This window comes from Carcharhinus amblyrhynchos, chromosome 31, assembly GCF_965287045.1.
Source record: "Carcharhinus amblyrhynchos chromosome 31, sCarAmb.v2.hapA, whole genome shotgun sequence".
Classification (NCBI taxonomy): domain Eukaryota; kingdom Metazoa; phylum Chordata; class Chondrichthyes; order Carcharhiniformes; family Carcharhinidae; genus Carcharhinus; species Carcharhinus amblyrhynchos.
Genome location: NC_137354.1, coordinates 25324732 through 25468910, shown reverse-complemented (window position 1 = coordinate 25468910; position 144179 = coordinate 25324732). Strand labels below are relative to the sequence as shown.

Below are 144179 nucleotides of genomic sequence, written 5' to 3'. Positions count from 1 at the left end.
ACCCCTCCACTACTCCTCTCTGACTCCTCTTTGCAAGCCAGTTCTCTACCCATCTAGATACCTGACCACATAACCCATGAGCTTTAATCTTCTGTACCAACCTACCATGAGGGATTTTGTCAAACGCCTTACTGAAATCCATATAGACGACATCAGCGGCTTGACCTTCATCGACTGTTTTTGTCACCTCCTCAAAGAATTCTAGCAGATTCGTAAGGCAAAACTTCCCCTTTACAAAGCCATGCTGCGTATCCTTAATCAGATCGCAATGCTCTAAGTGCGCATACATCCTATCCCTAAGAATCCTCTCCATCAACTTGCCTACCACTGACGTTAAACTCACCGGCCTGTAGTTACCTGGGCAGGGACATTAACAACATTTAGAAGGCATTTGGACAGATACATGAATAGGAAAGGTTTAGAGGGATATGGGCCAAATTCAGGGAAATGGGGTTAGCTTAGATGGGCATTTTGGTTGGCGTGAAGCAGTTTGGGCCGAAGGGCCTGTCTTCCAGCCGTAGATTTTGTGATTCTATGATAAATTTCCTGCTGTTACTTCGTTAATAATGGATTTCAGCATTTTAGCAATGGCAGATGTAAGGCCTATAGTTTCCTGCTTTCTGCTCCGTCCTTTCTTGGACAGAGGTGTTACATTTGCAGTTTTCCAGAATCAAAGAAATGCGCTCACTATTTCTGAAGCCACTTTTTATAAGGCCCAGGATACAGGTCATCAGGTCCAGAGGACTTGTCAGTCTTCTGGTACAAAATACAAATATAAAAAGGTAAAAAATACCTTAAAAATCTGCCATTTCCTTGCTTCCCATTATTAATTCCCCATTTTCACTCTTTAAGGGACCAATGATTACTTTAGCTACTCTCCTTTTTATATACAATATTTGTAGAAGCTCTTGCAGTTTCAATATTTATTCCATATTCTAATTTATTATTATTTTTTGGCTGTCCTTTGCTGGTTTGTAAAATATTCCCAGTCTTCTGTCTTACGAATAATCTTCAGTGATAGTGACCACAACATGGTACAATTTAAACTTGTTATGGACAAAGAAATACTTATGTTGCAAAATAATGTTTTGGCTTGAGGGAGAATGGATTTCAGTAAAATAAGGCAGGCTCTGGCCAAGGTAAACTGGGAACAGATACTAGTGAGGAAATCTACAGAAGAGCAGTGCTTAGGGGGAGGGGGAAGGAGTGTTGGAGGAGGTTTGGGGGGGTGATAGGGGTGTTCAAAAAGGAAATGGCCCAATATATTCCCGCTAGGGTGATAGGAAGGAGTAACAAGCCCAGAGAACCATGGATGACCAGAAATATTCAGGATATGTTGAGAAGGAAAAGAGAGAATTTTAGCAGGCATGGTAGCACAGTGGTTAGCACTGCTGCCTCACAGAGCCAGGGACCTAGGTTCAATTCCTAGCTTGGGTCACTGTCTGTGTGGAGTTTGCATGTTCTCCCATGTCTGCATGGCTTTCCTCCAGGTGCTCAGGTTTCCTCCCACTCTCCAAAGACATGCGGGTAGGTGGATTGGCCATGTTAAATTGGCCCTTAGTCTGGGAGAGTACCATGATGAATATATGGAGTTTTGGGGGTAGGGCCTGGGTGGGATTGTTGCCGGTGCAGGCTTGATGGGCCGAATGGCCTCCTTCTGCACTGTAGGAATTCTAAGATACTGAATTAAGGGGAGCAAATTATAGACGCATTAGAAAGTGCAAGGTGGAGGTTCATCTGAGGCTTCTGGACTGAGGGTGCTGATCTCTTACTCAAAATGAGCACAAGATTCATTGAGCTCATCAGGGAGAGCTGCACTGTGCCGGCAATTCTACTCGTCTCTATCTTGCAGCCTGTTATGTTTTGCAGACCTGCCCATAGTCTGCAGGAGTCTGTGTGGCTAGCCTGAGACTCTAACTTTGTTGGGTATTGTCTTTTGGCAGCTTTGATGGATGATATCTGGCTTTCTTGTATGGGTCAGGGTCGCCTGACGTGAACACCTCAGATCTGGACTTCAGCAAGCAATGGATATCCCTGTTCATCCATGATTTCCAGTTGGGAGACACGCGGATTTACTTCTTTGGCACACGGTCTTCTACCCACTTACTAACTTACTTACACAGAGGGTGGTGAATGCCTGGAATGCACTCCCTGGGGAGGTGGTGGGAGTGGGTACGATTGCACCATTTAAGGGGCAACTAGACAAATATATGAATAGGATGAGAATGGAAAGATATGGACTCCGTAAGTGCACACGAACATAGAACACTACAGCACAAACAGGCCCTTCGGCCCACAAGTTGCGCCGATCATATCCATACCTACCAGGCCTATCTATAACCCTCAATCCCATTAAACCCCATGTACTCATCCAGAAGTCTTTTAAAAGACCCCAGCGAGTTCGCCTCCACCACCTCCGACGGCAGCCGATTCCACTCACTCACCACCCTCTGATTGAAAAACTTACCCCTAACATCTCCTCTGTACTCGCTCCCCAGCACCTTAAACCTGTGTCCTCTCGTAGCGACCATTTCAGCCCTGGGAAATAGCCTCTGAGAATCCACCCTATCTATTCCTCTCAACATTTTATAAACCTCTATCAGGTCACCTCTCAACCTTCGTCTCTCCAGGGAGAAGAGTCCCAGCTCCCTCAACCTATCCTCATAAGGCATGCCTCCCAATCCAGGCAACATCCTTGTAAATCTCCTCTGCACCCTCTCAATAGCTTCCACATCCTTCCTGTAGTGAGGTGACCAGAACTGCGCACAGTACTCCAAGTGGGGTCTGACAAGGGTCTTATAAAGTTGCAGCATTACCTCCCGACTCCTAAACTCAATCCCTCGATTAATGAAGGCCAGTACACCATACGCCTTCTTGACTACATCCTCCACCTGCAAGGCCGATTTAAGAGTCCTATGGACCCGGACCCCAAGGTCCTTCTGATCCTCAACACTGCTAAGTTTTAGTTTAGGCAGATATCATGATCAGCACAGGCTTGGAGGGCCGAAGGGCCTGTACTGTTCTTTGTTCTTTGTGGTGGCGTGCTTATTCAGATTGTCTACCTTAATGAAATTTAGGATACTCAACATTTCATCGTTCCATTATATTGACATTCCCTAAAGTGTTCACACACCTATCCCTGACCTCAACATCTGTCATTCCTTCTCCTTGGTGAATACCGATATAAAATATTCAGCAAGGATCTCACCCACTTCCTGTGGCTCCACTCATAACTTCCCTCCATTGACCCTGACTGGGCTACTCTTTATCTTGCTACCCTCTTGATCCTAATAAATGCAGAAGAAACCTTGGGATCCTCCTTAGAACATAGAACATTACAGCGCAGAACAGGCCCTTCGGCCCACGATGTTGCGCCGACCAGTTAAAAAACAATGACCCTCTAACCTAAACCAAACCCTTTCCATCCATAAACCTATCCACGGATCTCTTAAACACCCCCAAACTAGGCGCATTTACAACTGCAGCAGGCAGGGCATTCCAATCCCTCACCACCCTCTGGGTAAAGAACCTACCCCTGACATCCGTCCTATATCTACCACCCCTTAATTTAAAGCTATGCCCCCTCGTGCTAGCTTTCTCCATCCGAGGAAAAAGGCTATCACTGTCCACCCTATCTAAACCTCTAATCATCTTATATGTTTCAATAAGGTCCCCTCGCAGCCGCCTTCTTTCTAATGAAAACAACCCCAAATCCCTCAGTCTCTCCTCATAGGACCTCCCCTCCATACCAGGCAACATCCTGGTAAACCTCCTCTGCACCCTCTCCAAAGCCTCCACATCCTTCCTATAATGTGGGGACCAGAACTGCACACAGTACTCCAAGTGTGGCCGCACCAGAGTTTTGTACAGTTGCAACGTGACGCTGCGGCTCTTAAATTCAATCCCCCTACCAATAAACGCCAAGACACCGTATGCCTTCCTAACAACCCTATCTACTTGATTCCCAACTTTCAGGGAACGTCTGAAATGTGGAGTTTTTTCAAGGAGCAGCTACTGCGAGTCCTTGATAGGTATGTCCCTGTCAGGCATGGTGGATTTGGTAGATCTAGGGAACCGTGGTGCACTAAAAGAGTTGAGTCGATGGTTAAAAAGAAAAAGGAGGCTTATGTTCGGATGAGATTGGAGGGCTCAGATAGTGCACTAGAAAGCTTTAGATTGGCTAGGAGGGAGTTGAAGAGTGAGTTGAGAAGGGCTAAAAGAGGACATGAGAAGACTTTGGCTGATAGGATTAAGGAGAATCCTAAGGCGTTCTATAGGTATGTCAAGAACAGAAGGTTGGTCAGGGCAAGATTAGGGCCAGTTACAGACAGCAGGGGGAAGTTGTGTGTGGAACCGGAGGAGATTGGAGAAGTATTGAACCAATATTTCTCTTCGGTGTTCACGCAGGGGGACATGAATATAGCTGAGGAGGACATTGGGTTGCAGGGGTGTAAAATAGACAGTATTACGGTTGATAAAGAGGATGTGCTGGAAATTCTTGAGGGGCTGAAAATAGATAAGTCCCCTGGTCCGGATGGGATCTACCCTAGGATTCTCTGGGAGGCTAGAGAGGTGATTGCAGAGCCTCTGGCTCAGATCTTCAGGTCGTCATTGGTCTCTGGTGTAGTCCCGGAGGATTGGAGGATAGCGAATGTTGTCCCATTGTTTAAGAAGGGGAACAGAGACTTTGCTGGGAATTATAGACCGGTGAGTCTTACTTCTGTTGTGGGCAAGGTTTTAGAAAAAATTATTAGGGATAGGATTTATAGTTATTTGGAGTGTAATGAATTGATTAGAAATAGTCAGCATGGTTTTGTAGCGGGTAGGTCGTGCCTTACTAACCTTATTGAGTTTTTTGAGAAGGTGACCAAAGAGGTGGATGGGGGTAAGGCAGTTGACGTGGTATACATGGATTTTAGTAAGGCGTTCGATAAGGTTCACCATGGTAGGCTTCTGCAGAAAATGCAGATGTATGGGATTGTGGGTAATCTAGGAAGTTGGATCAGGAATTGGCTATCAGATAGGAGACAGAGGGTGGTGGTGGATGGTAAATATTCATCATGGAGTGCAGTTACGAGTGGTGTGCCTCAGGGATCTGTTTTGGGGCCACTGTTGTTTGTAATTTTTATTAATGATCTGGATGAGGGTATAGTTGGGTGGATTAGTAAATTTGCTGATGACACCAAAGTTGGAGGTGTGGTAGATTGTGAGGAAGGGTGTCATAGTCTGCAGGGAGACTTAGATAGGTTGCAGAGCTGGGCCGAGAGGTGGCGGATGGAATTTAATGCGGAGAAGTGTGAGGTAATTCACTTTGGTAGGAGCAACAGATGTGTCGAGTATAGGGCTAACGGGAGGACTTTGAATAGTGTGGATGAACAGAGGGATCTAGGTGTGTGTGTACATAGATCCCTGAAAGTTGGGAATCAAGTAGATAAGGTTGTCAAGAAGGCGTACGGTGTCTTGGCGTTTATTGGTAGGGGGATTGAATTTAGGAGTCGCAGTGTAATGTTGCAACTGTACACTACTCTGGTGCGGCCGCACTTGGAGTACTGTGTGCAGTTCTGGTCCCCGCATTACAAGAAGGATGTGGAGGCGTTGGAGAGGGTGCAGAGGAGGTTTACTAGGATGTTGCCTGGTATGGTGGGGAGGTCCTATGAGGAGAGACTGAGGGATCTAGGGTTGTTTTCGTTGGAAAGAAGGCGGCTAAGAGGGGATCTTATTGAAACATATAAGATGATTAGAGGTTTAGAGAGGGTGGATAGTGATAGCCTTTTTCCTCGGATGGAGAAAGCTAGCACGAGGGGGCATGGCTTTAAATTAAGGGGGGGTAGCTACAGGACGGATTGCAGGGGTAGGTTCTTTACCCAGCGGGTGGTGAGGGATTGGAATGCCCTGCCTGCTGCAGTTGTAAATGCGTCTAGTTTGGGGGCGTTTAAGAGATCTCTGGATAGGTTTATGGACGAAAAGGGATTGGTATAGGCTAGTGGGTCATTGTTTTTGTAACTGGTCGGCGCAACATCGTGGGCCGAAGGGCCTGTTCTGCGCTGTAATGTTCTATGTTCTATGTTCTATGTTCTATGTACACATACACCTAGACCCTCTGTTCATCCACACTATTCAGAGTCCTACTGTTAGCCCTATACTCTACACATCCGTTATTCCTACCAAAGTGAATTATCTCACACTTTTCCACATTAAACTCCATCCTCCACCTCTCGGCCCAGCTCTGCAACTTGACCAAGTCTCCCTGTAGACTAAGACACCCTTCCTCACTATCTACCACACCTCCGACTTTGGTGTCATCAGCAAATTTACTAATCCACCCAGCTATACCCTCATCCAGATCATTTATAAAAATTACAAACAGCAGTGGCCCCAAAACAGATCCCTGAGGCACACCACTCGTAACTGAACTCCATGACGAATATTTACCATCAACCACCACCCTCTGCCTCCTATCCGCCAGCCAATTCCTGATCCAATTTCCTAAATCACCCTCAATCCCATACATCTGCAATTTCTGCAGAAGGCTTCCATGGTGAACCTTATCAAACGCCTTACTAAAGTCCAAATACACCACGTCAACTGCCTTACCCCCATCCACCTCTTTGGTCACTTTCTCAAAAAAAAACCTCTTTGGTCACTTTCTCCTTGGCTCTGTTTGCTGGAGCAGACAAGTGAAGGAGCAGAGAGACAGCTAAGATTTTACCTGTTAAAAACTAGTTTAAAATAAGTTTAAAGTACTTTGTTCTTTGTAGAACTGTTTAAAGCATTTATTTATTGTATTTACTGCTTCAAGAATTCTGAGGGAGTGGTTAGCAGGCAGTTGTGGTTCATCAGATTTAAATATCAACTGACCACAAGGTGAAGCCTTCCATTGTTTGCTGGAGCAGACAAGTGAAGGAGCAGAGAGACAGCTAAGATTTTACCTGTTAAAAACTAGTTTAAAATAAGTTTAAAGTACTTTGTTCTTTGTAGAACTGTTTAAAGCATTTATTTATTGTATTTACTGCTTTAAGAATTCTGAGGGAGTGGTTAGCAGGCAGTTGTGATTCATCAGATTTAAATCAGCGCCAGGTTTAAAAGGAGGCCTGGTGTAGACAGCGGGCAGCGTCTGAGCGGGCGGCAGAGTGAGAGGGAAGCAGAGTGAGCTACTAGGGCTTAATATCAAAAAGGGCTGGAAGGAAAAAGGCCAGGTGAGTTCGTTTGAAAAACAAAAAAAAACAAACAAAAAACAAAAAAAATTTTTTCAAAACTACTACAGTAAATAATGGAGGGGCATGTGATATGTGGTTTCTGTATGATGTGGGAAGTGGTGGACCCTAGGGTTCATCCCAGTGACCATGTCTGCAGTAAGTGCAGGTTGCTGGAGGAGCTCCAGCTCAGGGTAAATGAGCTGGCCTCTGAGCTACAGACACTGAGGCTCATCAGGGGGAGAGAGGGTGTCATTGTCAATGGGGTGCAAGTGACATCCACCCCCCCTAGACTGGCTAACTCTAAGGGTCAGGGACAAGAGGGGGCTACTGGGAAGAGGAAGGGGGGTGAGGAGCGGAGGCCTCAGCCTCTTAATCTGCATAACAGGTTTGAGGTTCTTACTTCCAAGTTGGACGAGAACGAGGCAGGTGAGGTTGGTGAGCAAGCTGCACACGGTACAGTGCTGCAGCAGGACATAGGCAAAGAGAAAAGGAAAAGGAACGTAGTAGTTATTGGGGATAGTGGGGTGAAGAGTATTGACACTGTCCTTTGTCACAATGACAAAGTGCACAGAAGGGTGTGTTGTCTGCCTGGTGCTCGGGTACGGGATGTCGCAGCTGGGCTGCAGAGGAACCTGGAGTGGGAGGGTGAGAATCCGGTCGTTGTGGTACATGTGGGTGCCGGCGACGTAAGCAAAATGCAGACTGAGGATCTGGGGAGGGAGTATGAAAAGCTGGGAATGGAATTAAAAAGTAGAACCGACAAGGTGGTTATCTCTGGGCTACTGCCTGAACCGTGTGCAGATGGGCGTAGGGTTGACAGGATTAAGGAAGTGAATGGGTGGCTCAGGGATTGGTGTGGGAGGAATGGGTTTGAATTTATGGGGCATTGGCACCAGTATTGGGGTAAGTGGGACCTGTTCGGGAGGGATGGGGTTGGTCTGAACCGTGCTGGGACCAGAGTGCTGGCGAATCGAGTAAAGAGGACTGTAGACAGGACTTTAAACTAATTATGGGGGGGGAGGGTGTGAGGGTAGGTGACCTTACGAGGTCTAAAGTTAAGGAGAGTGTACATGTAAGGGAAGAGGCCGAGGATGTCCCAATAATAGAGGGAGTAGGGGGCGTGAGTATAGTTGGTGGCGTTGCAGCAAATAGGGTCCAGGTGAAGGCTGGGATGAAAACACTTTATCTGAATGCACGAAGCATTCGGAATAAAGTGGATGAGCTGGTGGCGCAGATCGACACAAATGGATACGATCTGGTGGCCATTACAGAGACGTGGCTGCAGGGTGACAGGGACTGGGAGCTGAATGTACAGGGCTATCAAGTGTTTAGGAAGGATAGACAGGAGGGAAAAGGGGGGGGCGTAGCTCTGCTGATTAAGGATAGCATCACGGTGGTAGCAAGGGATGATATTGGAGCCAAGGAACAGAGGGTGGAATCGTTGTGGGTGGAGATTAGGAACAGCAAAGGGAGGAAGACGCTGGTGGGTGTCGTCTATAGGCCCCCGAATAATGATCTGGAGATGGGGCGGGCTGTTAACGCGCAAATAAGTGCGGCGTGCAGGAATGGGACGGCCGTAGTTATAGGGGATTTCAATCTGCATATTGATTGGTCGACCCATGTTGGACGTGGGGGGCTCGAGGAAGAGTTCTTGGAATGCTGCCGGGATAGTTTCCTTGAACAGTGTGTGTTGGAGCCAACGAGGGAGCGAGCTATCTTGGATCTGGTGCTATGTAATGAAGCGGGTAGAATTAGGGACCTTGTGGTGAAGGATCCTCTTGGGGAGAGTGATCATTGTATGGTGGAGTTTCTGGTGCAGATGGAGGAGGAGAAAGTGGGTTCCCGGACACGCGTCCTTTGTTTGAATAGAGGGAAATACGGTAGGATGAGAGAAGAATTGGCGAATGTGGACTGGGAGAGCGCGTTGGAGGGAGGGTCTGTTAAGGAGCAGTGGAGGATCTTTAAGGAGATCTTTCTTGGTGCTCAACGGAAATTTATTCCGATGGTCAAAAAGGATAGTAGGAGGAGAGGTAATAAGCCGTGGATAACAAAGGAGGTGAAGGAAAGTGTTAAACTAAAAGCGGAGGAATTTAGAGTAGCTAAGAGTAGTGGGCGAGAAGAGGATTGGGAGAGGTTTAAATGTCAACAAAGATTGACAAAGAAGTTGATAAGGAAGGGTAGGAGAAACTATGAAGCTGGGCTAGCGCTTAATATAAAAAAGGATAGCAAGAGTTTTTATAAATACATAAAAAGGAAGAGGCTGGCTAGGGTGAATGTTGGTCCTTTAGAGGATGAGAAAGGGGACCTAGTGGTAGGGGATGGGGATATGGCTAAGGTATTGAATAACTTTTTTGTTTCTGTCTTCACGGAGGAGGACGTGAATAATTTGCCGGGTGTTAGCGATAGAAAGGTGGTAGGACTGGAGGGTCTTAATGACATTACTGTTACTAGAAAGGCGGTGCTCGACAGACTGGAGGGGCTGATTGTGGACAAGTCCCCAGGACCGGATGGAATGCATCCGAGGGTTCTGAAAGAAATGGCGGAGGTGATAGTGGATGCCTTGGTGGTTATTTTCCAAACATCGCTGGATTCCGGGGAAGTGCCGGATGATTGGAAAATGGCTAATGTTACGCCGTTGTTTAAGAAGGGTGCCAGGCAAAAGGCGGGGAATTATAGGCCGGTTAGTTTAACGTCTGTTGTAGGTAAAATGTTAGAATCTGTCATTAAGGAGGAAATTGCGAGGCATCTTGAAGGGAATTGCTTGTTAGAGCAGACGCAGCACGGTTTCATTAAAGGGAAGTCGTGTCTGACAAATTTACTGGAGTTCTATGAGGATGTGTCTAGGGCGGTGGATAGAGGAGAGCCGGTGGATGTGGTCTTTCTAGATTTTCAGAAAGCGTTTGACAAAGTGCCTCACAAGAGGTTATTGCAGAAGGTCGAGAGACATGGAGTTGGGGGTAGGGTGTTAGCGTGGATAGAGGATTGGTTGTCAAATAGGAGACAGAGAGTGGGGGTCAACGGGTGCTATTCGGATTGGCGGACGGTGACTAGTGGAGTGCCCCAGGGGTCGGTGCTGGGGCCTCAGCTTTTTACCATTTATATAGATGATCTGGAGGAGGGAACCGAGTGTAGAGTGTTGAAATTTGCTGATGACACCAAGATTGGGGGAACGGCAAATTGTGCGGAGGGTGTGGAGAGTCTGCAGAAGGATCTAGATAGGCTGGGCGAATGGGCCAGGAAATGGCAAATGGAATTTAATGTTGGCAAGTGTGAGGTGGTCCACTTTGGTAGGAAGAATGGTAGGAAGGACTATTACTTACGAGGCGAAAAACTGCAGGAGGTGACGGTGCAGAGGGACCTCGGGGTCCTTGTGCATGAGTCGCAAAAACCCAGCTTGCAGGTGCAGCAGGTGGTCAGGAAGGCGAATGGGATGCTGGCCTTCATAGCGAAGGGGATTGAATATAAAAGTAGGGAGGTCTTGCTGCAGCTGTATAGGGCATTGGTGAGGCCGCAGCTGGAGTACTGTGTGCAGTTTTGGGCGCCGCACCTGCGCAAAGATATTTTGGCCTTGGAGGGAGTGCAGAGGAGGTTTACTAGGCTGATACCGGAGTTGAGGGGGTTGAGCTATGAGGAGAGGCTGAATAAACTGGGCTTGTACTCGTTAGAGTTTAGAAGAATGAGAGGAGATCTCATTGAGACGTATAAGATGATGAATGGGATGGATAGGATAGAGGTGGAAAGACTCTTCCCGCTCAAAAAAGACAATAGGACTAGGGGGCACAGCCTCAAGATAAAAGGGGGGCGGTTTAGAACGGAGTTGAGGAGGAACTTCTTCACTCAAAGGGTAGTGAATCTCTGGAATTCTCTGCCCGTTGAAGTGGTGGAGGCTGCCTCGCTAAATATTTTTAAGACGCGGGTTGATGGGTATTTGATAGGAGAGGGGATTAAGGGTTATGGGGAGAGGGCGGGAAAGTGGAACTGAGCAGCGACAGATCAGCCATGATCTTATTGAATGGCGGGGCAGGCTCGAAGGGCTGGATGGCCTACTCCTGCTCCTATGTTCTTATGTTCTTATGTTCTTATGTTCTGTTTGCTAAAGACATTTCATGGTCCTCCTAATTCCATGTTTAAATTCCTTTCTACATTCACCATATTCCTCAAGGGTTTTAGAGAGGCAAGAGGAAGGTATTTTTAGTTTTACACAGTAACTTATCGGGTGGGATTTTATAACCTTGTTTGTCCCAAAACCATAAAATCCCCCCCAGGGTCAATGGACCTTCACTCCTTGATTGCTCCGATTCCTGTGGCACCAGTAAAGTTACAGCCATCATGTCTGGGAGCTGATTAAATAATAACTTTCAAAAAGCTATTTAGAGTGTAAAAACTAGCAGAGCTATGTGGAAGGGGCGGGGGAGCATAGCTAACAGGATAACTCTTTCAAAAGGATGGGCTAATTAGTCTGCCTCTGTGCTGTGTGTGGGACAGCACAGTGATATAAGAACAAAGAACAACACAGCACAGGAAACAGGCCCTTCGGCCCAACGAGCCTGCGCCGCCATTTTAACATTGTGAGTGCCCTCTTCTACCTATGACCTTTGTCTACGCCTATCGGACTCCACAATAAAGGAACCATAACCAATTAGAGGGACGACTAATTTAGGGACAATTTGTTAACACCAATCAGCCTAAGAGCTCGTTTTTGGGGTGTGGTTTGAGAACATAGTGGTTAGCACTGCTGCCTCACAGCACTAGGGCCCAGGGTTCAATTCTCAGCTTGGGTCACTGTCTGTTTGGAGTCTGTACGTTCCCCCCATATCTGCGTGGGCTTCATTTAGGTGCTCCAGTTTCCTCCCACAGTCCAAAGATGTGCTAGTTAAGTGCATTGGTCATGCAAAATTCTCCCTCAGTGTACCCGAACAGGTGCTGCAGTGTGGTGACTAGAGGATTTTCACAGTAACTTCATTGCAGTGTTAATGTAAGCCTACTTCTGACACTAATAGATAAACTTTTTTTTCCATCATTCTATGATGGTGTGAAGGCATTTTGTCTCTCCCGCTTTTGTTGATGTTGCAATGAGAAGATGCAACTGTTGCTCTTCACCACCAGGTGGTGCTCTGGGCTGGATTTTGACAAGATCATTGGCTCACTTACATTGGGATCTTTACAAGCTCCTGACCATTGGGTGGTCCCCTTTAGGATCTTGTGGGATATCCATCCAATTAGAGATTATGGGCATGATCCAGAGTTTGGGTGTTAGTCATTGGGGGGGGGTCCCTTTAAAGGGCACCCACCAGGCACCAATGTGGCTGCAGTCAGACAGCCTCATCGCTGAGGGAATCAGAATTCTACACCTACACGGCTACATTGCAGCATGTGGAGGCTGACTGTCGCTCGAGAGCTCAACGGCCACAGTGTGGGTCAGTAGGATGTGTAATCACTGCCAAAACGCTTTCAGGGACCTCCTGAAGTCGAGGCAGCCAATGACAAAGCTGCCAGACTTTTCCAGGGAAGGAGACGTCTGATCAGTCACTCCCAAAGCAGACATGGAGTTACCAACCCTCCAGGATTGGCCTGGGGTCACCAGGAATCAAAGACCAGTCTGCCTGGACACAGCTGTGTGTGTGACCCTGGAGAAAAGTCACTGAAACATTAAACAAAATGTTTCTTATATCCTTTTCTTAGAACATTTCACTTTGTCAGATAGGAAAATAATGAAAATGAGGAAATAAGGTTGTTTGGCTGACGGTGAAGACTCATCCAACTAGATCATGGCGGGATATTCCAGCTGCGCTCGCCCCCAAACCGGAAAATCCCACCCAAGGTTGATGAACCTTTGTATGGTGGTGGGAAGGGAGAACTCCCCACAGTGAGTCTGTGTTTTCACCATGGGATCAGACTTCCTATCCATTCTTTACCATTGATCTTGGCATCATTTGGAATTCATGCAGTTGGATCTCAGGTGTACAAAGATGGGTAATCTGTCCAGTTGGAGAATGAGAGGATGTGTTGCATGTTTTACACAGATGCATTGTTGGTGCAGTGTGATTGCAGGCATTGGTGAGCACCAGTCAGTATGATGGACTATAACACAAACTGATAAATATACAGAGTACTTTCACCATGTTAGCGCTTCCAGCCCCAGCATCTATTCAGGCTGCTAAAGCCTGCCCTTGCATCAAGGTATGAACTGCATAGTAGCACAGTGTTTAAACACAGAGTAACACTGCTACCTCACAGCGCCAGGGAAATGGGTTTGATTCCCGGTTTGGGTTGCTGTCTGTGTGGAGTTTGCACGTTCTCCTCGTGGGTTTCCTCCAGGTGCTCTGGTTTGCTCCCACATTCTGAAAGATATGCTGGTCAGATGCATTGACTCGAACAGATGTCGGACTGTGGTGACTAGGGGAATTTCACAGTAACTTCATTCAAGTGTTAATATAGGCCTTACCTGTGACTAATAAATAAACTTCAGTCACATGGCAGCCAGTTAGCCATGCTAGGACGAGCCAATGAGGAGAGATTGAGTCAGTTCAGATTGTATTCGCTGGAGTTCAGAAGAACAAGGGGGAATTTTGTAGAAACCTAGAAAATTCTAACAGGACTAGACAGGATAGAAGCAAGAAAGAAGTTTCTGATGTTGGGGCTGTCCAGAACTAGAGGTCAGATTCTGAGGATACAGGGTAGACTGTTTAGGATAGAGATGAAGAGAACTTTCTTCACCCAGAGAGTGGTGAGCCTGTGGAATTCACTACCACAGGAAGTAGCTGAGGCCAAACCATTGAACATTTTCAGAGGCAGCTGGACGTAGCACTTGGGGGTTAATGGGAAGGAATATGGGTGGAAGTTGGGATTAGGTTGATTGTGTTGGATGATTAGCCATGATCAAAATGAATAGCAGAGTAGCCTCGAAGGGCTGAGTGGCCTCCTCTCATTCCCACTGGCTATGAGCAGTGCTGTGAATCACAAAACTGGGACAGGAAGTTAATGCCTCCACTGTCCCCACTGTTACCTCATCGAGTTAGAGGTCCAGACATCATATTTTAAGGACACCCAACTGCACATTCGTTCCCTGCCGGACGGGAGTATCAATCTGACTCTCTGAGTTTGACCTCGAGATTGAGGCAAAACAGTCGGACCCCCCACCGCCTCTCCACCCCCCCGCAACCCCCATCAACCCTCATCAACCGCCACATAACTGCAATTGCTCCTATCACTTGTCTCAGAACAGGCGATGAGTGCCCCGCTGTCCAGCGATGCCTCACTATAGCTCCCTACCCAGGCTAAGGCTGCCTGCCACAGGAATAGCAGGAGCAGCTTGTGACCGTGGCAGTCTGGACGCAGGTTGCAGACTGGGTGGGTCCCACTCCAGAGACTGGGTCCAATGTGAATCTGATGTGCATCAGGCAGTGTGAGAGTGTGAGTGACCAGGGACCTCACACAGCGATCTGGGTTCATGGCCTCAGTCGCTGCAATTTGTGGCTCGAATGTGTGTGAACCACAAAAGCTCCACCAGTTACAGGAGAGGGTGGGTGTGAGCACTTACCAGGGAGAGCTATCGTTGGCAGAGAATAGAATTCTGACAGTGCAGAAGGAGGCCATTTGGCCCATTGCATCTTCACCCACTCGCCGAAAGAGTATTCGGTGGTTAGCACTGCTGCCTCACAGCGCCAAGGATGCTGGTTCGATTCACGGCTTGGGTCACTGCCTGTGTGGAGTCTGCATGTTCCCCCCATGTCTGTGTGGGTTTCCTCCGGGTGCTCCGGTTTCCTCCCATAGTCCAAAAGACACGATGGTTAGGTGCACTGGCCATGCTAAATTCTCTCTCAGTGTACTTGAACAGGCACTGGAGTGTGGTCACTAGGGGATTTTCGCAGTAACTTCAATGCAGTGTTAATGTAAGCCTACTTGTGACACTAATAAATAAACTTTAAGCTTTATCTTACCCAGTCCTACCACCTTGCCCTATCCCCGTAACCCTGCAGTTTAACCTACACATCTTTGGACATTAAGGGGCAATTTAGCATGGTCAATCCATCTTTGGATTGTGTGAGAAAACTGGAGCACCCTGAGGAAACTTACACCAACATGGGACTCCACACAAGCAGACACCCAAGGCCAGAATTGAACCTGGATCCCTGGTACTGTGAGGCAGCAGAGCTAACCACTGTGTCCTCATCCCATCATGTACGCTCATCGAGTTGTTGTGCATTCATTGCAATGACACTGAATCATTCTGATTCTCTACAGGAGAAAAGTAATGGGAGTGCAGTAAATCAGGAGGAGGGATCTCTGATGTTTAAATCCTGAGCCGTGTTAAGGAGACGGCCACAGAGTGTGCTGGGGAGGACCTGGGACTGAGTTTGCACAGCTGGAGAGTCTGGAGTCTCACGGCTCACCAATGTGGATGTCTCCTGTCTGGTGTTGAATAGATCAGGAGTAACTGTGGAATCAGAGAAGCGACTGTGAACTACCACCATCTGTATCTTTCAGACATCCAGAGCATTGTACCTGTAACCAAGAGAACAAAATAACCATAGCCATTCTTTCCCAGGTGAGTATCTTGACCAATCAGAGTCAACCTGCTTGACTTGCTGGTTAGGAGTTAAACAAAGCTTAGCCAATAGCTGTCAGCCATCAGCTAGCTGGTGTATTCTCCATGGCAACACTGCTTCCAATCAGAATCAGCTTGCCAATAAAGCAGCACTCTCTTTTCATGAAGTGTAAATTGTTGTTGTCTTTACATTTGGCATTCTTGTGACTGTCCTGATGAGTGAAAGACAAAAACTTTGACATGCCTCTTTTTTCAACAACATTCATGTTTTCTAATACCAAATGGTTTTTGATATGTTTTTTCTCCACCACAGGTTCCAACCACAAGAGGAAGAGACATCTGACCTCCACCTCGAAATTCACCTCAAGCACTGTCTCTGAGGATGATGATTCTCAATCCTCAGAGGACAGACTCTCACCTTCTTGTTCTGCCCCTTCCACCAGCAGAGATGTTCACCTTAGTGAGTGCAGCTTCTGGATGAGGCTGGATGATAAGAACACATCACAGGCAGGTGCCTGAGGCTGCTGGAGGCTGTCACAGCCAAGGTCTCTGACCCTGGCAGGGCAGATGGAGGCGAGAGTCCCTGCCGAGTGCCCTGAAGGAGGTACAGAGAAAGGCAGGGGAACATCAGGGGACGTGAGTGAGATGTGGATGAGTCGGTCCAGCTTCTGTCTGCCATCATGGCTCCCATGTGCAGGTGATTGGCTGTCTCTATGGAAGGGTGGTGGTGGCGTTGGAGAGCCAGGTCTAGCCGGACACATGCCTGCTGGATATAAGCTGGAACTTACGCTCCATCATTTTAACCATGGGTGCAGGGCAGCCATAACTAACTGAGAAGTGGATGAGGCACCTCACCTTGCCCCAGCTTCCTCTCCTCCTCAGGGAGTCAGGGAGTTGCCATGGTGCGATGGTGGGGAGGAGGGGTGTCAGTCCTACACACTCGGGGCTTTATCCCCGGATACTCTAAGAATGCCCTGCCTCTCCACCTCCCCCTATGTCAGTGACCTTATTGTCTCCAGCAAGTCAGACCAAGGAGGACAGACCTCTGCACGGGACCCAGAGCCATCTAGGCTCCAGGCCACGAGAGGAAGCCCCTCCAGCTCACCTCAGTGCAGAGGTCAGCAGGCTGTCTCGCTGCCTCAAACAACCTCCCTCTGTCCCATCTCTCCCTCGGATAGCCTCCCTCCATTTCCTCTGTCTCTCGGAAAGCTCTGTACCGTTCTGTCTGCTGCGTTATGGCTTGTTGTGAAACAATGTTTCTGAGAGAGGAGGAACTTCCAACTGCAGCAAATATTCCGTCTCTCCCGCCGCACACCACTTCTCAGCTGTTGTGAATCTGAAGACACTTATTTCTCACTCTCAGACAACTTAAATTGAAAGAATCATTTAATTCCAGTGAGATTGCCCTTAGTGAGAATCACGTGACATGTGTAAACATGCAAAAACCCTCCCTGATATTGATGGCAGGAAGCCCAACCTTCCTTCAAAGTGCTTAGAATTTAATCCCTCAGGGGAGATGGTGTATTATCGCTAGACTGTTAACCTAGAAACTCAGCTAATGTCCTGGGACCCGAGTTTGAATATCTGGAATTAAGAATTTACTGATGACCATGAAACCATCATCGATTGTCATAAAAACCCATCAGGTTCACTAATGTCCTTTAGGAAAGGAAATCTGCTGTTCTTGCCCGGTCTGGCCCACATGTGACTCCAGAGACACAGAAACTGCCCTCCCAGGGGCAGCACAAGATCCCACCCTCAGTAACAAGAACCTTGTATAGAATGGACTCTGCAAGCAGGATGTGGTGTGGTTTGTTTGAGTGCCAGAATGAATTGTCCATCCCTCACAAGTCGACAAGCATCACTTTTATTGAGAGATGAATTCCTCTTCGCTCCCTAGCTTTGCCTGAGGCAGAGGCCTCAGTTACTCAGTTACTGTCAATGTGAGCTGCTCTGCTGAGGTCGGGACATTTATCGACTGCTTCAAGTCCGTGACCACTGACTCAGCCTCACTAGCTGCTCTTGTGAGGCAAGTTTGTATGTATTGATGCTAATGGTGAGTGAGACTGATGTTATCACAGGCAGAGGAGGAGCAGCCGATGAAACAAGGTTCTGAGCAGGACTCGATTATCAGTGTTTTTAAAATATTCACAATCCACGGTTTTGTGCAGATTGATTTCAGCTCCATAACTCTCCTCAAATCGAAGATTCCTGCGTAATACTGAATGTTAGGTGGCAACACTGGCATTTACCCAGCAATGTGGAAACTTGCCCAGGTATGTCCTGTACACAAAAAGCAACTCAGCCAATTACTGCCCCATCAGTCTATCAGATCATCAGTAAAGTGATGAAAGGGTTATCGACAGCGCTATCAACCAGCACCTGCTCTGGGGTGCACTGTGTCGGCAGTTCTATATGCCTCTATCTTGTAACCTGTTATGTCTTGCAGGTCTTGCCATAGTACCCTACACACTTACCCTGTTAATCCCACACAATTTGGGACAGTAAGGGGCAATTTAGCGTGGCCAATCCACCAAGCCTACACAGCCTTGGAGTGTGGGAGTAAACCGGAGAACCCAGAGCAAACCCACATAGGCACAGGAAGGATGTGCAAACTCCATTCACACACAGTCACCCAAGGCCAGAATTGAACCCGGGTCTAATGCACCGGCCACATATCTCCCATGCATTTAGAGATAGCTGCTTAGCACGTCTAAAGGGGCACCTCGGGGCAAGTTCAGTGCTCAGTGCGAAGCAAAACTGAACAAGGGACAGTGGACATGTGGAGGAAGGGTGGGGTTGTGTTAAGACAAGTCAAGGCAACCGAGAAACAGGAAACAAAAAGTAAGGAGTGAAAGGGAAAGTTCACAATCTAAAGTCATTGAACTCAATGTTGAGTCGAAATGGCTGTAATGTGCCGGAAGATGCTGATATTCCAGTTTGCATTGGGCTTCAGTCGAGCGTAGCAGCAGGCTAAGGATGAACATGTGGGTATGAGAGCAAGATGCTGAGTTAAAATGGCAGTGACAGGAATGTTGGGGTCATACTTGCAGATGAAGATATTCCGCAAAGTGGTCACCCAGTCAGTGTTCAGTGTAGAGGAGACCACATTGGGAGCAGTAAATACAATAGACAAAACTGAAGGAGGTGTGCGTGAAACACTGCTTCATCTGAAAGGAAGTTTGAAGCTTTGAATTTAGAACATTGTGTTCAGTTCTGGTCGCCTCACTGTAGGGGGGGATGTGGAAGCATTGGAGAGAGTACAGAGGAGATTTACCAGGATGCTGCCTGGTTTGGAGGGTAGGTCTTATGAGGAAAGGTTGAGGGAGCTGGGGCTTTTCTCTTTAGAGCGGAGGAGGATGAGAGGTGACTGAATAGAGGTTTATAAGATAATGAGGGGGATTGATAGAGCAGACGTTCAGAGACTATTTCCTCAGGTGGATGTAACTGTTACTAGGGTACATAACTATAAAGTTCATGGTAGGAGATATAGGAGGGATGTCCGAGGTAGATTCTTCACTCAGAGAGTGGTTGGGATGTGGAATGCACTGCCTGCTGTGGTAGTGGAGTCGGACACTTTAGGAACTTTCAAGCGGTTATTGGATAGGCACATGGAGCACACCAGAATGATAGGGAGTGGGATAGACTGATCTTGGGTTTGGACATAGCTCGGCACAACATCGAGGGCCGAAGGGTCTGTACTCTGCTGTACTGTTCTATGTTTTATGTTCTATGTTTAATGAATGGTGCGGAGGTAAAGGGGCAGGTGTTGCACCTTTTGTGATTGCAGGAGAAGATGCCATGGGAAAGGGATGAAGGGTTTGAGGTGATGGAGAAGCGGACCAGGGTGTCATGGAGGGAGTGATCCCTGCGGAATGCTGGCAGAGTGGGTGAGGAGAAGACGTGTTTGGAGGTGGCATCATGCTGGAGTTGGCGGAAATGGTAGAAGATGATCCTTTAAATGCGGAAGTTGGTGGAGTGAAAAATGAGGACTCGGAGGACCCTGTCATACTTCTGGGAGAGAGGGGAGGGGTGGGGATGGTGGCGAGGACAGAGGTATGGGAGATGTGTTGGACATGGCTGAGTGTCCTGCCACCCAGTGTGAAGTGGGAAATCTTGGTTAAGGAAAAAGGCAGACATTTCCCAAGGTGCCATCTTCAGAACAGAAGGGAGCGTGGGATGGAGACCTCCGCTCCCAGTGGCCTATCACAGAATTGAGCAACTTGATGTCAGTGCCTGAGTAATACCAGGTACACAGGCTGTATGTTCCAGTGACTGACTTATCAAATCAATCAGCATGTCCCTCTGGCTGCTTGTAACAAGCAGAGTACAAACTGTACTCAATCTGACTGAGATTGTACAGCCTGAATATAATTTACTGTTAGATATGATTCTAGAATTGGGCAGCACCTACTGAATAACCCCAACTGTGCTAATAGCTACACTAACAACCAAGTTAAGGTAATCAGCTGAGGACAATGGATCTTTGCATGGTCCGTGTCCTACCCACCACGATTTCCATGGCTCATTCATGGCTAGAAGTGCCACACGTTCACACATGGGGAGGTGATGGCCTAGTGGTATTATCGCAAGGCTATTAATCCAGAAAGTCAGCAAATATTCTGGGGACCCGGGTTCGAATCCCACCTTGGCAGATAGCGGAATTTGAATTCAATAAAAAAAAATGGAATTAAGAGTCTACTCATAACCATGAAACAATTGTCAGAAAAACCCATTTAGGTCATTATTATCATTAGGGAAGGAAATCTGCCATCCTTATCCGGCCTGGCCTACATGTGACTCCAGAGCCTTAGTAATGTGGTTGACTTTCAACTGCCCTCCAAGGGCAGCTAGGGATGGGCAATAAATGCTGGCCAGCCAGTGGATGCCCATGTACCATGAATGAATTTAAGAGATGGGGACCTGTTTTCTGCAAGCAGAGGGAGCATATTCAGATTTGCGGCTTTTTTTCAATAGGCCAGAATCCTGGGGAGCCAATAGCCCCCCTTCCTATTGCTTTCACCATGGCGACAGCTCAGCCAATCGGCATCAAACTTGTAAAATGTCAGCACCCTTTTCTCATGTTGTTGGAACAGTTCTGATTGTTTGAAATTAGGATTTGGGAATTTGCCCTGATGAATGTAGGTTGGTGAGTTTCAGCAACATGTCTCTCTTTTCATCAATATTCAAACTCTACACAACCAGCCAATGGGTATCACAGCCCCTCCTCCATGAGCATCAACCCCTCCCCAATGAGTATCAACCCCTCCCCCAGTGAGTATCACAGCCCCTCCCCCAGTGAGTATCACAGCCCCCCCGTATCACAGCCCCTCCCCCCCGTATCACAGCCCTCCCCCCTGTACCACAGCCCCTCCCCCAGTGAGTATCACAGCCCCTACCCCCGTATCACAGCCCTCCCCCCCGTATCACAGCCCCTCCCCCAGTGAGTATCACAGCCCCTCCCCCAGTGAGTATCACAGCCCTCCCCCCTGTATCACAGCCCTCCCCCCCAGTGAGTATCACAGCCCTCCCCCCCCGTATCACAGCCCCTCCCCCAGTGAGTATCACAGCCCCTCCCCCCCGTACCGCAGCCCTCCCCCCTAGTGAGTATCACAGCCCCTCCCCCAGTGAGTATCACAGCCCTCCCCCCCCCCCCGTATCACAGCCCCGCCCCCAGTGAGTATCAGCCCCTCCCCCAGGGGCTGCCACTATGATCACATGAGTATGGATCAGATTTGATTAGGTTTGCAATTGCAGGAATTGGGAATTCAATGGCAGGCCCAGGGTGGTCTGTGGGTTGAGGGGGTTGGGGGGGGGGGGTCATTATGAGTGGCTGAAGCAGGAGGGTGGCAGGGACAAGATCTGAGGCAGCAGAAAATCATCAGGGCAAGAGTGCTGAGAGAGTCTGTAGGAACCATGGTGACTGGAAGGGGGTTAGGAAAGTGAGTGGGGCAGGGGGTGATGGTGGGTGTAAATGAGTCTGGGGGCAAGGGGGGAGATCTGCTCCAATGGGAAGGCAGTCTGAGCTCTCTCTATGGAAACCAATGGCTGGGGATTGATGTTTTTGTGACAGTCACAGATTACAGTCTCGAATCCAGTTATTTCATGCACTATTACATTTTAACTGAAATGTTACTAAAAATAGACGTTCAATGGGCTGTGTGGACACAGGCCACATGATTTTGAAATGTAAATATAATACTTTCAGTGTGGATTTAACATATGTTTACACGCATGTATCTGGTTCTAATGTGTGTGTGAGCATAGCTCAAACATACTTGTACCTAAATATGTCTCTTGTATGTCTATTGCTGGCACTAAAATATGTCTACATGTAACATGCATGTACTTGGTTCTAACTTAAGATATTTATATGTTTACTTATGTTGTTGGCTGTAATGTGTAACTGTAGCTGGCATACGTGGGTTTGTCTTGAATATTTGGAATATGTAAATATCTGTTTCTAATATTTATATGAATGTTTGTGACATGTATGTGCCCAGTTCTACATGCCAGGATACCAGAGCAGAAACCCCAAGGTATGTTATGAACCCTCACTAGACCCCAACATTTTTTTTCTATTTTGGCATTACTGTGAGAATAAAGTGTTTCACTCCAAGTGTGATTCTATTGACACACTAGGAAACTTTTTATCAAAACAAACTTTATTTAACAATACGGTTTAACTATAACAAATAAATTAGCTTAACCTTCACCAATTGAAATACTTAAACATGACAAGATCCAATTCTTAACTGCTAATCTATTAGTTTCAATTCAAGCAATTTTCTTCTTATAGAATCATAGAAACACTACAGTGCAGAAAGAGTCTGCACTGACCCACAATCCCACCCAGGTCCTACCCCCATATCCCTACACATTCACCACTAATCCATCTAACCTACGCATCTCAGGACAGTAAGGGCCAATCAACCTAACCCACACATCTTTGGATTGTGGGAGGAATCTGGAGTACCCAGAGGAAACCCACACTGACACGAGGAGAATGTGCATCTTCCATACAGACAGTGACCCGAGCCAGGAATTGAACCCAGGACCCTGGAGCTGTGAAGCTGCAGTGCTAACCCACTGTGCTACCGTTCTGCCCAAGTGAAGTTTATAGCCTTAAACTTCATTTCAAAATTAATTAGCAAACAACACAGGCTTACGTGCTTGTACTTGGCTGCCAGTCCCTTAGCTCCCAAAACACCTCTGGAGAGAAAGACGGAGAGAGATATTTCTTGCAGTAACTGCTGGCTTTTCCCTGTAAGCTTAGCACCTCCCCTTAAGATCGTGACTCTGTCCGTTAACCTCATCAAAACCGCACCCTGAAACCCCAGGAGAAAAACCAAATAAAGAAAAACATTAACTCAGATTAAAACAAACACATCCCTAGCTAAAATCAATCATTAGCCTGTATCAGGCGGCACGGTAGCACAGTGGTTAGCGCTGCTGCTTCACAGCTCCAGGGTCCTGGGTTTGATTCCCGGCTCAGGTCACTGTCTGTGTGGAGTTTGCACGTTCTCCTTGTGTCTGCGTGGGTTTCATCTGGGTGCTCTGGTTTCCTCCCACAGTCCAAAGATGTGTGGGTTAGGTTGATTGGCTATGCTAAGAAATTGCCCCTTAGTGTCTAGGAATGTGTAGGTTAGAGGGATTAGTGGGTATAATATGTAGGGATATGGGGGTAGGGCCTGGGTGGGATTGTATTTGGTGCAGACTTGAAGGGCCTCTTTCTGCACAGTAGGGTTCTATGATTCTATTCTCAGCATGTGAACTGCCTAGTGCAGACAAATTGGCACAGTGTGGAACAGAACTGAATTTTAAACATACCCCTTACAAGACACATGATATGAATACATTACTGAAAGGCACAGCATCATCGCATATATGTATATTTTGGGCTCTGACACAGATGTGTTTGCCTCTAACATATATCTCTCTGGCTCCAACATGCATGACCTGCCTCTGACGTGTGTGCGTCTAGGTGTGAGATCCCTCCAGACAATTTTTAGTCATGATGTGGGTATGCCAGCGTTGGACTGGCGTAAACACAGTAAAAAGTCTGACAACACCAGGTTTTAGTCCAACCGATTTATTTGATAATAGACTCACAAGCTTTCGAGGTTTCCCTCTTCGTCAGGTGAATGGAGAGTTCTGGCCTCAGACAGAGCATATAAAGCACAGACAGTTTAGCGATTACTGATTAGAATGTGAATCCTTACACCTAACCTGCTGTTCAAGACCTGAAGTGGCTGACAATGTGAGTGGAAGGAGCACTGATCACAGGTTACAGAGATGTGTATTGTCTCCAGACAGTACAGTAAGTGAGGTTTTGCAAACCCAGGCAAGTCATGGGGGTTACAGATAGTACAATTTTTAGTGCCAGAGATATACATGATACAGACAGGCATATGTGCTGCATTCACACACACACCTATTAAACTACCTGATGTAGTTGATAAATTTAACTCTGACATATATATGTATAGTGCTCCCCACTCACCTGATGAAGGAGCAGTGCTCTGAAAGCTAGTGGCTTTTGCTACCAAATAAACCTGTTGGACTTTAACCTGGTGTTGTGAGACTTCTTACTGTGTCAAGAGTGGCCAGCTCTGACATATCTGTCTGTGTCATGTATGTGAGGTTTGGATCAGTGATTACTAGCCAGTGAAATGAGCTTTGGGGTTGAGATGAGGAAGTGAGGGCTCAGAGCAGAGAAGCAGGAAATTCGGAGCGGCACCGAGAGCAGAGGCTGCCTGAGGGGACTCCGGGAGTACAGGCTGTCTGAGAGCGGACTCTGAGAGTACAGACTGTCTGAGAGCGGACTCCGGGAGTACAGGCTGTTTGAGAGCGGACTCTGAGAGTACAGACTGTCTGAGAGCGGATTTCGGGAGTACAGACTGTCTGAGAGTGGATTCCGGGAGTACAGACTGTCTGAGAGTGGACTCCGGGAGTACAGGCTGTCTATCAGGGACTCTGGGAGTATAGACTGTCTATCAGGGACTCCGGGAGCTGCGATCCGCCTGAAGGAGGAGGGGATGCTCCAGAAAGTGGGGGCTCAGATCCCGGAAGAATGTCAGCAGCAGGTAACAAAACTCCCTTCATCTCCCAACTTTCCTCAGCTTCATCAAACAGCCGGGAATGGAATTCAAATATCACCCCCCCACCCCCACATCACCTCCCCCCCCCCCCAATCCTCCCCCCCGTCCCCCCCCCCAGAGAGAGTGTAACCCCAGAATGACCATCAGAACCTGGTTCTATCCTTCAGCTCCTCACGGATGTTGGAGAAAGTTTGGAATTATAATTGTTTATAATTTAAAAGTTGATCATTTAAAAGATGTTAATTTAGAAGGTGATAATTTATAAGTTTCCAGTTGAAGGGTTTGTCGGTGAATTGGTGTAAATGCAATGAGAGGATGAGCGTTTCCCGGAAAGTTTCACTCACTGAGTGTCTCTGAGAGACAGAGAGAGAGGGACGGGGGGTGGGCACTGTGTCCAGTGGGCGGGGGGGGGGGGTGTGGGCATTGTGTCCAGTGTGGGGGGGGTGTGGGCATTGTGTCCAGTGTGGGGGGTGTGTGGGCATTGTGTCCAGTGTGGGGGGGGTGTGTGGGCATTGTGTCCAGTGTGGGGGGGGTGTGTGGGCATTGTGTCCAGTGTGGGGGGGTGTGGGCATTGTGTCCAGTGTGGGGGGGGGGGTGTGGGCATTGTGTCCAGTGTGGGGGGGGTGTGGGCATTGTGTCCAGTGTGGGGGGGGTGTGGGCATTGTGTCCAGTGTGGGGGGGGTGTGTGGGCATTGTGTCCAGTGTGGGGGGGGAGGTGGGTGGGCATTGTGTCCAGTGTGGGGGGGGTGTGGGCATTGTGTCCAGTGTGGGGGGGGGGGTGTGGGCATTGTGTCCAGTGTGGGGGGGGGTGTGGGCATTGTGTCCAGTGTGGGGGGGTGTGGGCATTGTGTCCAGTGTGGGGGGTGGGCATTGTGTCCAGTGTGGGGGGGGAGGTGGGTGGGCATTGTGTCCAGTGTGGGGGGGAGGTGGGTGGGCATTGTGTCCAGTGTGAGGGGGGTGGGCATTGTGCCCACTGTGGGGGGAGGGGGTGGGGGGCATTGTGTCCAGTGTGTGACGGGTGTGGGAGGGGTCATTGTGTCCAGAGTGTGGTGGGCGTTGGGGGATCATTGTGTCTGGTGTGTAGCAGGGAATGGGAGGCGGTGTGTCCAGGGAGTGGCAGAGAGCGGGGCAGTGTGTCCAGTGTGGGGCAGTTAAGGACAGTGAACCTAACAGTGAAGGAGGTGGGGGGGGAGGTATTGGATTGGATTTCCTGCCACACAGAATGGGTTGGGTGAATCCCGGTTAGAAATATTCACCCTCTCCGGCTGCGCTGTTGTTGTGACATTTCCATAGTTTCAGAAATTCAATCCGTAACTCAGCAAATGAGGAGTTACCCATTAGGGAGAGGTGGATATTGGAGCCGTGCTGTGAGGGAGGCTCTGGAGAATTGGTGTCAGTGCAGTGAAAGGCTGGCCAGATCCTGGAAAGTCTCTCACTCCTGAGCATCAGCCTTAGGCAGGGGGCATTGTGTCCAGTATGGAGCAGGAGGTGGGGCAGGTATTGTGTCCAGTGTGAGGGAGGGGGCATTGTGTCCAGTGTGATGGGGGGGCATTGTGTCCTGTATGGGGCAGAGGTGGGGGGCATTTGTGTCCACTGTATGGCAGGGGTTGAGGGAGCATTGTGTCCAGGGTGTGGCGGGGAGTGGGGCATTGTGTCCAGTGTGTGATGTGGGTGGGAGGATCATTGTGTCCAATGTCTGGCGGGGCCATTATGTTCAGTCTATGATAAGGGGTGGGGGCATTGTGTCCAATGTGGGGCAGGGGATGGTGGGGGCATTGTGTCCAGTGTGGGGCAGGTGATGGGGGTGGGGGCATTGTGTCCAGTGTGGGGCAGGGGATGGTGGGGGCATTGTAACCAGTGTGTGGCAGAGGGAAAGGGGACATTGTAACCAGTGTGGGGCAGGGGGTGGGGGGCATTGTGTCCAGTGTGGGGCAGGGGATGGTGGGGGCATTGTGTCCAGTGTGGGGCAGGTGATGGGGGTGGGGGCATTGTGTCCAGTGTGGGGCAGGGGATGGTGGGGGCATTGTGTCCAGTGTGGGGCAGGTGATGGGGGTGGGATCATTGTGTCCAGTGTGTGGCAGGGGATGGTGGGGGCATTGTAACCAGTGTGTGGCAGAGGGAAAGGGGACATTGTAACCAGTGTGGGGCAGGGGGTGGGGGGCATTGTGTCCAGTGTGGGGCAGGGGGTGGGGGGCATTGTGTCCAGTATGGGGCAGGGGGTGGGGGGCATTGTGTCCAGTATGGGGCAGGGGGTGGGGGGCATTGTGTCCAGTATGGGGCAGGGGGTGGGGGGCATTGTGTCCAGTATGGGGCAGGGGGTGGGGGGCATTGTGTCCAGTATGGGGCAGGGGGTGGGGGGCATTGTGTCCAGTATGGGGCAGGGGGTGGGGGGCATTGTGTCCAGTCACACTGGACAATCTCCCCCTCAATACGAAAGGCAACTGCCCCTCCCACCCTGGGGATGGGGGGGTAGTATTGGATTGGATTTCCTGCCACACAGAATGGGTTGGGTGAATCCCGGTTAGAAATATTCACCCTCTCCGGCTGCGCTGTTGTTGTGACATTTCCATAGTTTCAGGAATTCAATCCGTAACTCAACAAATCAGGAGTTACCCATTAGGGAGAGGTGGATATTGCCTCACAGCACAGCTCCAATGTGAGTGTGTGCAGGGAGGTGTGGGGGTGAGTATGAGGGGTCTGTGTGGTTAGGTGTGTGAGGTTAGTGGGGGAGGGTGATGCGAGTGTGGGGGTGTATGTGTGAGGGTGGGTGGTACGGATGTGGGGTGTGGGTGGGGAATGGTTGTTGCAGTTCCTTTCTTTGTGCTAGACTTTGGGCCACTCTACCATTCAACACTTGGGAGTCTCGTCTCCTGGAACAGCCGCAGAATCCACGGAATGACATTATTCCCAGCAGCTTTCTCCCAACTATTCACAAAATACTCGACAAAGGCACTGGGGGAGAGGGGAGATTAAAAAGCCACATATATCAATGCAGAATACGGTGCTGTCCCAAAGATAGGTTCCAATTTCTAATATTTTCTAACAGTTTCAATGATGAAATATTTTCATGTTGTACCTGTTTGGGACAGCTATCTAATTAATCCCACTGCCCTTATCACCCACGCCCCCACCGCCCCCCCCCCCCCCCCCCCCCCACTAACCCACTGCCCCGAGGAATATATGACCTCGACCTCGGTATACAGGACACAATTTCAAAGTTTGCAGACGGCACAAAATGTGAACAGAGAGGACAGTGTAGAACTTTAAAGGACAGATGCTTGGCAGATAAAATTCATGATGTGGAGATGCCGGTGTTGGACTGGGGTAAACACAGTGAGAAGTCTCGCAACACCAGGCTAAAGTCCAACAAAAAAGTTCAATACAGGGAAATGTAAGTGATGCATTTTGGTAGGAGGGAGATGGAGAGACAATATGAGATAAAGGGCACAATTCTAAAGGGTGCGCAGAAGCAGAGGACCTGGGTGTAAACGTACATCGATCGTTGAAGGTGGCAGGACAGGTGGAGAGGGCAGTTAATAAAGTATACGGTATCTTGGACTTTATTAATAGGGGCATAGAGTACAAGAAGAAGGAGTGGTGGAGACAGTGAGTGGTTAGGGTCTGGGAATGTGTCGCTCTGACAGTGCGGAGACAGTGAGTGGTTAGAGTCTGGAATGTGTCACTCTGGACAGGCGGAGACAGTGAGTGGTTAGAGTCTGGAATGTGTCACTCTGACAGTGCGGAGACAGTGAGTGGTTAGGGTCTGGAATGTGTCACTCTGACAGTGCGGAGACAGTGAGTGGTTAGAGTCTGGAATGTGTCACTCTGACAGTGCGGAGACAGTGAGTGGTTAGGGTCTGGAATGTGTCGCTCTGACAGTGCGGAGACAGTGAGTGGTTAGAGTCTGGAATGTGTCACTCTGACAGTGCGGAGACAGTGAGTGGTTAGGGTCTGGAATGTGTCACTCTGACAGTGCGGAGACAGTGAGTGGTTAGAGTCTGGAATGTGTCACTCTGACAGTGCGGATCACTCTGACAGTGCGGAGACAGTGAGTGGTTAGAGTCTGGAATGTGTCACTCTGACAGTGCGGAGACAGTGAGTGGTTAGAGTGTGGAATGTGTCACTCTGACAGTGCGGAGACAGTGAGTGGTTAGAGTCTGGAATGTGTCACTCTGACAGTGCGGAGACAGTGAGTGGTTAGGGTCTGGAATGTGTCACTCTGACAGTGCGGAGACAGTGAGTGGTTAGGGTCTGGAATGTGTCACTCTGACAGTGCGGAGACAGTGAGTGGTTAGGGTCTGGAATGTGTCACTCTGACAGTGCGAGACAGTGAGTGGTTAGGGTCTGGAATGTGTCGCTCTGACAGTGGGGAGACAGTGAGTGGTTAGAGTCTGGAATGTGTCACTCTGACAGTGTGGAGACAGTGAGTGGTTAGAGTCTGGAATGTGTCACTCTGACAGTGCGGAGACAGTGAGTGGTTAGAGTGTGGAATGTGTCACTCTGACAGTGCGGAGACAGTGAGTGGTTAGAGTCTGGAATGTGTCACTCTGACAGTGCGGAGACAGTGAGTGGTTAGGTCTGGAATGTGTCACTCTGACAGTGCGGAGACAGTGAGTGGTTAGGGTCTGGAATGTGTCACTCTGACAGTGCGGAGACAGTGAGTGGTTAGAGTCTGGAATGTGTCACTCTGACAGTGCGGAGACCTGGAATGTGTCACTCTGACAGTGCGGAGACAGTGAGTGGTTAGAGTCTGGAATGTGTCACTCTGACAGTGCGGAGACAGTGAGTGGTTAGAGTCTGGAATGTGTCTCTCTGACAGTGCGGAGACAGTGAGTGGTTAGAGTCTGGAATGTGTCACTCTGACAGTGCGGAGACAGTGAGTGGTTAGGGTCTGGAATGTGTCACTCTGACAGTGCGGAGACAGTGAGTGGTTAGGGTCTGGAATGTGTCACTCTGACAGTGCGGAGACAGTGAGTGGTTAGGGTCTGGAATGTGTCACTCTGACAGTGCGGAGACAGTGAGTGGTTAGGGTCTGGAATGTGTCACTCTGACAGTGTGGAGACAGTGAGTGGTTAGGGTCTGGAATGTGTCACTCTGACAGTGCGGAGACAGTGAGTGGTTAGAGTCTGGAATGTGTCACTCTGACAGTGTGGAGACAGTGAGTGGTTAGGGTCTGGAATGTGTCTCTCTGACAGTGCGGAGACAGTGAGTGGTTAGGGTCTGGAATGTGTCACTCTGACAGTGCGGAGACAGTGAGTGGTTAGAGTCTGGAATGTGTCACTCTGACAGTGCGGAGACAGTGAGTGGTTAGGGTCTGGAATGTGTCACTCTGACAGTGCGGAGACAGTGAGTGGTTAGAGTCTGGAATGTGTCACTCTGACAGTGTGGAGACAGTGAGTGGTTAGGGTCTGGAATGTGTCTCTCTGACAGTGCGGAGACAGTGAGTGGTTAGAGTCTGGAATGTGTCACTCTGACAGTGCGGAGACAGTGAGTGGTTAGAGTCTGGAATGTGTCACTCTGACAGTGCGGAGACAGTGAGTGGTTAGAGTCTGGAATGTGTCACTCTGACAGTGCGGAGACAGTGAGTGGTTAGGGTCTGGAATGTGTCACTCTGACAGTGCGGAGACAGTGAGTGGTTAGAGTCTGGAATGTGTCACTCTGACAGTGTGGAGACAGTGAGTGGTTAGGGTCTGGAATGTGTCACTCTGACAGTGCGGAGACAGTGAGTGGTTAGGGTCTGGAATGTGTCACTCTGACAGTGCGGAGACAGTGAGTGGTTAGAGTCTGGAATGTGTCACTCTGACAGTGCGGAGACAGTGAGTGGTTAGGGTCTGGAATGTGTCACTCTGACAGTGCGGAGACAGTGAGTGGTTAGAGTCTGGAATGTGTCACTCTGACAGTGCGGAGACAGTGAGTGGTTAGGGTCTGGAATGTGTCACTCTGACAGTGCGGAGACAGTGAGTGGTTAGGGTCTGGAATGTGTCACTCTGACAGTGCGGAGACAGTGAGTGGTTAGAGTCTGGAATGTGTCACTCTGACAGTGCGGAGACAGTGAGTGGTTAGGGTCTGGAATGTGTCACTCTGACAGTGCGGAGACAGTGAGTGGTTAGGGTCTGGAATGTGTCACTCTGACAGTGCGGAGACAGTGAGTGGTTAGAGTCTGGAATGTGTCACTCTGACAGTGCGAAGACAGTGAGTGGTTAGGGTCTGGAATGTGTCACTCTGACAGTGCGGAGACAGTGAGTGGTTAGGGTCTGGAATGTGTCACTCTGACAGTGCGAGACAGTGAGTGGTTAGAGTCTGGAATGTGTCACTCTGACAGTGCGGAGACAGTGAGTGGTTAGAGTCTGGAATGTGTCACTCTGACAGTGCGAAGACAGTGAGTGGTTAGGGTCTGGAATGTGTCACTCTGACAGTGCGGAGACAGTGAGTGGTTAGGGTCTGGAATGTGTCACTCTGACAGTGCGAGACAGTGAGTGGTTAGGGTCTGGAATGTGTCACTCTGACAGTGCGGAGACAGTGAGTGGTTAGAGTCTGGAATGTGTCACTCTGACAGTGCAGGGACAGTGAGTGGTTAGGGTCTGGAATGTGTCACTCTGACAGTGCGGAGACAGTGAGTGGTTAGGGTCTGGAATGTGTCACTCTGACAGTGCGGAGACAGTGAGTGGTTAGTGTCTGGAATGTGTCACTCTGACAGTGCGGAGACAGTGAGTGGTTAGGGTCTGGAATGTGTCACTCTGACAGTGCGGAGACAGTGAGTGGTTAGGGTCTGGAATGTGTCACTCTGACAGTGCAGGGACAGTGAGTGGTTAGGGTCTGGAATGTGTCACTCTGACAGTGCGGAGACAGTGAGTGGTTAGAGTCTGGAATGTGTCACTCTGACAGTGCGGAGACAGTGAGTGGTTAGGGTCTGGAATGTGTCACTCTGACAGTGCGGAGACAGTGAGTGGTTAGGGTCTGGAATGTGTCACTCTGACAGTGCGGAGACAGTGAGTGGTTAGGGTCTGGAATGTGTCACTCTGACAGTGCGGAGACAGTGAGTGGTTAGAGTCTGGAATGTGTCACTCTGACAGTGTGGAGACAGTGAGTGGTTAGGGTCTGGAATGTGTCACTCTGACAGTGCGGAGACAGTGAGTGGTTAGGGTCTGGAATGTGTCACTCTGACAGTGCGGAGACAGTGAGTGGTTAGAGTCTGGAATGTGTCACTCTGACAGTGTAATGGTGACTGGCTCAATCAAAGCTGCTAAGAGGGAATTAGATTGTTTGGAAAGGATGAATGTGCAAGTTTTGGGGGAGGAGATTGGGGTGTTGCACTCAGTGAATCTCTGAGAGAGTCAGTACAGAGATGATGGGCTGAGCAGCTCCCTCCTGGGCTGCGACGATCGTCTGATTCTGGGTCAACAGCATCTGTGGAGGAAGGAACTGGATTAAAATTTCAGGCTGAAGCTTTGATCAGAACTGTGCACGGTTCGAAATAAACCGTAAATACAGAGAAAGTCAGGGGAAGCGGATCAATCAGAGGACAAATCTGATAAGGTGCCAGTAAGGGAATGGGAAAAGGGGTGAAGGCGCAAGGCGCAGGGCAATGGGACAAGGAAAGAAACGAAAGATGGATCTAGAAGAGGTGTAAATGGCAATAGTAGAATCCAAGGCTGGGGCCGGGGGCGGGGGGTCGGGGGCGGCGGTGTTGGCGGTGGGGAAGTCAGAAAATCTTGCAAAGAAGCGAGGGTTAGCATGAGCCAGGAATAGCAGTAATAGGTGGGTATGTTTCAGGTGTACCTCAAGCCCCAGCCCACACCTCCCCCACTCCCTGTGGCTCTGATTATTGCTGCTGTCCTCCATTAGCAGAAGCTGCTCTTTGAGAAAACGGGAACAGAGGTTAAGATCTGAAGTCGTTAAACTGAGTGGAGAAGCCAAAAAGCTGTGAAATGTGGGTGAAAGATCACTGGAGGTGTCCAGGAGGCTGGGGATAGAGTTAGGAGCGAGGCAGAGGATTAAAGTGGCCGATGAAACATTGGAAAAGACTGGAATCATTCAGCATGTCTGAGTTTTCCTCACAATCGGTGGCAGAGGCTGGTGTGAATGTTTCCCTATTGTCTGTCCGTTCACACTGGAGGATAATAACTGGACTTGCATAATAACACGTAACTTATCAAAGATCACAGAAACTACTCATTCAAACATTTCGACCTCTGTGTGAGTGCAAAGAGGAGGCTAATGCTCAAATATTGATCAATCATTTCCCTGAAATCCAGTTCAGGAAGTTGGCAGTCTTTAACTTCGATAACACAATAAAAATGTCCCAGCAGTTTTGTGCCCTGATCTATGGGAATTGGGTAAATCAACCTTTCCACTTTGGGCTTATTAAGGAAATTAAGTGGTTACTTTAAAAGTACTTAAAGTTTTGTGATGGTTTTAAACGGTATTAACATTGTACATTCCACTAGTAAGCGGGTTCCATTGCCTGCGATAGGCTGAATCAACAACAGAGTGATCAGGCTCTGATTGCAAGTCCAGTGCAGTGGCCGTTAAAGCGTCTGTATCACAGTTTGTAAATAGGACAGCCCTCAGTGTACCCGAACTGGTGCCAGTTTTCACAGTAACTTCATTGCAGTGTTAATATAAATAAACGTTATTTTACTTTTACTTCACTTTAGATGCAGCAGGTAGGGGATCTAAGATCCTCACCCTGGTTGGTAGGCAGGGCTGCTCAGATTAATCTCGAGATGACCACAGCAGTATAAGCTAAGGGTGGAGGAAAGGGAACGGTGTGTCAGGTCACTGTGAAGTAACCCTTCCGCAGGTTATCAGCAATGTGTCCTCCACCTATCCAATCTCACAATAAAAACCCTTTCCTTTGATTAGAAATGTCATGGGTTCAAGTCCCACTCCAGGGAATGGAACACAAAATCCAGGCTGTCACTCCAGTGCCATCTTCACTAAACTGGGACCCCCACTTGTCCTCTCAGGTCAACGTAAAATACCCTGTTTTGAAGAGCAGAGAGATTCCCACTGATGTCCTGGCCAACATTTGCCCCTCAAATGATACCCTTAAAACTACTTATCTGTTCATTGCCACATTGCTGTTTGTGAGATCTTGCTGTGCACAAATTAGCTGCTGTGTTTCCTACGTTCCAACAGTAACTACACTTTCAAAAGTGTAGGAGGCCGGCAACATCCTGAGTGACAAAGGGAACTAGATAAATACAAGGTCTTTCATTCTTTTGAACTAAAGTATTTTAGGTCCCACGCTGGCATTACTAATTGGCAAAGTAATTTCTGTACAGCGGGCACTAACCTCAGAGGTGGATTTACAATGAAACACATCGTGCCTTGGCACAGGGTCCTGACGAATGGCAAGGCCCAGCACTGGCTGGTGCACTGGATATCCAATCAGGGCCTGAGTACTCTGAATTTACTGATAGGCTAATTTGAGTGGTTAAGTTGAGGCGAGGAATGGAGGGCAAGGAATGGAGGGCAGTGACTCAGTGAGGAGGGGGAGGCTGTTGAGGCTTCACCATTTCTGCGAAAGGTGAGGAGGTTTGTGACTGGAGCCAGGGCAGACCAGTTTATAGAGGGAGAGGGGACGGCTACAACAGGAATATTGTTACAACCCACATGGCCACAGGGACGGAGCACTGGAGCTTTAAGGAGGGACTGGATAGGCTTGGATTGCTTTCTGTTCGAGCAGAGAAAGCTGAGGGGGGAGGGTGTATTGATTGAGGGGTATAAGATTCTGAGAGGTATGGACAGGGTGAGTAGGAAGCAGCTATCCCACTTGGTTGAGGGGCAGTCATGAGGGGGCACAGTTTTAAGGGGAGGAGCGGGAGATTCAGAGGGAATTTGAAAAAAACACACTCAGAGGGTGGTGGGGATCTGGAACGCGCTGCCTGGGAAGGTAGTGGGAGCTGGAAATCTCACAACCTTTACCAAATAGTTAGATGAGCATTTCAAATCTCATAACATTCTCGGACTTGGGACAAGTGCTGGAAAATGGGATGAGTGTGACTTTAGTTGATTTGATTTATTATTGTCCCATCTATTAGTATGCAGTGAGAAGTATTGTTTCTTGCATGCTATACAAAACATACCGTACATAAAGAAGGAAAGAGAGTTCTAAGTTTATTGATTAATGTCACAAGTAGACTTACATTAACACTGCAATGAAGTCACAGTGAAAATCCCCTAATTGCCAAATTTTGGCACCTGTTTGGGTACACTGAGGGAGAATTTAGTATTCACAATGCACCTAACCACAGCATGGTAGCACAGTGGTTAGCACTGCTACTTCACAGCTCCAGGGTCCTGGGTTCGATTCCCGGCTCGAGTCACTGTCTGTGTGAAATTTGCACATTCTCCTCGTGTCTGCGTGAGTTTCCTCCGGGTGCTCTGGTTTCCTCCCACAGTCCAAAGATGTGTGGGTTAGGTTGATTGGCTGTGGTAAAATTGCCCCTTAGTGTCCTGAGATGCGTAGGTTAAAGGGATTAGTCGATGGGATATGGGGGTAGGGCCTGGTTGGGATTGTGGTCAGTGCAGACTCGATGGGCTGAACGGCCTCTTTTTGCACTGTAGGGTTTCTTTGATTTCTATGAAAAAACCAGCACGCCTTTTGGACTGTGGGAGGAAACTGGAACAGCCGGAGGAAACTCTTGCAGACGCGGGGAGAATGTGCAAACTCCACACAGACAGTGACCCAAGCTGGAATCAAACCTGGGTCCCTGGCGCTATGAGGCAGCACAGTTAACCACTGTGCTGCCCATGCAGAATATAGTATTACAGTCATGATGTAGAGGTGCCGGCATTGGACTTAGGTGGGCATAGTCCGAAGTCTCACAACATCAGTTTAAAGTCCAACAGGTTTATTTGGAATCATGAGCTTTTGGAGCGCTGCTCCTTTTGGCGCTCTGAAAGCTCATGATTCCAAGCAAACCTGTTGGACTTTAACCTGTTGTTGTGAGACTTCTTGCTGTTACAGTCATAGATAAGGTACAGAGAAAGATCAACTTAATACAAAGTAGTTAGAATAAAGCTTTGGAAGTATAGAACAAGAGGAAAGTTAGAATTAGAGGGTATGCTGGGAACAGCTTGTAAGAAGTTGCCTTGTTCTGGTACCATCTTGGATCAATGTTCACTGCAGACTCATTGAGCCAAAAGGCCTTTTCTGGACCCTGTCACTCTACAAATCTATGACTTTATATTGGTTCCATAGGAAAAGATTGCGATTTCTCAACTTCCCTCACCAGTCTGCATTTGGGCTGAAGAATTGTCAAGTGTCATCATGCATGGCCCCGTGCCCACTCACATGGGCCTCCCACGTCTCAGGTGCTTAAGTCTCAAGTGGCACACTCACTCGGCAGTCATGAGGGCCACTGGAGAACTGCGGAAGAGTCTAGAAATCCCCATGGGATGCCATCTTTGTTTCCTATCAATTCGCATCTTTGTAAAATCGAAAGCACAAGGCGCAAAATTGAAAATCAGGAAATAACTCTTTTCATCAGCTTGTCAGCACTTCTGCTGAAATAGTGTTTGGAAATTTCAATTCACTAAAAAAAGATTTTGAAATCTCCGTAATTTACAACATGTATCAATGTTGGATAGTGTCATAGAGACGGGAGTAGATGGGCTTGACAATGGCATCAACATATGCCCCCACCTCCCCACCTCCCCCCCCGAACCTAATCTGAGGGCCAGCTATAACCCTGGTCTTGTGGACAGACTACTCCTGTCCTGGCTGTTGCTGTGGAGACGGGTAGATCTGGGGGCTGGGGTATAGAGTGGGGGCAGAGGACAGGGGCTTCACACCACCCAAAACTGAGCTGGAGGAGATTTCTCCTGATCCAGCACTCCGATTGGATGAGCTGTTTAGAAAGAGTGGCGAGGTGCCATCAATGTATGTGTAGAGACTGAGGGACAGGTCACTGAGGGACAGCCCGTCAGTGGGAAATAGCAAGGGACAAAGGATAGATTCTTGGAGAGGGGTGGGGGCACCAGAGCTGATGACACAGGAGTGGGAAGAGAAACCATTGCAGGTGATTCTCTGGATAGAACTACAGAGGCACAACTCTGCCCAATTGGATGGTGGTGGAGAAGGTGTTGGAGGAGGACAAACTGGGCACTCATGTCAAAGGCTGGGTTTGGTTTGTTTCTGTCACTGTCAGGTTGGTATTATTCACTGATTTTAATAATGTGGATACTTCATCAGAATGGGATGGAACTCAGTTGTGAGATCCCTACACCCCAGTGGATTTCCATTTGGTGAATTGGTGGCATGGAGGATGTTTATGGTTTTATTCATTAGTGTCACAAGTAGGCTTACATTAACACTACAATGAAGTTACTGTGAAAATTGTCACACTCTGGCTGGGTACACTGAGGGAGAATTTAGCATGGCCAATGCACCCTAACCAGCACATCTTTCGGACAGTGGGAGGAAACCGGAGCACCTGGAGGAAACCCTCGCAGACATGGGGAGAATGTGCAAACTCCACACAGACAGTGACCCAAGCAGGGAATCAAACCCAGGTCCCTGGCGCTGTGAGACAGCAGTGCTTACCACTGTGCCACCGTGCCGAGGGGTATATATCGGATGGCTGGGCCCCTTCCTGTGGGAATGTTTCTGTAACATTGACCCCTGCAGGTAGCGGTGATGATCCAGTACCGCACCTCAGAAATCTTTAATCACACTGAAGAAGAAAGCTCTTAATTCACAAAATCGTTAATTTTTGAATAAATTCATTCATGAGACCTGGGCATCGTTGGCTGGCCAGCATTTATTGCCCATTGCCTGAGGGCAGCTGAAAGTAAATTGCTGTGGCCTGGAGTCAGGTGTGGGCCAGACTGGGTAAAGATGATAGATTTCATTCCCTAAAGGACATTAGTGAACCAAATGGATTTTTACGACAATCGAAAATGGTCATTATTAGATTCTTAATTCCAGATATTTTTTGTTGAATTCAAATTTTATCATCTGCTGTGTTGGGATTTGAACCCGGATCCCCCAGAGTTTCTGGATTAGTAGTCTAGCAAAAATATCACCGAGCCATCAACTCCTCTTAAATAATGATTCATTTCTCTTCAAGGACCAGTGGGCAGATCTGATGTGGTGATTTTCTACGCAGAAGATGCCGATGAGTGGAGTTCATACCTTGTCAGCTTGCTCACATCAGCCAGTTTCTCTGAGGTTCTGCCCTACACAGTCAGTGAGAACACCTCATTTACAAGCTGGGATTACAATCAGTTTAAGAAGTGTAAATGTCTCTTGGTGCTGCTTTCGCCGCAGTTCCTGGATTTGGCCACACTCCCTGCAGTGCGGCACGGACTGCAGAGAATACTGCTGCCAGTACACAAGGTGCTTATGCTGCTATGCGGTGTGACAGAGTCAGCAGAAATAAAAAGCTTGTTCAGAGACTGGCAGAAGTGGAAACAAGTCTCATGTGATGATGATCCAGATGTTTTCACTACAGCTGTGGAAGAAGCCATCAATGAGAGTAAGTTTCAAACTGAGCTACATTAAAGTTTATTTATTAGTCACAAGTAGGCTTGTATTCACACTGCAATGAAGTTACTTTGAAAATCCCCTAGTCGCCAAACTCCAGCACCTGTTGGCGTACACCGAGGGAGAATTTAGCATGGCCAATGCATCTAACCAGCATGTCTTTCAGACTGTGGGAAGAAATTGGGGCACCCAGAGGGGATCCATGCGGACACCGGGAGAACATGCAGATTCCACATAGACAGTGACCCAAGCTGGGGATTGAACCCAGGTCCCTGGCGGCATGAGGTAGCAGTGCTAACCACTGTGCCATCGTGCCACCCTTTGACAGAGTAACTTCCCCAGGCTCTCTTCCTCCACCATATCCCCATTACCCCACACATTTCCCATGGTTAATTCACCTAACCTACACATCTTGGATCTCTAAGGGTTAATTTAGTATATCCAATTAATTTAACCTGCAGATCTTCGGACTGTTGGAGGAGACCCACGCAGATACGGGGAAAATGTGCAGATTCCACACAGACAGTGACCCCCAAGCTGGGAATCAAACCTGGGTCCCTGGCGGCGTGAGGCAGCAGTGCTGATCACTGTGCCACCCGATTATACAAAAGTTACCTGACCCTTTCTAGATTACTTTTCCCTCATTCCTCCAAATGGGATCTTAAACTTTATCCAATGTTGTGACTGTTCCCACCTCTACCACCCTTTCAGGCAGTGAATCCCAGTTTCTCACCACCCTCTGGGTGAAAAAGCTTTTCCTCAAATCCGTTCCAAATTTCCTGCTCCTTATCTTAAATCCATGTCTCTTGGTTATTGACAAATTTTTTGTGAATGGTAAGAAACACAGAAGCCAATTTACACGCAGAAAAATCCCATAATGAGCAAAGTGAAGTGACTTTGCATCTAAAAACCACAGAACAGATTGAAAAGTAAATGTCCAAAGAGATTCTTTGTTATCATGCACGAATCGTGAAATAACTAGTATGCAGGTGCAGCCAGTAATAAAGAATGGGATTTTGGCATTCGTTGTAAAGGAATAGAATATAAAAAGCAGGGGAGTGTTACTGCAGCTGTATAAGGCATTAGTGAGCTCTGACAAAGGGTCATCATCCAGACTCGAAATGTTGGCTCTATTCTTTCTCCACAGATCTCATGAGATTTTCCAGCATTTTCTGTTTTTTTGAAGATATTAGTGAGACCATATTTAGAATATTATGTACAGTTTTTATCCCCTCACTTGAGGAGAATGTAGTTGCATTGGAGCCGGTTTGGGGGAGGTTCACTGCATTGATTCCAGAGATGAGGGATTTGACTTATGAGTAGGGATTGGGCAGTGTCGGCCTCTACTCTCTCTCTCTAGAGTTTAGAAGAAATGAGGGGAGATCTACTTGAGGTATACAAGATGTAAAAGCAGATCGACAAGGTAGGTAGACATAGAGAGGTTGTTTCCTCCAGAACAATAGTTTGTAGTTTTAGGATAAGGGACAGCAGACTGAAAACTGAGATAAGGAGAAACTACTTTTCTTAAAGGGTGGTGAATCTGTGGAATTCACTACCCCAGAGTGCAGTAGATGCCAGGACATTGAGTATATTTAAGCAGGAGATATGGAGTTTTAGTTAGTGATAGAATGAAGGGTTATGGAGCATGGGCAGGAAATAGGAGACAGGGCCAAGATAAGATCAGCCATGATCATATTGAATGGTGGAAGATAAGGGTGATTTTATAGCTAGATAAAGCCCTGCTTAGACTATACAGGAGTACAGTGTTCCATTCTGGGTAGCTGGGCCTCCGGAAGGATATGTTGGCTCGGGAGAGGGTGCAGGGCAGGTTTATAAGAATGATACCTGGATTCTAAAGGTTACATTACGAACAGTGATGACACAAATGAGGGTTGTATTCCCTGTAATTTAGTAATTAAGGAATGACGTATTTGATGTTTTTGCGATATTATGGGAATAGATAGGTTAGATAGAGGGAAAATATTTCTACTGGTTACAAGGTCTAGGACTAGGGGATATTGTCCAACAATTAAAGCCAGTCCTCCCAGGAGTGAAATTAGGAAACATATATAGATATTAGAGAGTAAGGGCCCTGGAGAGGGTGGTGCAGACAGCCCTAATCACCGGGGTCTGTGCTCGAGGCACCCAGACTCATTGGTCAAGTGACCTGTCATTTTGAACATTCAGTGTCCAAAACAGCCACTGCAGCAGCTTGACCATCCTGATTGACAGCCTAATCAACCGTGTGGAGCCTGAGGACATTGGTAGAATGTTAAATGAATAGTTTGCACACCTGTTTTCACTGGAGAGGAGGAAGATGTTGGAATTCGGGACGAGAGACTGCAAGGTTCTTGAGCAAATTGACATAGGGAAGGACAAGGTTTACCAGAATGCTAGGGAGTGGAATAGCTTGATCTTGGGTTCGGACATAGCTCAGCACAAGAACATAAGAAATAGGAGCAGGAGTAGGCCATCTAGCCCTTCCAGCCTGCCCACCATTCAATGAGATCATGGCTGATCTGAAGTGGATCAGTTCCACTTTCCCGCTTTTTCCCCATAACCCTTAATTCCCCTGTCTGTCAAAAACCTATCTACCCATGACTTAAATATATTCAGCGAGGTAGCCTCCACCACTTCAATGGGCAGAGAATTCCAGAGATTCACCACCCTTTGAGTGAAGAAGTTCCTCCTCAACTCTGATCTAAACTGCCCCTCCCCCTTATCTTGAGGCTGTGCCCTCTAGTCCTGCTATCCTACAACATTGAGGGCTGAAGGGCCTGTACTGTGCTGTAATGTTCTATATTCGATGTTTAAGATGTTGGCAACCTTAAAAGTGCACAAACCTCCAGGTCTGGATGAATTGTGTCCCAGGCTACCGTGGGAGGCAAGGGAGGAGATTGCAGGGGCTCTGATCCAAATTTTCAATTCCCCTCTGGCCATGGGGGAGGGCACAGTAAAAAGTCTGACAACACCAGGTTTTAGTCCAACCGATTTATTTGATAATACTCACAAGTATTATCAAATAAATCGGTTGGACTAAAACCTGGTGTTGTCAGACTTTTTACTGTGTTTACGCCAGTCCAACGCCGGCATACCCACATCATGAGGGAGGGACCAGAGGACTGGCGAACAGCTCATGTAATTCCGCTATGGAAGAAGGGTTGTAGAGATAAACCAGTGAACTCGCAGACCAGTGAGTCTCATGTTAGTGGTAGGGAAAATTCTGAAGGAGAGAAATTAATCTCCACTTGGAGAGGTGTGGGTTAATTAGGCAGCACGATGACACAGCGGTTAGCACTGCTGCCTCACACCGCCAGGGACCAGGGTTCGAATCCAGCCTCGGCTCACTGTCTGTGTGGAGTTTGCACATTCTCCCTGTGTCTGCGTGGGTTTCCTCCGGGTGCTCCGGTTTCCTCCCACAGTCCAAAGATGTGCGGGTTAGGTGGATCGGCCATGCTACATTTCCCCGTAGTATCAGGAGGGCTAGCTAGGGTAGATACATGGGGTTATGGGGATAGGGCCTTGGTGGGATTGTGGTCAGTGCAGACTCAATGGGCCGAATGGCCTCCTTCTGCACTGTAGGATTCTACAATACTATGAAGGTCCCATATGGGAGAGTGATAGAAGGCAAAAGCACATGGGGTCCGGGGTAACTTGACAAATTGGATCCAAAACTGGCTTTGTGGTAGGACATTTGCTATCAAATAAATCTGTTGGACTTTAACCTGATGTTGTGAGACTTCTTACTGTTTTTCGTGATAGGAGAGGGTGGTGGTAAAAGGCTGGTTCCTGTGCTTGGAGGCCTGTGGTGTACCACAGGTATCAGTCCTAGGAGCTTTATATAGATGCGATTGATGGGGGAGTGGGGAGAATGATAAGTAAGCTTTTTTTAAAAGAAGTATTTAGTTACAAGTAAGGCTTACATTAACATTGCAGTTAAGTTACTGTGAAGTTCCCCTAGTCACCACTTTCTGGCACCTGTTCAGGTCAATCACCTAACCAGCATATCTTTCAGACTCTGGGAGGGAACCTACGCAGACACGGGGAGAATGTGCAAACTCCACACAGACAGTGACCCAAGGCCAGGAATCGAACCCGGGTCCCTGGTGCTGTGGGACAGCAGCGCTGACCACTGTGCTACCGTGCCATCCTTGTCAAGGGCTTTGCTGAAATCCATATAAACTATATCAGTTGCACTACCTGCATTTACACTGGGATGACACGAAGATTGGCAGAGTGGTTACTAGTGAGGAAGAAGGTTCTGGGCTGCAGGAAGATGTAGGTGGGTTGGTCAGATGGACAGAGCAGTAGCAGATGGAATTTAACCCTGAAAAGTGTGAGGTGGAAGGAGTAACAAGACAAGGGAGTGTTTAATGAATGGCAGGACACTGGGAAGGTCAGAGGAACGGAGTGCTTGTCCACAGATCCCTGAAGGCAGCAGAACGGGTAAATAGGATAGTTAAGAAGTCTTATAGGACACTTGCCTTTATCAGTTGTGGCCTACAGTACAGGATCAGGGAGTTTATGTTAGGAGGTGTACAGAGCGTTGTTTAGTGCACAGTTGGAGTACTGTGTGCAGTTCGAATTGCTGCACTATGCAATCATAGGATGTGATTCCATCAGAGAGGGTGCAGAGGAGATTCACCGGGATGTTGCCTGGGACGGAGCATTTGAGGAGAGACTGGATAGGCTTGGATTGTTTTCCCTCGAGCAGAGAAGGCTGAGGGGGAACGAGATCGAGGTGTATAAGATTCTGAGGATATGGACAGAGTGAGAAGGAAGCAGCCGTTCCCTTTGGTTCAAGGATCATTCACAGTTTGAGGGTGAAGGACGGGAGATTCAGAGGGGATTTGAAGAGAAATATTTTCACCCTGTGGGTGATGGGAATCTGGTGTGTACCGCCTGGGAGGATCGTAGGAGCAGGAATCCTCAGAATTTTTGAAAAGTGTTTGGATGAACATTTGAAATGTCAAAACATTGAAGGAAAAGGGGCCAAGTGCTGGAAGGTGGGATTGGTGTAGATTTATTATAGTTTTGTCAGTGCAGACTCAGTGGACTGAATGGCCTGCACTGTAAGGATTCTATGATGCTCTGTGTATTGGAGTGTGCACCATGCTTCTGCATGTCCTGTTTTATTTTCTCTGGGACCTGGCTGGAGTTCTGTGGTGACATTCCCCTGCTTTGCAATTCGCTGATCACGAGGCCTCACGTGTGGAATCTGTATTTTTGGTTTTGTCTCCGGTCAGGGGCTGCGTGTTGGGGCTTTTACACAGCGTGAGATGCAGTTCCAGTGGTGGGGACAGTTCCTGTTGTCCTCACGCAACACACATAAACAACTCATAGAGATCCCTACAGTACACAAGCAGGCCATTCAGCCCTTTGAGTCTGCATCACGAACAATCCCACCCCAGGCCCTAGCCCTGTAATCCATTTACCCTCCTAGTCCCCCTGACACTAAGGAGCAAATTAGCATGGACAATCCATCTAACCGGCACATCTTTGGGGAAACTGGAGCAGCTGGAGGAAGCCCACGCAGACACGGGGAGAATGTGCAGACTCCACACAGACAGTGACCCTAGACTGGAATTGAGCTCAGATCCCTGGCACTGTAAGGCAGCAGTGCTAACCACTGTGCCATGCACAGTTTAAACATGTGCAGGTTAGGTGGATTGGTTCTTTGGGAGAGTCAGTGCACTCTTGAAGCTCTGTATGGCCCCCATCTATACTGTAGGAATTCTATAATTCTGTGAAGAGGCAAAAAAATGTACAAAGATCACAGTCCAAAGATGTGTGGGTTAGGTTGATTGGCCGTGCTAAGAAATTGCCCCTTTGTGTCCAGGGATGTGTAGGTTAGAGGGATTAGTGGGTAAAATATGTAGGGATATGGGGGTAGGGCCTGGGTGGGATTGTGTTCGGTGCAGACTCGATGGGCCGAAGGGTCTCTTTCTGCACTGTAGGGTTCTATGATTCAATGAAAAGGTTTTATTATTTAGTTCTGCTGCTTGGCACTCTTTAATTAATCTCTATTAATTACTCATTGTTTAAATGATCAATTTATGGTTTTGATGTTGACTCAAGAACAACTTCTTCCCTGCTGCTGTCAGACTTTTGAATGGATTTACCTTGCATTAAGTTGATCATTCTCTACACCCTCGCTATGACTGTGACACCTCACTCCACACTGTCTCCTTTCCTTCTCTATGATCGGTATGCTTTTTCTGTATAGCACACAAGAAACAATATTTTTCACTGTATCCTAATCATAGAAATCATAGAAACCCTACAGTGCAGAAAGAGGCCTTTCGACCCATCGAGTCTGCACCGAACACAATGCCACCCAGGCCCTACCCCCATATCCCTACATATTATACCCACTAATCCCTCTAACCTACACATCCCTGGACACTAAGGGGGCAATTTCTTAGCATGGCCAATCAACCTAACCCGCACATCTTTGGACTGTGGGAGGAAACCAGAGCACCCGGAGGAAACCCACGCAGACACGAGGTGAATGTACAAACTCCACACAGACAGTGACCCGAGCCGGGAATCGAACCCAGGTCCCTGGAGCTGTGAAGCAGCAGTGCTAACCCACTGTGCTCCCGTGCCACCCAAAATACATGTGACAATAATAAATTAAATCAAAAATGTATTTATTTTTGCTCAATAAGATGTCTATGTTTTCTTCATAGCTTGCCTTTTTATTTGAACTTTGTGTTTAATGCTGTGCCAATCCAGATTTCACGCAGCTGCCACTGGGTTTCTTGCTCTGGGGGAACGAAAGACTCAAGGGGTCTGATTGGTTTTTTTGGGGGGGGCAAAATTTTCACTCCAACAGAAACGGGAAGTGTTGGAAATGCTCAGCCAGTGTGGTGGCATGGATGCAGAGGGAGACAGAGGCCAGTGACCCTTCACCAGAGTTAGAGCATATACGGGCAGGAAGCATTAGCTCTGGCCTGGGATTTCCAGTTCCCTCTGCTCTGAGTTAACTGACCCATGGCTGATGCATCAGATTTTACACCCTGCCCGTGACAATTCCCGCTATGGGCAGGAGCAGAAAATTCTGGTTACTGGTTCTCTGTCCACAAATTTAGAAGTCTCCTGCTAATTTATATCCTGCTGTATCCTCTGACAATCCTCCTCACTATCCGCTATTCCCCCAGTTTTTGTATCATCTGCAAATTTACTAATCAGACCGCCTACATTTTCCTCCAGATCATTTATATATAATCACAAACAACAGGGGTCCCAGCGCTGATCCTTGGGGAACACCACTTGTTACAGACCTCCAGTTAGAAAAGTACCCTTCCACTGCCAGTCTCTGCTTTCTATTCCCAAGCCAGTTTTGTATCCATCTTACCAGCTCATCTCGGATCCCATATGGCTTCACCTTCTGTACTAGCCTATCATGAAGAACCTCAGTGAAGGCTTGACTATGTCCATGTATACAACATCCACTGCCCAATTTTTGGTCAATTTTTCTTGTGACTTCCTCAAAGAACTCAATCAAGTTTATAAGACCTGACCTCCCCTTTACAAAACCTAGCCTGTCACTAGTAACCTATACTCTTCCAGGTGTGAGTATATCCTGTCCCTAAGAATCTTCTGCAATAATTTCCTCGTCACTGATGTAGGGATCACAGGCTGTAATTTCCCAGATTGTCTCTCCTGCCCTTCTTAAACAGAGGAACAATGTTAGCTACTCTCCAATCCTCTGGTACCTCACCTGTGGAGGACATAAAGATTTTGGCCTCAGCAATTTCTTCCCTCGCCCCTCTCAGTATCCTGGGATAGACCCTATTTGGCCCTGGGGACTCGCCCAGCTTAATGTTTTTTAAAAACTTCCAATACCTCCTCCCTTTTTATCTCAACATGTCCTAGAATGTCAACATCCTCCTTTCTCCACTCACCGTCCACCCCTCCTCCTCCTTTGTGAGCACTGATACAAGGTTCTCATTAAGGACCACACCCACCTCGTCTGGCTCCACACACAGATTCACTCCACTGTCCTTGAGTGGACTTACCCTTTCCTCAGCTACCCTCTTTCTCCTTATATAGAACATAGAACATAGAACATTACAGCGCAGAACAGGCCCTTCGGCCCACGATGTTGCGCCGACCAGTTAAAAAAAAATGACCCACTAACCTAAACCAATCCCTTTTCATCCATAAACCTGTCCACAGACCTCTTAAACGCCCCCAAACTAGGCGCATTTACAACTGCAGCAGGCAGGGCATTCCAATCCCTCACCACCCTCTGGGTAAAGAACCTACCCCTGACATCTGTCCTATAACTACCCCCCCTTAGTTTAAAGCCATGCCCCCTCGTGCTAGATTTTTCCATCAGAGGAAAAAGGCTATCACTATCCACCCTATCTAAACCTCTAATCATCTTATATGTTTCAATAAGATCCCCTCTTAGCCGCCTTCTTTCCAGCGAAAACAACCCCAAATCCCTCAGCCTCTCCTCATAGGATCTCCCCTCCATACCAGGCAACATCCTGGTAAACCTCCTCTGCACCCTCTCCAAAGCCTCCACATCCTTCCTGTAATGTGGGGACCAGAACTGCACACAATACTCCAAGTGCGGCCGCACCAGAGTTGTGTACAGTTGCAACATAACGCTACGACTCCTAAATTCAATCCCCCTACCAATAAACGCCAAGACACTGTACGCCTTCTTAACAACCTTATCTACTTGATTCCCAACTTTCAGGGATCTATGTACACATAAAACACATATATACTCATAAAAAGCCTTGGGATTCTCTTTAATCCCACCGGCCAAGGATATTTCATGGCCCCTTTTAGCCCTCCCTAAGTCCCTGTCTTTCCTGCTGTCTTTATATTCCTCAAGAGCCTTATCCGTTTTCAATTTCCTCACGTTTATGTATGTCTCCTTTTTCTTCTTCATTAAGCTCACAATCTCTCTTGTCATCCAGGGTTCCCCAACCTTGCCATCTTTATTCTTCATTTTTACAGGGATGCACATGTCCTGTTAACAACTGACTTTTAAAAGAATCCTACGTTCCAGCCCCCTCTGCTGCTGCGCCCCCTTTGGAATTTTACTCCTTATTTTATACTGTTTCCCCATGTTCTTCCTGCCAAAACTGCTTCACCTCACACTTCTCCACATTTAACTTCATCCGCCACCTGTCTGCCCACTCCACCAACTTGTTTATGCCCTTTTGAATTTCTGCCCTCTTTATAGTTTACAATACTGCAAACTTTTGTGTCATCCACGAATTGAAATTGCTCACTAGTGTATTGGGATGAGCGCCTGAAACATCATAATCTTTAAGGATATGGGACAAGTCTTGGAAAATGAGATAAGCTCAATTTTAGTGATAGTTATTGTTGGTGCAGATTTGATGGGCAGAAGGGCCTTTTCTGCTCTCTGACTTTGTGTATCAGGAAATGTATATCTGGGCGGCACGGTAGCACATTGGGTTAGCACTGCTGCTTCACAGCTCCAGGGTCCTGGGTTCGATTCCTGGTTCGGGTCACTGTCTGTGTGGAGTTTGCACATTCTCCTCGTGTCTGCATGGGTTTCCTCCGGGTACTCTGGTTTCCTCCCGCAGTCCAAAGATGTGCGGGTCAGGTTGATTGGCCATGCTAAGAAATTGCCCCTTAGTGTCCAGGGATGCGTAGGTTAGAGGGATTAGTGGGTATAATATGTAGGGATATGGGGGGTAGGGCCTGGGTGGGATTGTGTTCGGTGCAGACTCGATGGGCCGAAGGGCCTCTTTCTGCACTGTAGGGTTTCTATGGTTCTATGAAAAACAAGGGTCCCAGTACTGACCCCTGGGGAACTCCACTACAAACCTTCCTCTAGTCTGAAAAATATCCAATTGCCATTATTCTCTGCTTCTTATTATTCAGCTAATTTTTTATTCATGTTGTGACTGTCACTTTTATTCCACCTTCTCACAAGCCTATTGTGTGGCACTGTATCAGATGCCTTTTGGAAATCTAAGTACGTCACATCAAGGGCATTACCCTCATCAACCCTCTCTGTTAGCTCCTCAAAAAAAAATTCCAGCAAGTTAGTTTAATACTAACTTTAGATATCCATGCCGGCTCTTCCCAATGTCCATATTTTTCCTTGTGACTGCTAAATCTATCTTGAATAATTATTTCTAGAATCTTGCACACTACTGTTGTTAAACTAATGGGCCTATAATTGTTGGGGTGATCCTTACAACCTTTCATGAAGGATCCATTCTGAAGGTTTAGTGGGTAACGAGTGAGCCATGCAAAAGGGCTACTGTGTAATCAGGAAAATTATCTTGACTGAGCAATCCTGGAAATGACAATGGGGATTACTCCCCAGGATTAAGAATGAGGAATTCAATGAGGGTTCATTTAGACTCATGCGCCCTTTTGGAAACTTACACTTGGGTAACGTAAAACCGGACAGCACCAAGGCCTCTATACATGAATAGCTTGTCGATACTGTCAAATGAGGATGTAAGAAGGGGAAAATGTGAATCTTACTTTCAACTTGAGAGGAACAGGACAAAATTAACGATACTATCAACAAAATACAGAACAGAAAGGGATGTAAGGAGGAGAGAGAGAGAGAAAGAGAGAGCGAGAGACTGAGAGAGAGAGAAAAATCAGGTTGTAAAGGCAAGACAGGTATGTTGAATAACAAAATGAGAGAGGTTGACAAGTCTTGAGAGGAATTGAGCTTTGTAGAAAGATCAAAAACCCATGACCGAATAGTCATTGAATTCAAAACACTCGGCAATAGAAGCATAGAATCCCCACAGTGCAGAAATAGGCCATTTAACTCATCGAGTCTGCACTGACTCTCCAAAAGAGCATCTCACCCAGGCCCAATAACCCCCACACGTTCTATCCCCACAACCCCACACGTTTACTATTTACCTAACCTGCATGTCTTTGGACACTAAGGGGCAATTTAGCATGGCCAGTCTACCAAACCAACACATCTTTGGACTGTGGGAGGAAACCGGAGCACCCGGAGGAAACCCAAAAGGACACGGGGAGAATGTGCAGTCACCCGATGCTAGAATTGATCCCAGTTCCCTGGCGCTGTGAGGCAGCAGTGCTAACCACCGTGCCACTGTTGATAGTTTCTACCTCTCAGAAGGGAATAGCAGTTAGGGCTCCTGGCCTCAGTTGCTGTGACCACCCCGGGCTGAATATTTCAGGGCATCAAGCAGCAATAGTATCCGGATTTCTCAAGCTGCTGAGCGGACTGGGTTTGAAGCTTCCACCTCAAGAATGACTACTTGGCTGAGATAGCGAGGGCTCTCCGAGAGCCAGGGGGGGAAGGGGAGAAGGAAACGATGGTGGAGGGGTAAAATCCATGGAGAGTATTGTCAGGCTTGGAAACTGGTTACTGCAGAGCCAGCACAGAAATGCAAGGCAGACACCGATGGAGAGCAGACTTCTCTCTCTCACAGTTTCAGTTAGTCAGAAAAAATTTGGACAGCTTTTGAAAGAGGAAGCCAGAAGATGCACAGGATATGTTGAGCTGCTGACTCTTAACTGATGTTACGGGCGGGTCCTAAAATAACATCTCGAAGCGACACACAAGTATTAAATGTGGCCAAAAATAACCAAATCTCTGTCGGGGCACATGTACTTCTGAAATGCAAATTGATACACGTTGGAAGAGAGATGGGGGCCATTCTGTGAATGAGCTTGGTGTGCTCTCTGTTTTCTGACTGCCTCAGGGTTTGTGGCAGTTACATTTGGGGAAGTTTTTTTGTCGTTGCTGTTTAAAGACAGCGCTGTGACGCTTCATGTACATTTCACACACAAAAACATACAGACGTTTTGTCAAACTGAAGTGACATTAGTGTTGTCAATCCTTTCAGATTGACACACAGACTCAAAGATCCGTGGGATTTTCCGGCCATGTGTGTGCCCCCCCGCACCAGAAATTCCCGCCCAAGGTCAACGGACCTTCAAACAGTCTGCTGGATTCTCCGTCTCACCTGCGGTGGTCGGGACAAGAAATTTTTGGCCCTTATCTCTTCTTCCCCCTCCACTGATGCCATCAGACATGCTGGGTCTTTTTTACTGATTTTGTTTTGGGTTTCCAGCATCCACAGTATTTTGCTTTTGTGTTATTGTCCATGAAATCCCCAGGAATTAGGGATTGATCTCCACACATGAAGCCAGACACTGGGGAGGATAATGATGAGGAAGGGGGGATTGAATCAAAACCTGAAAGGTGTTTCCTCCCCATTTTGTTTGAATACTTTCCTTTCTTAATTATAAAATTATTGGAGATGGGGAGAGAACACAGTGAGCTGACAAAGAAACTCCCAAAGGATTTAAGAAGATTGCGTCATCCAGGCTTGAAACATTGGCTCTATTCTCTCTCCACAGATGCTGCGAGACATAGAACATAGAACATAGAACATAGAACACTACAGCACAAACAGGCCCTTCGGCCCACAAGTTGCGCCGACCACATCACCTACCAACCTACAGACCTATCTATAACCCTCAATCTCATTAAACCCCATATACTCATCCAGAAGTCTTTTAAAAGACCCCAGCGAGTTCGCCTCCACCACCACTGACGGCAGCCGATTCCATTCACTCACCACCCTCTGAGTGAAAAACTTACCCCTAACATCACTTCTGAACCTCCCTCCCCGCACCTTAAATCTGTGTCCTCTCGTAGCGACCATTTCAACCCGGGGAAATAGCCTCTGAGAGTCCACCCTATCTATTCCTCTCAACATTTTGTAAACTTCTATCAGGTCGCCTCTCAACCTTCGTCTCTCCAGGGAAAAGAGTCCCAGCTCCCTCAACCTAACTTCATAAGGCATGCCTCCCAGTCCAGGCAACATCCTTGTAAATCTCCTCTGCACCCTTTCAATAGCTTCTACATCTTTCCTATAGTGAGGCGACCAGAACTGCGCACAATACTCCAAATGAGGCCTGACAAGGGTCTTATAAAGTTCCAGCATTACCTCCCGACTCCTAAACTCAATCTGACCTGCTGAGATTTTCCAGCATGTTCTGTTCTTGTTTCAGATTCCAGCATCTGGTGTAATATTAACAAAATCTCTGTTCACTTTCCAATTGGTTGTGGGAAGAAGAGGTTCTGAAAGAATGGACTGTGACAGGAGTGGGTTGGTGGGGGGTTGATTCCTACGATTAAACAGCCCCAGGAGTCGAATCAACGTTGCCAAACCCTGAGTAGTGTCACTTTATCATCCATTCTGCACAGAACCCTACATCTGAGCAGGACTGCGTCACAATATTTCACAGTGCGTACCACAACTTGCTTTTCAACAGCATTTGTGGTCCCAAGAATAGAAGCTCACCATTGTTTACAGAGGAGTGAAGGAACCTGAATATTGAGCCAAAGCTAGAGTGCAGTAACCAAGGGTTGGTCAAAGAGGTGGATTTTAAGGAGGGGAGTGAGGTCTTGAGGCACAGTGGGTTAGCATCCCTGCCTCTGAGCCAGAAGCCCTGAATTCGAATCCCATCTAGGACTTGATGGATAAGGAAGATTTATTCATAACGCAGCCAAACATGTTGATTGTCAACCTACAAATCATAGAATCGCGACAGTGCAGAAGGAGGCCATTTGGCCCATTGAGCCTCCACTGACAGCAATCCCACCTGGCCCTACCCCCATAACCCCATGTATTTACCCTGCTAATCCCCTGAGACTAGGGTCAATTTAGCATGGCCAATAAACCTAACCCACATATCTTTAGACAGTGGGAGGAAATCCTTCCAGACACGCTATTGGCTGGTGGTAAGAGTGGGAGAGACTCTTGGTCAGCCACATTTGATGTAGAGTGATGCTCCATCAAGCTATAAGCCCTGGCAACAGACTAGTGACCTGTTCCAGAAATTACTAGCGAAAGAATTAAACTAAAATTTGCCTTAATGCACCACTTGATGTGGGAAGAGGAGGGAAATGAAAGAAGTGGGCAGTTTATAATCCAGAAATAGGAGCTCCTAAAATGTGTTTTTCAAAAATATTACACATACCATATATCATTTCACAAATGAAGTTTGGGGGGGGTGGGGTGGCATTTAAGAACTGGCTTAGAGGGCAAACAGAGCTCCAGATTGCAGTCCGGTGACCCCTGTGGAAAGTATGCATTGAAGATGTTGTATACGGGGCAGAAGCAACTATGATGTGATGGTTTCGATTGTCAGGTTCATAAAATCATAGAATCCCTATAATGCAGATGGAGGCCATTTGGCCCATCAAGTCTTCACCGACTCTCTGAAAGAACATCTTACCCAGGCGCAACCTCTGCCCTATCCCCATGACCCTGTGTATTTACCTCACTAATTCCCCTAACCTACACATCTTTGGACATTGAGGGACAATTTAGCAAGGCCAATCCTCATAACCTACACATCTTTGGACTATGGGAGGAAACTGGAGCACTCAGAAGAAACCCACGCAGACGTGTGGAGAATGTACAGACGCCAAACAGACAGTGGCCCGAGGCTGGAATGGAAGCTGGGCCCCTGGTGCTGTGAGACAGCAGTGATAACCACTGCGTTACCGTGTCAACCTTGACATGCCAGTAGCGCACTTTCACTTTGTGTCAGATAGACGCGTTCAGGAGCGTGAACATATAAGTTGGAGCCTAGATTTTAGACTGATAACGCAGCGTGGCATTAAAGGGATACTGCAACATCAGAAATGCCATCTTTCAGATTTTTGTCTGCCTTCTCAGGTGAATGTCAAAAAATCTCAAGGTGCGGTTTTGAACTCTGGAATATTCTGGAGTTGTGAAAGGTGTGGGAGAAATACAACTGTCCTTTATCCTCATCGTCAAGGCCGTCAACCAGAAGTTCCCATCTTGAGTGAGGAGGTAAATTTGGGGATTTCCTAAGTTAGTTTAGCTCACACCCTGACACCGAACGGGAGAACCTTCAACCACGTCAGAGCCTGAGTCACTGAAATGAGTGTTTCCTCATAAAAGTCAGAAACAAGCAATTCTGTCTCACTCAGAGTCTCCAGCTCAAAAAGAAATCTGTGATTATTTGATGAAGTATGAGGTAAACAACAAAGCAATTTTTCAAAGGATTATTTGTGAATGAAAGGAAGGTATCCTTCCATTCGGAACACCAACTCAGGAGCTGCATTCTATGAGTTGAGGGGCCTGGGCCCCAATAAAACCTCCTCTCACTAATACGATGCACTCTCTTTCCAATCCATTAAATCGCAAATAATATACCACACCCTTGCCCCTAGTAGAGTTACGTTAGCTGGGACACAGACCCTGCCTCAGTCAATACTGTATCTTTTCTTGTAGTTATACAAGACCATAAAACACAGGAGCAGAGCTAGGCCATTCAGCCCATCAAGTCTACTCCACCATTCAATCATGGCTGATTGAAATAGGAGCAGGAGCAGGAGAAATAGGAGCAGGAGTCGGCCATCTAGCCCTTCGAGCCTGCCCCGCCATTCAATAAGATCATGGCTGATCTGAAGTGGATCAGTTCCACTTTCCCGCTTTCTCCCCAGAAGGGATTTCTCAACCCCTTTCTCCTGCCTTTGGTACTTAACCTTTGATTCCCTTACCAATCAAGAACCGATCTATCTCTGAGTTAAACGTACTCAGCAACCTGGCCTCCGCAGCCTCTGACATAAATCTATATTTTTATCACACAATTACACATTATAGATGGAGGCCATTCAGCCCATTGTGAATGTGTCAGCTCTTTGGAGAGTAATCCAATTAGTCCCAATCCTCTGCTCTTTCCCAAAGTCCTGTAAATTTCTGCTTTTTCAGCGTTTCTCCTGTTTCCTTTTGAAATTTCCAATTGAATAAAATTCACTGCCTATTCAGGTACCATTCCGTTTAACCCCATGTTACACCATCCTGAAGGCCTTGATCTCTCTGTTCCACCACCTGCTTTACAATGTGTGCAGCATGGTAGCACACAGGGTGGCCCAGGGGCTACACTGCTGCCTCACAGTGCCAGGGACCTCAGGTGACTGTCTGTGTGGAGTCTGCACGTCTCCTCCTGCCTGATTGGGTTTCCTCCGGGTGTTCCAGTTTCCTCCTACAGCCCGAAGATGTGTGGGTTAGGTTGATTGGCCGTGGTAAATTGCCCCTTAGTGTCAAGGGGATTGGGAGGGTAAATATGTGGGGTTAGGGGGATAGGACCTGGGTGGGATTGTTGTCAGTGCAGCCTTGATGGGCCAAATGGCCTACTTCTGCGCTGTAGATTCTATGAGTACTGGACAGAATTAGAAACTGCAAGTTGCTAAAACAGCAGATCTGAAACTGAAAGATGGAATATAGAGGAAACTCAGAGGATCCGTCAGTAACTGGAAATGAAGTGCCATCACATCATGGACTTGGGGACTTGGCAGCAATGTATACTGACTGTGTCCAACATCCCTATCACCCAGACATCAACACAAACCCTGACAGTTTTAGTGCTGTCTGCTGTGTATGAAACAGAGAGTGCAACCAATATGTGAGGTTACTAACAGGAATGCAGAGATGATAGATCGGACAGGCTACTGATCTCACACTGCCTCTGTTAACCTCAGCTAATTGTGGACCTCCCAACCTCTCTCTTTTGAAACTTTCTGTGAGCATTTTTGAAATAATGTACAAGACTCGATGTGGAACGATCAGAGTAAGATCGAAAGGGCAGTGGTACAGTGGTCAACCACACTGAGCTCTCAGCCGCTTTGGTTAAAGAAAAACTAAGAGGTCAACTGAGCAGTTATTTTGCACACAGTGTCACTACCTCTCCCCAGTGTCTGTTCTCAGACACCAGAACCCGTCCTCTGCCCAGAGTGTCTCATTCTCACCTCCCCTTCAGAATGTTTTACTCCCAAACCATTGCTCAGCGCTGAGGGGGTGCTGCACTCTCACCTTTTTGGATGTGATGTTAAACTCGGCCCCTGCCTGCTCCTGTCAGGTACAGGTGGAAGACCCCAATTGCACTATTTGAAGAAAGGAGTTCTTCCCAGGGTCAATATTCATCTCAATGCCTCAGATAATGAGGCAGTTCGTGTCCAAACTAGGCAGCAAGGCCTGGACAATATCCAGGCAGGGGCTGACAAGTAAGAATTGCACCAAATACGTTCCAGGCAATGACCATCTCCAATAAGAAAGGGTCTAAGTTTTGCTCCTTGACATTCAATGGCATAATTGGGCAGAATTTTCCAGCTGTACTTACCCTGAAATCGGAAAATCGCTCCTGAGGTCAACGGACATTTCCATGGTCTGTCCCCCACCTGCCCTGATTACCATCGTGGATGAGATGGTAACATTTGCTCCACTATCTCTGAATCTCCCACTACCAATGTCCTGGGGGTTATCTTTGACCAGAGACTGAACTGAGATAGCCATATATATGTATATATATATATATATATATATATACATATGTGACTACAAGAGCAGGTCAATGGCTGGAAATCCTGTTGTACCTCACCTCCTGACCCCCTAAAAACCTGTCCACAAGGCACGAGTCGGGAGTGTGATGGAATACTCCCCACTTGCCTGGATGGGTGCAGCTCCAACAACACTCAAGAGGCTTGACACCATCCAGGACAAAGCAGCTGCTTGATTGCTACCCTGTCCCATAAACATTCACTCCCTCCACCACCGGCAGACAGTGACAGCCGTGTGTACCATCTACAGGATGCACTGCAGCAATTCACCAAGGTTCCACAGAAAGCACCTTCCAAACTCACTCCCACTACCATCTAGAAGGAACAAGGGCAGCAGATACCAGGGAATGCCATCACCTGGAGTTTCCCCTCTGAGTCACTCACTATCCTGACTTGGAAATATATTGCTGTTCAGTCACTGTTGATGGATCAAAATCCTGGAATTCCCTCCCTATTGACACCGTGGGTCAATCCATAGAGAGTTGGACTGCAGCAATACAAGGCAGCCCACCACTACCTTCTCGAGGGATACTAGGGATGGGCAGTAAATGCTGGCCAGCCAGCGATGCCCGTGTACACACATGAGTAAAAATATTTCTTTTTCACCACCCCACTAACTCTGCATCACCCTCAGCTCCTCTGTTGCTGCAACTCTCATCCTTGCTACCTCTGAACCTGATGAAACTAATGCCTTCCTCATGGGCATTGCCTCTTCCAATATCTGTAAATTGTGGTTATCCAAAACTCTACCACCCATAACTTAACTCACACCAAGTCTCGTTCCCAATCACCCCTGTTCTATGCTCACTGAACTACATTGGTTCCCAGTGAAACAATGCCTCAATTTTCAAATTCTCATCTGTTCTCAAATCCCTCCAAGGTCTTGCACCTCCCTATCTGTGTAATGCCCTCTAGTCCCACAACCCTTTCTAAAGCACAGAGACATTTAACTTCATCCGGGGTAATCTGTGTGACACTGGGTTTCAAAACACATTATTGGAGAATTGGAAGAGTTTTATGTGTGGGTGACTGTTCAGCCAGCCGAGTGATTATGGATGATTTGGAGGAGAATGATTTGCAGATAACCTTAACCTTACCTATGAGATGCTGCCATTGTAAACCTGTAACCTGTTGATCTGTAAACCTCCAGCAGAGAACACACTTTAACATAATGCGTTTTATCCGCTAATGAAATTATTTGATCTGCAAGATCAGATTACTTCCCTGAAAAGGACACCAAAATATTTTGATGCCTCGGAAACCAAACTCAATGTTTGCTTCGAATTTATCCAAACAGATATGACCACAAAAAGTAAAAAACCGTGAAAGTAGCTGCTGCTTTCATCTCAGATAAAGCAATGTGGTGAATTGTGCCAGGCACCAGCTAGACAGAGAAAGGATGAGATAAATCTGGAGGGAGTGACTGGATGGTACAATAAGGGAGTGATTAGTTGGTACTAAGCAGAGGTTTTCAAAACCTGTGGATTTTAGAAAGAGGATTCTGGGCTTTTTAAATCCAGATTCCAGGCACAAAAAAACTATAGGCCAGAATCTTACCATCCTGCCCGCATGGGAATCAGGACGGGCGAGCGGAGAAACGTGGAAAGGTCCATTGACTTTGGGTGGAATTTTATGGTTTTGAGATGAGCGAGGCTGTAAAATGCCACCCATAATAAACTTGTGTAAAAATCCAGTTTGGCCTCAAGTGCAGTATTGTGTCCAATTCTAGACTCTGCATTTGAGGGAAAACTTTAGAGAATATGCAGAAAAGATTTACAAGAATGGTTCCAGGAAGGAGGAACTTCAGTTAGATGGAAAGCTCACTGGTATATTTTAAGGGATCAAACTATGCTGTCTTCAGCTGAAGATCTACCTGTGACTTCAGAGGGTGGGAAAGTGGAGCAGAGATCAGCCATGATCTCATTGAATGGAAGACCTGCTTCGATGAGCTGAATGGCCTACTTTTCCTCCAAGGTCTTTTGTTCTTACTGTGGTTGACTCTTAATGACAACTCACCATCACCTTCTCAACAGATAACGAGGCACGGACAATAAATGCTGACTTTGCCCGCATCCATGGATTAATAAAAATATATGCATAGATATAGGGAGTGAAGTTACCGAGCTTCTTGCCATTTTATTTTCCTCTCCCTGCAGTGATGGGCTGCGATGTAGTGGGCGTCAGAAGAATGCCATAAGCCCTGTGTTCATTTCCCTCTTGGTTGGAAGATGTGATATGTCCTCCAGGTGCTGGACCCAAGTTTGACATTAACACTATAATTGAGAAAAAGGATAATTGAGTTTTGTTAAGATTGAGGAGTTATTAAACCTACTTATGGAACCGAGCGAGAATCTAATCAGCTGGAAGAGAGATGTTGGTGTTGGGGAATTTTCAAAAGCCTTTATTTCGGATACCCAGCACATGTGACATTTGGAGTGAAACCCGCTGCTCTACACACAACAATCTGTCCCCATCACAAGCTTGGAGCTCCACATCCACATTATATCAGTCTGCCTGTTACACAACACCAGACTTTCAATGGTCTGTCTGAGTCAATCGGGCATGTCTGCTGTGGGATAGTTTAGTGTCATGGGCCCATGAGGAACTGGACTTAAACTCATGTGTCAGAAGTGAAAGGTTGATTGTAACCAATTTGACCCTGAGCAAACTGCACGGTGAACTGCGCTCAGTCTGACTGGTTCCCCTTGATATAAGCTGCGGTTTGACATCATGGGATGATTTGAAATGATAGGAAGATTGGAAAGTCTGGGAATGTTTGGAATAATGTGTATGTTTGGACTAATAGTAAAGTTAATAATGGTAGGAATAGAAGAGCGAGAGGCATCTCGCCCTGGAGGGCCATTCAACCATTCAATCTGATCATTGCTAACCTGCAGTTTTAATCCACACAGTCACTTTGTACCCCATATCTCTGAACCTTTGGATAAATTTGATCTTGCATCGATTTCCATTTGCCGGAGTGGAATTCCAAACTTCTACATGTAGAAGGGTTTGCTAGCTTCACTCCTGTGCCCACTTAGCCCGAACCTCCCCAGTCTCTTGGAGTCGCTTCTCTTTATCCAGCCCATCAGTTCTCCTTAATACTGTTAAAACTTCAATCAAATCACCACTTCACACACTCAATTCCAACAATACAACCCTAGTTTGTGTCACCCACTTGAAATTTAATCCTTGGAGTCCAGGTATTAGTTTGGTAAATAGATGACAGGCAATGCTATAGTGGTAATGTCACTAGTAATCCAGAGACCCAGGGTAATTCTCTGGGGACCCGAGTTCAAATCCCAACACGACAGATGGCAAAATTTAAATTCAATAAAAAAATCTGGAGTTAAAAGTCTAATGATGACCATGAAACCATTGTTGATTGATGGCACAGTGGTAACCACGCCAGGGACCCAAGTTCAATTCCCAGCTTGGGTCATTGTCTGTGTGGAGCCTGCACGTTCTCCCCATGTCTACATGGGTTTCCTCCAGGTGCTCCGATTTCCTCCCACAATTCAGAGGATTGGCCATGCCAAATTCTCCCTCAGTTTACCCGAACAGGTGCCAGAGTGTGTTGACTAGGGGATTTTTGCCTAAGTTTTGTCCGTCCGTTAATCAATCAACATCTCTGTAATCTTCTGCCTCTGTCGACGCTGTAATGACCATGGGGGCGTTTTGCACAGAGGCAGAGATGATGGGTGAGGTATTAAATGACTACTTTGAATCTGTCTTTACCAAAAAAGATGTTGCCAAAATCATAGTGAAAGAGGAAGGAGTTGATGCTAGACAGCCTAAGAATTGATAAGGAGGAGGTTTCAGAAGAGTGGCTGCACTTGAAGTTATTAAACCAACTTGGCTGGATCAAAGGTACCCAGGGATTCTGAGGGGAAACAAGTGTGGAAATTGTGGTGCTGACTATAATCTCCCAATCGTCCAGCAGTGGTCAGCACTGCTATCTCACAGCACCAGGGACCTGGGTTCGATTCCCAGCTTGGGTCACTGTCTGTGCGGAATTTGTACGTTCTCCCCGTGTCTGCGTGGGTTTCCTCCAGGTGCTCTGGTTTCCTCCCACAGACCAAAAGATGCGTGGATTAAGTGCACTGACCATGCTAAATTGTCCCTCATTGTACCTGAACAGGTGCCAGACTGTGGCGACTAGGGGATTGTCACAGTAACTTCATTGCTGTGTTAATGTAAACCTACTTGTGACAATAATAAACAAACGTAAAACTCCTCAGAAGATGGTGCTGGCGGATTGGAGAATTGTAAATATTCACAGAAAAAGAATGAAAACAGCAACTATAGAATATAGTAGTTTAACCTTGCTGGTGTGAAATGTTTTAAAAGTGCTAATCCAGCACTAAATGAAGTCATTTGAAAAATGTGGATTAATTCAGGAAAGCCAGCATTGGGCTGTTAAGGACAAATTGTGTTTGTTAAAGTGCACTCACTGGGCTTGATAATGAAGCCGAAGGCGGTGGGTTAAAATGGATACAGTGGCGGGAAATAGAGGGAAGTGAATGGTTGTTTAACAGACTGGAGGAAGTGACAGAGTGGAGACTGCCCTGGAGCTGGTTACGAGAACCATTGCCCATCCAGAGTTTGGAGCAATATTCTTCATTCCCAGTTTTTATTGAGGTTCCATTTTAAGGAATACAAAACCAGTCTGGACCCGATTCTCCATTTTACCTTCGATACCCACCACCCACCGCCACCCCCTCCCCCCCCGACCCTCCACCCCCCCCCCCGCCACCCCAGAAATGACCCGGGATTTAAAAATTTGCATATTATATAAAACATAAGTATGTGCTTCAGCTCTCCCAAAAATGCTGAATTCTTGGCAAAACTGTTCTAAATCATGTTTGTTTTGTCAGTTCAGCTTCTCACCCGAATCTCCGCACTCTGTACACTGCACAGGTCACAATCGTGAATCTCATTAAAAACACGGGGGTGGGTGGGGGGAGTGGGGGCCTATTCACATTGGAGTCCGTCAGCCCTGGGATTCTGCGCATGAACTCTCCATTCACCTGACGAAGGGGCTAACCCGAAAGCTTGCGAGTATATTATCAAATAAATAGGTTGGACTAAAACCTGGTGTTGTCAGACTTTTTACTGGGATGCTGCGCATGCGCAGTGGTCCCAATATGTAAGTCTCCCTGTTTACTGTCCAGCTCGATTTCCCCCCCCCCCAACCTTCACCACCTCCACCCCCCCACCCCCTCCCCCCCCACCCACCCACAACAGACCACCCCAAGCCCACTCCAATCGATGGCCTCCCTCTAGCCCAGACCAATCACCATGCAGGTTGGCAGCAGGACCCCCTCCACCAATCGCCCCCCCCCCCCCCCACCCAGGCACCGCCCACAATAGGCCCCACTCCCTTGACACTACCTGATGCCCAGTGAGCAGTACCAGGGCACATAGGCTGGCATGTCCAGCCTGCGCAACCACCCCCCCCACCCGCCGGGCAGCCCCGATTGCCCACCCACCCCCGGGCAGCCCCGATTGCCCGCGCCCCCCGCTTCATTCCAGCGGGACATTCACCGAACATGGGGAGTTACTCTAAACCCCGTTGGAATGAACGACTCCTGGCAGGATGAGAGATACAACCAGGCCTGACAAGTTCTCGGTAATTGCATACAAAACATAGTTAAACTACATTAAAAAAAGATTCAAATCACTTGCCTATCTTCCCTTCAGTTTCCAGAGTGGTCTGGACTCCAACTCCGGGTCTGGGAGATGTGCATGCGTTCCCGGCACATGTGCAAATCCCGGAAAAAAGGCTGACAATGCACATCTCCAGCCCGAGCTGCCGGAAAAGCTGTGGGACACGATGGGAGAATCACAGCCATGGGGTGAGGGTTGTGGTGATGTCAGTAGGTTGATGGACTGGGTGGGCCTGGGGCGGATGAGGAGAGGCTGAATAAACTAGGCTTGTACTCGTTAGAGTTTAGAAGAATGAGGGGAGATCTCATTGAGACATATAAGATGATGAATGGGATGGATAGGATAGAGGTGGAGAGACTCTTCCTGCTCAGAAAGGACAGTAGGACTAGGGGGCACAGCCTCAAGATAAAGGGGGGGTGGTTTAGAACGGAGTTGAGGAGGAACTTCTTCACTCAAAGGGTGGTGAATCTCTGGAATTGTCTGCCCGTTGAAGTGGTGGAGGCTGCCTCGCTAAATATATTTAAGAGGCAGGTTGATGGGTTTTTGATAAGAGAGGGGATTAAGGGTTATGGGGAGAGGGCGGGAAAGTGGAACTGAGCCATGACAGATCAGCCGTGATCTTATTGAATGGCGGGACAGGCTCGAAGGGGCTAGATGGCCTACTCCTGCTCCTATTTCTTATGTTCTTATAAACTGTAATATCGAGAAGTGTGAAGTATCCAAGCTCTGGAGCAAACTGTCGAGGCACTTACTGTCCCAAACTAACACAAGGACCCCCAAAAAACAGCAGCAGCTCCATCCCCCTCTGCCCCATTTTCCCACTCAGGCATTCCGTTCACACCTTTCTCACTCGGTAATGATGGGAAAGTTTGAGGTCTTTGGAAAGTGAGAAATGGAAAACTTTGGTTTCTCGACACATGAATAATAAAAATAAGGAACTGCCTCAGCAGACAGATTCTGAAAGTGTCGTGGGGTTTCCATAGGATTTTACCTAAGTCAAACGATGGCTATTTACAGTTCCATTCATATCATATTAAATTGTGCTTTGCTTTAGTTCCATTTATAGATTAAAGTTACCGTTTCTAGAACATTTTTATTGAGAATTGAAGAAGCAACATCAGCCACCTCAATTTCATTGTTCTCCTCACTTCCCTAACCTTTCAATTTGTAACACCGCATTCTCTCATATATAATACTGTCATCAAACATGCTGTTAGTGTTGGTACAGCTATTATTTAGTGAACTGAGTTCTGCCAAACAAAGGCTAAATGCCAACTCTGTGACACTTTCTCCTAAGTGGCTGGACCATGAGCCAGCACTGAACATCAAGCCAAAACTTCCTCCTTTGTGCAATACATAGAACATAGAACACTACAGCACAAACAGGCCCTTCGGCCCACAAGTTGCGCCGATCATATCCCTACCTACCAGGCCTATCTATAACTCCCAATCCCATTAAATCCCATATACTCATCCAGAAGTCTCTTAAAAGACCCCAGCGAGTTTGCCTCTACCACCACCGATGGCAGCCGATTCCACTCACTCACCACCCTCTGAGTGAAAAACTTACCCCTGACATCTCCTCTGTACCTGCTCCCCAGCACCTTAAACCTGTGTCCTCTCGTAGCGACCATTTCAGCCCTGGGAAATAGCCTCTGAGAATCCACCCTATCTATACCTCTCAACATCTTATAAACCTCTATCAGGTCACCTCTCAACCTTCGTCTCTCCAGGGAGAAGAGTCCCAGCTCCCTCAACCTATCTTCATAAGGCATGCCTCCCAATCCAGGCAACATCCTTGTAAATCTCCTCTGCACCCTCTCAATAGCTTCCACATCCTTCCTGTAGGGAGGCGACCAGAATTGCGCACAGTACTCCAAGTGGGGTCTGACAAGGGTCTTATAAAGTTGCAGCATTACCTCCCGACTCCTAAACTCAATCCCTCGATTAATGAAGGCCAGTACACCATAGGCCTTCTTGACCACATCCTCCACCTGCGAGGCCTATTTAAGAGTCCTATGGACCGGACCCCAAGGTCCTCTACACTGCTAAGAGTCCTACCCTTGATATTATACTCCTTCATCCCATTGGATGTGCCAAAATGGACCACTACACATTTATCCGCGTTGAAGTCCATTTGCCATTTCTCCTCCCAGTCTTGCATCCTATCTATGTCTCACTGCAACTTCTGACATCCCTCCAGACTATGTACACAGGCTGGGACTAACACCTTGTGATTAAAGTTTTTTTTTGTGAATTATAACCAAAAATGCCTCCCAAGTTCTGTTCCACTCTCCACTCACCTGATGAAGGAACAGCATTGTGAAAGCTTGTGGCATTTACTATCAAATAAACCTGTTGGACTTTAACCTGGTGTTGTGAGACTTCAAAATGTAATACCCATGGAATCCAGGAGAATGTAACAAGCTGGATACAAACTTGGCTCAGCAGCAGGATGCAACAAGGAATAGTTGATGGTGTTTTTCGCTACTGGAAAGCTATTTACTCTAGAGTGCTGCAGCACCAGAGCTCGGTAAAGAGACAAAAACAGAAAATGCTGGAAAATCTCAGCGGGTCTGACAGCATCTATGGAGACAGAGTAGAGCCAATGTTTCAAGTCTAGATGACTCTTTGTCAGACTCAGGGTGGCACAGTGGTTAGCACTGCTCCCTCACAGCACCAGGGACCTAGATTCAATTCCAACCTTGGATGACTGTCGTCTCTGGAGTTTGCACATCTGCGTGGGTTTCTTCCGGGTGCTCCGATTTCCTCCCACAGTCTAAAGATGTGCGGGTTAGGTGGATTGACCATGCTAAGTACTCCCTCAGTGTCAGAGGGATTATCTGGGTAAGTAAATGGCGTTATGGGGACAGGGCCTGGGTGGGATTGTTATTAGCACAGGGTCAATGGGCCGAAGGACTCCTTCTGCATTCTGTGATTCTATGATTAGAGGGGGCTGAGGAAATATCTTTTCACCCGAAGGGTTGTGTGGGGGTCTGGAACGCACTGCCTGAAAGGACAGCAGAGGCAGGTAGCCTCAAACTCACTGAAAAGGTGTCTGGATTTGGACCCCAGGTGCTATAACCTGAGGATTACAGAGCAAATGCTTCAAGTGGGATTACACTGGGGCGGCATGTTTCTCAACCAGCTCCGACACAATGGGCTGAGTGGCCTCTTTCTACGATTCTGTTAAAATTAGTAGAAAATAGAAACACTTAACATTTATACAGCACATTTCAAGAGATCAGGACAGTGTTTCCCAGCTAGTGAAATACATATTCCTCCAATCCCACCCAGGCCCTACCCCCATATCCCTACATACTTACCCACTAATCTCTCTAATCTATGCATCTCAGGGCACTAAGGGACAATTTTAGAATGGCCAATCAACCTAACCTGCACATCTTTGGACTGTGGGAGGAAACCGGAGCACCTGGAGGAAACCCACACAGATACGGGGAGAATGTGCAAACTCCACACAGACAGTGACTCAAACCGGGAATCGAACCCAGTGCTAACCACTGTGCTACCGTGCCACCCAAGTAGACAGATGTAACTGAAGTTTCAGGTATGTCTCAGTGTTTGTTGTATGCTTATATCCATTTGTAAGGCTCATTCAAACGTTTCCATCTCTTCAGGCTCCAGCAAAGACTCGGGTTGTGAGACAATGGAATCAGAACCAAAGGCTGAACCTCAAGCCAAAGCGCGGAGCAGTGTATCAAAATCCCCCGTGGAACCATCTTCCCAATCCTCCAGACACAATCAAGAAACCGTAGTGAAAGTCTTACCAGACAGGATCAAGTGTGGAGTAGGTATTAACCATCACACAGCGGCTATGTTTGTGCTCTGATATTAATTTGATGCCATTGATGGTGTAGGGCAGTCTGATTGAGTTGATGAGCCGAGGTAATGTATCGGGTCAGTGTGCCCAGTGTAAGTGCGTGCGAGAAGGTGACAGGGACTGACGTCTGGTGGGAGCCCTGTATTAATGGGAGCCAAAAACGTAAGGACTGAGAGAAAAAACAATAGAGGCGAGTGTGTGGGTCAGGAGCAAATCTAGTGATAGGGGAGGGGAAGGAGGTGCTGAGGGGAACCCAGTGATGGTGTTCAGTTGGGGTGGGGGGGGGTGGGGAGGTGTGGAATGAGGGGAAAGCCAGTTTTAACAGTCCAGGGGCAGCCCCTCAGTCCGGCCTCTGGCACCATCCATTAGACTTGCTCATTTCAATGAGCCTTGTGTCACCACAGCTTCTGACCCTCACGTCCATCGTCTGAGAGCTCAGGACTGCGATTGTTACTTACCCACAAGTTTTTAAAGCCTTTCTCAGCATCCCCAGGCCTCTGCTCAGGTCCGGCCTGTTACTTGGTTGGGTCTATCCGCTACACCTGACTCTCTTTACTCCCAGTTCTCTGTGCTGACTCATGGCTCTAATTCCCAGATCCACTCTCGTGGTCTCTTTCCTGTTGTACTCGATGTGTTTCTCCCCATGAGCCAGGTACCAGGCTCAGTCCCCATGGAAGTGGGTCACATTCTTGTTAAACGCTCTGGACTTTACCAGCTTTGAGAATGAGGAATTGCATCAGTTAAACAAAGTTTGTGAGAGTCACACACAGACGCTGAAACACAGGCTGACGACTCAGCGCTGGAAAAATGGGGTTAGAACAGGTAGGTGTTTGGTGGCCAGGAGACATGATGGGCTGAAGGGCCTCTTTCCGCACTGTGCGGGTGGCATTTGATGGCCTTGCTAACCGTTCAAAAGGTTCAGGCCAATCTTCTCCCGCTCTTTCAAGCTGACCAATCAGAATCTGATTTCAGCTCTTGTTGAGCCTATAGCGGGCAAGGCAGAGCAATCAGGCTCTGATTGGATGCCCAGTGCAGGGGTTAGCTTGGGGCTCCCCCATTGCTCATGGCCCTGTGCTAAGGCATGATGTGTTTCATTGTGAATCCATCTCTGGCACCACAGTGGCTGTGTTCTCTCAATGTGCTGAATGTTCTAACTGTGTTTAATTTCAGATACCACAGCAGATTTTTGTTATTCTGAAAGTTAAACTGGACACCAAGGTAAAGAGTGAAATGGATTTTGCATTCGGTGTGAAGACAGCAGTCCGGGTTCCGGCAACATTTATCAATGAGTACACATTAACTGCACAAGCACCAGGTAAGCCCCAACTCACAGCGTTAGAAACTGTGCTGAGCCTTCAGGGTTAAGACTCGTGTTTTCTGGCCAATTCTTTATCCGGTTCCTCCCTGCACTCCTGCTGTGCGATTGGAACATTGTAAAAACAGTCACAAATTACAAGTACCAATAACTGCGGGGTAAACTCTTCGACGAGTTATTTCAGTATTGCTTCCTTTTCATGAATCCATCCTTTCTCTCAATTAACAAAAGAAATATAGTTGTAATTAATGGAATAGAACTGGCACTGTGGCTAGCACTGCTGCCTCTCACTGCCAGGGGACCAGGTTCAATTCCCAGCTTGGATAACTGTCTGTGTGGAGTTTGCACATTCTCCCCATGTCTGTGTGGGTTTCCTCCGGGTGCTCCAGTTTCTTCCCGCAGTCCAAAGATGGGCAGGCTAGGTGGATTGACCATGCTAAATTCCCCTTCTTGTCCCAAGATGTGTAGGTTAGGTGGATTGGCCATGCTAAATGCATAGGGCTACAGTGATTGGAGGGCTGGGCCTGGGTAAGACGCTCTTTCAGAGAGTCGGTACAGACTCGAAGGGCCAAATGGCCTCCTTTTGACTGTTGGTTTCTCTGGTTCTATGGGAGAAGGAGATGTCGAGAGAACATAAAACACAGAATCTACAGTGCCCATTTGACCCATCGAGTCTGCACCACAATCTCACCCAGGTCCTATCCCCATAACCTATGCATTTACCCTAGCTTTCCCCGACACTAAGGGGCAATTTAGCATGGCCAATCCATCTAACCCACACACCTTTGGACTATGGGAGAAAACCAAACTACCTGGAGGAAACCCACGCAGGCACGGGGAGAATGTGCAAACTCCACACAAAAAGTGACCCGAGCTGAGAGTGAAACCTGGGCCTTGGTGCTGTGAGGCAGCAGTGCTAACTACTGCGCTGGCTGCCCTGTGAGATAACAGAAGACTCATCGATTTTAATTTCTAGATGGTATGAATGTAGAAGAGCAGGTTTTCAGTTGGGAACAGGAACAAATATTGGGAAATTGCACATTTTTCACTTGATAGAAATCAGACTCTGGAGGAATATGTAAGTTTCCGGATTTCCCTACTCTGCACCATTTTGTGCTGTGTACGCCTTAACCTACATCCCCCAGACGTTTACACCTATCAAATACTTTCTCCAGGTTGGTTCTAGTGCTTACAGCGCTGCCTTAGCAAACTAGCAGAGGATGGTTACAATCCTATCATGGTATCTTCAAAATAATTCATGAAAGCTGAGGGGGGATTGCTATAAAAAAGAATTTGCAATCATTGTTCATGAATGTTCTTCAGGGAAGAGAAGGTCCACAATCCTTTCCCTGTTCCAACTCCATGCGATTCCAGTCCCACTCGATGTAAATGACTCCTCTGGGACAGTGAGGGAGGGACAATAAATCTGATTTCACTCTCACGAATACAAAGATATCTGTTGATCTGTGTCAGCTGGGATTGAATGCAAAACACCAGAAGAGATTGTTGCAGGAATTGTAGAGAGTTGGAAACTGAAGGAACCAAAAAGATTCCTGGATACGCTCAGCAGTAAGAAGTCCAACAGGTTTATTTGGTAGTAAATGCCACTAGCTTTTGGAACGCTGTTCCTTCGTCAGGTGAATGGGAAGTTCTGATCACAAACAGAGCATATACTCTCCACTCACCTCACAAACAAACAGTGTTCCGAAAACTCGTGGCGTTTACCACCGATTAAACCTGTTGGACTTTAACCTGGTGTTGTCAGACTTCTTACTGCGTTCACTCAGCAGACCAGGCCTCATCTGTGTGAGAGCAAAGGGAAGTCATTGAGTCAAAGCAGAAGAGTCCATACCAGGGTGTTAACTGACCTCTCCAACTTTCTGCTCATTTCCAGCATTTTCGGTTCTTGTTTTACATCTTTGTCAGCAGCAGATCTTTGTTCTGGATTCTCTCCCAGAATCCTGTCCAAAATCGGGTGTCATGGACGCTGAGTCGAGCAGAAAATGTGAACAATGAGACCTCACCCATTCTCAGCACCTGAATCCTTGTTTCCTCCCACTTCTCCCCCTCCCCCGTCCATGGGTTGCTGTTGCCAGGTAGGCCACTGGCCTCTCCTTCCATGCCTGCAGCATGTAGCTGGTGATGGGTGTGGAGAGCCACTGATTTCCCTCCAGTCTGTCTGTCCAGGGTACTCTCTAAGGGAAGGTGAAGGTAGGTGTCAGAGTCCGTCCTCGGTTACCACTCAGAGAAAAGGTTCTTTACTCCCTTTATTTCACTCCCAACATTTTCCTGATAAAGTCCCTTTGTTTTAGCTGAACCCTCCTGTGGAACATTAACCCTTCTTGGGGCTTTCTTATGTTCTTATGTTTCTGTTTCCCATTCTGCAATAAGGCCTCATTTCGGGCCTGTTCCTAAGGTTCCTGTTAATCTACAATGCAGGGAGTTCCACAATCTACTGCACTCAAAGAAATTGTACGCCAGCTGCTTCCCTTTTCCACACCCATTCTGTTGAAAGTTCACTACTACACAGGAATTCCTGACAGTTACCATTGTTTATTTGCTACAGAAATTTAAATTCAAAGATAGGCTAAAGTCGCCATAGTCCCAGGTGACCATTGGCTACTCTCCCGTTGAGGGAGAGAGCTGATTGGTGGTGATTTGACCTGAGTGTCATCACTCTCAAAGCAAGGGGCAAGGTTGAGAAGGTGGGTGCGGGTTAGGTTGATTGGCCATGCTAAGAAATTTCCCCTTAGTGTCCAGGGGTGCGTAAGTTAGAGGAATTAGTGGGTATAATATGTCGGGATATGGGGGTAGAGCCTGGGTGGGATTGCGTTCAGTGCAGACTCGATGGGCCGAAGGGCCTCTTTCTGCACTGTAGGGTTCTATGGCTTCATGAATATCCTCAGCGGGTACAGGAATTGAACCCATGCTGTGGGCATCGTTCTACGTCACTAACCAGCCGTTATGAGCTAAACAACCTCAAATTTAGGCTAATAACCCTGTAGCTGACACATTGAGCAATCTTATCCCTTTCCATATCCATTTGTTTCCAGTCAACTCGATGGTGTCTAAAGACTAATTGGGAAGAGAATCCAGGGTTCTGGAAATTCTCTTCCTCCTTCGATATCCTGGGATATGACCCCCCCAAAACCAGGACAATTGTTTATCCTGAGTCTCTTTGATTTGCCTTTGCTTGTTAACCTCAATAATCTCTGGCATCCTAACATTACATAAAGGGCGACAAAGAAAGTGCTAGAAGATGAATTTCAAATAGATAGGTGCTTGAAGGCCAGCACAGAGACGATGGGCTGAAGGGCCTCCTTCTGTGCTCTAAGACACTATGACTATGGCTGCACTTATTATTCTCCATTTCTAGTTAGGGTGGCATAGTGGCACAGTGGTTATCACTGCTGTCTCTTGGCGCCAGGGACCTGGGTTTGATTCTTGGCTTGGGTGACTATCTGTGTGGAGTTTGCATAATCTCTCCGTGTCGGTGTAGGTTCCCTCCGGATGCTCAGGTTTCTTTCAAAAGATGTGCTGGTTAGGGTGCATTGGCCGTGCTAAATTCTCCCTCAGTGTACCCGAAAAGGTGCCAGAGTGTGGTGACTAGGGGATTTTCACAGTAACTTCATTGCAGTGTTAATGTAAGCCAAGTTGTGACACTGATAAATAAACATTGAAACAAATTCCATTTCATCATTATTGCATAATCGTTCACTTTGGAGCAAAGATATTTGCTTTAATTTAGGATATCTAAGTCCGTGGCTGGAATTCTCCGGTCTCGCAGGTCCCCATTGCCAATGTGAGTGGAGGATTTGGCACTCACCCAACTCTCCATTCTCTGCAGCGGGACTGGAGAATCCCAGCCATGGGTGAGGTCAGAGAATTCCAGCCCAATTCTCTGCCAATCATTAATCTTTGCCTTGTGACTGCTGGTAGTCAGAGATGGAATAATCGCATCAGAAACACCCAAGGAAAGTCAGTTCATCAAAAAGGCCAACGAGGAACTGGTTTAAAATCCAACATACAAACTGCCTGGCCTTCTCCCCCTGCCCCCACCCACACCCCAGGGTTATCATTCAGCAGCCAACAAAACCATTTGCAAAATGCACCCCATGTATTAGCCCAGAATCCTTTGACCTGTTGTTTTTCAAATTGAGATTTACATTAATGAAATACGAACAAACTAAATTATCAGACAACTCTTAACCTGAGCGCTCAGTGAGAAATCTCCAGCTCAGTCCTCAGTCTGACACCAGAACAGAGAATACTAGGGAAACTCAGGTCTAGCAGCATCTGTGGGGAGAGAAACAGAGTTAACTTTTCAAGTCCGTTTGGCTCTATATCAGAACTAAAGAGGGGGAGAAAGTGTTAGATATTGAACTGTAGCTGAGAGAGACTGTAACAAGATGCAGCAATCTTAAGAACAAGAGGCAGACGGCCCAGTGTGGGAGGGCTGAAGAGGGAGGAGGGTGAAGGCAGGGTTTTTGAATTGGGACAATAAATGTGTTGGCTATTAAAGAAAGGAGAGGGGAAAGGTCACAGTTTAAAGTTGATGATAAAGTTGAGGAGAGATTGAATAAACTGGGATTGTTCTCCCTGGAAAGACTGAGGCTAAGGAGCGACCTGATAGGACTTTATAAAATTATCAGGGGTATGGATAGGGTTGGAAGCTTTTCCCCAGGGCAGAAATGACAAGGGGCACAAGTTCAAGTTTGGGGGTGAAAGGTTGAATGGAGATGTGCGGGGAAGTCTTTTACATTGAAGTTGCCAAGTGAGGTGGTTAAGGCAAATAAGTTAGCGACATTAAAGACTTATCTGTGTAGACACATGAACAGGAGGGGAATAGAGGGATAGAGGTGATAGTTCTAGATAAGACAATGTGATCGGTGCAGGATTGGTGGGCTGTACTCTGTTTAATGTTGAGTATTGAGGGCTGTAACGTGCCTAATCTGAACAGGTCCCATCTGCCCCAGTACTGGTGCCAGTGCCCCATAAATTCAAACCCATACTCCCCACACCAATCCTTCAGTCACACATTCATCTTCTTAATCCTATTTACCCTGTGCCAATTTGCACGTGGTTCAGGTAGTAATCCAGAGTGCTATTCTGGTTGGCAGTTGGTGACTCGTGGAGTGCCGCAGGGATCGGTGCTGGGGCCTCAACTGTTTACCATTTACATAGATAGGAGGGGGCTGAGCGTAGGGTAACGAAATTTGCTGATAGTTTCACCAGGTTGATACCGGAGATGAGGGGGTTAGCTTATGAGGAGAGATTGAGTAGATTGGGCCTGTACTCGTTGGAGGGGGGATCTTATAGAGATGTATAAGGTGATGAAGAGGCTAGATAGGGTAGAGGCAGGGAGATTCTTTCCACTTAGAAAGGAAACAAAAACTAGAGGGCACAGCCTCAAAATAAGGGGAAGTCAGTTTAGAACAGAGTTGAGGAGGAACTTCTCTCAGAGGGTAGTGAATTTCTGGAATTGTCTGCCCATTGAAGCAGTGGAGGCGACCTCGTTGAATATATTTAAGCCACAGATAGATTTCTGATCAGTAAGGGAATTAAGGGTTATGGGGAGCAGGCGGGTAAGTGGAATTGATCCACTTTCAGATCAGCCATGATCTTATTGAATGGCGGGGCAGGCTCGAAAGGCTAGATGGCCGACTCCTGCTCCTATTTCTTATGTTCTTATGTAATTGGAAAATGAGAAATTGCTCCTCCAGTTTGTGTTGAAGGATGTCAGTTCCCTGAGGTATGGGCTCTTTGTTGTCATTACCCAGCTACCCCCCTGTCACTGACTTCAAAAACCGACCCATTGCCCCTGTTCAAAATGACCAGCACGTCACCAGCCTTGCCGAGATCCTCACACACATCATTGGTGCTCAGTTTCATGCCCATCACTCATTATCTAGCCTGGCCTTTGTTCAGTCAACACCACCATGGAATTTATCTTTAGCTCCCATCAGAAGTTTTGGGTGGGAGATTAGTGATCCCTGTGTTCACAACTCGTGGATGTCAGAGGTACGGCTAACAGGTGCAGCTCCTCAGAACCTCCACCATGTGCCTCCCTCCGCTCCCGGATACCCCTCCCCTAACTGCCCTCCCATTTGTGATCAATTCCAACCTCTTTATAACCCACTCCACACGTTTCAATATATAAATCTCATCAATAAATGTAAGTCGCTGTATTATTGGTGATTTTCATGTACAAGGGAAGGAATTGTGTATGATCTGATCCAACATTTCGAGAACAAATACTGAAATCTGAAAATATGAAATGGCAAAGTTTCCAAATGAGGATATTAGGGAGGGTGTGTTAGTATCTTCCATTGTGGAATGTGTAACACTTTGTGCTTTGTTGTTGGGACAGACATGCCTTCTGGTTTGGCCGCACTCGCTATATACTCGGGCGATTTGAAAGTGTGTTCAGCAACTTTAACCTACTACACTGACATGGAAGAAATTGAAAATCTCCTGAAGAATACCATCAACCCTATGGAATTCATGTGCCAGGCAAGTACATTTAACTAGCACCGGTAACATGGTTACACCCAGTTCAAAGAATCAAGTCAATCCCAGCGGGAGAGGACGCGGCGGAGAGTTATACCGAGTGTGGGTTCATGTCGAGAAAAGCAGAGGTTTAATCAAGGCATTCAAAATCATGAATAGTTTGCTGGATTAAATAGTGAGAACCAGGTTCATGTAGTAGAAAGGTCAGTAACCAGGGGAACAGGTTTAGGGCAATTGATAAAAGCAGCAAAAATGGGGATGAGGAATCTTTATTTAGGTAGTGGGTTCTTACATTAACAAATGTATTGCAGAACTAAATAGGGTAGCTCACTGGTTAGCATTGTTGTCTCACAGCATCAGTGCCCCGGGTTCAATCCCAGCCTCGGGTGACTGTCTGTGCGGAGTCTGCACACTCCCTTTGTATCCGTGTGGGTTTCCTCGGGGTACTCCGGTTTTCTTCCACACTCCATGGGTTAGGCAGATTGGCCATGCTAAATTGCCCCTTAGTGTCCAAAGATGTGCAGGTTAGGGGGATTGGCTGTGGTAAATTGCTCCTTAGTTTCAGGGGGATTAGCAGAGTAAAAATGTAGGGTTACGGGGGAAGGGCCTGGGTGGGATTGTTGTCAGTGTAGGCTCGATGGGCTGAATGGCCTCCTTCTGCTCTGTAGGGAGTCAGGAGCTTTCAAAAGGGAAATGGATAAATAATTAAAGGGAAAATAAAGTGAAAAGTGCCCCATGAGAAAAGCAAGTAAATGGAAACAATGGCGCTTTGATAGACTCACATTTTGTCCTTTCTATCATTCTGGGACCAAATGAGAATATTCTCTGTACATCAAATTAGATTAGCAACAATATTAAAGCATTCTATAAAAGCGGAATGGCGTGGTGGCATGTTATTGGACAGAAGGGTGATCTTGGCTGGTAGTATCTATAGTTCGATGTCTGTAAAATTATATTGGAATATCATAGTAACTAGGTATTTGTAGTTTGACCCATCAGCATTGGCCAGCTGATGTTTACCAACAGTGTTCAGCTTGGTTTTGTTACAAGTCAAGAGGATTAAAGATTGCAGGTCAGGCGATTGAATCATTTGATCGATATCCTTCCAATTCTCAGTGAAAAACTCAGCTTGTCCCAACTTGCCATAATTGTCAGTTTGATCAATGAGATTAAATAACTGGTGTGGGACTTGGGAAAAAATATAGCATTGATGAAATACAATCAGTGTGAGGCACAATATTGTGGCAGTGTCGAGGGAGCTTTACTCTGTATCTAACCCCGTGCTGTCCCTGTCCTGGGAGTGTTTGATGGGGGACAGTGTAGAGGGAGCTTTACTCTGTATCTAACCCTGTACTGTACCTGTCCTGGGAGTGTTTGATGGGGGGACAGTGTAGAGGGAGCTTTACTCTGTATCTAACCCTGTACTGTACCTGTCCTGGGAGTGTTTGATGGGGGGACAGTGTAGAGGGAGCTTTACTCTGTATCTAACCCCGTGCTGTACCTGTCCTGGGAGTGTTTGACGGGGGACAGTGTAGAGGGAGCTTTACTCTGTATCTAACCCCGTGCTGTACCTGTCCTGGGAGTGTTTGATGGGGGGACAGTGTAGAGGGAGCTTTACTCTGTATCTAACCAGTCCTGGGAGTGTTTGATGGGGGACAGCTTTACCCTGTGTCTATGTCCCTGTGAGCAGCGAACATCTGGGTATCCTGAATGAGATGTGTCCCAATGCCTTCCTTACTTAAATTACGTTCAAAATTCACAAGAAAAGTTAAGGAATAAAGTTGTATTTTGGCGTTGCTGGCTAATGGCACTGTGTGTATGAGCCTGTGGTTGCTGCTGAACCTACAATAAAGGGATATGAGAAATGAAAAGAACTGGAACTTTCTAAAAAGGGGAAGTAACAGCCCAGCTTGTAGAGAAGGAAATGTTTGTTCTAAGCTGTTACTAAGGGTAAGAGAGGTTAATCCTTCGAATCAGGGCAAAGGCTAATATTGGGTAAGACTGATGCTGAAATGTCAAGATTGTAAAGGTGCGGAAGTGAAGGTTTTCTCGGGAAGAATGGATTCCAACACATTTGGGTTAGTGTTTAACTGTGAGAATTGTTTTGGAATCAGTCAAGAATTCTGCTGCTGATTAACTCATGGGCTGGACTTGACCCGTGTCAGGAGCAGGTCAGAATGATGCCCTCCAGACCAGCCTGGAGATTCCACTGATAGGAATCGAGTCCGTCCTGGACGCTTCTTGAACTATGCAAAACTGGAGCATCCGGATACAACAAGGTGCGATATTTCCAGAGATTGGATCACAAATCATAGAATCATAAGTGCAAAGAGGCCCTTCGGCCCATCGACTCTGCACTGACACATGCTAAAAACCTCTCCTCCCACCTATTCCCATCAGCCAGCACTTGGCCTATAGCCCTGAGTGTGATGATGTGCCAGTTGTTCATTCCAGGTATTTTTTAAAGGATGTAAGCTCACCTCTCCTCCCCTCTCAGACAGCCCATTCCAGACCCTCATCACCCTCTGGGTAAAAGGTTTTGCCTCACATTCCCCCCCACAAACCTCCTGTCCCTCACCTTGAACATGTGCCCCCTCGTGACTGACCCTTCATCTAAGGGGAACAAAATTAGGCTTGGAATCACCGTGCAGTCCTGAGGGGGTGCTGCAGTGTTGAAGGTGCTGTTTTCCAGATGAGACGTGAATCCATGTCTACCCCCTCGATAGATAGAGATTCCCGTTGTATTATTTTGAAGGAGGACACGGGAGTTAAATGCAGTGGGCTGAAATTTCAAACCATTCCTGCCTGCGGGATCTTCTGATCCAACTGATGTCAACCCTCCTCCCACCCCCAGATCTTATTGTCTGTGTACTCACTTTGACAAACCCTGAATGTTGTGTAAGATACAATTCCAAAACCAGTCTTTCTTTTGTAACCTCCTTTTTTGTGAGAAGGGCAGAGAGAGAGAGAGACACAGAGAGAGAGAGAGAGAGAGACACACACACACACACACAGACACAGAGAGAGAGAGAGAGAGAGACACACACACACACACACACACACACAGACACAGAGAGAGAGAGAGAGAGAGACACACACACACACACACACACACACACACAGACACAGAGAGAGAGAGAGACACAGAGAGAGAGACACACAGAGAGAGACACACACAGAGAGGCACACAGAGAGGCACACAGAGAGACACAGAGAGAGAGAGACACACACACAGATAGAGAGAGAGAGAGAGAGACACACACAGACAGAGAGACACACACAGACAGAGAGAGACACAGACAGTGAGAGAGACAGAGAGAGAGAGAGAGAGAAAGAGACACAGAGAGACACAGAGAGAGAGAGACAGAGAGAGAGAGAGAGAGACACACACAGAGAGAGAGAAGAGAGAGACAGACACAGAAACAGAGAGAGAGAGACACATAGATCGACAGAGAGAGACACACATAGAGACAGAGACACAGAGAGAGAGAGACAGAGAGACATACAGAGAGAGAGAGAGACACGGAGATAGAAATAGACAGAAAGAGAGACACAGTGAAAGAGAGAAACAGAGACAAAGGGTGCCACGGTAGCACAGTGATTAGCACTGCTGCTTCACAGCTCCAGGGACCTGGGTTCGATTCCCGGCTCGGGTCACTGTCTGTGTGGAGTTTGCACATTCTCCTCATGTCTGCATGGGTTTCCTCCGGGTGCTCTGGTTTCCTCCCACAGTCCAAAGGTGTGTGGGTTAGGTTGATTGGCTGTGCTAAAACCAACCTTTAGTGTCCTGAGATGTGTATGTTAGAGGGATTAGCGGGTATAATATGTAGGGATATGGGAGTAGGTCCTGGGTGAGATTGTGGTCAGTGCAGACTCGATGGGCTGAATGGCCTCTTTCTGCACTGTAGGATTTCTATGAGAAAGAGGAAGCAGCCCTGGAACTGTTGTTGATTTGTTTGTTTCATGTCCTTGAACCACTATCGGTGTTTGGGAACATTTGCACGTTCCAGTCCCAAACAGATCTCCAGCTGAAGATTAATTTGAAACACATGGAAAGGGTCTTGTGTCGGTTATAACTCTGCCCTAAACTTTGTGATTAAGGAAGTGGAATTATTTGCGATTTAAGACAGGTGCACCATCTCAGCTGGGGCTGTGATCATTGAATGTGAGTGTTTGTGGTTCTTTTGATGTGTTGTTTTGCAGTGTAGCCACGCTGACTGAGTCTGCCTTATAATTAGACACAAACACAGAGGAATGCCTCAGCTTAGGTTCAATGAACCTTCTGATAACTCCCCAATCTCTCTTCCGATGGATCATTCTCTACAGTTAGTTATGAGTGTGGACAGGCTGTGATGCAGAATCTGCTGTTCACCCTGAGTCACTCTTTGGATTTTTCTCCCGGAGGTGGGAAGGACTTTAGCCCATCCGCAGTTCCAGCCTCAGGCCTGAACCATCTCCCTGGATTGGGTGTATTGGTCACGCGAGGTGAGGTTGTGCGAAAATTCCCACTGCCGGGAGGCAGCCCGTCAAAGTTGAGGCTGTAATCCAGTCATCCCGGCAATTCCCCAGTGAGGGGCGGAGGAGTCCCTAAAACAACTGTGGGGATGTAGGCCCATTGGAACAACCATTGTTTTCAATTCATTTTACCGGACATGAGTGTCGCTGGCTAGGCCAACATTTATTGCCCATCCCTAATTGCCCTTGAGAAGGTGGTGGCGAGCTGCCTTCTTGAATTGCGGCAGTCCTAAGGTGGAGGTACATCCCCAGTGCTGTTAGGGAGGGAGTTCCAGGATTTTGACCTAGTGACAGAGAAGGAACAGCCAATATATTTCCAAGTCAGGGTGATGAGTTGTTTGAGGGGAAACTTTCAGGTGATGGTATTCTCTGGTCTCTGCTGCCCTTGTTCTTCTAGCTGGTAGTTGTCATGAGTTTGGAAGGAGCTATCTAAAGAACTTTGGTGAGTTCCTGCAGTGCATCTTGAGGATGGTACACCCGGCTGCCACTGTGTATCAGAGAGAATGATTGTTAGTGAATGGGGTACCAATCAAAGGGGCTGATTGCTCCTGGAAGGATTTTGAGCTTCTTGAGTGTTGTTGGAGATGCACCAATCCAGGCAAATGGCAAGTATTCCATCCCACTCCTGACTTGTGCCTTGGAGATGGTGGACAGGCTTTGAGGAGTCAGGAGGTGAGTTATTCACAGGAGGACTCCCAGCCTTTGACCTGCTCTGGTAATCACAGTATTTATATGGTTAGCCCAGTTGATTTTCTGGTCAGTGATAACCTCAGGATGGTGATAGTGGGGGATTCAGTGATGGTCAAGGGTTGATTATTAGATTCTCTCTTCTTGGAGGTGGTCATTGCCTGGCACTTGTTACTTGCTACTTGTCAGCCCAAGCCTGGGTATTGTCCAGGTTTTGCTGCATTTGAATATGGACAGTGATTAGCACTGCTGCCTCAGAGCACCAGGGACCCTAGTTTGATTCCTGGTTTGGGTGACTATCTGTGTGGAGTTTGCACATTCATCCCGTGTCTGCATGGGTTTCCTCCCACAGTCCAAAGGTGTGCGTGTTAGATGCATTGGCCATGCTAAATTGCCCCTTAGTGTCCAGGATGCTTAGGCCAGAGGGAATAGCAGGGTAAATACGTGATATTTCCGGGATAGGGCCTGGGTGGGATTGATGTCAGTGCAGACTGGATGGACCAAATGGCCTCTTTCAGCACTGTAGGGATTCTATGATTTTATGATTCTAGTGTCTGAGTTGCCGCAAATGATACTGAACATTGTGCAGTCAGCATCAAACATGCCCACTACTGACCTTATGACAGAGGGAAGGTCATTGATGAAGCAGCTGAAGATGGTTGGGCCTCGGACACTGACCCTGAGGGGCTCCTGCAGTGATGTCCTGGAGCTGAGACCACCACAACCCTCTTCCTTTGTGTCAGGTATGCCGCCAACCAGCAGAGAGATTTCTCCCTGATTCTCATTGATTCCAGGGCTCCTCAATGCCCCACGCTTGGTCAAATGTGGCCTTGATGTTAAAGGGCTGTCACTCGAGCGTCAGCTCTGGAAATCGGTTCTTTTGTCCATTTTTAAACCAAGGCTGTAATGAGGTCAGGAGCTGAGTGAATCTTCCAGAACCAAACTAGTCGAGACAAGAGACTAGGCTTCCCTCTCCACCCCCACCACCCCCATGGGTGTCAGGGGTAGGTTCTTTACCCAGAGGGTGGTGAGGGATTGGAATGCCCTGCCTGCTGCAGTTGTAAATGCGTCTAGTTTGGGGTCGTTTAAGAGATCCGTGGATAGGTTTATGGATGGAAAGGGTTTGGTTTAGGTTAGAGGGTCATTGTTTTTTAACTGGTCGGCGCAACATCGTGGGCCGAAGGGCCTGTTCTGCGCTGTAATGTTCTATGTTCTATGGACAGATCAACGTCTGGGTGAGTGACAGTAACTGGGCTGAGAGGGAAATAGGAAGGGAGGCCTCAGGCTTTGGCTCCCACTCCTCTGCACCCCGGTATTTACCCAGAATGATAGACCCAGCAAGAATAGAAGGGAGAGACCGAGTGGCACCAGATCTGAAACCTTCACCACACCCCCCCCCCCCCCCCCCCCCCCCCCCCGTCCCCATCCGTCCATACCCAATGTTGGCTGAATTCTGAAGGATCCAGCCCATTGGATAGTGATCAGGAGTCAGACTGTCAGAGGCCTTTGCAGGCTCTGAGTGCAGAGGTCACTGCTGGACCGCCCCTCCCCCCGCTGACATCAGCTAATCTGACACTGAACGGTTTTTGACTTTTGGCCAGTCCCATCAAAGCAGCCGCCATGTTGAGAAGGCCCAGAGAAAGGGGCGGGGCCACTGTTTGTGCTCAGGGAGATTGGCCAGCTGTGACACGCTGGGTGGGTGAATGTCCAACTGCTCCGGAATCAGCACTTCCCAATGATTAAAACCCCTGCCTAGTTTCCAAGGCAATCCCACTGACTTATTGATTTGTTACATATATCCTCATCTTAAAGCTGGAGATCTGAAATCAAAACAGAAACTGCTAGAAAAACTCAGCGACTCCATTATACCGTCAGAGAGAGAGAGAAGTGACACTTTTGAGTCCGATGTGACAATTTTTCAGTTTATATTACGGTCTCCACCCTCGGTTCACAGATATGAAATAGCACCAATGAGTTTCCTGTTGGATTCCCACCTGATCCAATCTCTCAGCAGGCTTGCACTGGGGCAGGAAAGGTCTCAGACCCCAAGGCCCCAGTTGAGGTCCACAACTGGCCAGTTAGGGGCCATTTCCTGCCCAGCCCTCAATTTTTCGGAGGACTGAGTATATAAATTAACAGCTCATGCTGCAGCTGTACAGAACCTTAGTTAGACATCATTTAGAATATTGTGTAAAATTCTGGTTGCCACGCTATCAGAAGGATATGGATGTTTTGGAGAGGCTACAGAAGAGGCTTACCAGGATGTTGCCTGGTCTGGAGGGTATTAGCTCTGAGGAGAGGTTGGATAAACTCGGTTTGTTCTTGCTGGAACGATGGAGGTTGAGGGGTGACCTGATCGAGGTTTACAAGATTATGAGTGACATGGACAGAGTGGGTAATCAGATGCTCTTTCCTAGGGTAGAAAAGTCAAGTACTGGGGGACATCGGTTTAAGGTGTGTGGGGAAATGTTTCGAGGAGATGTGTGAGGGAAGTTTTTTTACACAGAGGGTGGTGAGTGTCTGCCCGGGGAGGTGGCGGGAGCAGATACGATAGCAACATTTGAGGGGCGGTTGGACAAATACATGAATAGGATGGGAATGGAAGGATACGGACTCTGTTAGTGCACACGGTTTTACTTTAGACAGACATCATGATCAGCACAGGCTTGGAGGGCCAAAGGACCTGTTCCTGTGCTGTATTTTTCTTTGTTCTCTTTGTTCCTTGGCCAGAGGAATTCTGGCCTCTGGGTTTCAGATCTCGAATGTGCTGCTGTGCCCCCATCAATGCCCCTTTCTAATTTTGGGTGCCACCCACCCCATTACCTCCTTCCTGCCTCCGGCCTCTCCCAATCACCCACTTTCCACCCCCAGGCCTCCCACAACAGGTCAGAGGCTAGAGATTCTGTGGAGACAACTCACCAAAAGCCTCTTCGCTATCTACGTTCTAAATTTATTTATTAGTGTCACAAGTAGGCTTACATTAACACTGCAATGAAGTTACTGTGAAAATCCCTTAATCGCCACACTCCAGCGCCTGTTCAGTTACACTGAGGGAGGTTTTAGCATGCACCTCACCAGCATGTCTTTCGGACTGTGGGAGGAAAGTAGAGCACCCGGAGGAAACCCATACAGACACGGGGAGAATGTGCAAACTCTGCACAGACAGTGACCCAAGCCGGGAATTGAACCTGGGTCCCTGGCGCTATGAGGCAGCAGTGCTAACCACTGGGCCACTGTACCGCCCAACAAGGCACAAGTCAGGAATGCAATGGAATATCTTCCACCTGCCTGGATGATTGTAGATCCATCCACCGGCTTAAGTTCACCTGTTCACTCCCATCATCACTAACACTGTGGCAGTGTGTGTACTATCTACAAGATGCACTGCAGGAACTCATTAAGGTTTCTTCAGCATCTTCCAAACCCACAACCTCTACCGCCTAGAAGGACAAGAGCAGCAGATACCTGGGAACACCCTCACCTGAAGATTGGAAAGCGGCTAATGTTACGCCGTTGTTTAAGAAGGGTGCCAGGCAAAAGGCAGGGAATTATAGGCCTGTTAGTTTAATGTCTGTTGTAGGTAAAATGTTAGAATCCGTCATCAAGGAGGAAATAGCGAGGCATCTTGAGGGGAATTGTTTGGTAGAGCAGACGCAGCACGGTTTCGTTAAGGGGAAGTCGTGTCTGACAAATTTACTGGAGTTCTATGAGGATGTGTCTAGGGCGGTGGATAGAGGAGAGCAGGTGGATGTGGTCTTTCTGGATTTTCAGAAGGCGTTTGACAAGGTACCTCACAGGAGGTTATTGCAGAAGGTCAGGGGGCATGGAGTTGGGGGTAGGGTGTTAGCGTGGATAGAGGATTGGTTGTCAAATAGGAGGCAGAGAGGTCAATGGGTGCTATTCGGATTGGCAGATGGTGACTAGTGGAGTGCCCCAGGGGTCGGTGCTGGGGCCTCAGCTATTTACCATTTATATAGATGATCTGGAGGAGGGAACCGAGTGTATGGTGTCGAAATTTGCTGATGACACCAAGATTGGTGGAAAGGCAAATTGTGCGGAGGGTGGGGAGAGTCTACAGAAGGATCTAGATAGGCTGAGCGAATGGGCCAGGAAATGGCAAATGGAATTTAATGTTGGCAAGTGCGAGGTGGTCCACTTTGGTAGGAATAATGGTAGGAAGGACTATTACTTACGTGGAGAAAAACTGCAGCAGGCGACGGCGCAGAGGGACCTCGGGGTCCTTGTGCATGAGTCGCAAAAACCCAGCTTGCAGGTGCAGCAGGTGGTCAGGAAGGCGAATGGGACGCTGGCCTTCATTGTGAGGGGGATTGAATATAAAAGTAAGGAGGTCTTGCTGCAGCTGTATAGGGCGTTGGTGAGGCCGCAGCTGGAGTACTGTGTGCAGTTTTGGTCGCCGTACTTATGCAAGGATATTTTGGCCCTGGAGGGAGTGCAGAGGAGGTTTACTAGGCTGATGCCGGAGTTGAGGGGGTTGAGCTATGAGGAGAGGCTGAATAGATTAGGCTTGTACTCATTAGAGTTTAGAAGAATGAGGGGAGATCTCATTGAGATGTAGAAGATGATGAATGGGATGGATAGGATAGAGGTGGAGAGACTCTTCCCGCTCAGAAAGGATAGTAGGACTAGGGGGCACAGCCTCAAGATAAAGGGGGGGGCGGTTTAGAACAGAGTTGAGGAGGAACTTCTTCACTCAAAGGGTGGTGAGTCTCTGGAATTCTCTGCCCATTGAAGTGGTGGAGGCTGCCTCGCTAAATATTTTTAAGACGCGGGTTGATGGGTTTTTGATAAGAGAGGGGATTAAGGGTTATGGGGAGAGGGCGGGAATGTGGAACTGAGCCACGACAGATCAGCCACGATCTTATTGAATGGCGGGGCAGGCTCGAAGGGCTAGATGGCCTACTCCTGCTCCTATTTCTTATGTAAGTCACTCATTATCCTGATTTGGAAAAATATTGGCCGTTCTGTCACTGCCACTGGGTCAAAATCCTGGAATTCCCTCCCTGACAGCACTGTGGGTGTACCTACACCTCAAAAACCACAGAAGTTCAAGAAGGGAGCTCACCACCACCTTCTCGAGAGCAATTAGGGATGGGCAATAAATGTTGGATGCTCGCCTTGCTAACAACTATGCTATGAATGAACTAAAACAAAGTGTGATGGTTTACGAGAAAGTTTTCTTCAAACTCCCGATAATCCACACCCAGTCAGCTTGCACGGGTGTGAATCCAGCAGCTCACCTTGTCTTACCATTACGCGGGTGAAGAACCTGGAGTGTGGGGAAGGTCCATATGGGTACCAACAACGTAGCTAGGACTCAGAACGAGGTTTGGAGAGGTTAGGGCGGCACGGTAGCACAGTGGTTAGCACTGCTGCTTCACAGCTCCAGGGTCCTGGGTTCGATTCCCGGCTCGGGTCACTATCTGTGTGGAGTTTGCACATTCTCCTTGTGTCTGCGTGGGTTTCCTCCAGATACTCTGGTTTCCTCCCACAGTCCAAAGATGTGCGGGTTAGGTTGATTGGCCATGCTAAAAAATTGCCCCTTCGTGTCCAGAGTAGCGGAGGTTAGAGGGATTAGTGGGTATAATATGTAGGGATATGGGGGTAGGGCCTGGGTGGGATTGCGTTCAGTGCAGACTCGATGGGCCGAAGGGCCTCTTTCTGCACTTTAGTGTTCTATGATCTACCCAAGAGCTAAATTAAAAAGCGGACACACAAAGCTGGCAATCTCTGGATTAATGCCTGAGTGATCAGCAAACCTGTGTGGAGTAAATAAGTTCAGAGAGTTGACTGCATGACTCAGGATTGGTGCAGGAGAAATGGTTTGTAATTTATGGCACAATGGTGCCAGTATTGGGGAAAGTGGAGCCTGTATCTTTGGAATGGTTTGGGCATGCAGAGGGATCTGGGCGTGCAGGTCCACACTTCCCTAAAGGTGGCAACACAAGTGGCCAAGGTGATTAAGAAGGCACCCATCACTCTCTGTGTAAAAAAACTTGCCTTGTACATCTCCTTTAAACCCTGCCCCTTGCGCCTTAAACCTGTGCCCCCAAGTAATTGACTCTTCCACCCTGGGAAAAAGACTCCTGACTATGCATTCTGTCCGTGCCTCTCATAATCTTGTTGACTTCTATCAGGTCTCCCCTCAACCTCCGTCGTTCCAGTGAGAACAAACCAAGTTTCTCCAACCTCATTTCGCAGCTGATGCCCTCCATACCAGGCACCATTCTGGTAAATCTTTCCTGTACCCTCTCCAAAGCCTCCACATCCTTCTGGTAGTGTGGCGACCAGAATTGAACATTATATTCCAAGGTGCAGCCTAACTAAGGTTCTATAAAGCTGCAACGTGACTTGCCAATTTTTAAACTCAGTGCCCCGGCCGATGAAGGCAAGCATGCCGTATGCCTTCCTGACTACCTTCTCCACCTGCATTGCCACTTTCAGTGACCTGTGCACCTGTACACCCAGATCCCTCTGCCTATCAATACTCTTAAGGTTCTGCCATTTACTATATATTTCCTATCTTTAATAGACTCACATTTGTCTGGATCAAACTCCATCTGCCAATTCTCCACCCAAGCCTCCAACTGTTCTATATCCTGCTGTATCCTCTGATGGTCCTCATCGCTATCCATAAATCCACCAACCTTTGTGTCATCCGCAAACCTGCTAATCAAACCGGTTACATTTTCTCCCAAGTCATTTGTGTATATTACGAATAGCACTGATCCCTGAGCAATGCCACTTGTCACAGCCCTCCATTCAAACACACGCCCTTCCACTGTTACCATCTGTTTTCCATGACTGAGCCAGTTCTGTATCCACTTTGCCAGCTCACCTCTAATCCTGAGAAACTTCACCTTCTGCACCAGTCTGCCATGAGGGATCTTGTCAAAGGCCTTACTGAAGTCCATATAGATAACATGTACTTGTGTCCCTGCATACCCTCATCAATCAATCAATCATCTTTGTCACTTCCTTAAAAATCTCAGTCAAGTTAGTGAGACATGACCTCCCCTTCACAAAACCATGGTGTCTCTCACTAATACGTCGACTTATTTCCAAGTGGGAACAAATCCTGTCTTGAAGAATCCTCTCCAATAATTTCCTTACCACTGATGTAAGGCTCACTGGGTTGTAACTGCCTGGATTATTCTTGCTTCCCTTCTGAATCAAAGGAACAACATTGACTATTCTCCAATCCTCTGGAACCTCCCTTGTAGCCAGAGAGGATACAAAGATTTCTCTCAATGCCCCAGAAATTTCCTCCCTTGCCTCTCTCAGTATTCTGCGGTATATTCCATGAGGCCCTGGTGATTTGTCTACCTCAATGTTTCTCAAAAACCCCAATACCTCCTTTTTGATCTCAACATGACCCAAACTATCTACACATCCTTTCCCAGACTCATCATCCTCCAAGTCCTTCTCTTTGGTGAATACTGACACAAAATACTCATTTAATACCTCACCCAGTTCCTCTGGTTCCACACATAGATTCCCTCCCCTGTCCTTAAGTAGGCCAACCCTCTCCCTGACTACCCTCCTACCCTTCATATATGTATAAAAAGCCTTGGGATTTTCCTTAATCCTGCTGGCCAATGCTTTTTCATGACCCTTTTTAGCCCTCCTTACTCCTTGCTTAAGTTTCTTTCCACTTTCCTTGTATTCCACACTTGCTTCCTGTGTTCCCAGCCTCCTAGTTTTGACAAATGCTTTCTTTTCCTCTTTGACTAAGCTCACAATATCTCTCGTTATCCCAGGTTCCCAAAGCTTGCCATACTTATCCTTCATCCTTACAGGAATGTGCCGGTCCTGAATTCTCATCAACTTACACTTGGAAGCCTCCCACATGCCAGATGTTGATTTCCCTCAAACATCTGCCCCCAATCTACATTCTTCAGTTGCTGCCTAATATTGCTGTAATTAGTCTTCCCCCAATTTAACACCTTAACTTGAGGACTACACTTATCTTTATCCACCAGTATCTTAAAGCTTACTGAATTGTGGTCACTGTTCCTGAGCTGCTCCCCTACTGAAACATCGACCACCTGGCCAGGCTCATTCCCCAATACCTGGTCCAGTATGGGCCCTTCCCTAGTTGGACTACCTACATATTGCTTCAAGAAGCCCTCCTGGAAGCTCCTTACAAACTCTGTCCCATCCATGCCCTAAGTGAGTCCCAGTCAATATAGGGGAAGTTAAAATCTCCCACCATAACAATGCCAAAATCTGCCTACGTATCTGTTCCTCAATCTCCCGCTAGCTGTTGGGTTGCCTATAGTAAACCACTAATATTGTGACTACACCCTTCCTATTCCTGAGCTCTACCCATATTGCCTCGCTGTGTGAACCCTCCGAGGTGTCCTCCCGCAGTACAGCAGTGATGTTCTCCTTAACCAGTAGTGTAACTCCCCCACCCCTTTTACATCCCCCTCTAACACACCTGAAACATCTGTATCCTGGAGTGTTAAGCTGCCAATCCTGTCCTTCCCTTAACCAAGTCTCTGCAATAGCAACAACATCATAGTTCCAAGTACGAATCCAAGCTCTAAGTTCATCTGCCTTAACTGCTACATTTCTCACATTGAAACAAATGCACTTCAGTCCACCAGACCCTCTTTGATTAGCAGCTATGCCCTGCCTGCTCATTCCCTGAGTCTTACTGGCCCTACTCTCTGATTCCCCTTCTGTTAATCCACCTTTGCTTTGGTTCCCACCCCCTTGCCAAACTAGTTTAAATCTTCCAAAACTTGGTTAAATTGTGGTTTTTCAATATATAACACCTTTGCATATTTTGTTCCAGGTACATTGTGAATTCTCACTATATATATATAAATTACCTTAACTGAGCCCACTTACTATAGTAAAACGAAACTGAAGGTTCTCATATAAGAATTCTACACTCCCCCCAGCCCCCGGTCACTTTTGTTGTAAGAATTGAAAAGCAGAGAACTTTTACAAAGAGTGTGAAACTTGTAAATGGTGATGTTGGGAGAGATCAGAATGAGCTAATACCAGAAATGCAGAAAATTAGCTTCAAAGCAAAACACTACAGATGCTGGAGTTCTGAAGTAAAGAAGTGAACTTGCCGATGCAACAAGCAATTAGGAAAGTGAATGGTATGTTGGCCTTTATTTTTAAGAAGATTGCAGTCCAGGAATAAGGAAGTCTTACTACAATTGTCCAGGGCTCTAGTGAGACCACATCTGGGATACTGTGTCCATATTTAAGAGAAGATATACTTGTACTGGAGGCAGTACACTGAAGGTTCACTAAATTCATCCCTGTGATGAGAGGCTGAGTGTATTTGACCCATTTGGCAGGTGACCTTATTATAATGTACAAGATTATGGAGATATTAGAAATTTCCCTTCTCGAACTTAGAACAAGTTGGGTTTGGTTACCTTACTGGGCTGGACAGCTGGTTTAAAAGACCAGTCTATAGTCATCTGGGATTTATGGTGACTTTACCTTGAACAAATGGGCAGGATCAGGACCAGCGGGGAACATTTAAAGCTTGAGATGAGAAGTAATTCCTTCCCTCAAAGGGCTATGAATTTTGGAATTCTCTACCCCAGAGAAATTGAATACATTTAAGGCTAGGATAGGTTTGGTCTCTCAGGAAATCAAAGAATATGGAGAGTGGAGTAGGGTTGAAGCTAGATCAGCCATGATGGTATGGAATGTCGGAACAGGCTCAATAAGGTCCACTCCTGATCCTACTTGCTGAGTTTTCAGGGTTTTGGAATTGCTTTTCCAGATTTGGCCATGCATGTTGCCTCCATTCTTTCTCTATTGTTTCTGACCTATCGGATCAAGGGAGAGACTTGTTTCACAAATCATATGGATGTTACCTGTGAGGACATCTCAGCTTGACTTTACTTGAGAAGCTGAGTTAGAGAGAGAGATTAAATAGGTTAGGACTTTATTCCCTGGAGCATAGAAGAATGAGGGGAGATTTGATAGAGGTGTATAAGATTTTGACAGAGTGAATGCAAACAGGCTTTTTCCACTGACGCTAGGGGAGAAAAAAACTAGAGGGAATGGGTTAAGGATGAAGGGGGAAAAATTTAAAGGGAATATTAGGGGGGGCTTCTTCACACAGAGAGTGGTGGGAGTGTGGAATGAGCTGCCGGATAAATGCGGGGTCACTTTTAACATTTAAGAAAAACTTGGACGGGTTCATGGATGAGAGGGGTGTGAAGGGATATGGTCCAAGTGCAGGTCAGTGGGACTAGGCAAAAAATGGTTCAGCACAGACAACAAGGGCCAAAAGGCCTGTTTCTGAGCTGTAATTTTCTATGGTTTCTATGAAACACCACTTCGTATTGGTGAATAATTTTGTGTTTGGAATGGTGTGAGGAGTCACGCGAAACCCCTGGTGAGAATAACCAGCTCAATCATCGTGTAGCAATTACCAAAGACTATTTAATAAATTAAGGGAAAGACAAATACACATGAATAGGATGATAATATCTTAAAACAATTAGATATACAAATTACTAAGCACATCATAGTTATATAGAAATTACCCCTTGTTCCAAAATATACCTGCGATCCTTGAATTCCTTTAGACTTTCCTGTTCTGAATCAACATTTAAATTAAATAAATCTATCAGCCACACCCAGCTTATATAGTTACCACACAATACATGATTGAGTCCGGGAAATGGGTTTTCTGAGTCCAGTGAAGGTATTTGAACTGCTTTTTCGAATTTATCTGCACCATTTGGCCCTCAGGCTTCTTGGATGTTAAAGTGGACTCTTGGCTTTAAGATGTTAAACTGTCCTGTCAGCTGTTAGATATTACAATGCTTGCCTGATTCTGCAATCATACCCCGGTTCCTCTTTGATTCCCCTCTCTGTGCATTTGGACTGTCAGCATCTCTCGCATTCAATGGCTCTCAAAATTATCATCTACATACCTCCACTGAGCTCTCAGTCTTCTAGGTAAGCTGTTTCCTGATGCAGGGGCTATTTACACCTTATTCTGTCAGGATGCCTGCTAGTGTCATTACTGGAAAGGTTGAAGATCATTGTTCTCTATGAAATACTGCGACTGTTGTCGCTGGGCAGGTCGCTTGGTAGATCATTCCTTGTTAAATTCTTATTCTTACCATTATTAGGCAAATCTGTGGCACTTACTGGTCATTACCTCCCAATAGTTCAAAATGGGGAAGTGTGAGGCCTTTCACTTTATATCAAAGTGATATTAGAATGGGGTATTTATTCATAGATCCCTGAAGGCAGCAGAGCAGGTGAACCATGTCTAATCTGATTTGATTTGATTTATTATTGTCACGTGTATTGGTATACAATGTTGTTTCTTGCATGCTGTACAGACAAAGCATACTGTTCGTTAAGCATAAGGGGAGAAGGAAAGAAGAGAGTGCAGAATGTGGTGTTACAGTTATATGTGCAGAGAAAGATCAACTTAATATAAGATAGGTGCATTCAAAAGCAGCAGGGAAGAAACTGTTCTTAAGTCAGTTGGTATGTGATCTCAGACTTTCATATCTTTTTCCCAATGGGAGAAGGTGGAAGAAAGTATGTCTGGGGTGTCTGGGGTTCTTGATAATGCTATCTGCTTTTCTGAGGCAATGGGAAGTGTAGACAGAGTCAATGAATAGTTAATAATTAAGAAGGCGTACGGGAGTTTTGCTTTTATCAGTTGTAGTATAGAATAAAAGAGCAGGAAATAATGTTGGAGTTATACAGAGGGTTGGTTAGGCCACAGCTGGAGCACTGTGCGTCGTTCTGGTCACCTCACGACAGGAAGGATGTGACTGCACCAGAGGGGGTTACAGAGGAGATTCAGCAGGATGTGACCCTGGGACGGAGCATTTGAGCTTTAAGGAGAGACTGGATAGGCTTGGATTGTTTTCTCTAGAGCAGAGAAGGCTGAGGGGGAACATGATTGAGGTGGATAAGATTCTGAGGGGTCTGGACAGGGTGAATAGGAAGCAGCGGTACCCCGGGTTGAGGGGTCAATCACGAGGGGAGTTAGTTTTAGTATGAGGGACAGAAGATTCACACAGCGGGTGCTGGGAGTCTGGGAAGCAGTGCCTGGGAAGGTAGTGGAGGCTGGAAAAAATATTTGGATGAGCACTTGAAATATCGTAACATTCAAGGCTACGGAAGAAGTGCCGGAAGATGGTATTAGGGTGACTTTCGTGCTAGTTATTGTCGATGGGCTGAAGGGCCTTTCCTGATATGACACTATGGGTGGGACTTTCTGGCTGCGCTCTCCCTGAGGTCAATGGACGTTTCCAAGGTCTGCCCCTTACCCCCTACTATCCTCATGGTGGGTGGGACAAGAAAAATTACCCCAGTGACTCTATGACGAGACAGGAACAGAGACTTGGGGCTGTTGGTACTAAAATCTAGTGCAAAGGTACAAATAATAATTGACAAGACTAAAGGAGAGTTGGATTTTAGGGTTGGAAGAGTATGGTGTGGATCGATTGTATACAGCTCTGGTTAGACTGTATCATAGAACATAGAACATAGAACATTACAGCGCAGAACAGGCCCTTCGGCCCACGATGTTGCGCCGACCAGTTACAAAAACAATGACCCACTAGCCTATACCAATCCCTTTTCGTCCATAAACCTATCCAGAGATCTCTTAAACGCCCCCAAACTAGACGCATCTACAACTGCAGCAGGCAGGGCATTCCAATCCCTCACCACCCGCTGGGTAAAGAACCTACCCCTGACATCCGTCCTGTAGCTACCCCCCCTTAATTTAAAGTCATGCCCCCTCGTGCTAGCTTTCTCCATCCGAGGAAAAAGGCTATCACTATCCACCCTATCTAAACCTCTAATCATCTTATATGTTTCAATAAGATCCCCTCTTAGCCGCCTTCTTCCCAACGAAAACAACCCTAGATCCCTCAGTCTCTCCTCATAGGACCTCCCCACCATACCAGGCAACATCCTAGTAAACCTCCTCTGCACCCTCTCCAACGCCTCCACATCCTTCTTGTAATGCGGGGACCAGAACTGCACACAGTACTCCAAGTGCGGCCGCACTAGAGTAGTGTACAGTTGCAACATTACACTGCGACTCCTAAATTCAATCCCCCTACCAATAAACGCCAAGACACCGTACGCCTTCTTGACAACCTTATCTACTTGATTCCCAACTTTCAGGGATCTATGTACACACACACCTAGATCCCTCTGTTCATCCACACTATTCAAAGTCCTCCCGTTAGCCCTATACTCGACACATCTGTTGCTCCTACCAAAGTGAATTACCTCACACTTCTCCGCATTAAATTCCATCCGCCACCTCTCGGCCCAGCTCTGCAACCTATCTAAGTCTCCCTGCAGACTATGACACCCTTCCTCACAATCTACCACACCTCCAACTTTGGTGTCATCAGCAAATTTACTAATCCACCCAACTATACCCTCATCCAGATCATTAATAAAAATTACAAACAACAGTGGCCCCAAAACAGATCCCTGAGGCACACCACTCGTAACTGCACTCCATGATGAATATTTACCATCCACCACCACCCTCTGTCTCCTATCTGATAGCCAATTCCTGATCCAACTTCCTAGATTACCCACAATCCCATACATCTGCATTTTCTGCAGAAGCCTACCATGGTGAACCTTATCGAACGCCTTACTAAAATCCATGTATACCACGTCAACTGCCTTACCCCCATCCACCTCTTTGGTCACCTTCTCAAAAAACTCAATAAGGTTAGTAAGGCACGACCTACCTGCTACAAAACCATGCTGACTATTTCTAATCAATTCATTACACTCCAAATAACTATAAATCCTATCCCTAATAATTTTTTCTAAGACCTTGCCCACAACAGAAGTAAGACTCACCGGTCTATAATTCCCGGCAAAGTCTCTGTTCCCCTTCTTAAACAATGGGACAACATTCGCTATCCTCCAATCCTCCGGGACTACACCAGAGACCAATGACGACCTGAAGATCTGAGCCAGAGGCTCTGCAATCACCTCTCTAGCCTCCCAGAGAATCCTAGGGTAGATCCCATCCGGACCAGGGGACTTATCTATTTTCAGCCCCTCAAGAATTTCCAGCACATCCTCTTTATCAACCGTAATACTGTCTATTTTACACCCCTGCAACCCAATGTCCTCCTCAGCTATATTCATGTCCCCCTGCGTGAACACCGAAGAGAAATATTGGTTCAATACTTCTCCAATCTCCTCCGGTTCCACACACAACTTCCCCTGCTGTCTGTAACTGGCCCTAATCTTGCCCTGACCAACCTTCTGTTCTTGACATACTTATAGAACGCCTTAGGATTCTCCTTAATCCTATCAGCCAAAGTCTTCTCATGTCCTCTTTTAGCCCTTCTCAACTCACTCTTCAACTCCCTCCTAGCCAATCTAAAGCTTTCTAGTGCACTATCTGAGCCCTCCAATCTCATCCGAACATAAGCCTCCTTTTTCTTTTTAACCATCGACTCAACTCTTTTAGTGCACCACGGTTCCCTAGATCTACCAAATCCACCATGCCTGACAGGGACATACCTATCAAGGACTCGCAGTATCTGGGCACCTCACCCCTCAGAGGGTATACTGACCTTGGAGAGGGGCTGTACACATTCACCAGAATAATACCAGGCTAAAAGGGTTAAATTGTCAGGACAATTTGCATAGACTAGGTCTGTATTCCTTTGAGTAAGAGGATTAAGCAGTGATTTAATAACACTGCTTCAGCCCCCTCTTCCATAAAAATCATCGATTAAAAATCACAAATAGCAGAGGACCCAGCACTGATCCCTGCGGTACACCGCTGGTAACTGAAAATCTTCCCTCCACCACCACACTCTGTCTTCTGTAAGACAGCCAGTTACTTGTCCAATCGGCCAAATTTCCTTCTATCCCACACCTCCTTATCTTCTTCATGAGAAACTATAAACTATATGAATAGATGTGGGACTGAGTCACTTAGAGTAAGATGAACATCAGCCGTTATCTGACTGAATGACACAACAAGCTGAAGGGTTTTGATTGGTTTCCTCCTGTCCCTGACCATTACTGACAATTCCACAGGTTCTTATAATCTTTACAATTTCTCACTCTTAGTTCTGTGTTTAGTTGGTTCTGCAGAGCAGTGGCTCCCCTTGGTTTGAGTGTATTAATATAGAAACATAGAAACAGGAGTAGGCCATTCGGCCCTGCGAGCCTGCTCTGCCATTCATTTTGATCACAGCTGATCATTAAATTCAGTATCCTGACCCAATGTGCCTTAATCCCTTTAGCCCCAATATCTAAATTCTTCTTGAAATCACACAATGTTTTGGCCTCAACTAATGTGACTCTGGAGAAATGGAAGGGGATATACACACACACACACACACCCACACACACACACACACACACACACACACACATACACACACACACACACACACACACCCACACACACTCACACACTCACACACACACACACACACACACACACATACACACACACACACACACACACACACACCCACCCCAGCTCTGGGTGGGATGGCTGGGAAGCTCTCGGAGAATGTAGAAATTGAGGCCAATAACTGCCTTGCCTCCCCAAACTCCTCCAATCCCCTCGTCTGTCATTGGCCCTCCTCCCCCACCCACCACACGCAAATGAAGGCAAGAGGCCAGCCCACACTCCTGTCAAAATTTCCTCCTCTCTCCCCTCGCATTTCTCTCCAATTAGCCAAGCCATACATTCCAGGTTTACTCGATGGAGGGAAAGCACCTTGGAGTGGCCGCTTCTCCCTTGTGTCAGTCCCAGTGATTAACTTGATGAAGGCTCCACCTTCCTTCCAAAATTTGGAACACCTCCAACATCCTTTAAGAACTTTCTCCGTTCCTCCAGCTCCAGTTTCTCCTGCCGCACCCCCCACCCCCCCAACTTCCTGCACCTGGCTTAGGATCCCAGATGGTCCATTTCAGGGATGTCATTCCAACCAACATGGTCAAAGGCGCAGTTCAGGTGGAGGTCAGATCTCAGCATTGAGTTTCATCCCAGACAAATGGGTAGCCTCGAGTTGAAAGTTTCCTCCAGAGATCCAGGGCAGCAAAGTGGGTTAGCACTGCTGCCTCACGCGCAAGGATTCAATGCATGTTCTCCCCATGAGTGCATGGGTTCCCTTCAGGTGCTCTGGTTTCCCCCCACAGTCCAAAGGTGTTAGGGTTGACCATGGTAAATTGCCCTTTAGTGTCCAAAGATGTGTAGGATATGAGAAGGAATTTCTTCAACCAGAGAGGGGGAGAATCTAAGGAGTTCATTGCCACACCAGTCTGTGGAGGCCAGGTCATTGAGTGCATTTAAGACAGAAATAGATAGGTTCTTGATTGGTAAGGGGATCGGGGGAAACAGGAGAAAAGTGGGAGATTGAGGTTGAGAAACTTATCAGCCATGGTTGAATGGTGGAGTAGACTCGACAGGTTGAATGGCCTAATTCTGCTCCTATATCTTATGGTCTTATGGATAGGTTAATTGGCCAAGCTAAATTGCCCCTTAGTGTCCCAAGATTAGGTGGGTTAGTGGCGTAAATACATTGGGTTATGGGGATAAGGTCAGATGCTCTATCGGAGACCGTTGGTTTGGATTTGATGGGCCAAGTGGCCTCCTTCTGTACTGTGGAGATTCTATAATCATTGATCATAGACACCACCGTTTAGCCTTTCACATCAATGTTGGTGCATATCTCCTTTTGAGTGAATCCATCTCATCCTCTCTTTAAAGGGAAGTCGTGTCTGACAAATTTATTGGAGTTCTATGAGGATGTGTCTAGGGCGGTGGATAGAGGAGAGCCGGTGGATGTGGTCTTTCTTGATTTTCAGAAGGCGTTTGACAAGGTACCTCACAGGAGGTTATTGCAGAAGGTCAGGGGGCATGGAGTTGGGGGTAGGGTGTTAGTGTGGATAGAGGATTAGTTGTCAAATAGGAGGCAGAGAGTGGGGGTTAATGGGTGCTATTCGGATTTGCGGTTGGTGACTAGTGGAGTGCCCCAGGGGTCGGTGCTGGGGCCTCAGCTATTTACCATTTATATAGATGATCTGGAGGAGGGAACCGAGTGTATGGTGTCGAAATTTGCTGATGACACCAAGATTGGTGGAACGGCAAATTGTGCGGAGGGTGTGGAGAGTCTGCAGAAGGATCTAGATAGGCTGGGCGAATGGGCCAGGAACTGGCAAATGGAATTTAATGTTGGCAAGTGCGAGGTGGTCCACTTTGGTAGGAATAATGGTAGGAAGGATTATTACTTACGTGGCGACAAACTGCAGCATGCAACAGTGCAGAGGGACCTTGGGGTCCTTGTGCATGAGTCGCAAAAACCCAGCTTGCAGGTGCAGCAGGTGGTCAGGAAGGCGAATGGGATGCTGGCCTTCATAGCGAGGGGGATTGAATATAAAAATAGGGAGGTCTTGCTTTGGCTGTATAGGGCATTGGTGAGGCCGCAGCTGGAGTACTGTGTGCAGTTTTGGGCACCATACTTACGCAAGGATATTTTGGCCTTGGAGGGAGTGCAGAGGAGGTTTACTAGGCTGATGCCGGAGTTGAGGGGGTTGAGCTATGAGGAGAGGCTGAATAAACTAGGCTTGTACTCGTTAGAGTTTAGAAGAATGAGGGGAGATCTCATTGAGACGTATAAGATGATGAATGGGATGGATAGGATTGAGGTGGAGAGACTCTTCCCGCTCAGAAAGGACAGTAGGACTAGGGGGCACAGCCTCAAGATAAAGGGGGGGCGGTTTAGAACGGAGTTGAGGAGGAACTTCTTCACTCAAAGGGTGGTGAATCTCTGGAACTCTCTGCCCGTTGAAGTGGTGGAGGCTGCCTCGCTAAATATTTTTAAGACGCGGGTTGATGGGTTCTTGATAAGAGAGGGGATTAAGGGTTATGGGGAGAGGGCGGGAATGTGGAACTGAGCCACGACAGATCAGCCATGATCTTATTGAATGGCGGGGCAGGCTCGAAGGGCTAGATGGCCGACTCCTGCTCCTATTTCTTATGTTCTTATGTTCTTATGTTCTCTCTTTCAAATATGAACCAGGATTGTTTCATTAAAATAGTCAACATTTCAGAGTCAGCTTAAAAATGTACTTTAGTATCAGGGTGGTAATAAAACTCTTATAAAGCAACACTTGTCACAGACACATCTCTCTCAGATCTAAACTCCTTCCTGTTTGCAGGCTTTCCGTATCATCCCATATAACAGAGAAACACTGGACAAACTACTGACAGAATCACTGCGGAGAAACATGCCGGCCAACGGGCTCCACATATTCGGAATTAATCAGTTGGAAGAGGATGACCTATCTACAAGTGAGTGCTTGTTATTGTTCCAGACTCTGGGAGAGGCTGAATGGGAAGTCCAAAGATGTGCGGGTTAGGTTGATTGGCCATTGCTAAGAAATTGCCCCTTAGTGTCTAGGGATGTGTAGGTTAGAGGGATTATTAGGGATAATGTGGAGGGATAAGGGAGTAGGGCCTGGGTGGAGACTCGATGGGCCGAAGGGCCTCTTTCTGCTCTGTAGGTTCTATGATTCTATGAGAATCCACTGCCCATGTGATCAGCTGTGGGGCCAGACTTTCACCCCTCCATCCGGGTCAGAACAGAGGCTGCTGGATCCCAATTGTAAGATTCTTCTCCCTGTTCCTACTGCTAAGTGTTTTTAGCAACATGGAATAAGAACACAGGGAGCAAACCTGCACAAAGTGCCCCCAACCTTGGTAGGTGCATTGTGTGTGTGTGCGTGTGTGTGTGTGTGTGTTGCGGGAGGGTGTTGACTGTTTAGACCCACTAATTTCAATGATTTGAGAACATTTTGGTAGATGAAATGATTCACAGCCTCTCAGATGGTGAATAAACCATAATGGAGTTCTTGTCTGGAGTCAGAACCTTCTGATAAGTAAGTGCAAAAGGTATTGTCCCCCTCACATGTCACAATGTAATGGTATATAATCAGTTAAATATGTGATTTATCTTAGGGCTTTGTTTTGGAAAGGTAAGCGATCATTAAACTGATAAGCTCTGTGAAAGTAAAAAAAACTTTCAGATGCATTGGAGTACATTATCCACTGAATAAAATGCCCTCTTGCACTAACAACTTCAAGATTCAGATTTTATAATGTCAGTTGCATCCTGTACTTTGACATCCAGGTCAGCTATCTGCTCAGCCTTTGAAACGTTGCAACAAATGGCCACCTGTTCCAATACGTCAAAGCTTTAATGTATTCAGCTCTGGAGGCTTTGTTGACAGAGCAGTATAATGGAATCTCATTATGGATGCTTGACAGAGCTCCAAGCCATTAATGGATTCAACTCAGCAGAGATTGTTGATACAGCTGTGAAGGAGACACTGAACATCATTTTGATTGACAGTTTTATGAGTTCCTAACAGGATTATGGTTTTTTGAAGATTTTGAATTGTTGGTTGTTTAAGACTGCTTAGGAAGATTAAATTTTTTTATAGTAGAGATTGAATGAGTGTTTGTTTGCTTTGACAGTTTAATAAGCATCTCAATAACTTCCTAATGTCTTTTTAGGGTTCCTGAGTTCTGTCCCTGGGTGAATGTGTATGGGAGAGGATTGGGTCGGGGGGGGGGGTATGGGAGAGGATTGGGGGGATATGAGAGAGAGCATGGGGGATGTCCTTCGGAACTGAGATGGATCTTCCAATCTTCCCCACTTGGCAACTGTCCACCTCTGCTTCCGCCTCTCCCCTGCTTCAGCTGATGGCAGCCCCAACTCCAGTCCCTCCTGCAACCCACTGTGAAATAAGTTGGCACTGCCAGGCATTGGGGCATGTGGCCCGATTCCCAAATTCCAGATGAAACTCTGGGCCTGAAATTCTGAAAGGACTGGAGTTGGAACAATGGAATTCCCACGTTCTTTGAAATTTTGCATACATATGGATTTCCACCATCTACCATTGCTGGGCTCCAAAGCCCATACAGATGGCCACTGTCCTCCCCAAAACCAGGCTAACGAGGTGACCAAGGGTCACTCCCATTGGAGACTGGCTACCACCCAGTATTGGCTGTTCAAACCTATCCTGCCTACAAAACCAGTGCAGATGGAGGTGTTTAAAGTATTAAAATGAGGGTATCAAAAGTGAGCAGGCATAACCTTAAATCTAGAGTTAGCTCATTCAGGGATGATGGCACACACAGGACAGTGGAAATCTAGAACTTTCTATCCCAGAAAGACTCAGCATCAACTGATAATTTCAACAAAAATCGATATTTGTTTTCTTTTTCCTTTCAGTGGGATGTGGGCGTCTCTGTGGCCATCCCTAATTGCCCCTGAGAAGGTGGTGGTGAGCCACCATCTTGAACCGCTGCAGCCGTTGAGGCGTAGGTACACCCACAGTGATGTTAGGGATGGATGAATTTGGGATCATGGTTTTGGGGTTATGGTGGAGTTGAAGTGGAGGTCAGCTGTGAGTGAATGCTGGTACAGGTTTGAGGGACTGAATGGCCTCACACAGTTCCTGAGCTCTAAGGAATGTCAGCAAGGTCTTTGACCAGGGAGACCCAATTGCCCTGAGCTCATATCCTCAGCCACTTTTCCCATTCTGTATCAATGGAAAGCTGTTGGGATCGGAGGGAGTGGTGACCATTTTTACCTGCTAAGACCCCCAGGGTGGGGGAGTCAATTGTAACATCCCAGTGGAGCCGAGGGAAGTCAGTGCAGAATGGGGTGATCCACTGGGGAATGGGTGGAGTCCGGAATGGTGGAGTTGTTTGTGGAGAATGGGAATATGGAGACGATGGTATAAATGAGGATTATTATTGTAGTTTGGGTGCAGAGTAAATCCCTGGGTTTATAGCTGAGCCAGTGTATTGATGAAGAGTTTGATATTCACACAGCTCAGCGCGATGAAGAACTCCCAACGTTGCTCCACTTTGCAGCCAGGTACGGTTTGAAAAACCTGACTGCCCTCTTGTTGCAGTGCCCGGGGGCATTGCAGGCTTACAGTGTGGCCAACAGACAGGGCGACTATCCCAACAACTTGGCAGAGAAGAACGGCTACAGAGACCTCCGGCAGTTCATGGACGAGTACGTGGTAAGGACTCAGCTGTGGTAGTAACGCTGTAAACTGTGTGTGCCTTTATACGCCCTGTTTGTGGTCAGAACTCCCCACTCACCTGACAAAGAAGCAGCGTTCCGAAAGCTAGTGGCCTTTACTACCAGATAAACCTGGTGATGTGAGACTTCTTACTGTGTTTACCCCAGGCCAATGCGGAGACAGGCTGCTCTGTGATCCGCGTTCCCCCCCCTCCCCCTCCACCCTCACAGAAGCTGAGTGGGCTTCCCCTGAATAAAGAGCACAGGTCAGGGGTCAGGCAGTCTCCGACCACCTGGGTTCAGGCGCTGACCAAGACTTTCTGTCGAGATTGTGCACTCGAGTAAAGGCCCAAAGCTCTCCTGACAACACCTTGTGTTGTTTTGAATCAGAGAAGCAATCGCTTAGAGCACAGAGGGAGACTGTTCTACTGGTACTGGGACTTTGAAAGAGACGTTACGCTTAGCCCCATATCTGTCCTTTTGCCTATAATCCTGTGTGTTCCCAAACTCCTGTCCAACTACCTTGTTGAATTATTGATGACATTGAATTTCATGTGAGGGGAAATGGATTCGACCCCCACCCTCCCCCCACCTTCCCCCACCACTCGAAGATCTGGGGGACAAGCCCATCCGCACTTGGCTGATTGGCCTGTCTCCGCTGGGAGGAAACCCCTCCTTTTAGAGCTGATGACCAATCAAATGACCGGCAGCTCTCTTGACACAACAGCGCCACCAGGAGCGTTGGCCACCACTGGGACTGCAGGCAGCCCCCCAGAGGGGAGGAACTATGAAGTCTGAACTTAGAGGTGAGCCCAGGGTCTCACTGGGGCCAGGCTGGCAGGCTGAGAGAGGAGTGAGGGGCAGGACAGGGATTGACTGGATGGTGGGGCTGAAGGGGAACCTTGGGGGTACTTCCAATCGGCACAGGATGCCCAAGCTGGGACAGCCCCCTTATCGCACCCCTCCCCCCCTCCTACCCTCCCAACCCTCCAACCTGGTAAAGGTGATGGCAGGTTTATTTGGTGGTGTCAAAGCTTGGCATTCATTCGCCTGGATTGTCGTCTCCACTTAAGCTTTTCTGCCCCAAGGAGAATAATTCCAACTTTTCCTCATAACTGAAGTTCCTCATCCTTGATGACATCCTGGGAGACCCTCCTCTGTGTCCTTTCAAACACATTTTGATTTGATTTGATTTATTATTGTCACAATGTATTAGGATACATTGAAAAGTATTGTTTCTTGCGCGCTATACAGACGGTCACCCTAACCTACACATCGCTGGACACTAAGGGGCAATGTAGCAAGGCCAATCCCCCTAACCCTCACATCTTTCGGACTGTGGGAGGAGACCGGAGCACCCGGAGGAAACCCACACAGACACGGGGAGAAAGTGCAAGCTCCACACAGACAAACTTTCGAGGCCGGAATTGAACCCGGGTCCCTGGTCATGTGAGGCCTCAGTGTTAATCATTGTGCCACCGTGCTGCCCGATAATAAGTATCATAATTGGCATTTTGTCAAATCCCTTCTGGAATTCCATTCCTGCAGCATTTACTGCACCATCTAGACCAAACTTCTCTATCGCCTGAAAGAATTCAGTGGCGTTAGTCAGACAGTTAATGTGGTTAACAAATCCATTCTGCTCCTCTCAATGAATTCCAAATAAAAGTTTTATTTTGTCGCTCACTGTGGATTTCAGTAACATCCCCGTGGTCAATGTTAGGCTGACCAGCTCATCCCCCTCCCCTTCATGTGCTGGCTCAGCATTAGCACCTCGAGTTATTATTCCTGAATCCCAGGTTGTGAATAATGCCTCTGCCAGCTGTCAGTGAATCTGGGAAAACACTCAAAGGCAGGCCAACCAGGAACAGTGATCTTAAAATAGTCTTTCTCGGGATGTGGGTATTGTTAACCCTTAGCTGGCTGAAGATGGTGATAATTGAGAGCAGGTTGCCATGGAAGTGAAGTTATGGATAGGTTAGAGCAGGTTAACCAGCTTCCTTTTCCCAAAGGGACATCAGTTGGGCTTTTTAGAAACACTTCTGGATTTGTTCCGGACTGTATTTTAAACTCACAACCCATAACAGTAAGATTTAAAGTTCCCTTCTCTGGGCTCCTAAACTCAGGAACAGAGGGAGAGTTTGATATTTATCGAGTGGATGTGCACCAATCCGGAAGTGTATAAAATCGGGCGAGAGGATATTGGGCAGGTGCCCTGAAATCATGGCATTTGTATGCAAGATTCCCCCCGCGTACACCCACTGACAATCTCACAAACAATTAAACCCATTAAGGAGGCAATTGGAGGTGACCTTACCTGGTCACCCACTCTTACAAATTGGCAGATTGGAAGCATGGTGGCACAGAGCTTAGAGCTGCTGCCTTTCAGTGGCAGGGTCCTGGGTTCAATCCCAGCCTTGGGTCATTGTCTGTGTGGGGTTTGCACATTCTCCCCGTGTCTGCGTGGGTTTCTTCCGGGCGCTCCGGTTTCCACTCCAAAGCATTTAAGATGGAAATCAATAGATTTTTGTTAAGTGAGGACATCAAAGGGATATTTTGCTGTCTTCACCTATGGATTAGTTTAGGTTAGAGGGTTATTAGATTGGTTCCACTGGGGGCTGAAGGGCCTGTACTGCGCTGTGATGTTCTATAACATTAAGATCATTCATGGTCATTAAGATTGAGGTATAGATTAGCCCATATATAAAAGAATGAGAGAGCAGGCTCAAAGGACTGAGTGGCTTCCTCCTGTTCCTATTTAATATCCAGAACGGTGTGTTGTGTGGGCAAAGATGGCTTTAAAACATAAACAAAATCATTTTGATTCACTGTTTGGGGATTTTGTTCCAGTGAAACGAAAGCCCCAATGTGAACATTAGCGAGGTCTAATAACCGTGTCTCACATCCATGGGGTTCACGGAGCCCCGGAGATGGTTGCCGGTGTCACAGATGGTGGGGAGAAATTGGGAGGATGAGAAGGGGACAGAGGCCGAGGATGGGGGCTTTGTGGGAGCAGCATGTTCGTTCTTGCTTTGGGACGTGACTTTGCCGTTTAATTTCAGCCCAAAACAACGTGAGGCAGCAACTTCCCAGTGCCCCAATTCAGGGAAGTTTGATGAGGCTAACATGAATGCCCCTCCTCCAACAACTTAACCCTTCCCTTTCTGCTGTGTGCCACTGTTTAAAATCAGGCAGTTAGTTCCCTCACACTGGAGGAGAGAAAAATCATTGAGAGAAATCCGGATTATCTCCGTAAGAATCCAGTCTGTCATTCCAAAGTTAGCAAAGTTTCCTTTCTGCAAGTTGATAGTGCAGCACAGCTGAAAAGTGTAAATTATAACAGGAAGTTACAGGGCTGCACGAGTCTGAATGTTGTTTTCTTATCTTGTTTGTGATATGTGAGTTAAACTGCCTTTAGTTAAAGTTTGATGTTAGATAAAGTTGCTTGACATGCTCCATAATTCTCATCGTCTCAGAATATATAAGTCCTCCAGAAATTGCCAGGGATTTGCACGGTTAGAACGAGGCATTAATGGTCATTCTGCATTAGTAATGGAAATTCCAGGCTTAACACGGAGTGTAAGAGCTTTGCTCTGCCGCAGCTCTCTGTGGGCAGTTTGCACCAATCCACCATTAGAACATAGAATCATGAAACATTACAGTGCAGAAACAGGCCCTTTGAGTCTGCACCGACCACAATCCCACCCAGGCCCTACCCCCCTATCTCTGCATATTTAACCTACACATCTCAAGACACTAAGGGACAATTTTAGCACGGCCAATCAACCTAACCTGCACATCTTTGGGCTGTAGGAGGAAACCAGAGCACCCGGAGGAAACCCACGCAGACACGAGGAGAATGTGCAAACTCCACACAGACAGTGACCCCGAGCCAGGAATCGAACCCAGGACCCTGGAGCTGTGAAGCAGCAGTGCTAACCCCACTGTGCTACCGTACCGCCCATACTCACTAGAGCCAATAGGAGCTTTATCTCACATTGAAATGAATGAGCGCCCCTGTCTCCCATTCAGGGGATCCAGGCTGGAATTCTCGAGCATTCCCCCCCCCACTGTGTTTATCCCATGGCCAAGGTGACTCGCCACTGGCAGGATCTCAGTCGATGGTGATTTATATTCCTTGGCTGTACTGCCATCTTCAGCGGGACCACAGTGGGTGGCTCTGTGCCTCACCGCACCAGAGACTCGGTTCAATTCCTGGCTTCGCTCGGTGTCTGTGTGGAGTTTGCACATTCTACCCATGTCTGCATGGGTTTCCTCTGGGTGCTCCGGTTTCCTCGCGCAGTCCAAAAGCCGTGCTGGTTAGGTGCGTGTAAAATTCTCCCTCCGTGTGCCCAAACAGGCACCAGAATATGGCGACTCAGGGATTTTCACTGTAAGCCTACTTGTGACACTAATAAATGAACGTTAAACTTAAAAGATCCCACAGACAGGAAGAGCTGGAGAACTCCACCCTTCGGGTTTCAGCCCCGCTCTCACTGGACCATACAAAGATCTGTTGACCTTGGTTGGGATTTTCCAGACTTGAGCAAGCGTGACAGGAAAATCTCACCCTGAACCTGAATTCATTCTCAATGGAAGGAAATCTAATCATGGCTTTTAACAAGAATAATGACCTGAAGGGAAAGATTAACAGGGAGAGAATGGAGGAGTGGCTCCAGTTGAGTGGTTAATGCAGGAAGCTAGCACAGACCGATGGACCAAATGGCCTGTTCCTGTGTTGTAAACATTGTCAGTTGTGGGAGAATTCTAAACTAGAGGCCATTGCTATACATTAGTTACTAATAAATCTCAGTTGGGGAATCCAGAGTAATGCCTGAACTCAGAGTGTGGTGAGAATGTAGAACTTCACAGGAAATGATTCAGGAAAACAGTTTTGATAATTTCAGGGGATGAGTGGCTGCAGAGACAGGTGTAGAGGGAAGCTTATCTAGAATATAAACACCAGCTCACACAGACTGGGAGAATGATCTGTTTCTGAGCTGCATTACTGTGTAATTCCCAAACTCTATTTCTTACGCTAACTACTACCCGGCTCCCCAGTCTCTCTCTTCCCACATTCCCCACACACTTTCTCTTGCTTTCTCTCTCTCTCTATAAACCCCCATTCCCCAGTCTCTCTCTCCCTGTATAAACTCCTCACCTGAAGCAACTCGATTAGATCTTAGCTTCACCTCAGGAAACCTGCCTGGTCTATAATAATATATAATATATAACGCAGTATGTCAAATATAGTATAGAGCAGCGTGGTGGAGCAGTGGTTAGCACTGCTGCCTCACAGTGACAGGTACCCCAGGTTCAATTCCAGCCTCAGGTCACTGTCTGTGTGGAGTTTGCACATTCTCCCCGTGTCTGCGTGGGTTTCCTCCGGGTGCTCCGATTTCCTCACACAGCCCAAAGAAATGCGGATTATGTTGATTGGCCATGGTAAATTGCTCCGTAGAATCAGGGAGATTAGCAGGGTAAATATGTGGGGGTTGGGGGGGTAGGACCTGGGTGGGATTGTTATTGGTGCAGACTCAATGGGGAAAATGCACTGTATATTTTAGGATCCTGTAATAACATTGACACAATCCCTCTCAGTTGTGAAATAACTGCACATTCCATAGAATCATAGAATCCCTATGGTGCAGCAGGAGGCCATTTGGCCCATCGAGCCTGCTGTCCCAGCATTGACCCTCTGGCTGCATCTCACACTCCTCGTGCTGGCCCCGACTGTGTGGCATCACCCCCCTGCACCCCACTCCCTCCCCTCTCCCACCCCCCTCTCCCCCACCCCCCTCACCCCCGGAATCCTGCCCCTGTACAGGTATATCAGCATAGACAGGTTACATACTCAAGGCTGTTGTGAAGTGGGCAGACAGACCTGGTCCGAGCCAGGGTCCTGAGGGCAGCTCGAGGGACTGTCCCAACAGCACTCCACCACTACCCACCACCCGCAACCCCCCCCTACCCCCCGCAGGGGACTGTGACTGGTCAGACTGGCAAGTAGTTTTGTTTCAGAAAATCCTTTGGTGATTCGCCCTAATAGCTGGAGTTTCTCTTTCCAGGAAACAGCCGACATGTTAAAGACTCACCTGAAAGAGGAACTGTGTGGGAATGTTGAAGGGGAAGAAGCTGAGGACTTGTATGAATCCATGGCCATCGTGTCCAAAGACATCCTGATGAAATGCACCCTAAACCCTGGCTGTGACGAGGATATCTACGAGTCAATGATGGAAATGTTGCCGCCGCAAGGTGTTATGGAAAGTACATGTAAGTCGGAGCAATCAGCTGGTGTAGCAGCCAATGGCAGACAGCCCTGTGATCCCGGGGTTAATCCCGGCCCTGTGATCCCGGGGTTAATCCCGGCCCTGTGATCCCGGGGTTAATCCCGGCCCTGTGATCCCGGGGTTAATCCCGGCCCTGTGATCCCGGGGTTAATCCCGGCCCTGTGATCCCGGGGTTAATCCCGGCCCTGTGATCCCGGGGTTAATCCCGGCCCTGTGATCCCGGGGTTAATCCCGGCCCTGTGATCCCGGGGTTAATCCCGGCCCTGTGATCCCGGGGTTAATCCCGGCCCTGTGATCCCGGGGTTAATCCCGGCCCTGTGATCCCGGGGTTAATCCCGGCCCTGTGATCCCGGGGTTAATCCCGGGGTTAATCCCGGCCCTGTGATCCCGGGGTTAATCCCGGCCCAGTGATCCCGGGGTTAATCCCGGCCCTGTGATCCCGGGGTTAATCCCAGCCCTGTGATCCCGGGGTTAATCCCGGCCCTGTGATCCCGGGGTTAATCCCGGGGTTAATCCCGGCCCTGTGATCCCGGGGTTAATCCCGGCCCTGTGATCCCGGGGTTAATCCCGGCCCTGTGATCCCGGGGTTAATCCCGGCCCTGTGATCCCGGGGTTAATCCCGGGGTTAATCCCGGCCCTGTGATCCCGGGGTTAATCCCGGCCCAGTGATCCCGGGGTTAATCCCGGCCCTGTGATCCCGGGGTTAATCCCAGCCCTGTGATCCCGGGGTTAATCCCGGCCCTGTGATCCCGGGGTTAATCCCGGGGTTAATCCCGGCCCTGTGATCCCGGGGTTAATCCCGGCCCTGTGATCCCGGGGTTAATCCCGGCCCTGTGATCCCGGGGTTAATCCCGGCCCTGTGATCCCGGGGTTAATCCCGGCCCTGTGATCCCGGGGTTAATCCCGGCCCTGTGATCCCGGGGTTAATCCCGGCCCTGTGATCCCGGGGTTAATCCCGGCCCTGTGATCCCGGGGTTAATCCCGGCCCTGTGATCCCGGGGTTAATCCCGGGGTTAATCCCGGCCCTGTGATCCCGGGGTTAATCCCGGCCCTGTGATCCCGGGGTTAATCCCGGCCCTGTGATCCCGGGGTTAATCCCGGCCCTGTGATCCCGGGGTTAATCCCGGCCCTGTGATCCCGGGGTTAATCCCGGCCCTGTGATCCCGGGGTTAATCCCGGCCCTGTGATCCCGGGGTTAATCCCGGCCCTGTGATCCCGGGGTTAATCCCGGCCCTGTGATCCCGGGGTTAATCCTGGTCCTGTGATCCCGGGGTTAATCCCGGGGTTAATCCTGGCCCTGTGATCCCAGGGTTAATCCCGGCCCTGTGATCCCGGGGTTAATCCCGGCCCTGTGATCCCAGGGTTAATCCCGGCCCTGTGATCCCGGGGTTAATCCCGGCCCTGTGATCCCGGGGTTAATCCCAGCCCTGTGATCCCAGGGTTAATCCCGGCCCTGTGATCCCGGGGTTAATCCCGGCCCTGTGATCCCGGGGTTAATCCCGGGGTTAATCCCGGCCCTGTGATCCCGGGGTTAATCCCGGCCCTGTGATCCCGGGGTTAATCCCGGCCCTGTGATCCCGGGGTTAATCCTGGTCCTGTGATCCCGGGGTTAATCCCGGGGTTAATCCTGGCCCTGTGATCCCAGGGTTAATCCCGGCCCTGTGATCCCGGGGTTAATCCCGGCCCTGTGATCCCGGGGTTAATCCCGGCCCTGTGATCCCGGGGTTAATCCCAGCCCTGTGATCCCGGGGTTAATCCCGGCACTGTGATCCCGGGGTTAATCCCGACCCTGTGATCCCGGGGTTAATCCCGGCCCTGTGATCCCGGGGTTAATCCCAGCCCTGTGATCCCGGGGTTAATCCCGGCCCTGTGATCCTGGGGTTATTCCCGACCCGAGGCCCCGGGATTGGTCAGTCAGTGGGTCTTCAGGAACCTGAGACTAGGACACAGTGAAACGTGGGGAAGGGAAACAAATGTTTTTTTTATAACCCTGATAGAGGTGATGTCACATTGCAATGTATAAATAAAACCATTCATCACAAACTGAACACCAGCAGACCCCCACCCTCCTGAATTCATTGCCTTGCCCGAGACAGCAGTGAGCTCCCCCCGAGACAGCAACCCTCCCCGAGACTGCAACCCCCCCGCCCCCCAAAGACGGCAGCCCCCCCCCGAGACAGCAATGCCCCCCCTCCCTGAGAGAGCAGTGTCCCCCCTCCCTGAGACAGCAGTGTCCCCCCCTCCCTGAGTCAGCAGTGTCCCCCCTCCCTGAGAGAGCAGTGTCTCTCCCCTCCGAGCCAGCAGTGTCCCCCCTCCCTGAGAGAGCAGTGTCCCCCCTCCCTGAGACAGCAGTGTCCCCCCTCCCTGAGAGAGCAGTGTCCCCCCTCCCTGAGACAGCAGTGTCCCCCCCTCCCTGAGACAGCAGTGTCCCCCCCTCCCTGAGACAGCAGTGTCCCCCCTCCCTGAGAGAGCAGTGTCCCCGCTCCCTGAGACAGCAGTGTCCCCCCTCCCTGAGACAGCAGTGTCCCCCCCTCCCTGAGTCAGCAGTGTCCCCCCACTCTGAGCCAGCAGTGTCCCCCCTCCCTGAGAGAGCAGTGTCCCCCCTCCCTGAGACAGCAGTGTCCCCCCTCCCTGAGAGAGCAGTGTCCCCCCTCCCTGAGACAGCAGTGTCCCCCCCTCCCTGAGACAGCAGTGTCCCCCCTCCCTGAGACAGCAGTGTCCCCCCACTCTGAGCCAGCAGTGTCTCCCGTACCCTCCCCCCCGCCTCTCTGAGTGAGCAGGGACTGAGGTCTCTGTCCACTGCCTGTGTCTCCCTCATGTTGAGAATAAGGTTTTGCTCCTTGGCCACTATTGTCCGATTGGCAGGAATTGACCAATTAACCATCAGGACCCGAGTTACCCTGGTTAAATATCTCAGAGGAAATCGATATTAAAGTGTTAGTGAATGTTTTAGACAATAAGATGATTGGAATCCATGTTCAGAGGTTTGGGTTTGATATTGCAGCAGGATGAAATATTTTACTTTATTTCCAGATGAGCCAATGTCTAAATTCATAGGAACAGCACACAGTGCTGCACGGGCCCCGGATCCTTTCAATTCAACCGCTGATAGCATACTCAGGAAATTTCTCCAAGGTGAGTTTGTTTTCTTTCCCTCCCTTCCTCTTTGTACACTCACAGCGGGTACTACATTGACTCATGTCCCCTCACTGGCTGGCCCACCTCCACACTGCCCACAGATAAGTCAAGTGGCAATTCGACCTTGAAAGGCCTCACAGTCTCGGACAGTTCTGCCTCATTCACTGTCCACCGAGAATTGGAAACCTAGACTGACCCCTCTCTCTCGCTCTCTCTCTCTATCCCTACAGCACCAAATAGAACATAGAACAGTACAGCACAGTACAGGCCCTTCGGCATCAGTGTTGTGCTGAGCTATGTCCAAACCCAAGATCAAGCTATCCCCTCCCTATCATTCTGGAGTGCTCCATGTGCCTATCCAATAACCGCTTGAAAGTTCCCAAAGTGTCCGACTCCACTATCACAGCAGGCAGTGTATTCCACACCCCAACCACTCTGAGTAAAGAATCTACCTCGGACATCCCTCCTATATCTCCCACCATCAATCTTATAGTTATGCCCCCTAGTAACAGCTACATCCACCCGAGGAAATAGTCTCTGCACGTCCACTCTATCAATCCCCCTCATCAACTTATAAACCTCTATTAAGTTGCCTCTCATCCTCCTCCGCTCTAAAGAGAAAAGCCCCAGCTCCCTCAACCTTTCCTCGTAAGACCTACCCTCCAAACCAGGCAGCATCCTGGTAAATCTCCTCTGCACTCTCTCCAATGCTTCCACATCCTTCTTATAGTGAGGTGACCAGAACTGAACACAATATTCCAAATGTGGTCTCACCAAGGTCCTCTATAGGTGCAGCATAATCCCACGGCTCCTAAACTCAAACCCCCTGTTAATAAACGCTAACACTCTATAGCCTTCTTCCACTTGAGTGGCAACCTTCAGAGATCTGTGGATATGAATCCCAAGATCTCTCTGTTCCTCCACATTCCTCAGAACCCTGCCGTTGGCCCTGTAATCTGCGTTCAAGTTTGTCCTACCAAAATGAATCACCTCACACTTATCAGGATTAAACTCCATCTGCCACTTTTCTGCCCAGCTCTGCATCCAATCAATGTCTCTTTGCAGCCTAAAGGAGCCCTCCACCTCATCCACTACTCCACCAATCTTGGTGTCATCAGCAAATTTACTAACCCACCCTTCAGCCCCCTTTTCCAAGTCATTGATAAAAATTACAAATAGCAGAGGACCCAGCACTGACCCCTGTGGTACACCACTGGTAACTGGCCTCCAGTCTGAAAATTTTCCCTCCACCACCACTCTCTGTCTTAGAACATAGAACATAGAACACTACAGCACAAACAGGCCCTTCGGCCCACGAGTTGTGCCGATCACATCAACACCTACCAATCTATAGACCTATCTATAACCCCCAATCCCATTAAATCCCATATACTCATTCAGGAGTCTTTTAAAAGACCCCAGCGAGTTCGCCTCCACCACCACTGACGGCAGCCGATTCCATTCACTCACTACCCTCTGAGTGAAAAACTTACCCCTGACATCACTTCTGTACTTGCTTCCCTGCGCCTTAAATCTGTGTCCTCTCGTAGCGACTATTTCAACCTGGGGAAATAGCCTCTGAGAATCCACCCTATCTATTCCTCTCAACATTTTATAAACCTCTATCAGGTCGCCTCTCAACCTTCGTCTCTCCAGGGAGAAGAGTCCCAGCTCCCTCAACCTAACTTCATAAGGCATGCCTCCCAGTCCAGGCAACATCCTTGTAAATCTCCTCTGTACCCTCTCAATAGCTTACACATCCTTCCTATAGTGAGGCGACCAGAACTGCGCACAGTACTCCAAATGAGGCCTGACAAGGGTCTTATAAAGTTGCAGCATTACCTCCCGACTCCTAAACTCAATCCCTCGATTAATGAAGGCCAGTACACCATACGCCTTCTTGACCACATCCTCCACCTGCGAGGCTGATTTAAGAGTCCTGTGGACCCGGACTCCAAGATCCTTCTGCTCTTCAACACTACTAAGACTCCTGCCCTTGATAGTGTACTCGTTCATCCCATTGGTTCTGCCAAAATGGACGACTACACATTTATCCGCGTTGAAGTCCATATGCCACTTCTCTGCCCAGTCCTGCAACCTATTTATGTCCTGCTGCAACTTTTGACATCCTTCCATACCATCCACAACACCACGGACCTTTGTGTCATCATCTTCTGTGAGACAGCCAGTTACTTATCCAATCGGCCAAATTTCCTTCTGCCCTACACATCCTTATCTTCTTTATGAGTCTGTGGAATCTTATCAGATGCCTTACTAAAATCCATGTGCATGACATCAAGTGCCCTACCTTTGTCTACACACTTGGTTGCCTTGTCAAAGAATCCAATCAAATTTGTGATGTAAGACTTATCCCTCACGAATCCGTGCTGACTATCCCAGATTAGCTGCATCTTTCCAAATGGTCATAAATCCTATCCCTCAGGACCCTTTCCATTAACTTACCGAAGTAAGACTAACTGGCCTATAATTACCAGGGTCATTCCTATTTCCTTTCTTGAAGAGAGGAACAACATTCGCCACTCTCCAGTCCTCTGGCACAATCCCCGTGGACAGTGAGGGCCCAAAGTCAAAGCTAAAGGCTCTGCAATCTCATCCTTTGCCTCCCAGAGTATCCTAGGATGTATCCCATCTGGCCCAGGGGACTTATCCACCCTCAGGCTTTTCAAAATTGCTAATACATCTTCCCTCAGAACTTCTACCTTCTCCATCCTATCAGCCTGTATCACTCACTCATCCTCAAAAACACAACCCCTCTCAGTGAACACTGAAGAAAAGTATTCATTCAACGCCTCACCCATCTCTTCTGACACAAGTTCCCACTACTATCCTTGATTGGCCCTAACCTCACCCTGGTCATTCTTTTATTTCACATATAAGAGTAAAAAGCCTTGGGGTTTTCCTTTATCCGACCCGCCAAGGACTTCTCATGGCCCCTCCTAGCTCTCCTAAGTCCTTTCTTTTAATTCATTCCTTGCTACCTTATAACCCTCAAAAGACCCAACTGAACCTTGTTTTCTCATCCTTACAGACGCCTCCTTCTTCCTCTTGACAAGACATTCAACCTCCTTTGTGAACCATGGTTCCCTCCCTGCCTGCCAGGGACATACCTATCAAGGACACGCAGTGTTTGTTCCTTGAACAAGCTCCACTTTTCATTTGTGCCCATACCTGACAGTTTCTGCTCCCATCATATGCTCCCTAACTCTTGCCTAATCGCATTAAATTACCCCTGCCCCAATTATAAACTTTGCCCTGCCGTGTGACCCTATCCCTCGCCATTGCAATAATGAAGGACACCGAATTGTGCTCACTATCTCCAAATATAAACATGCTCCAGCACGTTGGGTAATCCTGGGACCGTTCCGGGTTTGCAGCCACACCGGCTAGTTCATTTTTTCAACAAAGTGGGGCGTTTTGCCCAAGGCTTCTGAAGCTTCATGGAGTTTGTATTGTTATTGCAGGAAATAATGAGCTATCTGTGGAGTGTGATGTTCCTTGTGGAGAGAGACAGGAGGATCTGTACGACACTGTGATCAATGATGACCATCCTCAAGAGGTTGGGAACAGGCCTCCTCTTCCTGTTCCTCGGCCACACTCTGCTTGTAATGTTGATGACATGAAACCCTACATATCTAAAGGTAAGTCAGGGAGCAGCTTGTGAAGGACACTGGGGCCATGCAGCCCATTGTAATCCATCTAGAACATTCCTGTACTATCTCCCACCACTGCATCCAGTTTGATTTGATTTATTATTGTCATGTGTTTTAGTATACAGTGAAAAGTATTGTTTTTTGCATGCTATACAGACAAAGCATACCATTCATAGAGAAGGAAAGGAGGGAGTGCAGACAGTGGTGTTACAATCACAGCAAGGGTGTAGAGAATGATCAACACACGGTAGGTCTATCTAAAAGTCTGACAGCAGCAGGGAAGAAGCTGTTCTTGAGTCGGTCGGTACGTGACCTCAGACTTTTGTAACATTTTCCTGACGGAAGAAGGTGGAGGAGAGAATGTCCGGGGAGCGTGGGGCGGTGGGGGCGGTGGGGTCCTTAGTTATGCCGGCTGCTTTACCGAGGCAGCAGGAAGTGTAGACAGAGTCTGTGGATGGGAGGCTTGTTTGTGTGATGGATTGGGCTACATTCACGACCTTTTATAGTTTCTTGCAGTCTTGGGCAGAGCAGGAGCCCAGACCGAGCTGTGATACAACCAGAAAGAATGCTTTCTATGGGGCATCTGTAAAAGTTGGTGGGAGTGGTAGCTGACATACCAAATTTCCTTCGTCTTCTCAGAAAGTGGAGGCGTTGATGGGCTTTCTTAACCATAGTGTCAACATGGAGGGACCAGAACAGGATGTTGGTGATCTGGACACTGAAAAACTTGAAGCTTTTGGCCATTTCTACTTTGTCCCCGTTGATGGAGACAGGGACCTGTTCTCCTTTACGCTTCCTGAAAAAGTCTTTGACTATCTCTTTCGTTTTGTTGACATTGAGGGAAAGATTATTGTCGTCACACCAGATCCTCGATCTCATTCCTGTACTCTGTCTCGTCATTGTCTGAGATCTGACCCACTGTGATGGTGTCATCAGCAAAATTGATAATCGAGTTGGAGGGGAGTTTGGCCACACAGGGATGTAGAGAGTACCGTAGAGGCTTTGTGGGACACCGGTGTTGAGGATGATGGTGGAGGAGGTGTTGTTGCCTGTCCTTGCAGACTGTGGTCTGTGAGTTAGGGAGTTCAGGATCCAGGCTGCGGAATTTGGAGATAAGTTTTGTGGGAATAACAATGTTGAAGGCTGAGCTGTAGTCAATAAATAGGAGCCCGTCATCGGTGTTTTTGTTATCCAGGTGTTCCAGGGCTGAGTGAAATTATTTGTTCAATGACAGCATTGTTTCCAATCTGCATTCCTAGTGTAGGTTACAGAAAGGGGACTCTCCCCACACCAGTCCTGAAATGACCTTTGATTTATCAAATCTGTGTTCACTTCTCTTCCTCCTAGTTTTATTTGGAGTAGGATTTTGTTTCTAATAGCTGTATGAATTTTTTAACATCTGTTCAGCCACATCTTGAGCACCTCCCCCAGAACAGAACTGGACCCAGAGCTCAAGGTGCAGAGTGAGCAGTCCCTCTTCATTAACCATCTCATTCCACTCGGAAAATACTCTGAATGTTACCCTCTGTCGGTAATGATGATACCAAAGCTTGTTTCTTTCAGGGTAATTGAGTAACCTCCATCGGCAACTCAACTTCACTTTTCCATTACATGTACAGTTCCACCTCTGAGATGATTGGTGAAGAATCAGAGCCTGATATTTTGCATCTTGTGTCATCCTGTATTGCAAATTGCCAGCAGCAGAATACCTTCAGAAGATAGAGACAAAAACCTTCCATTACAACCACCAATCACCAAGGTTTAATTTGCACCCTCTGCCACCATGTTGAATCCAATATTAGTCCTAAAATAGAATCCCTACAGTACAGAAGGAGGCCATTTGGCCCATCGAAGCTGTACTGACCATAATCCCACCCAGACCCTATTCCTGTAACCCTACACATTTACCCTGCTAATTCCGCTGACACAAGGGTCAACTTAGAATGGCCATTCAACCTGACCTACACGTCTTTGGTAAAGGAATAAATCTGAAGATTGCCATTTACCTTAAATCAGTTTTGTCTCAAAACAGATCCCAAACTCCTTCTCTTCCCCTCCCAGTTGTGTCCATTTTGGCTAAACCAATTTAGCTAAATTAACCAAACGGGGGACAAATGATAAGAGCCTTAAAGGGGGACTGCATCAAAAATAAACAAATCACAACACAAAATGTGTCCATTCCTCAGTGATGCAGTGCTCACCAACAGCCTTTAACAATATAACCGCCAAAGGATAGACTGATAGACTGACACCGAGCGGGATACAGTATTCCAGCTGTGGCCTCACTGATAGATTGACACCGAGCTGGATACAGTATTCCAGCTGTGGCCTCTGACACCGAGCTGGATACAGTATTCCAGCTGTGGCCTCACTGATAGACTGATACCGAGCTGGATACAGTATTCCAGCTGTGGCCTCACTGATAGACTGACACCGAGCTGGATACAGTATTCCAGCTGTGGCCTCACTGATAGACTGATACCGAGCTGGATACAGTATTCCAGCTGTGGCCTCACTGATAGACTGATACCGAGCTGGATACAGTATTCCAGCTGTGGCCTCACTGATAGACTGATACCGAGCTGGATACAGTATTCCAGCTGTGGCCTCACTGATAGACTGATACCGAGCGGGATACAGTATTCCAGCTGTGGCCTCACTGATAGACTGACACCGAGCTGGATACAGTATTCCAGCTGTGGCCTCTGACACCGAGCTGGATACAGTATTCCAGCTGTAGCCTCACTGATGGACTGATACCGAGCTGGATACAGTATTCCAGCTGTGGCCTCACTGATAGACTGATACCGAGCGGGATACAGTATTCCAGCTGTGGCCTCACTGATATACTGATACCGAGCTGGATACAGTATTCCAGCTGTGGCCTCACTGATAGACTGATACCGAGCTGGATACAGTATTCCAGCTGTGGCCTCACTGATAGACTGATACCGAGCGGGATACAGTATTCCAGCTGTGGCCTCACTGATATACTGATACCGAGCTGGATACAGTATTCCAGCTGTGGCCTCACTGATAGACTGATACCGAGCGGGATACAGTATTCCAGCTGTGGCCTCACTGATAGACTGACACCGAGCTGGATACAGTATTCCAGCTGTGGCCTCACTGATGGACTGATACCGAGCTGGATACAGTATTCCAGCTGTGGCCTCACTGATAGACTGACACCGAGCGGGATACAGTATTCCAGCTGTGGCCTCACTGATAGACTGACACCGAGCGGGATACAGTATTCCAGCTGTGGCCTCACTGATAGACTGACACCGAGCTGGATACAGTATTCCAGCTGTGGCCTCACTGATGGACTGATACCGAGCTGGATACAGTATTCCAGCTGTGGCCTCACTGATAGACTGACACCGAGCTGGATACAGTATTCCAGCTGTGGCCTCACTGATAGACTGACACCGAGCGGGATACAGTATTCCAGCTGTGGCCTCACTGATAGACTGACACCGAGCTGGATACAGTATTCCAGCTGTGGCCTCACTGATAGACTGATACCGAGCTGGATACAGTATTCCAGCTGTGGCCTCACTGATAGACTGACACCGAGCGGGATACAGTATTCCAGCTGTGGCCTCACTGATAGACTGACACCGAGCTGGATACAGTATTCCAGCTGTGGCCTCACTGATGGACTGACACCGAGCGGGATACAGTATTCCAGCTGTGGCCTCACTGATAGACTGACACCGAGCTGGATACAGTATTCCAGCTGTGGCCTCACTGATAGACTGACACCGAGCGGGATACAGTATTCCAGCTGTGGCCTCACTGATAGACTGATACCGAGCTGGATACAGTATTCCAGCTGTGGCCTCACTGATAGACTGATACCGAGCGGGATACAGTATTCTAGCTGTGGCCTCACTGATAGACTGACACCGAGCGGGATACAGTATTCCAGCTGTGGCCTCACTGATGGACTGACACCGAGCGGGATACAGTATTCCAGCTGTGGCCTCACTGATAGACTGATACCGAGCGGGATACAGTATTCTAGCTGTGGCCTCACTGATAGACTGACACCGAGCGGGATACAGTATTCCAGCTGTGGCCTCACTGATGGACTGACACCGAGCTGGATACAGTATTCCAGCTGTGGCCTCACTGATGGACTGACACCGAGCGGGATACAGTATTCCAGCTGTGGCCTCACTGATAGACTGACACCGAGCTGGATACAGTATTCCAGCTGTGGCCTCACTGATGGACTGACACCGAGCTGGATACAGTATTCCAGCTGTGGCCTCTGACACCGAGCTGGATACAGTATTCCAGCTGTGGCCTCACTGATAGATTGACACCGAGCTGGATACAGTATTCCAGCTGTGGCCTCTGACACCGAGCTGGATACAGTATTCCAGCTGTGGCCTCACTGATAGACTGATACCGAGCTGGATACAGTATTCCAGCTGTGGCCTCTGACACCGAGCTGGATACAGTATTCCAGCTGTGGCCTCACTGATAGATTGACACCGAGCTGGATACAGTATTCCAGCTGTGGCCTCTGACACCGAGCGGGATACAGTATTCCAGCTGTGGCCTCACTGATAGACTGACACCGAGCTGGATACAGTATTCTAGCTGTGGCCTCACTGATAGACTGACACCGAGCGGGATACAGTATTCCAGCTGTGGCCTCACTGATAGACTGACACCGAGCTGGATACAGTATTCCAGCTGTGGCCTCACTGATAGACTGACACCGAGCTGGATACAGTATTCCAGCTGTGGCCTCACTGATGGACTGACACCGAGCTGGATACAGTATTCCAGCTGTGGCCTCACTGATAGACTGACACCGAGCTGGATACAGTATTCCAGCTGTGGCCTCTGACACCGAGCTGGATACAGTATTCCAGCTGTGGCCTCACTGATAGATTGACACCGAGCTGGATACAGTATTCCAGCTGTGGCCTCTGACACCGAGCTGGATACAGTATTCCAGCTGTGGCCTCACTGATAGACTGACACCGAGCTGGATACAGTATTCCAGCTGTGGCCTCACTGATGGACTGACACCGAGCGGGATACAGTATTCCAGCTGTGGCCTCACTGATAGACTGATACCGAGCTGGATACAGTATTCCAGCTGTGGCCTCACTGATAGACTGATACCGAGCGGGATACAGTATTCTAGCTGTGGCCTCACTGATAGACTGACACCGAGCGGGATACAGTATTCCAGCTGTGGCCTCACTGATGGACTGACACCGAGCTGGATACAGTATTCCAGCTGTGGCCTCACTGATGGACTGACACCGAGCTGGATACAGTATTCCAGCTGTGGCCTCACTGATGGACTGACACCGAGCTGGATACAGTATTCCAGCTGTGGCCTCACTGATAGACTGACACCGAGCTGGATACAGTATTCCAGCTGTGGCCTCACTGATAGACTGACACCGAGCTGGATACAGTATTCCAGCTGTGGCCTCATGGATAGACTGACATCGAGCTGGATACAGTATTCCAGCTGTGGCCTCACGGATATACTGACACTGAGCTGGATACAGTGTTCCAGCTGTGGTCTGACTGTATAGGCCAACCTATTCCCCTGTGACTAAAGGCCCATGTTACATTTCTTTTCCTAACCACCTGCTGTTAATTTGAAAGACATTCAGATCCCTCTGTCCTGCAGCATTCTGTAATCTGTCCCTACGGAAATAATATTCTTCTCTTCCCACCAAAAGCTCAGAAAGTCCATTTGAATTACTTCTTGAACTGTAAATTTCAATTCACTTCTCCGAGAACTATTTTAATTCTCCTCTCAGCCTCTCAGCTGTTCATCTTGATCAGCCTTCAAGACCTAAAAGACTTTGGCTCGGAACGTCACCTGTAACACAGAGCGTGAGCCCCAACTCCCTCAAACTTTCTCCGATTGACCAGAGTTCGTTTTTGGCTCATTCCTCAGTGTGCTTTTAGGATCGTTAGTTTATGGGCAGCTAATGTCATAATTCACAAATAAATTGTTAAACTTTAAAGTTTATTTATTAGTGTCACAGGTAGGCTTACATTAACACTGCAATGAAGTTACTGTGAAGTTGCCACGCTCCAGTGCCTGTTCGGGTACACTGAGAGAGAATTTAACACGGCCAATGCACCCTAAGCAGCACAGCTTTCAGACTGTGGGAGGAAACCCACGCAGACACGGGGAGAAGGTGCAAACTCCACTCGGACAATGACCCAAGCTGGGAGGTGAACCCGGGTCCCTGGCGCTGTGAGGCAGCAGTGCTAACCACTGTGCCACCCTGTCTGCCTAATTGGACTAAATGCTGCCAAAAATCACCCAACTGCTGTCAGCGCCGCCAAGCCAGTCCCTAGGGTTTGTCATAGTTCACGTATTGCTTGGCAGAGCTGATCAAGATATGTGCCAATGACTGATATACCACTCGGCTCTGAGCCAATCCCGTCCCACTCCTCGAGTCACTTAATCATTTATTTTCATAGAATCGCAGAAACCTGACAGTGCAGAAAGAGGCCCTTCGGCCCATCGAGTCTGCACCGAACACAATCCCACCCAGGCCCTACCCCCATATCCCGACATATTTTACCCACTAATCCCTCTAACCTCCACTATCCTGGACACTAAGGGGCAATTTCTTAGCATGGCCAATCAACCTAACCCACACATCTTTGGACTGTGGGAGGAAACCGGAGCACCCGGAGGAAACCCACGCAGACACGAGGAGAATGTGCAGACTCCAGACAGACAGTGACCCGAGCCGGGAATCGAACCCGGACCCTGGAGCTGTGAAGCAGCAGTGCTAACCCACTGTGTATACAGAACCTTACGCACAGTAGAAGTTATTCAACCCCTCGTGCCTATGCCAGCTCACTGATAGAGAAGAGTCAGTCCCAGGTCCCCCTCTTTCCCTGTGACCCTGCAATACTCTCTCCTTCCATTATTTATCCAATTCCTTTTGAAAATTCCCCTCGAATCTGCTGCTGTTCTGGGAGCAGATTCCCCATCACAGCTCACGCTGTGAAATCAGCTTTTGCCACCGGCATCCTGGTTACTTTGCTGACTATCTGTGCCCAGTGGAAACTTTTTCTCCTAGTTTCCTCTCTCATGTTTCGAAGAATCTGAATGGAAAATATGTAGGTCTACATCTGTGCGGCAACATGGCCAGGCGACTGGGCAGTTACTTCCCTTTCTCATTCTGAAGGGATCTATCAAATGCTGTTACGTTCATTTGTGAGTAGCAGTTTCACTTCCGTGAAATATCACACATTGGTTCAGTTTCCTGTTTCCGAAAGATGCTTGGTTTGTTCTGAACCGCATCGGGGACGTAGGTGTTCAAGAGTAAGATCAGTGACCCTTACCCACAAGGTACTGTGATAAAGTCATGTCTATTTTAGCAGTGACTATTTTTAACTTGCACTTTTTATATTGCATCACACTTCGAGAACAGTTCACATTTTTAACAACAGAGGCACTAGATTGAAAGGACGAGGAAGAAGGTCATTCGCGTCAATGCTAGCGCTTTGAAGGAGCACAACAATTCGCCCCACTTTTTCCTTTATTAAGGTTTAGTGGACGGTGAGGAAGGTTTTCAAAGCTTGCAGAGGGATTTGGACCAGCTAGAAAAATGGGCTGAAAAATGACAGGTGGAATTTAAGTGTGAGGTATTGCACTTTGGAAGGACAAACCAAGTTAGAATATACAAGGTAAATGGTAGGACTCTGAAGAGTGCAGTAGAACAGAGGGATCTGGGAATACAGATACATAATTCACTAAAAGTGACGTCACAGGTAGAAAGGGTCGTAAAGAGTGCTTTTGGAACACTGGCTTTTATAAATCAAAGTATTGAGTATAAGAGTTGGAATGCTATGGTGAGTTTGTATAAGACATTGGTGAGGCCGAATTTAGAGTATTCTACGCAGTCTTGGTCACCTAATTACAGGAAAGATATTAATAAGGTTGAAAGAGTGCAGAGAAGGTTTACAAGGATGTTGCTGGGACTTGAGAAACTGAGTTACAGAGAGAGATTGAATAGGTTAGGACTTTATTCCCTGGAGCTTAGAAGAATGAGGGGAGATTTGATAGAGGTGTATCAGATTATGATGGGTATAGATAGAGTGAATGCAAGCAGGCTTTTTCCACTGAGGCTAGGGGAGAAAAAAAAACAAAGGGCATGGGTTCAGGGTGACGGGGGAAAAGTTTAAAGGGAATATTAAGGGGGGGCTTCACACAGAGAGTGGTGGGAGTGTGGAATGAGCTGCCGGATAAAGTGGTGAATGCGGGGTCACTTTTAACACTTAAGAAAACCTTGGACAGGTACATGGACGAGAGGGGTGTGGAGGGATAAGGTCCAAGCGCAGGTCAGTGGGACTAGGCAAAAAATGGTTCAGCACAGACAAGAAGGGCCAAAAGGCCTGTTTCTGAGCTGTAATTTTCTATGGTTCTAATTTACAGGATGTGGGCATCTCTGACCAAGCCAGCGTTTACTGCCCATCTCTTGTCCCCCTTGAGAAGGCGCGAGTGAGCTTAGTGGCACTTCTGAATGTTGTAAAGAGGTCTCAGACTTTGTGAGGAATAAAAGATATTGATAAGAGAACCTCGGGAGAGGAGTTACAGTTCCAGGCTGTGCTGGAGTTGGGTTAATTACATGGCTGCTGGATTATTCTGCCTGCGAGAGGACTCCACCCTGTGGGGTGATCGCTCACTTTTAGAGTCAGCTGATTCTCTTCTGCTGTGGAGGCAGACACACCACTTACACAGCAACTTGTGAGACCTGTAATTATTAAATGCCATCCCTAATTGCCCTTGAGAAGGTGGAGGTGGGCTGCCGCTTGCCTTTGGAAACTGTCTTGTTTCAGCTTCAGGTAGCACACTCACGTGAAAATGAGCTAATAATGTGCCCAAAACAATGATTACAGAGAGGTCCAGAGTTACTCGCTGAAGAACATTTCTCAATTTTATCTCTCTCCTACCCCCCTCTCTCTCTCTCTTCTCCCCCCACCCGCCAACATCTTTGTCTGTCACTGCTTACAGCTTCTCTGCCTTTGCCCATTCACACCCTTTATTCTCTCTGGGGACAGCTATTACTAGTCTTTTCCCCCTGGTTTCTGTGACTTTGACTCACCTTTCATTCCCTCCCCCTGCAGTATAAATATCTCCCACTTCCCATGCCTTTTAGCTTTGACAAAAAGTCAGCTGGACTCGAAACATCAGCTCTTTTCTCTCTTTACAGATGCTGCCAGACCTGCTGAGATTTTCCAGCGTTTTCTCTCTTGGTTTCAGTTTCCAGCATCCGCAGTAATTTATTTTTATCCAGAACATTTCTGATGTTGGGCGAAATCAAATTCAAGATATTTGCAGAAACTTGAACAGGTCCTTTCTGATTCACTGAGTATCTGCTGCATTTCTCTTGTTTGGAATGGTGACAGTCACTTGATTGTTTGATTGGTGGAGCAGTTGTGTTAAATTTTTGATTTCTTGATATTTGATTTATTGTTGTTACATATATCGTCACACATTGAAAAGTCTTGTTTCTTGTGCGCTATACAGACAAAGCATACCATTCATAAAGTACAGGGGGGAGAAGGAAAGGAAATGGTGCAGGCTGTAGTGTTACAGTCAGAGCTGGGGTGTAAAAAAAGATCATCTTAATGTGAGGTAGATCCATTCAAAAGTCTGACAGCAGCAGGGAAGAAGCTGGTACGTGACCTCAGACTTTTGTATCTTTTTCCCCACAGAAGAAGGTGGAAGAGAGAATGCCCGGGGTCTGTATGTGGTCCTTGATTACCTGCTTTTCTTAGGCAGCAGGAAGTGTAGACAGTGTCAATGGGTGGGAGGCTGGTTTGTGTGATGGACTGGGCTTTGTTCACAACCCTTTGTAGTTTCTTGTCGTCATTTGTACAACTCTGCACATGGGTTAGGTTTGACAATGGTGACCACATGGTCAATAGACTGCTGGCACTGAAATGTGAGGCTGGGCATCTGTTCAATCACTGCAATGGCCATTTCAAACTGCTGATTTACCCTGGGAAGGGGGCAACATTGTAAAGAATGTTAATGTTTACACTTGTATTTGTTTCAGTGTTCAGCGGCCAGGAGAAGCGAGTGGAGAACGTTTACATTACAGCGTCACGCACTAACCCATATGGAAGCTACAGCCCAGGTATTTAACCTGTTATTCCCCCCACCTCTGAGTGGGATGCTTCTTTCCTACTTAATTCCGAAGTTTCAATGAAGGGCAAAGGCCACGTGGAACAGAAGGAAAGGTGGGGTGGGGCAGGACTGCTGATAGTAACATGGGTTTAAAACTATTAGATTGTACGAGGTAGGGAAGACAGGAGGACATAACGAGTTCCACAGTTTATTAAATTTATTCACCAGATATGGGTGCCAGTGGCGTTATTGCCCACCCCTAACTGCCCCTTGAGAAGGTGGTGGTGAGCTGCCTTCTCGAACTGCTGCAGCCCCTGAGGTGTAGGTACACCCTCAGTGCTGTTAGTTCCAGGATTTTGACTCAGTGACAGTGAAGGAACAATGAAGTATTTCCGAGTCAGGATGGTGTATGACTTGGAGGGGAACCTCCAGGTGGGGGGGTGTTCCCAAATACCTGCTGCCCTTCTCCTTCTAGATGGTGGTGGTTTTGGGTTTGGGGAAGGTGCTGCCTAAGGAACCTTGGTGAGTTCCTGCAGTGCATCTTGTAGATGGCACTGTGTGTCAATGGCGGAGGGAGTGAATGTTTGTGATCAGGGGAGCAATCAAGCTGGCTGCTTTGTCCTGAATGGTGCCAGGCCCTGTTAAATCTTGAGCAACAATGTGAGGTTATGAGGAACCCTGAGGGGCTGTATTAGCCCGCAGAGGCTGCTAATAGTCTAGGTTTTATCTGGATTTCCCAGACCCTGCTTCAAGCTACCAAGGCAAAAAGCTTTTAGGGACATAAAGATAAGTTGTATTTGGGGTGGGATTTTCCAGCTGCACTCACTCCAAGACCGCAAAGTCCTGCCTGAGGCCAGTGGAGTTTTGTATGGTCCTGTCCCGCCCACTATGATTCCCGTGGCGGGCAGGAGGAGAAAATCCCATCCGTGATCTTTGTCATTTTCTTTGAACATGAATTAATCATAAAGTCACATTGGAGAAGGGGACCAATCATTGCTGGACCAATCATCATCCAGTTAGATGATTTTTGTGCTTTCTGATTGGTCCTGGGGATGTGTCATGTGACCAATGGCAGGGGGTGGGGTGGGGGTGGGGGTGGGGGGGGGGGGAGACGATTGGAGGTGGGAGGGAGTGAAACGGGATCTCCAGATACGTGTCCGACTGGAGTTGACAACTCCGAGTCAGAGCGAATGACAATCCGGGGATTGTCACAGGCCCAGCTGATTGTAAGTTGTAAATCTGTCCAGAAACTGTTCAGGCAGAGAGATCAACAGCAGATCATAACAAACAGGAGCAGGAGTGGGCCATTCAGCCCCTCGAACCTACTCCACCATTCAATACCATCCCGGATATCCTTGGATTCCCACTCCATTCCCACTGCCACCCCTCGTGTCTCTCGATTTTCTGAGAAACCAGAAATCGGTCCCCCCCCACCCCCGTCATAAATATATTCAGCGTTGGAGCAGCCACAGCTCTCTGGGGAAAGAAAATTCCAAAGGTTCACAAACCTTTAAACAAAGAAATTTCTCCTCATTTCAGTCCCCCCCGCATCCTGAAATTTTATTTCCTTGCTTTGGTGAGTCTCGCTGGTTTTGCCGACAGTTTTCCCTGATGGGACAGTCCTGAAGGGGGGGAACCACATTTGTGTCCTGGCAACAGACTCATACAAATGGGAATTGGAGGCTAAGATTCCAGTTGCTTACTGTACGGCCCAGGAGAGATCCGAGAGTTTCAGGATCTCTGTACTTCGGCTGGTGTGATGATGGTTTATAAAAACAGAAAATGCCGGATAAACTCAGCAGGTCTGGCAGCATCTGAGGAGAGAAAGAGAGTTAATGTCTTAGATCTAAACAATCCTTCAACAGAACTAAAAAAAAGGTAAAACCATAGAATCCCTACAGTGCAGGAAGAGACCATTCAGCCCATCGAGTCTTCACTGACTCTCCGAAAGAGCGTCCCATCCTGACCTCTCCCTCCACCCTATCCCAATAACCCCCAGCAGTTACTGTTGCCAATCTGCCTAACCCGCACATCTTTGCAAGGCCAATTCCTCTAACATTCGGCTTACATTAAAACTGCCGTGAAATTGCTTTGAAAATCCCCTCGTTGCCACACTCTGGCGCCTGTTTGGGTACACTGAGGGAGAATTTAGCATGGCCAATGCACCTAACCTGCACATCTTTGGAGTGTGGGAGGAAACCGCAGCACCTTGAGGAAACCCGCTTGGACATGGGGAGAATGTGCTGACCCCACACAGGCGGCGACCCAAGCTGGGAATCGAACCCAGGCCCCTGATGCTGTGAGGCAGCAGCACTAACCACTGTGCTACCCAATGTAGAAATGTAATAATCATATAGTGAGAAAGGGAGCGAAGGAGGTGGGATAGAGTAGAACCGGGATGGGTCGGGGCAAAGGAGGGCTGGAGACAGATGTCCTGGATATTAGACAAAGGAGAGTGTTAATGATGCCACTTGGAGATAGAGAATGAGAGCAAAACTGAGCAGCAAGGGACGGGCTGTGGAAGTGTGAGTGAGAGAGAGGGACTGGATAACACTGGCTGACTTTGCTTGTGTTTGATGGGGATTTTTTTTCAGTAATTCCTCCACGCTCGAAGCAGGCGCTCTCCAGAGCTCCGTCCAGCGACTACGACCCGTTTGCCGGGATGAAGACCCCCGGCCAACGCCAGCTCATCACCTTGCAGGAACAGGTGAAGTTAGGAATGATCAGCGTGGATGAAGCTCTTCTGCAGTTCAAGGAGTGGCAACTCAACCAGAAACGCAGGTCGGAGTCCTTCCGGTTCCAGCAGGTATTTCCCGCTCCAAACTCATCCATTTCGCTCCACCACCCCCCGCTTGCTCCTCCCCACCCCATCAATCCAACCCAATTGGACATTCGGTTTGTTATCGATGCTGGGGGCAGGGTGGGGGTGGGGGGTGGTGCCGTAAGCAGATACCCAGTTGAGTTGATGTTGGTTGAGGATATCGGGATGTCGGGGAGAACTGTTCCTCTTCAAATTAGCTCCATCCAGTGAGTGGGGGGGGGACGCAGGCCACAGTTTAACGACTCACCCAAAAGACAGGACAGCACTCCCCCTGCACTCGTTCTTAAATGTCTCGGGTGAGAATTGATCCTCCAATGTTAAGATGGTAAAGTTACCACTGAATGGCAGAACCAATCTTTGTTGTTTGTGGGCCTCGAGTTTTGGAAGGGGCCCTGTTGTACAGTGCTGTGTATGCCTACCTGCCATTGTGATATAAAGGTGTTTCACCCCCGGTATGATGTATAGAGTTACATGGTGCTAGACTCAGAGAGAACATTCTAGAAGCAGCTGGTGACAGTTGGAAGCAGCTACTTGCAAGTTCATAACCTGGAATCTGTAAACAGTTGAAGACTAACAATACACAGTTCATGTTTAAAAATACAATTCTCAAGATTTCATCCTGGAGGCTTCCTTAATACAGCACTCATTGCTTTAGTTGCAATAGAACATAGAAAAACTATAGCACAAACAGGTCCTTCGGCCCGCAAGTTGCACAGATGATATCCCTACCCTTACCTATAACTCTCAATCCCATTAAGTCCCACGTACTCATCCAGAAGTCTCTTAAAATACCCTATTGAATTTGCCTCCACCACCACCGACGGCAGCCGATTCCACTCACTCACCACCCTCTGAGTGAAAAACTTACCCCTGACATCTCCTCTGTCCCTACTCCCCAGCACCTTAAACCTGTGTCCTCTCGTAGTGACCATTTCAGCCTGGGGTAATAGCCTCTGAGAATCCACCCTATCTATTCCTCTCAACATCTTATACAATATTAATCTTAAGCAGGTGTAATGACTCAGGAAGCCCCACTGGAAAGGAACATAGTTTATTACAGATTGCAAAATAAAGCCACGTTCGTGCTGTACACACATTAATCCCGGCCTAGGACTGCAGTTTTTAAAAGGCTCAGGTAATGAAGTCCGGCCGGGTAGGTCACTGCCTGTTACCGGAGGAACTCGTATTCAGCGAGTCCCAGAGGGAGAGATTGCTGTGATCCCCATGGAGATTGGGGGGGTTATCACACAGTATTCCAAATGTGGCAGAACCAATGTCTTGTACAACTTCAACAAGATGTCCCAACTCCTGTTCTTCAGCAAAACGTCCTCAGCTAAACATCTTCATCTGCTTTATTGGTGACACTAAAGTCAGGATTATGATGTTCCAAAAAGCCAGTTGATGAAGGATATAACTGGAGCCCACCCTTATACATTTCCTGGAGATATGAGGCAAAGCAGCTGGGGAATTTAAATTCAATTAATGAAATTAAATCTGGAATAAGAAAACTAATTGAAGTAATAGCGACCACGAAACTTCTGGGTAGACTATAAAAGCTCATTTGGTTCACCACTGTCCTTTACAGTAGGGAATCAGCTGTCTTTACCTCCTCTAGCCTACATATTACTCCAGACTCTCTGCAATACTCTCCACGTGTCTCTGAAATGACCAAACAAACCATTCAGTTGTAATCGGGATGGTGGTTCAATGACAGTGAGGAGGGGGCAATTAATACCAGCTTTGATAGTGACAAGCATCGTGGGCTGAGGGGCCTGTACTGCGCTGTAATGTTTTAAAAGCCTTTCACACGAGTGAATAAATAGAAATATTATGGGTGAAGTAACAACCTCACCTGACCATAAAATTATAACGATATTGTCACTGTCTCTATAAACTCTTTACTTTGTCTTCATTGCGTGTTGTCTATCACACAGAGTGATAGAGCAGGTGGACCCTGAGAAATCTGACAGTGTCTTTCTGTGTTCAGGAAAACCTGAAGAGGTTGCGAGACAGTATCACCCGGAGGCAGAACATCAAGGGAAGGTCTGGAAAAAACCAAGGTGCGTTCCAGCCACACCTGTTGATCAAGGCTATTTGAAATGGGCATTTCATTTCCCTACCGACCCAGTGGCACAGCCTGGGTGGGGCAGACAAAACCAGAATACTGCGGATGCTGCAAGCTGAAACAAAAACAGAAAATGCTGGAAAATCTCAGCAGGTCTGACAGTGTCTGTGGGGAGAGGAGAGAGCCAGTGTTTCATGCCTGGGTGACCCTTCATCAGAGCTCAAACTCTGACAAAGCTCACCTCTGAAGTGGCCCGGCAAGCCACTCAGCTCAAAGGGTGATGAGGGATGGAGAGAAGGTTAAGAGGTGATTTTATAGATGCGTACAAGATGATCAGGGGGTTAGATAGGGTGCACAGTGAGAGCCTTTTTCCTCGGATGGTGATGGCTAACACGAGGGGACATAGCTTTAAATTGAGGGGTGGTAATTATAGGACGGATGTCAGAGGAAGGTTCTTTACTCAGAGGGTAGTAAGGGCGTGGAATGCCCTGCCTGCAGCAGTTGTGGACTCGCCAACTTTAAGGGCGTTCAAATGGTCAGTGGATAGGCATATGGATGATATTGGAAAAGTGTAGGTTAGACGGGCTTTAGATTCATTTCACTGGTCAGCGCAACATCGAGGGCCGAGGGGCCTGTACTGCGCTGGAATGTTCTATGTTCTATCAGGCCCTGGGGAATTATTGGCTTTCAGTCCTATTCATTTCTCCAGTGTTTTTTTTAGTAATACTAATTTCCTCCTCACTAGACCCTTGATTCCTTCACATTTTCTGGGAAGCTATTTGTGTCTGTCTCTGTGAATAACTAAAGTAGTTGTTTAATTTGCTCTGCAGTTTCCTTGTTCTCTATTATAAATTCCCCTGTTTTGGACTGTAACTGACCTACATTTGTCTTCACTGATCTTTTTTTCACGTACTTATAGAAACATTTACAGTCCACTTTTGTTACTTGTAAGTTTTCCCTCAGACTCTATTTTCCCCTCATAACATAAGAACATAAGAAATAGGAGCAGGAGTAGGCCATCTAGCCCTTCGAGCCTGCCCCGCCATTCAATAAGATCATGGCTGATCTGAAGTGGTTCAGTTCCACTTTCCCGCTTTCTCCCCATAACCCTTAATTCCCCTGTCTATCAGAAACCTATCTACCCGTGACTTAAATATATTTAGCGAGGCAGCCTCCGCCACTTCAACGGGCAGAGAATTCCAGAGATTCACCACCCTTTGAGTGAAGAAATTCCTCCTCAACTCTGATCTAAACTGTCCCCCCTTATCTCGAGGCTGTGCCTCTAGTCCTGCTATCCTTTCTGAGCGGGAAGAATCTCTCTACCTCTACCCTATCCATCCCTTTCATTATCTTGTAAGTCTCTATAAGATCCCCCCCTCATCCTTCTAAACTCCAACGAGTACAGACCCAGTCTATTCAATCTCTCTTCATAGTCCAACCCCCTCAACTCCGGTATCAGCCTAGTAAACCTCCTCTGCACTCCCTCCAAGGCCAAAATATCCTTGCGCAATTGCGGTGACCAAAACTGCACACAGTACTCCAGCTGCGGCCTCACCAGTGTCCTGTACAGTTGCAGCAAGACCTCCCTGCTTTTATATTCTATCCCCCTCGCTATAAAGGCCAACATTCCATTCGCCTTCCTGACCACCTGCTGCACCTGCAGACTGGGTTTTTGCGACTCATGCACAAGGACCCCCAGGTCCCTCTGCACCGTAGCATGCTGCAGCTTTTCGCCCTTTAAATAGTAATCCCTCCTACTATTATTCCTGCCAAAGTGGATAACCTCACACTTGCTAACATTATACTCCATCTGCCAGGTCCTCGCCCACTCACTCAGCCTATCCAGATCCCTCTGCAGACTTTCCACACCCTCCGCACAATTTGCTTTTCCACTCATCTTCGTGTCATCAGCAAATTTCGTCACCCTACACTCAGCCCCCTCCTCCAGATCATCTATATAAATGGTAAATAGCTGAGGCCCCAGAACCGATCCCTGCAGGACTCCACTAGTCACCAACCGCCAACCAGAATAGCACCCATTGACACCGTCACGACCTTGATGCACGGTGGAGCAGGCTCGAGGATATGCTCCAGTTGTGCCTGTTTATATGTACCTGACGAGGGGTTAATATTCTGTTAATATCCGGTTGATCTCCTTATTAAAGAAAGTATTTCTTAGTTGAGAGCATTGCCACAGAGGATCAGCAGGACATAGCGAGTGTTTTAAAATGTAAACTGTTATGATTGCTGACCAGAGTTGGAGATTACACTTCCTGCTCGAGCAAGCGACATTCCAGATGGTACAGAGTTTGGAGTTTATGAAGATAATCCCAGATTCATCCCGCCTTGCCCACTCCGAGAAGGGATACAGCGGGGGATGTGGAAAACGGGAAGCACGTCCAGCACAGCAAGTATGTCCATCTTTGTGACATAGAACATAGAACATAGAACATAGAACATTACAGCGCAGAACAGGCCCTTCGGCCCACGATGTTGCGCCGACCAGTTACAAAAACAATGACCCACTAGCCTATACCAATCCCTTTTCGTCCATAAACCTATCCAGAGATCTCTTAAACGCCCCCAAACTAGACGCATTTACAACTGCAGCAGGCAGGGCATTCCAATCCCTCACCACCCTCTGGGTAAAGAACCTACCCCTGACATCCGTCCTGTAGCTACCCCCCCTTAATTTAAAGTCATGCCCCCTCGTGCTAGCTTTCTCCATCCGAGGAAAAAGGCTATCACTATCCACCCTATCCAAACCTCTAATCATCTTATATGTTTCAATAAGATCCCCTCTTAGCCGCCTTCTTCCCAACGAAAACAACCCTAGATAGTCGTGCGTCCGACTCTTAACCATGGTCTAATCCCTTTACCCATCCTCCCTGAGATAGGGGCTAAACCGAGCATATCACCACAACACAGAGGCGGCCATTTGGCCCGTCATGCTTGGTGGCAGCTCCCCTTATCTCATAAACTCTTTTTGATTTTCTTATCCTTGTTTTCAAACCCTTCCTTACTTTCCGTGGAATCATCGAACACAGGAGGAAGCTACTCTGCTCCTTATAGAGCAATACAGCACGCAGAGAGGCCCTTCGGCCCGACCAATCCATGCTGACCTCCCAACTAGTCCCAGTTCCCAGTGCCCCCACACCCCCCACCCACACATCTTTGGACTGCGGGAGGAAACCAGACCACCTGAAGGCCTGTTCTGGCCTTATTTGGCAGACACGGGGAGAATGTGCAAACTCCACACAGACAGTGACCCGAGCCGGGAATCGAACCCAGGTCCCTGGAGCTGTGAAGCAGCAGTGCTAACCCCACTGTGCCACCCTTATCCCGATATCCCTCTAATCCTTTCTCATCCATGTACTTATCCAAATGCTTTGTAAATGTTGCTCTTGTGCCTGCCTCAATCACTTTCTCTGGCAGCTCATTCCAGACCCGCACCCCGCTCTGTGTGAAGGAGTTGCCCCTCGGGTCCTTTTTAAATCTTTTCCTCCCCCCCCCACACCTTAAACCGAAAGAGACGATGGGTGGAATTTTCCCACCCCTCCCAGCAGGGGGATCGTAGCGGGCGGGACACAGAGCGTGCAAAGTCCGTCGAGCTTGGGTGGGGTTTTCCGGTTTTGGGGCGAGCGGGGCTGAAAAATCCCACCCGATGTACGTTCACTCCGTCTGTGCCCCTCGTGATGTTATACACCTCACTAAGGTCACACCTCATCCTCCTCCGTCCCAAGGAACAAAGTCCCGGTTGCATTAATCTGCTTCCCTGCTCTTTCTCTCAGTCCTGCTACTTTCTTTCCTTCCCGAGTGACCCCTCCATCCTCCTTGTTAATGAATGTTGACTTATTGAAGCATCGTTGTATCTGTCCGCACTTTACAAACTGCAGGTGAAACTGAAGGAGGGAAGGGATAGCAGGTCGGGCAGAAGGGTTTGGACTTTCGCAGAAGCCGCGCATCTCAAAGGAGGGGCACAAATCAACCAACTTGCATTTATATAGCACCTTTCGTATCTTTAAACCTCCCACAACAAGGCCAAGGATCCTCAGAAAAATCCTCTCTGGCGTTATTGGGCATAGAAGCGACTAGACTCAAAAAGAGCGAGGTCTAGTTTACCTTTGACCTTCCTAATCAGTTTGTGGGACACTCAACATCAGAAAGAAATGTTGGTTTTGATTTTTATCCCTCCCACTGTTAGGCTCAGTCAGAGATGCAACCTGTCACAAATCTACCTTCTTTCCAATGGAATTATTTCATTCTACTGCCTAATGTATAAACAGCAATCTGATAGAGAAGTTATAATTAAAGTTGATAATTAGTGTCACAAGCAGGTTTACATTAACACTGCAATGGAGTTACTGTGAAAATCCTCCAGTCGCCGCACTCTGATACCTGTTCGGGTTACACTGAGGGAGAATTTAGCACGGCCAGTGCACCCCAACCAGCACGTCTTTCAGACTGTGGGAGGAAACTGGAGCACCCGGAGGAAACCCACGCAGAGACGGGGAGAATGTACAGACCCCACACAAACAGTGATCCAAGCGGGGAATCGAACCTGTGTCCCTGGCATTGTGAGACAGCAGCTGTGCAACCATGCCAGGGCTAAAGGGAGTTAAACTTAAGAACATAAGAAATAGGAGCAGGAGTAGGCCATCTCGCCCTTCGAGCCTGCCCCGCCATTCAATAAGATCATGGCTGATCTGAAGTGGATCAGTTCCACTTTCCTGCTTTCTCCCCATAACCCTTAATTCCCTTGTCTAAGCCCTGGAGAAGATGCAGAATATTATTTTCTCTCTTCATCCAGTTTGTGACTGGCGGTTGCTGCCGCTCAGTGTTTGTTACGTGAGCTGTTCTGGCAGAGGTGGGTTTGAGGTTTTCTTTATCTAAAACTGTGCCAATAATTGCCCCTGTTTCCAAATCACCCTTCCTCCTGTTCTCTCTCCTCAGGCAGCCTCAGCAGTAGGTCAAGTACTCGGAGTGTCTTGAGTTTAAGCAGTGGAGCGGAGGGTGATAATGAGGTAAGTCACAGGGGACGTTACAGAGCCTGATGTCAACACTCTCACTGATGAAGCGGATGTGTGGCCTGTCTCGGTGCAATGACAAGGTCACTCCCAGTCTGCGTCAGCCGCAGGCAGTAACCGAGGAGAGAGACTGAGCCGGCGGCTGGAGAGTGGGACTGCTTGGGATGGGAGGAAATAGTTTCAATCAAATAATTTCCATGGAGTATTGTGCGCAGTTCTGGTCACCGCACTACCAGAAGGACACGGAAGCTTTGGAAAGGGCGCAAAGCAGGTTCACCAGGATGTTGCCTGGTCTCGAGGGTGTTGGCTATGAGGAGAGGTTGAATAAATTAGAATTGTTTTCACTGGAAAGACAGAGGCTGAGGGGGGACCTAATGGAGGTCTACAGAATGATGAGAGGCAGAGAGAAGGGGGATAGTCAGGGGCTTTTCCCCAGGGTGGAAGTGTCAATTACACCAAGATTGGGGGAAAGGCAAATTGTGCGGAGGGTGTGGAGAGTCTACAGAAGGATCTAGATAGGCTGGGCGAATGGGTCAGGAACTGGCAAATGGAATTTAATGTTGGCAAGTGTGAGGTGGTCCACTTTGGTAGGAAGAATGGTAGGAAGGACTATTACTTACGTGGCGAAAAACTGCAGCAGGCGACGGTGCAGAGGGACCTCGGGGTCCTTGTGCATGAGTCGCAAAAACCCAGCTTGCAGGTGCAGCAGGTGGTCAGGAAGGCGAATGGGATGCTGGCCTTCATAGCGAGGGGGATTGAATATAAAAGTAGGGAGGTCTTGCTGCAGCTGTATAGGGCATTGGTGAGGCCGCAGCTGGAGTACTGTGTGCAGTTTTGGTCGCCGTACTTACGCAAGGATATTTTGGCCTTGGAGGGAGTGCAGAGGAGGTTCACTAGGCTGATGCCGGAGTTGAGGGGGTTGAGCTATGAGGAGAGGCTGAATAAACGAGGCTTGTACTCGTTAGAGTTTAGAAGAATGAGGGGAGATCTCATTGAGACGTATAAGATGATGAATGGGATGGATAGGATAGAGGTGGAAAGACTCTTCCCGCTCAAAAAAGACAGTAGGACTAGGGGGCACAGCCTCAAGATAAAGGGGGGGTGGTTTAGAACGGAGTTGAGGAGGAACTTCTTCACTCAAAGGGTGGTGAATCTCTGGAATTCTCTGCCCGTTGAAGTGGTGGAGGCTGCCTCGCTAAATATTTTTAAGACGCGGGTTGATGGGTTTTTGATAAGAGAGGGGATTAAGGGTTATGGGGAGAGGGCGGGAAAGTGGAACTGAGCCACGACAGATCAGCCATGATCTTATTGAATGGCGGGGCAGGCTCGAAGGGCTAGATGGCCGACTCCTGCTCCTATTTCTTATGTTCTTATGTTCTTAAAGGCACAGGTTCAAGGTGAGAGGGGGAAATGTGGGGGAAGTTTTTCACACAGAGTGCGTTGGGTTCCTGGAACACGCTGCCTGAGGAGGTGGTGGAAGCAGACACATTAACAACTTTTTTCTTTATTCTTTTGTGAGACATGGGCGTCGCTGGCTGGCCACCATTTATTGTCCTTCCTTAGCTGGCCTTGAGAAGGTGGATAAAGATCTGCCTTCTTGAATCGCTGTTCTGTGGGTTGACCTAACAGGCATCTGGGTGGGTACATGAATAGGGAGGGAATAGAGGAATACAGAACCAGTAAGGGTAGGAGGTTTTTTTTAGTTTAGCTGGGGCATCGTGATGGGCACGGGCTTGGAGGGTCGAAGGGCCTGTTCCTGTGCTGTATCCCGGTGTTCTGCTGAAGAACATTCTTATCGATCCTGGAGTATTGGAGCAGTGTGACAAAATAATAGCAGCGAAGCGAGTTGGGCCAGATATTGCCAAGGACCAGGATATAGGAAGAGTCCAACCCATGTGGCAGTGGGAGGTGTTTTGGGCGGGGGGGGGGAGGGAGGAGGTTGCGGGTTTGTGGGGGGGTGGGGAGGGGGGTGGAGGTGCGGGACACCAGAGGTAACAGTGTAAGATCAGGAGGAGAAGCCATTGTCGGAGATAGTGTCTGTGTGTAGACTAGGATGGGTGTGGGTGAGTGGAGCTGATCCCAGCTGGTCAGTGAAGGACAGGCATTGGTTGAGATTGTTGCGAATTTTGCAGACAGGATGAGTAAATTGAGGGGGTGGTTTATCTGTAACCGGCAGATAGGGTGTCATTTCTGATTAGAGCAGCACTATTTCCGTACTGTCAGCACAGGGAGAGAGAGAGTTCCTGAGGAAACAGAAAGCTGAGTATTATCGTGTAATATATGGATCAGACCGGGAGGTTGGATGGACATCAGCCTGGTGTGAACAGAATTAAGGGAATAGGAGGTGGGTCACGTGGACAAGATGAAGGGGGAGAGATGGGCTGGTGTAACGGGGGAAATGGCAGAGACAGTTGGGATTAAAACCTGATAAGTCCCCGGGGCCTGACACACTGCATCCCAGAGTATTCAGGGAAATGGCCCTAGGAATAGTGGATGCATTGGTGATCATTTTCCAGCAATCTATTGACCCTGGAAGAGTTCCAGTGGATTGGAGGATAGCCAGTGTGAGCTCATTTTTAAAAAAGAGAAAACCGAGAGGTTCGCCTGACATCGGGGGTGGGGAAAATGCTGGAGTCAATTATTAAGGGTGTAATAACTGAGCATTTGGAAAGTAGTGACAGGATTGGTCCAAATCAGCATGGATTCACTAAAGGGAAATCATGCTTGACAAATCTTCTGGGAGCTTTGAGGAAGTGACCAGTTGAATGGACAAGGGTGAACCACTGAATGTTGGGTATCTAGACTTTCAAAAGCTTTTGACAAAGACCTACACAAGAGATTAGTGAGCAAAATGAAAGCTGATGGTATTAGGGGTAATGTATTGACGTGGATCGAGAACTGGTTGGCAGACAGGAAGCAGAGAGTGGAAATAAATGGGTCCTTTTCAGAGTGATGTGGAGGTGCCGGCATTGGACTGGGTTAAACAGAGTGAGAATTCTCACAACTCCAGGTCAAAGTCCAACAGGTTTATTTGGTAGCACGAGCTTTCGGAGCACTGCTCCTTCATCAGGTGAGTGAAGATTTGCTTCACAAACAGGGCAGATATAGACACAAACTCAATGACAAGATAATGATTGGAATGCGAGTCTCTACAGCTAATCAAGCCTTAAAGGTACAGACAATGTGAGTGGAGAGAGGGTTAAGCACAGGTTAAAGAGATGGGTATTGTCTCCAGACAGGACAGTTAGTGAGATTTTGCAGGTCCAGGCAAGTTGTGTGACATGAACCCAAGATCCCGGTTGAGGCCGTCCTCATATGTGCAGAACTTGGCTATCAGTCTCTGCTCAGCGACTCTGTGTGGTCGTGTGTTGTGAAGAATGGAGAGTGTTTACCCAAAGATCAGAGGCCGAATGCTGTTGACCGCTGAAGTGTTTCCCGACAGGAAGAGAGTACTCCTACCTGGTGATTGTCGAGAGGTGTTCATTCATCCATTGTTATAGCGTCTGCATGGTCTCCCCAATGTACCGTGCAGGGGGAAAGGGGGGGGGGAGAGTGGGGGCCAGGGAGAGAGGGGGGCAGGGAGAGTGGAGATAGAGAGAGAGGGTGGTGGGGAGAGGGAAAATTGATGGGGAAAAGGGGAGGTGGGGAGAGAGGGGAAAGGGGAAGGGGGAAATTGACAAGGAGGACAGGGGAGATGGGAAAAAGGGGAGAGAGGTGTGTGGGGGGGAGAGTGACGGGGGGACAGGGGAGGTGGGGAGAGGAGGAGGGGAACTGAGAACTGATCTCCCAGCAGAATCCACACAGTCAATGGTTGGGGTTGGTGCTGGGGCGGGTGTGGGGTGAGTTTTGGGGTATAGGTTTCACTTCCATGATCGTGAGTGCTGAATCTGAGTTCTCTCTGCCTGTGCGGTCACTGGAACGGGTGAAAGTGAAGTGAGGTGAACCAGGCTGAAAGCGATATAGAGACTGGCACCGTGAGACCACACAGCCTGGTTCAGTGTGGGCAGTGCAGCTGGGGGTGTGCCAACTTGCTCGGAGCACAGGAACAGAGGGACAGGATTTCCGCAGTCAGTCTCCTGATCTCCAAGCTGGATGAAAAGGAACGGTTCAGGCCGGTATTCTTATTCCCTGTTCTTTTCCTTCTGGGATGTGTCTGCAAGATCTCTGCCAATGTTAGACTGGAGAATCAGGAGAACCCTGTAGAACTCCCCACTTTAGTATGTAAATGTGTATAATATATTATCAGCAGCATTGTTTGACTCATTCTCTGTAAATAGTCACACTGTCTTTTCCCTGTTTAAGGATATTGAGCTGGTTGACTCGGGACTGATGAACAGACCAATCAACAGGCACAGACCACCTAGCTTACCGCCACCTCGGATCCCGCCTCGCACACCCACCAGGTAACCGCAATGTGCAAACCAGGAGCTCACCCTGGACTCCCAAACATCCTTCCCAATTCTCCTGAAAATCCAGGGTTCCCCCGGTCACCGCACCATCTAACAGTCACTGCCCGACTGTGACAGTCCATCCTGATGTATAAGAGGGCTGTTGTCGGGGCAAATGTGGAGAGAATGTTTCCTGTTGTGGGAGAATTGCGAATCAGGAGTCACTGATTAAAGAAAGGGTTTTAAATGGAGACGAGGAGATTTTGTTTCGCTGGGAGGGTGGTGAGTCTCTGGAACTCTCCTGCTGAAAGGTGGTGGGAGCAGAGAGCGTGAATATTCTTAAGGATGATCTGGATAGATTCTCGGTAAGCACGGGGGCACCGGGGGTGCGGGGGGGGGGGAGACGGGATGCAGATTTGACATTATCATCAGATCAGCAACGATCTTATTAAATGGTGAAGCAGGCTCGAGGGGCCGAATGGCCTCCAGCTCCTTGTTTTTATATTGAAGGATCTCCCTAATTCAGTGATTTATTCACTTTCTCAAAGAAACAACTGTCTCCAAGAGAAGCCTGAAATACTCAGGAATTTACAGAGACCCGTGGAAATAAACCTCCGACCTTCCCCCGGCAGCCAGGATTCTCCGATCCCACCACCACCCCCCCCCCCACCCCCCCCGGGGCTGGGATTCTCCAGTCTCCCCCCCCGGGGCTGGGATTCTCCAGTCTCCCCCCCCGGGGCTGGGATTCTCCGGCCTCCCCCCCGGGGCTGGGATTCTCCAGTCTCCCCCCCCGGGGCTGGGATTCTCCGGGCCCGCTGCAGTGAATGAAGCTTTGGCTGAGCGCCAAATCCTCCGCTCTCGCTGGCAGTGGCGACGGGATGTGGGCGAGATTGGAGAATTTGAGACTGGAGATATTGCAGGGTTTGGGAGCCAGTGGGTCGGCAATGATGGGCACGAGGGGTGAATGGGTGCCAGGCGGGGCTGTGAGCACCAGTAGCAGTTTCCTATAAGCTCTGCGGGCACTAACGCACCTGCTCTTTATTTTACAGGGCTCCAGCCCAAGCCCCAGCAAAAGTCACTTCTGCTCCTCCTGTGCCACCTAGGGGTCGATAGTCGTATTTCAGGCACCGGCGTTCACTCGAAGACACCATTTAAAGATTGGGAATCGAAGGGAAAGGGATTGTGAGCACAGCCTTGGTGCCCTGGGTCTACTGCAGATTTCTTCCTGACGGTACAGCCCTGGGTGATCTGGCTGGGTATCAGATTATTGATGTACTTGTTTGAAGGCTTTGTGGCAAATGGTGAGAATTGTCCCAGTAGCGAACTCCTCAGTGGCAGTGAAATGTCCAGAGGTGAAACGGGAATGATTGCCCCACGGTGGGGTGGGGGGGGGGGGGGGAGGGGGGGGAGGTTTGGAGGGGTGTGGGTGGAGAGAGAGGTAGGGGGGAAGGGTGGAAGGAGGAGGAGTTTGGAGGGAGGAGGGGTTTGGAAGGGGTGTGGTGGAGGTGGTGTGGGTGGAGGGAGTGGGGGCTGGAGGGGGAGGAGGGGATTTCAGGGATGTCGAGTGTTTCGGGGGGGGGGGGTCGGGTTACGATGGAACTCACCCAGAGGTGAGCTTTTAAATGAGTCACTCTGTGTGCTCCTGTAAGCTCTGACAACAACCTGTTCAAAATCGTACTCCTGTTTAAAATGGTGTTGAATAATAGATGTCCTGTATCTGAATAATCCTGCAAAGTGGCAAATATCTCCCTCTTCTCCCCAAACCCCCCCCCCAGCACCCTCCATGACCCCTCCTCCACACACACACACACACACACACCCCCACCCACACACACACACACACACACACACACATCCACACACACACACACACCCCCACCCACACACACACACACACACACACATCCACACACACACACACACACACACCCCCACCCACCCACACACACACACACCCTACCCACCCACACACACACACACACACACACACACACATCCACACACACACACACACCCCCACCCACCCACACACACACACACACACCCCCACCCACCCACACACACACCCCTACCCACCCACACACACACACACACACACACATCCACACACACAGCCCCTAACCCACTCACTCACCCACCCACTCACTCACTCACTCACCCACCCACCCACTCACTCACTCACCCACCCACCCACTCACTCACTCACCCACTCACTCACCCACTCACTCACTCACTCACTCACCCACTCACTCACTCACTCACCCACCCACTCACTCACTCACTCACTCACCCACCCAGCCACTCACTCACCCACTCACTCACTCACCCACCCACCCACCCACCCACCCACTCACTCACTCACTCACCCACCCACCCACCCACTCACTCACTCACTCACTCACTCACTCACTCACTCACCCACCCAGCCACTCACTCACCCACTCACTCACTCACTCACCCACTCACCCACCCAGCCACTCACTCACCCACTCACTCACCCACTCACTCACTCACTCACCCACTCACCCACCCAGCCACTCACTCACCCACTCACTCACTCACTCACCCACTCACTCACTCACTCACTCACTCACTCACTCACTCACTCACTCACCCACCCAGCCACTCACTCACCCACTCACTCACTCACCCACTCACTCACTCACTCACCCACTCACCCACCCAGCCACTCACTCACCCACTCACTCACTCACTCACTCACTCACCCACTCACCCACTCAGCCACTCACTCACCCACTCACTCACTCACTCACTCACTCACTCACCCACTCACCCACTCACCCACTCACCCACCCAGCCACTCACTCACCCACCCACTCACTCACTCACCCACTCGCACGCACGCACACACTCACACTCACGCATACCCACACAATCCCAGGGCTGGTATGCTGTTGAAAGGATTCTCACAAAATCAGCAGCAAAAACACCCCTGTCAGGGTGGCACACTGGTTAGCACTGCTGCCACCTCAACATGGGTTCGATTCCTGGTTTGGGCGATTGTCTGGAGGTTGCACATTCTCCCCATGTCTGCGTGGGTTTCCTCCAGGTGCTCCAGTTTCCCCCCACAGTCCTAAGGTGTACAGGTTCGGTGGATTGGCTACACTAAATTAGCCCTTAGTGTCCAAAGCTGTGCAGGTTAAATGGATTGGCCATGCTAAATGGCCCATTAGTGTCCCATCATGTACAGGATAAGGGGATTAGCCTTGCTAATTAGCCATGGGGTTATGGGGTTTGGGTGGGGAGGAGGGGCTGGGTGGAGTTTTGTTTTGGACAGTCGGTGCAGGCTTGATGGGCTGAATGGCCTCTTTCTGCACTGTGGGTTTTGATTGGTGTATTGGAACTGGTGAGGGAACTGTAACCCTGGGACCTATCGTACTGGGACACACAACAGAGAAAAGGAAAAATGCCTTGGCCGACTGAAACTGAGCCCCATCCTCCAGAGCAGCAACGGAATTGTTCAGTGACTAATCCGTGAGAAGGTTCAAACTCACATTTCACTGCGTGCACTGATAGGCACCCAGTCCACTGCAGTTTGTACTGTCAGCTAGATAACTTTTTAATTATAAAATAGAATAGTGTTTGGAACATCTTCAATGACGTTCTGTGTTTTGAAACTTGTACCTTTTTTGGAAGTTGAATGTTTTAATCTGTGAATCTGGTGCTTGGGGAGAAGAGGAATTCTGTTCATGAGGAAAACCTGCTCTTCCTCACAAGAAAGTGTGTCCGCCTAATCGAGGAGAAATATTTTGTCCGCCCCAGCCTGGATCACCCTGGTTCCTGCAGCAGACATTGGTGTGGGACCCTCTCCCAGTGAGTTTCCCCCAGGCAGGTGTGTCTCTGCTTCCTTGTACCTCGGAATTTACAAGGGGTGAAGGAAACTAAGGTGAGAAATCCGGATGTGAATGTGGTCGGACCACACGGAGGGCAGTGGATGGTTCGAGGGCAATCCGGATTTGGAGAGTGACATTGAGCTGAATTCTGAGGCTGGCCTCGATACCCTTCCAATCTCACAAACAAGTTATGACGTAGTTTGGACTTTTTCATGGGATGAGACGCTTGTTGATTAATGTTTAACGTCTCCTGTAATGATCAAACTAATATTGAAACTAAGGTCCACCACTGTGCACTTTAACCTTTATTAATGACCTTCCTGTGTGACCTGAAAGACTCTGACCTTTAACCTTTAAGTAGAAGGTATTATGTGTGATTGTTATTCTGTAGACCAGTGTTAAGTGAATATAAAAATATAAATCTATTGTTGGACTCTTTTTTCTAATCATATAAACAAGTGACGCTATCTTAGAAAACTAATATCTGTGACTCTGAACTACGGAATGCTATTGGTTGGAACATGAGGAATTGGATCAGAAATAGGCCATTCAGCCCCTCAAACCTGCTCCACCATTCAGTACGATCATGGCACCATTCAGTATGATCATAATTTTGGGTAGACTCCAGGCTCCTCTCTGCCCTTGACTCTTATGTGCATCAAAGGTCTAACTCAGTCTTGTATATATTCGATGATCCAGTCTCAATGGCCCCATTGGCAACACAGTGGCACAGTGGTTGGCACTTCTGCCTCACGGTGCCAGGGTCTCAGGTTCGATTCCCAGCTTGAGTCACTGTTTGTGCAGAGTCTGCACGTTCCCCCCACCTCCCCCCAACTCCCCCCAATGTTAGCATGGATTTCCTCCGGATGTTTCAGTTTCCTCCCACAATCCAAAGATATGTAGGTTAACTACATGACCATGCTAAATTGCCCCTTGGCGTCTCAAGGTGTGCAGGCTAGATACATTGGCCATGCTAAATTGCTCCTTAGTGTCCCACGATGTGAAGATTAGATGAATTGGCCATGATAAATTGCCCCTTAGTGTCCCAAGAGGTGCAGGTTAGGTGGATTGGCCATGCTAAATGGATAGATTGAGCCTGGATAAGATGCTGATTTGGAGAGTCAGTGCACTCTTGATGGGGTTTCTGAGGCAGCCGGTGCTGCCTAAACTTTAGACCGTACAAGACTCACAAAGCCAGTCTCTCTGTTTAAAGACTTAACTTCTATTTAGATTAGAGGCAGCTAGGAAAAGGGTCAGGGCAGCTCTGAGATAGAGCAGTTAGACCTCTCTGATGAAATCTGATTCAAAACTGATCAATTATAGGTTTTCTTATCAATTACTCCCACTTTTCATTAGCTTTACATCAATCATCTTCATTATACATAAATCAACAATAATACCTGACTTATGCCTTAGCCAATTGCATCTTATCTCTGACATAAAGGCATTTTATTAGTCCGTAGAATCCAGAAGCTAACTCCTGTCTTGGCTGACCTCCCACTTCCTGTGTTGCCTGGTAACCTCAGATACGAGCCCAAAGTTCAAATGAACATTCCCATGGGTTCCCTTCAAGATCATTGCCAAACCAGACTAACACATGACTCCACGTCTAGGCATGCATCCACCTTGTCTGGGCAGTGAATAAATCCTGTTCATGAAATGTGACTGAGTCTTCTAAATGTTCTCTCCGTCCAAATGTCTGCTGAGGAATCTTGCATATTCTCAAGATCAAAACATTCGCTTGGAATATGGCTTTTCCCCAATGCCTTTTATCATGATGTCTCGTGCAAATTGCCCTTGGCTAAAATGAACAAAATACATGAATAAATTCAAAATATCAGCATATGTGTTTTAAAATCATAATCACTTGTCTAAATCTCTCACTGCATCTCATACATGTGAACTATTCTTTTGTTAGCTCATAAGCCTATTTTAAAAGTCATTTAATTTAATACTGGTAGTTCTGTCAGTGCCTTAATGTCTAATGGTTTAAAAATCTTACTAATATGTTAGGGTTCTCCCTCTTATAAGATTGGATGGGCCAAATGGCCTAATTCTGCACTGTAGGAATTCTATACTGCTCTGTGTGCGAAAGAGAATTCCAAACACTGATAACCGTCTGAGAGAAGAAATTATCCCTTTCTTAAAGGAGAGCCTTTACTTTTAAAGAGTCATGAAGTTCCAGCTGGATACTAACAACTGTCAGATTCCTTTAATTAATTACTACTCTTTAATTATTGCCTCATGGGCAGCACAGTGGGTTAGCACTGCTACCGCACAGCGCCAGGGACCCGGGTTCAATTCCAGCCCCAGATCATTGTCTGTGTGGAGTTTGCACATTCTCCCCGTGTCTGCATGGGTTTCCTCCTGTGCTCTGGTTTCCTCCCACAGTTCAAAAATTAACAGATTAGGCGGATTAGTCATGTTAAATTGCCCCTTAGTGTCAGGAAGATTAGCAGAGTAACTTCATGGTGTTGAGCGGGTAGGACCTGGGTGGGGTTGTTGTTGGTGCAGGTTGCTGGGCCGAATGGCCACCTTCTGCTCTTTAGGGATTCTATGAAAATCTATGTCCAAATCAATGTAAAATATTTAAACACTGATGATTGGTGGTACTTGTTTTCTAATTAACTGTCTGTGAGAATTCTTTCATATGATTGGCTGCTTCAACAGCTTGATGACATCACTAACTCCACACCGGGAATCCCCCATCAATGATGTTATAGTTAATTGTGCACCCAAAGAAATTCTCACCACAGAGATCAACGGACCAATCACCCAGTGCCGTGAACAACAGTCAGAAAAGGGGAAGGCCATTTGGCCCCTCGAGACTAGTCTCCCATTCAATAAGGGTTTTTTCAATGTATAAAAGGTAAGAGAGAGGAAAAAGTAGCCACTGGAAAATGAGACCGCAGATGTAATAATCGGAAACAAAGCAACGGCAGAGGAACTGAATAGTTACTTTGCATCAATCTTGACGGTGGAAGATACCGGTGGAATCCCAGAGCTCCAGGAGGGTCAGGGGACACAGGTGAGTGCAGTGGCCATCACTAAGGAGAAGGTTCTGGGGAAACTGAAAGGTCTGAAGGTGGATAAATCACTTGGACCGGATGGGCTACACCCCAGGGTTGTAAAAGAGCTGAGGAAATTGTGGAGGGACTGGTGATGATCTTTCAGGAATCACTGGAGGCAGGGAGGATCCCAGAGGATGGGAAAGTAGTGAATGTAACACTGCTGGTTAAGAAGGGAGGGAGGGAGCAGGCGGGAAATTATAGGCCAGTTAGCCTGACTATGGCCGTTGGCAAGATTTTGGAGTCCATTATTAAAGAGGAGATTACAAAGTATTGGAAGTGCATGATAAAATAGGACTGAGTCAGCACAGCTTCGTCAAGGGGAGAGATCTGTTAGAGTTCTTTGAG

At 47.9% G+C, this 144179-nt stretch overlaps 1 protein-coding gene across 1 annotated transcript; it reads left to right on the top strand.

The window, feature by feature from the left end:
- The first annotated feature begins 36851 nt into the window (after nucleotides 1-36851).
- Nucleotides 36852-138280, top strand: pik3ap1 (phosphoinositide-3-kinase adaptor protein 1). The gene is made up of 17 exons (XM_080215772.1): nucleotides 36852-37003; nucleotides 37925-38332; nucleotides 65038-65207; nucleotides 66411-66555; nucleotides 72926-73068; nucleotides 96481-96613; nucleotides 99164-99360; nucleotides 105431-105635; nucleotides 108686-108787; nucleotides 112273-112449; nucleotides 122538-122618; nucleotides 125203-125414; nucleotides 127417-127489; nucleotides 129750-129905; nucleotides 132448-132518; nucleotides 136824-136924; nucleotides 137959-138280. The coding sequence occupies exons 1-17, from the start codon at nucleotides 36964-36966 to the stop codon at nucleotides 138020-138022; spliced, it is 2478 nt and encodes an 825-aa protein (XP_080071898.1). The 5' UTR covers nucleotides 36852-36963; the 3' UTR covers nucleotides 138023-138280.
- Nucleotides 138281-144179: the final 5899 nt, after the last annotated feature.

Bases quoted from the DNA above. Each gene is read 5' to 3' on its own strand.
- pik3ap1 (XM_080215772.1), top strand. From the start codon at position 36,964: ATGTCAAAGGCTGGGTTTGGTTTGTTTCTGTCACTGTCAG. The intron at 37,004-37,924 runs GTTGGTATTATT...TTTCTCTTCAAG, and splicing joins TTTGTTTCTGTCACTGTCAG to GACCAGTGGGCAGATCTGAT. The intron at 66,556-72,925 runs GTAAGCCCCAAC...TTGTTGGGACAG, and splicing joins ATTAACTGCACAAGCACCAG to ACATGCCTTCTGGTTTGGCC.